Source organism: Pelodiscus sinensis, chromosome 3, assembly GCF_049634645.1.
Source record: "Pelodiscus sinensis isolate JC-2024 chromosome 3, ASM4963464v1, whole genome shotgun sequence".
Classification (NCBI taxonomy): domain Eukaryota; kingdom Metazoa; phylum Chordata; order Testudines; family Trionychidae; genus Pelodiscus; species Pelodiscus sinensis.
In genome coordinates, this window is record NC_134713.1 from 199,567,102 (window position 1) to 199,700,720 (window position 133,619).

The 133,619-nt window shown below is 44.3% G+C and overlaps 1 protein-coding gene across 2 annotated transcripts; it reads left to right on the forward strand.

The window, feature by feature from the left end:
* Positions 1 to 50,269: 50,269 nt before the first annotated feature.
* ZC3H6 (zinc finger CCCH-type containing 6) lies at positions 50,270 to 118,652 on the forward strand. 2 transcript variants are annotated; one of them, XM_075925894.1, is made up of 13 exons: positions 50,270 to 50,806; positions 67,087 to 67,284; positions 79,675 to 79,858; positions 81,889 to 82,011; positions 86,224 to 86,479; positions 89,997 to 90,112; positions 93,347 to 93,463; positions 96,205 to 96,316; positions 99,394 to 99,503; positions 100,433 to 100,686; positions 107,230 to 107,747; positions 112,001 to 112,237; positions 116,236 to 118,652. In XM_075925894.1, exons 2-13 carry the CDS (start codon positions 67,229 to 67,231, stop codon positions 117,738 to 117,740), a joined length of 3,588 nt encoding a protein of 1,195 aa, XP_075782009.1. In that variant the 5' UTR covers positions 50,270 to 50,806; positions 67,087 to 67,228; the 3' UTR covers positions 117,741 to 118,652. The 2 variants fall into 2 exon arrangements, with proteins under 2 accessions (XP_075782009.1, XP_075782008.1); XM_075925893.1 differs by lacking the exon at positions 67,087 to 67,284.
* Positions 118,653 to 133,619: the final 14,967 nt, after the last annotated feature.

The following is a 133,619-nucleotide window of genomic DNA, read 5'->3' on the forward strand; positions in this document are numbered from 1 at the left end:
TACATACCAGCTCAGTTTTCCCTTTGATTTGATATACCCACTGCCTCCTGTTGTCCCCCCCCATTCCCCCCTCCCTTCTCCCTTATTTATTTTGGTTCTGGACATCCAGCACTCCGGTCATCTGAAGAAGTGGGCTGTGCCCATGAAAGCTCACGATCCCATCAACATGTTTTGTTAGTCTCTACAGTGCTACCAGACGATCTGTTGTTTAAGTTTATCCTGTACAGACTAACGCGGCTACCCCCCTGAAGCTTCTGAGGAGCGAGACAGCTGAGGACTCCATCTGCGACCTAGGGTGGTAAAAGAGGAACTGGGGGGAGGAGGGCTGTGCATGAGGCGGCTGTCAAACAGCCAATGGTGCAAGCCACCTCCTGCACATGCGCGGCCCCACAGTAAACTGCTTGGGAAAACGCTCCGAACTGCGGCTCCAGGGATGACCTGTCACCAACAGTGGAGCACCCACGGGGACATCACTCGAAGAAGAAGGGACGGTGCCTCAGGAGCACTGCCCAACATATTAGAAGAACCATACCTGTGGCCTTGAACGTGGGGATCCCCCACCCAGGTGAGTGGCCCAACAGGCAGGCTACAGACAGTGCCCCACCGACCCTCTCAGGGTTCACCAGGGCGTGACTTGTGCTTGTTGAAGGCGTGAGGCTGGCAATGCTGGAAACATCTCGGCAGCCTTTGTCTGAGCAGCAGCGGCTCAGCAGCCTGCTACGCAAGCGTTGCTCTTGCTCAGAGGAGCCGTCTCTCCGGGTCTTTCCCCGGGGTGCTCCGCCTCGCAGGGCTGTGAGTTCGACTTCTGTGCTGCTCCAGATGCACGGGGCTCAGAAGCTCTTCCCACATGACTGTCAACACGGCTAGTGGACCTTGGGCGACGCGACCACAAGGGCCCCTTCAGCTACAGAATTGCCATCTGCGTGAAGTGCGAAGGATGCCAGCTGCCCGTGACAGGGAGGGCTTGCCCAAAGCTCGTCAGGCTATTCCCTGCTCTGGGCCTGTGTCATGGGCTCCAAAGACAATGGACTGTTGGCCACGATGCATCCCACCTCTGAGAGCACACTGCAGACCCGCTGCCAGATTGGAGGTGTGACAAAGAAAAGCCCTGGGGCTGGGTTTTCAGATCATGTGACATTTCCTACTAGTGAGTCAGGTTTTTTAGATGGCTGCACCTGGATTAATTAAAACCAGCAGGGGCCTGTTGTATTCCTACCAGCTTTGAAGGCCCAGTCCGACTCCTGTTAAACACAATCAATGGCTCCATGTTTGTTTCAGTGGCAATGAGCTCTGAAGTGACTGAGAGAATCTAATCCCTCACACGCACCTAACCATCCCTCGACATTGAGAAAGTGCGGCGCCGGGTCCAAACTTTGCTGCTCCAGCCCGTTTCTAACAACACCGCCTGCATCTGCGTTTAATTAATTAGCCTGGAACCAGAGCTGTGCTGGAACACTCCTATTAAAGAGCTTTTTTGGAGGCTGGTTACACTTCTGTCTTTGCCCCTTGGAAAATGTTTTCTTTGTTAAATAAGAGTTAAGCCTCTTGTTTGGGGAATGCAAAGGGGTGAATTGTGGCTGTGGTCTCCAGGGTTTCATTGCGCTGTTTATAAAAGCAGAGTTGGGAATGCCAGTGTTCTGGCCAGTTTCCAATGGAGGTAATTACTTTTGCCGGGAGACGGCATTAAAGAAGAGTCAAAGTGGCGTCTGGGGCTGCCGCATGAGCTCTGACCAACAGGGCAATATTTAGGTCCCTGTGCAACCTGGCTGCATGCCCCTGGTGCTTGGAACTGCCAAAGAAAAGCACCCAACTCACCATCGAACCCTGCCCTTCTCGAGAGCAACGAGTGCGTAAGCGTTGGGTTACTGTGGTGTCTCTCAATGACAGGTTCAAAAAGCTCTTTTGAAATGTGTATGCCGGTGCCGGAATTTCATGGCTCACACCAGACAACACAGAGCTCCCCTGCTGTTCTCTAAACTGGCAGTAGACTGAGAATTCCAGCGGAGCACCTTGGTTCAACAGTCTGTAACCCTGTAACAGTCTGTGCGTGGAGCCCCCGTTGTCTTTTATGGCTGCAGTCCCTCGACCTATAACTCAACAATTAACCACACAACTAGTTACCTCACGACCCCCCTGTGCAGTCAAGACAGGTTAATGAACAACTAGGGGACTGGTTTTAATGCAAACAATTTGCCCTTGGGGAAAGAATTTGACAAAACTGAGCAAAGACTGAAACAACACGACAAAAAATACCAGGGTCACCTTCTGCTTGCCTTGTACAATTAGCAACCCTGCTAATTTCATCAGGGCTTCTAGCATGAAGAAGGCATTGGATCCTTTAATTTCAGTAGCAGTACAGATCTCACTTACATGAATCAAAACATTGAGGGTTAAGCTTAAGGATCATTCTAGAGCCTCAACCACACGCCCATTCTTCCTTCAGGAAAAGATGGCACGACGCTTTGAGATGTTTCAGGTTTGAAGACACCCCTGTCAAGTTTTCTGTAAAAATTATTTTGGCTTCCGGAAGCCAAGGTCTGTGTTGTTCTTGGAGCGACTGCTCCCTCGGATGTGTTAGCAAAAGGAAAAACCAGGCTTTAGCAGCTGTGATCACATCCGCAGCGAGGCGGAGCCAAGACCGTGGGGCACGGCAGAGGCTTCGGCGGCTCGCGTCTCATGTCTCTCCAACCCCCGAGCCATAAATCGGCTGCTGCACATACTTGCACGGTAAAGCAGGTTAGAGCATGAACATGAAAGCTGTGAAAGCTCCTGCCTGGGACCCAGGCCGCAGCTGTGGGCAGCAAGAGCAACTCGCCAGCTTCATTGGATGGGACACGGAGACTGGTGGAGATCTCACTGGACTCATTTCTTGGCATTTGCTGTGACTCGCGTTCAGATCCTACTGCTGCACACGAGTTTCTTGTAAATGGAGTAAAATAGGTAACCCGGGGGGCACCTCCCATGCAGGACTCGCCCGGCTGCGGGGAATGGGACGCTTTACCCGCCAGCGCCAGTATAAATAGCAGTGCGCGTGGTGAGGGGTGGATTAAGCCTGTGGAGCATGTGAGTGAGTGCCCTCCACATTCTCGACTGGCAGGGCTGTGCCTCCTGTCTGCACTGCCAGAGACGTGTCGTGTCCTGCTACCCCACTACTGCAGCCTTCCCCCACCGCAGAAAAAGACTCCAGCAGCCAGGGAAGGGAGCAGTGGGGTAAACTAGCAGCTCCCCACTGCTGGAGCCCTTAACTGCCTCAGGGGAAGGCTCTGCTAATGGGGGGACCCCAGAGGAAAGGTGGCTCTGTGCTGCCGCATGGGCGTGGTGTGCTTTCTGCTGCAGACAACCCATCCCATCACCAGAGTGTCTACTGCAGACCGAGCCTCAATGAAGTCACAAGTGGGCTTCTGTTATGTTCACCTCAGAGACGTTAGACCTACACTCTGGCTGGAAGGCTGCAATGTAAGCTGATTTTATTTCTTAGTCTTTAGAAAGATGAGACACAAAATCTCAAAAACAGAGAGAAAACAACCTGCTCTCTAAGGCAGAGAGAAAGGCACAACTCACCCCATCTTGCTCTAAGAACAACCTTAACTGGAAAGAGCCAAACTAAAAATAAACACTTTGGCTACGTCTAGACTGGCAGGATTTTCCGCAAATGCTTTTAACGGAAAAGTTTTTCCGTTAAAAGCATTTGCGGAAAAGAGCGTCTAGATTGGCACGGATGCTTTTCCGTAAAAGCACTTTTTGCAGAAAAGCGTCCGTGCCAATCTAGATGTGGTTTTGCGCAAGAAAGCCCTGATTGTGAAAATGGCAATCGGGGCTTTCTTGTGCAAAACAATTCAGTCAGGTACCAGGGAGACAGCGCTAGGAGAATGTTTGGGAAGTGGCCCAAGGAAGAGGCTGCTGTCCTGGAGCTAAAGGAAAACCGAGCAGTTCCTTAGCTGGAACCCAGAGTAGTGGGCAGGCCCCGGTTCCCCCAGTCTCCCCACACCACAGGAAGAACTAGTTCTGGGAAAAGGAGGTCCAGGCTTATGGAGGGATCTGCTCCTCCCTAGTCATTGACTTTGCCAGTGATGAAAATGGCTCAGCAAGCTGTAACCCTGACCTCTAGAAAAACGCAAGAGGCAGCCTAGAGGGTCACAGCGAGCCTCTGAGATACATAACAACCACCTAAGGAGTGTAGGACCCACGGGGCACAGCCAGAACTCTGCCACACGCCCTCTCCTGACCCCGCTCTGCAGAGATGGAGTTCAGGGGAACACCCTGCCTTCAGCACTCCCCTCTCCCCTCCGTGCTATCCCCTCATCTGCAGAGCTAGCAGGAGAATCCTCTCTGCTGCAGGGCAGAGCAAGGCGCAGGGAGACCAGCTGTCATTCTGCACGCTCTGCTAATCAGCTGGGCGGGCCGGAGAGAAATGCTTGGGGAGCCGCATCCGGCCCCCGGGCCTGATTTTGCCCATTCCTTGGCCTAGCACCTCTGTGTCCAAATCACTCCAGGTGCTCCCCAACAGGCCTCCTTCTTGGCAGTCACAGCACAGAGGCCACAGATTAAACAACCCTGAAGCCAGAACTATTGCTCGATGCAGCTGCTGCCGGGCAGGACTGAGACACGTTGGCCTGGCAGCTTGTGATGTTTGCATGGTCAGTGTCCAGGATGCACTAGCCCCATGGATTAGCCTGGTGACTCACCGCGGCCCCAGCTATTAATCTGAATTTTCCTGAGTGCTGCATTCAGCGTGGGACACACAGCCCTGGGCCATGTTCATAAAGTAGCTGCTTTCAGAAGCTTCCAAATGGAGCATTAAAAGGAAGAACTTTCCCTTCCCTCCATTTATTCCCAATCCCGCACTGCTGCTCATAGTAATGACTTGCACGGTGTGTACTGAAAACACAGTAATGCAGGGAGCTTTCCTCCACTCAGAGGCTCCCCGTTGCCAGATAGAACGGACAGTGTGATCAGCTGCTTCGTCTGCAGCCAAAGAAAGGTCTTAAAAGTTGAGAAACTTGGCAGCAAAGTTGGAAACGGAGATCTGACAACACCACAGTCTGGAAACATTAATGGGGCCTGGGTTGCTGGTTTTTTCCCCCCTGTTCTTCCATATAGTTGCACGGACACCAGTGGCCTCCACAGACGCTAAAAATAATCATGGAAAAATTCTCAGCAGGAACAGGGTCATAGCTGGCACATTTTTTTATCAAAAATGCTTTGCGCTTGAAGGTTGACTGGGCAGAAACACCCCCCACACTCCCGAGTGGTGCTGACCCGCACATTCACAGCTGGGATGCTCTCCAGGGTGTTTCTACAGGACCTACCCCCTTAGCAGCAGAGCTTCATGCAAGAATCATCGAAAGCAGGGCTGGAAGGGACCTTGCATGCTGAGGCCAGGCCAAGAGAACCCATCCCATCCCTGGCAGGCGTTTGTCCAACCTGTACTTAGAAATGTCCAGTGATGGGAACTCCAAGCCTCCGTCCTCTTGTAGTGCGAAAGTTTCACCCCGATCTACCCTAAATCTCCTGATGGCTGTGGAGATCCGGAGGGCCTGGAGAACACCCGCTCGCTGTGCTCTTTATAGCAGCCCTTCTCGTAATAGTCTTCGGCTCTCAAGGCCTCCCTCAGTCGTCTTTTCTCCAGAGCAGACATGCCCCATTTTATTTAACCTTTCAACACAGGGCATTTGTCGTTTCTGTTGCTCTCCTCTGGACTCACTCCAGTTTATGTTCCAGTGTGGAGCGGCACCCAGGACCGGACACAGTGCTACAGCTGGGGCCTCCCCAGGGCCGAGTACCGAGGGACAGCTACTGCCTGTGTCCGGCCTGCAGCACTCCTCTTCACACGCCCCAGAACGATATTAGCCTCTGGGCTGCTGCGGCACATTGTCGACTCTTATTCAGTCTGTGAGCCACTGGGACACCCTGAGCCCACTCTTCCCAGTTTTGGAGCTGTGTATTTGATTTCTCTTGCCTGAGTTAATCAATGTCTGCAGGGGATTATGGGGCTACAGACGGGTACCACTGCTCCCCAGCGAGCAGACCTGAACTTCAAGCCCTCATTGGGACCTTTCCCGGCCAGATCTTCCTGAGCAATTAGCACTCAGCATCTTCCCCTGAGAGCAGCGGGAACTGCCGGGCACTGAGCTCTTGGGAAAATCTTGCCCTGAGCGCGACGGGAACATGCTGCTCATGGTGGCAACCTGAGCACAGCTAAGTTCTCTGCTCACTCCCTTCTTTGCCACCAGGTGTCTCCCTCCTCAGGCCCCTACAAGTCGCTCCTCTATTGCCGTATCCTGCCGGGAGTGGAGTGGAGTGGGGCCTATTTGAAACCCAGGAGTGGGTGGGTGTCAGCCCGCCCACTTCTAAAAGCCCCTCCCCCAGCCTTGCAGGAGGGACGACTAGGCCTGAGGATCAACTAATTCCGGGGCACAAATAATGAAAAACACGGTCAGGGGGTGAGGGTCACAGGCTCAAAACAAGGGAACCCGACGGGGACACCGAGCAGAAAACCCCGGACAGCACCCACTACTCCTCGAAGCTGTCAATGGAGCCCGTGGACACTGCCCAGAGGAACTTTTCCCGGATACGTGAAACCAGGGAGGAACGGCAATAGGCCCCACAGTCGCAGAGAACCCCCTCGTCCAACATCCTCTTCCTCGTGTTGGATATGGCGGCTTTCGCCAGGGCCAGGAGGAGGTTTATGAGGAGGTCTCGTGACTTTGTGGGGCCACGGATGGGGTGTGCATAAATGAAAAGGTGTGGGGAGAAGTGCAGCCAGAACCTCAATAAGAGGTTCTGGAGGAGCTGGATATGCACATGCCAGGTTTTCCCTCACGCCGCAGAAGGGGCAGGTGTCCAGGATAGGGGTGAACCGTGCCAAGTACACGCCTGTGCTCACGGCTCTGTGCAGGAGCCGCCAACTGATGTCCCCGATGGGCCGCAGAATTAGGGTGGAATACACGCTGGCCCATCGGGGCTCCCCACCGTCTATAGGTCTCAGGTAGTCCCGCCACTTGGTGTCTGGGTGGGACACGAGCATGAGGAAGTGCAGAGTGTGGAGCACGAGCATTCTCTTGGCACAGTTTGGAAGCAGACTGGCTATAGATCTTGCAGCTGGCTGGAGGTCCAGGGATGGGAAGGCTGGGGGGGGACCCGCGGAACAGCAGCAGTGATGTTGTGATCGGTGTCTGCTAAAGGCCACCAAACCAGATGGATGAGGTAGATGAGGCTTTCTTCGGACAACTGAGAGAAGGTTCCAGATTGCAGGCCCTGGTTCTTGTGGGGGACTTTAATCACCCTGACATCTGTTGGGAAACCAATACGGCAGTACACAGACAATCCAGGAAGTTTCTGGAGAATGTTGGGGATAACTTCGTGGTACAAGTGCTGCAGGATCCGACCAGGGGCCGTGCGCAGCTTGACCTGCTGCTCACAAACAGGGAGGTGCTAATAGGGGAAGTAGAGGTGGGTGACAACCTGGGAAGCAGTGATCACGAGATGGTAGATTTCAGGATCCTGACCAAAGGAAGAAAAGAGAGCAGTAAAATACACACCTTGGACTTCAGAAGAGCAGATTTCGACTCCCTCAGAGACCTTCTGCCTCCCGGAGCACCAACCCTGTCAACCTCCTATGGAGGAGACAGAGGAAGGGCTCGATCGCCAGAGCGTACAGCTGGCCCGACAGCAGACACCCCGACGTACTCCCCACCTGAAGCTGACCAGCTTGGTCAGGGTCCAGTTGAGCCTGACCAAACACTCCGCGAGGGCGTACAGCACCCAGAGAAAACACACAAAATGGGGCCCAAAGCCGAAGGCCTGCAGAGTGTCCAGGAGATACCCCTGATCCATCCTGTCGAACGCCTTCTCCTGGTCCAGGGACCGGAGGGCAAATGACAAACTGTCCCTACACCCAAGCTCTAAGAGATCCCGGACCAAATACAAATTATCAAAGATGCTACGGCCCTGGATGGTGTAGGTCTGGTCAGGATGGATCACATCCACCAGCACGGACTGCAGTCGCAGCAAGATGGCTTTTGCTACGACCTTGTAGTCTGTGCTGAGGAGCGAGACAGGACGCCAGTTGCCGAGGTCCCCCTTCTTCGGAAGCAAGGTGAGCACGGCTCGCCTGCACGACAGAGGGAGGACCCTGCTCTCCAAGGACTCGGCCCAGACAGTGACGAGGTCTGGGCCGAGGATGTCCCAGAACACGCGGTAGAACTCCACGATCAGCCCGTCCGTGCCCGGGGTTTTATTGTTGGGCATGAGACGGAGGGCTTCCGAGAACTTGGCCAGAGTGAGAGGCATCTCTAGTCGGTCCTGGTCGCCTGTGCGGACCATCGGGAGCTCGGTCCAGAGCGCCTTGCAGGCGTCAGCTTCATTCGGATCTGGGGAGAACAAACTGGCATAGAAGACCCTGACCCTTCCACGCATCTCCTCTGGATCCGTGAGGGGGATGACATCCTCTGCCAAAAGGCAGGTGATGTACTTTTTGGCTCCCCTCTTTTTCTCCAGGGCGTAGAAGAAGCAGGAGCCACGATCCATCTCCCGAAGGAGCTGGATGCGGGTGTGACGGCACGTTGGGGGTTCCCCGTCTCCTGCACCCCGAAATGGCACAAACAGACTGTACCAGCCAGTGGAATTGAGGATGGTTTATTGCTCCTCCAGCACAGCGCAGCACAGATGCAATCTGGTTACAGGAACTGGGCTAGGATGCCTCAGGCCCCCTTGAGATGGGGGAGACTGGGCCCCTAAAACTCCAGCTCCTCTCCCTAGGCTGTCTCATCCATCCTCACAGACAGCCACCAACCAACTAACCCACTTCCAGCCCTGCCCCCCAGCCAGGGCCGCATTCACCTTCCTTTGTTCCTCTCCATGGGGGGTGTCTGGCCACTGGTTCAACAAGTTTGTCCTTACCTCTGCATAGTGAGGCTTTCCCTGCTGGGTCTTGCTCCAGACAGCAGAGGTCACCACATCCCAGCAAGTACCCCCACTACGTCACAGCGGGATCAAACAAAGTCGCCCCGGGCCCGGCGATCCTCCAGGGCCTGGAGCTCCTCCCGCTTCTCCCGGTACACCTCGCGGAGGGGCGGATTCTTGGGGTCGGATGCGAGGCACCTCTCAAGCTTCAAGACCTCCCTCTCCAATTGCTCTATCGCCGCATCCCTCCGCCGGCTGGCGCCCCGGGAGTAGTCGTGGCAGAAGAACCAGGCGTGTACCTTCCCCACGTTCCACCATTGTCGCGCTGAGGGAAAGGTGGGCCGCTGCCCCCACCAGGCCAATCAGAACTCCCAGAAGGATGCCATGAAGCCCATGTCCTCCAGCAAGCTATTATTGAAATGCCAATAGGCTGGCCCCAGTCTCTCCGAACTCAGAGGCTTTCATGGCCACCAAATGGTGTTCTGTGAAAGGAGCCAGCCGGACGCTGGAGGAGTGGGCTCATGCCGGATAGAAATGGGATAAGTAGAGGCGATCCAACCGGGAGTGGCTCGACCGATTGTCCCCCAACCGGATATAAGTAAAGGTGGTGTTGTCGTCTGGGTGGTGGTCTCGCCAGACGTCCACCAGGGATCGATGGTCCACAATCTCCCTGAAGACACCTGCTGCGGCCTGGCAGTTCACGAGTCCTGCACGGTCCCGGTCATCAAGGGTTGTGTTGAAATCCCCGCCCAGGACCAGACACTCGTGAGGATCCAGGGTGCCGAGGAAGGTGGCCACCTGCTGATAGAAGGTGACCTGGTCCAGGCCTGCGTTTGGGGCGTAGACGTTGACCAAGTTCAATGTCAGCCCCGCCACGTGGGCCCGGACATACAACAGGCGGCCTGGGACAACCTCGGCGGTCCCCATCACCTTGGGCCGTAGGGCAGGGGAGAACAGGGTGACCACCCCGGCTGAGCGAGCGCTGAGGTGGCTAAAATGCACCCCGCTCCCCCACTCCAGCTGCCAGCCAGCCTCAACGGCTGGAGCCGTGTGGGTCTCCTGCAGGAAAACCACCAAGTATCCCCCCTCCCGAAGGAAGGAGAGCACCTGGCTCCTGCGGAGACCCGCCCTACAGCCCCGGGCATTCAATGTTGCAAATGTGGTGTACTTCATAATGAGGGCTGGGGTGGATCCTTGCAGGCCCCGCAGCAGACCGCACTCCGCCCCCAAGGTCAGGAGCACGTCTTGGAATCCGCGGGTCTGGAGGTAGGCCGGGTTGTCCTGCCTATTGGTCCCTCTCCCCTCCTGCAACAGGCTCTAGTGGCTTGGAGGATGGAGTGTAAGTCCCCCCAGCGCTGGAGGGCGAGCTGCACCTTCCCCTTAGCCCTGCAGTTATCTGCGAGGAATTGGCGCAGCTCGGTCCTCAGCACTGAGGGGACACCGGGGTTCTCCTCCGTCCGGGCCCCCAGATGGAGCTCACGGGCCATGGAGACGGGCAAGCAGGGATCCGATCCTCGGCGCGGCACCGACAGTGATGGTGCCGCACTGCCTGTCCCCAACCCCAGCGAGGGAGGGGGCAGCAGAGGGAACAGGGCAGCCCCTAATGGACTGGGGACCAGGGATACGAATACCACCCCCTGAGGGCCGCCCACAGCTAGCAGGAATGAGATATGTAGTGGGCCGCAGGAGTGGCCACCCACTGACCCAGAGGCGGAGGAACCCCTCTGGGAGCCATTTTGGGCCCAGCCCAGCCCTTCCGTGTCACCTGACCAGAAGCCAGGGCGTGCGGCTAGAGATATAAAAGGGCAGCCTGAGAGCTCACTCTGGGCCCAGCCTCTGGAGGAGCCGGAGGTCTACCCAGAGCTCCCTGACTGGGAGGCAGAGGCCTGGCTGGGACCTCCAACAGGCCTATCCTCTGACCCAGAGGAACCTGCCCAGTGCTCCCTGTTGGCGCAGCTAACCCGGACGACCTGCCTGACCCCCAACACCAGCCTGTACCCTGGGACCCCAAGGACCAGCCTGCTGTGGACGGCCGACCAGCTGAAGCAGCTGGACCTGAAAGCAGCTGAGGACTGGGTAGAACTGCTGGGACCCCCATTGGAGGAAATCACCCTCGAGTCCCTGAGTGACCTTGCTGGAGATCCAGGTACCCACTGAGGGAGAAGGGAAGTGGCCCAGGGCATAGCATAGACTGCTAAAAGGCCCTAGACCGGCGTGTTTCGGGCTGGAGCACCCGCCAAGCCAGCCGCAGCTGCTGGGCTGCATTTAAGGTCCTGGGGCGGGGCACAAAGGAGTGGGTGGGCCTGCCCCCCCCCACCACCCACCTACCGGGTGGCAGTCTCCCCCTCACCGCTACTGCAGGCAAACTGCCTGCCACCCTCCTGAACAAGGAGACCCCAAACCTGTGTGTCTTTGCAGCCATACCCTGAATCAGAGGCTGACTTTCCCCTCAACCGAACTAAGGGTATGTCTACACTACCCTCCTAATTCGAACTAGGAGGGTAATGTAGGCATACCGCACTTGCAAATGAAGCCTGGGATTTGAATTTCCCGGGCTTCATTTGCAGTTCGAACCCCATTCCACGAGGCGTACAGCTAGTTCGGATTAGGAAGCCTAATCCGAACTAGCTACTCCGTGCCGCATGCAGCCGCGCGGCACGGGGTTCGAACTGCCGGCATTTAAAAATGGCGCCGGCCGGCTTCATCCAAATGAAGCCCGGGAAATTCAAATCCCAGGCTTCATTTGCAAGTGCAGTATGCCTACATTACCCTCCTAGTTCGAATTAGGAGGGTAGTGTAGACAGACCCTAACTGGGTTTGTTTGTTGCCCCGCCCTGCCCTAGGGCCAGGGCTCTCTGCACTGCTAGACTGTCCAGGTGGCTTTGTTGCCCTGCCTGAACCCAACGTGGAACTGTGTGTATGTGACCCGCCCTGACTGAGGGCCAGGGCCTCATGACCTGCCTCTGTTTGCTGCCTGCCCCACCCCAGGGCTTGTAATTGGTAAAACTGTATTGAACTCATGACCTCTGGCCCAGACCTGCAGCAGGGCCGGGCACCTGAACATTTGTCTCACCCCGACCCGCAGCAAGGCCGGGAGTTGAACTATTTGCCTCTTGCCCCGTCCTGAGCAAGGCCGGGTCGTGGGACGATTGCCCTGGGGACTCTTTTAAGTGGCTGTGCAGTGGGGCTGACTGGCCGCCCACTGACTCGGAGGCGGAGGAACCCCTGCGGGAGGCCTGCCCGGCTTACATAGTGATTCATAGTTTTCAAGGCCAGAAGGGACCATTGTGCTCATCCAGTTGGAACCTCTTGCACAGCACGGGGCAGAGAACTCCACGCAGGGATTTCTGCTTCCTCCGTGTCCGCAGAACAGGCATCTAATCTCAAAACACGTTCTCCACGCTTGCTCGGGCGCCAGCTCTCACCTTCAGCTAAGCACATGCCAAGGGCTTTGCAGAAAGGAAGTGAAAGCCCAGCAAGAGACTTTGCCACCCAGCAGCACCAGAGGTGATCAGGTGGAGTGTGAAGGGCAGGGCTGAGTTGATATAGACAGGAAGCTCTTCCTGTCTTAATCTCAGCTGTCCGGCTAATCGATCATAGGGGAGTGCATTGGTGCAATTGGACTTGACTCATCCTATGGGAATGACTGAGTCAACGAAAGATAAACTAAATATCCAGCCTGTTCTTTGAGCCTGGTAACCAAGAGGCGCTTTATTTAATGCACCAAGACAACAACTGCAGTTTAAACTTCCCTGTTTAGTCCAGGAACAAAAGATACATTACACTTGAGAGTTAAACCCCTGTAGTTGTCCACTTACTATGTTGCAGATTAAGGTAATACAACAATGCCATCAGCTGGAGTCTTGGGAGCTGCGGTTGTGTGGTTGTGCGTATGAGCACTTGGAAACTAAGATCAGAAATAACTCATGGAAAATCCTGGAGCCATAAAGACTCTGGATTTATTTACCGAGCCTGGTGTGCATCAGCTAGTTGCTCTAGCACACAGTCTTAGTGCGAGCTCATCTCTAGCTTCCCAAGATAAGTCTTACGTGTGAATGGTTTCCATATGTGCAGCCAGAAACAAGCAGCTGGCAACTGGAACAGGACTTTCTCTGGGATCCAGCTTTTATAAATGCAAAACCGAAATAATAAACAAACGTCGTCTTGGGGGATGATGGAAGAGTCCGATAAATCAGGGCTCTCAAGAAAAAGACTTGGCCCTTTTTGGAAGGGGGTTTAATGCCATTTATTTATTTATTTATTTATTTACTTGGATGTTCTGGCAGCCAATGTTGTTTCTGTTCAGAAGAGAGATTGATGGAGGAGTCAGGTACCTCCTGCGTAGTTACGAAGAGCACACACGTTCCTGTTTCCTGGAACGCAGTGGGCATCAAACAGGAGAGAGTTTCTTTCCTTGTCTTTCCGAAGCCTCTTTCCAGCCGAAAGCTCTCTGCCTGTAGCTTTGGCTCAAGGTTATGCTATCAGTGCTACTCAGTTTGTCTGTAGGGCTTCCTTGCTGCTTTCTCCGTCCGCTTCGGGGTGTTTTGCTCTTTGCTATTACACCCCCTTCCATCAAACTAGCCTCCTGTTTGTGTTCAGACCCTGGGAAAACCCCAGCTCCTACTCTAGCCTTGCACGTGGCCTGTGTCTTGGATGGCAGCTCTTATTGTTTCAGCTCTTTATTCCAGAAAGGAGCGAAATTCCTTCTGACGTTTGTCCAGAATGTCAGGCAGCTGTCGTGGTCACCAATTTCTATGAGGTTCCCTCCAGCCCCGAGGAGAATCTGCATCTCCCACGATCTCATCTGAACTTCCTAATTTGGCCTTCGAGAACTTGACCTTGGTATCTGTGGTACTTCTGTCGTCTGAGTCCTGCAAATATTGAAATCACTATCTCTAGCTACTCCACACTTTCCCCGCCAGCCAGCACCCACACTGTCCTAGCCAGATGGCATGAAAGCCAGCAGGCTGTCTTCCAAACCCCAATCTGAACCAGACCCCTGCAAGGCCACATGACAGGAGCATCTGGGTCCAATCAAATGGAGCTGAAGAACCGAGTGCAGCATAAGATGGTGGCATTGGATCCCAGCCTGCTTCTCAAGCCTCCCCGACAGTCACCAAGCACACAGCGTTCGAGCTGGCTGGCCAGAACCGGGCAGTTTGCTGCACTAAAGAATCTAAGACAGGACTATGTAGCACTTTAAAGACTAACAAGATGGTTTATTAGGCGATGAGCTTTCCTGGGCCAGACCCACTTCCTCAGATCAAATAGTGGAAGAAAATTGGCACAACCACATATACCAAAGGGATACAATCAAAAAAAGTGAACACATATAAAATTGACAAATCAGATTTTAGAACAGAGGGGGGGATGAGGGAGGTAGGTTAGTGTCTATGAGATAATGATATTAAGGGTGATAATTGGGGAAGCTATCTATGTAATGGGTAAGGTAGTTGGCATCTATGTTAAGGCCCATTCAGAAAGTGTCAAATTTAAGTATGAATGACAGTTCTGAGGTTTCCCTTTGTAGTCTGGTGTTAATAGAGATGCTAACTACCTTACCCATTACAAAGATAGCTTCCCCAATTATCACCCCTAATATCATTATCAGTATCTCATAGGCACTAACCTCCCTCCCTCATCCCCCCCCCCCTGTTCTAAACTCTGATTTGTCAATTTTATATGTGTTCACTTTTTTTGATTGTATCCCTTTGGTATATATGGTCATGCCAATATTCTTCCACAATTTGATCTGAGGAAGTAGGTCTGGCCCAGGAAAGCTCATCGCCTAATAAACCATCTTTTTAGTCTTTAAAGTGCTGCATAGTCCTGTCTTTTGTTTCAGCTACACCAGATTAACACGGCTACATCTCTATTACTAAAGAATCTAAGGGCAGATGAGAGACCACCCCAAAGCTACTGCTTGGATCCTCTCTGCGGGAAAAGAACACCCCCACTTCTCTGCAACACAGCAACACCAGGTCAAAGGTCAACGTGGACACCTGTAGCCCAAATCTCTTCTCTGTTACTCTGACTGTAGGGTGGTGTGACTCCACTGTGCAGTCACCCCTGGGAAATCATAGAATCCTAGAATACTAGGACTGGAAGGGACCTCAAGAGGTCATCGAGTCCCGTCCCCTGCCCTCATGGCAGGACCAAATATTGTCTAGACCATCCCTGATAGATATTTATCTAACCTGCTCTTAAATATCTCCAGAGATGGGGGTTTCACAACCTCCCTGGGCAATTTATTCCAGTGTCTGACTACCCTGACAGGTAGGAACTTTTTCCTAATGTCCTACTTAAACCTTCCTTGCTGCAGTTTAAGCCCATTGCTTCTTGTTCTATCTCCAGAGGCCAAGATGAACAAGTTTTCTCCCTCCTCCTTATGACACCCTTTTAGATACCTGAAAACTGCTTTCATGTCCCCCCTCAATCTTCTCTTTTCTAAACTAAACAAACCCAATTTCTTCAGCCTTCCCTCATAGGTCATGTTCCTTAGACATTTAATCATTCTCGTTGCTCTTCTCTGGACCCTCTCCAATTTCTCCACATCCTTCTTGAGATGCGGTGCCCAGAACTGGACACAATACTCCATTTGAGGCCTAACTAGCGCAGAGTAGAGCAGAAGAATGACTTCTCGTGTCTTGCTCACAACACACCTGTTAATGCCTCCCAGAATCATGTTTGCTTTCTTTGCAACAGCATCATGCTGCTGATTCATATTCAACTTGTGGTCCACTATGACCCCTAGATCCCTTTCTGCCATACTCCTTCCCAGACAGTTGCTTCCCATCTTGTATGTATGGAACTGATTGTTCCTTTCTAAGTGGAGCACTTTGCATTTGTCTTTATTAAACTTCATCCTATTTACCTCAGACCATTTCTCCAATTTGTCCAGATCATTTTGAATTATGACTCTATCCTCTAGATTAGTCGCAACCCTCCCAGCTTGCTACCATCTGCAAACTTAATAAGCGTACTTTCTACACAAATATCTAAATCATTGATGAAGATATTGAAGAGAGCCAGTCCCAAAACAGACCCCTGTGGTAACCCACTTGTTATGCCTTTCCAGCAGGATTGTGAACCATTAATAACTACTCTCTGAGTATGGTTATCCAGCCAGTTATGTACCCATCTTATAGTAGCCCCATCTAAGTTGTATTTACCTAGTTTATTGATAAGAATATCACGCAGGACCATATCAAACGCCTTACTAAAGTCTAGGTACAGGCAGTCCCCGGGTTACATGGATCCGACTTACATCAGATCCCTACTTACAAACGGGGTAAGGCAACCCCGCACTAGCTGCTTCCCCCCAGCAGACCAGGGAGACGCAAAGCTAGCGGGCCCCCCCAGCAGACTAGGGAGACGCGGAGCGGCTTTTCTCAGAAGACACCTCAGCTTGAGAATAAAGGACTGAGAGAAGTGAGGTGTGGGAGAATAAAACTGAGCTCTGGAAAAATGTTTGGCTAGAGTTTCCCCTACAATATGTACCAGTTCCGACTTACATACAAATTCAACTTAAGAACAAACCTACAGTCCCTATCTTGTACGTAACCCGGGGACTGCATGTATACCACATCTACCGCTTCTCCCTTATCCACAAGACTCGTTATCCTATTAAAGAAAGCTATCAGATTGGTTTGACATGATTTGTTCTTTACAAATCCATGCTGGCTGTTTCCTATCACCTTGCCACTTTCCAAGTGTTTACAGATGATTGCCTTAATTACTTGCTCCATTATCTTCCCTGACACAGAAGTTAAACTGACTGGTCTGTAGTTTCCTGGGTTGTTCTTATTTCCCTTTTTATAGATGGGCACTATATTTGCCCTTTTCCAGTCCTCTGAAATCTCTCCTGTCTCCCATGATTTTCCAAAGATGATATCTAGAGGCTCAGATACTTCCTCTATCAGCTCCTTGAGTATTCTAGGATGCATTTCGTCATGCCCTGGTGACTTGCAGGCATCTAAGTTTTCTAGGTGATTTTTAACTTGTTCTTTTTTTATTTTACCTTTTAAAACTACCCCCTTCCCACTAGCATTCCCTATGTTAGGCATTCCTTCAGACTTCTCGGTGAAGACTGAAACAAAGAAGTCATTAAGCATTTCTGCCATTTCCAAGTTTCCTGTTACTGTTTCTCCCTCCTCACTGACCAGTGGGCCTACCCTGTCCTTGGTCTTCCTCTTGCTTCTAATGTATTTATAAAAAGTCTTCGTTTCTCTTTATTCCCATAGCTAGTTTGAGCTCATTCTGTGCCTTTGCCTTTCTAATCTTGCCCCTGCATTCCTGTTTTTGCCTATATTAATCCTTTGTAATTTGTCCTACTTTCCATTTTTTATATGACTCCTTTTTTATTTTTAGATCAGGCAAGAACCGTACCTATCAGCTCTCTGAGCTTACCAAAATCCGCCTTCCCAAAATCCATTGTCTCTATTTTGCTGTTCTCCCTTCTACCCTTCCTTAGAATTGTGAACTCTATGATTTCATGATCACTTTCATGCAAGCTGCCTTCAACTTTCAAATTCTCAACCAGTTCCTCCCTATTTGTTAGGATCAAATCTAGAACAGCTTCCCCCCGGTAGCTTTTTCAACCTACTGAAATAAAAAGTTGTCTCCAATGCAGTCCAAGAACTTATGGAGGAGACAACTCCATCTTTGGCACATGTGTATCCCCAGGAACACTGGTCAGTGTGATACAGTCTGTGCAGTGGCTTTGGCTTACCATAGACAGAAAAGGGTCCATGGAAGCTCCTCCACACAGCTCTCGCGGGAAGGACTAGTTAAAGAGAGGCCAACAATGGGTTGTGAGTGTCAGGAGATGGGAGGCCACAGTCTCAGCTAGTGAGACAGAGCACAGCTCCCTCAATGTCAGTGGAGTTGCTCCCCTTCACATCTGCTGCCAGCCTGGCCTTGGCTTCTTGAGCAAGGGCAATCAGTTGCTTGACAGGGCTATTTACCCTTGTCCATCCTCTCTTCACAGCCCCTTCCCTCTCCCCTAGTCATCATTTCCTTCTTTCTCTTGTCCTCCAGCTCCGTTCTCCAGCATAGCCTCAGTGAGGCCTCTCTCCTCCTTTCCCTGCTGCCTGCTACAACACTTCCACATCAAGCTCTGCCCTTGACTCTCTGTTACCAGCTCCATTCCTCTTGTTCCCGTTTTAGGTAGTTACCACCCCTCTCTCCCTCCATAGCCAGGACATTAACTCATCTGCTCTCCTCTGCAATCCTGATGCCTTCATCCCTCCTTCTGCAATAGATAGCAGAAAGAAAGGAAATGCACAAACATCTGTGTGTCCCTTCCACATGGCTAGAATGCCGCAGGGCTAGCAGTGAGAGTGTACATGATGGGGCAGCACAAGACTCTGTTGAGTAGCCCTGCTGAGTAGCCCTTTGGGTCCCCATATGAAGAATGTGACTGAAGCAGGCATGTTCTTCCAGCAGGGAGAGCTCCATCTCTGTCTTGCTGACTTGTGTAAAAAAACTGGGTTAAAATGGCAGCTTGAATAGAGCACCAGCCGCGTGAAGCCTTCCCAGCTCTCCTAAAGAGATGACATGCTGCTAATGAAAACCTCATTACCACTTCCTCTCCCACCAGTGCAGTGGCCCCAGATCTCCGGCACCACTTTGTGTTATCAGAGCGAGTTTAGCCGTTGCAATCCAGGAGGCTGAAGACGTCAGGAGTCTAAAAACTCAGACGAAAGGGGAGTATCCAACTTGTGTCAAACTCCTGTGTCCACCTGAGAGAGAAGGCCATAGCCTTGTGCAGCCCTTGGGACAGCCCCCAGCTGCTGCAGCTATGTGGTTTGGCAACAAGAAAGTGCAAGACAGCGCTCTTTGGGGGCATATTGTGTGCATGGAGGCCGTGCTTTGATGTCAGCCTGTCTGGAATCCCTGCAGCCACAGGAAGTTGTTCCCACTTTTTCAGGGGAGTCAGCGTCACAGCTGTGCAGAGGCAGTCTGCTGTTTCTTTGGAGCACTGAACATGTGAACTACTCTATAAATATTCAGCATGATGTTGATTTTTCCTGGAGGGAATAAAGAGAAAAGCTGCCCGAAGACAGAAGGAAGCAACTCAGACTAGAGCTGTTCTGAGTCCAGGTGTTTGCTGAGAAAGTAGGACAGCCCTTCGTGGGACAGACGAGACAGACCATGGTGAAAGAAACCAAGGACAGCAGGCATGAGAGGGTTAAATGGCTGAGACTCCGGAGAAAGGGACAGGGGATGCACTTGGGGTTCAGATTAATGCAAGGAAAAGACAAACGCTTTAGGCCAGGACCTCTCAGCAATGCAGCACCATTGCCAGATCCCTACACAAGCCAGCAGATCCAATGGATGATTCGTGGGCCTTAGGGGATGCTCCGGAGGAATGTAAAGCTCCTGTAGTGACTCCATTCCTGCCCTACACTTTCCCAGCCTGGTGCATCTTCCCCCCTCTTTGCTCTGGAGACCCAAAACGCACAGAGTAGCTATGGCTCATTCAAGGCCCCTTTGTGCCCCTAGGGCATTGCAAAGGGCCCTTCACCAGAGCCCAGGATCTGGTTCTTTTTATTGACTCTGGGCCAGTGAGTTTTCTTTCATTCATCTTAGAAATGTGAAAGGGCAGAGAGGCCGCCCCAGGCCCCTCCCTTCCACACTGCCTGTTAAGTAAACCCAACACATTTCAGAGGGCAACCATGAGCCAAGCAAAACAGATTTTAAAAATTCCACAGGACACCAGGCAGGAAGAGAGTTTATAGAGCAGCACATTTCCCCGAAGGACTCATAATGAGACTAGTAAATGACATGATTTTATTGACCTGGGTCTTTCTAGGTGGTGCATTAACATGTCAGCAGTAGCCACTCTGGAATGTGTCCATTTTAACCTCATTTTTACACAAGTAAGCAAGTGCAGAGTAAAAGGCAGGATTCCTATAACAGAATCAGAGACTCTTGAGATAGGAAGGGACCTTGAAAGGTCTTCTAGGCCAGTCGCCTGCACCCGAGGGATAGAAATAGTCTGGCTAGCAGTTTGAAATGCTCCTGCAAAATACTGATTATGGTATTTTAAACAGAATAAAGAGCCATGATTGATGGAGGAAGTTCCTTTGCCTGGAAATCTGGACACCTCTTCCCCCCCTGCCCACCGCAAGCCTCATATATGCAAAACTTCCTGAACTCAATGGAAATTCCACATGCTGAAGTCATGCAAAACTGGGCCACCAGTGATTATTAATGATGGATCTGCTAACTGTCCACAGACCACGGAGCTTGCCGTGCTTCCAAACATTTGTCTTATAGAAGTGGAGAACAGCAAATCGAAATCAACATAAAAGACAGAGACCAGAATCTGCCCCTTAAAATCATAGAATCCTAGGACTGGAAGGGACCTCGAGAGGTCATCGAGTCCAGCCCCCTGCCCTCACGGCAGGACCAAATACTGTCTAGACCATCCCTGATAGACATTTATCTAACCTACTCTTAAATATCTCCAGAGATGGGGATTCCACAACCTCCCTGGGCAATTTATTCCAGTGTTTGACCACCTGACAGTTAGGAACTTTTTCCTAATGTCCAACCTAAACCTCCCTTGCTGCAGTTTAAACCCATTGCTTCTTGTTCTGTCCTCAAAGGCCAAGATGAACAAGTTTTCTCCCTCCTCCTTATAACACCCTTTTAGATACCTGAAAACTGCTATCATGTCCCCCCTCAATTTTCTCTTTTCTAAACTATATAAACCCAGTTCTTTCAGCCTTCCCTCATAGGTCATGTTCTCTAGACCTTTCATCATTCTCATTGCTCTTCTCTGGACCCTCTCCAATTTCTCCACATCCTTCTTGAGATGCGGTGCCCAGAACTGGACACAATACTCCATTTGAGGCCTAACTAGCGCAGAGTAGAGCAGAAGAATGACTTCTCGTGTCTTGCTCACAACACACCTGTTAATGCATCCCAGAATCATGTTCGCTTTTTTTGCAACAGCATCACACTGCTGACTCATATTCAACTTATGGTCCACTATAACCCCTAGATCCCTTTCTGCCGTACTCCTTCCCAGACAGTTGTTTCCCATCTTGTATGTATGAAACTGATTGTTCCTTCTTAAGTGGAGCACTTTGCATTTGTCTTTATTAAACTTCATCCTGTTTACCTCAGACCATTTCTCCAATTTGTCCAGATCATTTTGAATTATGACCCTCTCCTCCAGATTAGTCGCAACCCCTCCCAGATTGGTATCATCTGCAAACTTACTAAGCGTAGTTTCTATGCCAATATCTAAATCGTTGATGAAGATATTGAAGAGAGCTGGTCTCAAAACAGACCCCTGCGGAACCCCACTTGTTATACCTTTCCAGCAGGATTATGAACCATTAATAACTACTCTCTGAGTATGGTTATCCAGCCAGTTATGCATCCACCTTATAGTAGCCCCATCTAAGTTGTATTTGCCTAGTTTATTGATAAGAATATCATGCGAGACCATATCAAAAGCCTTACTAAAGTCTAGGTATACCACATCCACCACTTTTCTCTTATCCACAAGACTTGTTATCCTATCAAAGAAAGCTATCAGATTTACATGATTTATTCTTTACAAATCCATGCTGGCTGTTTCCTATCCCCTTGCCACCTTCCAGGTGTTTACAGATGATTTCCTTAATTACCTGCTCCATTACCTTCGCTGGCACAGAAGTTAAACTAACTGGTCTATAGTTTCCTGGGTTGTTCTTATTTCCCTTTTTATAAATGGGCACTATATTAGCCTCTTTCCAGTCTTCTGGAATCTCTCCTGTCTCCCATGATTTTCCATAGATGATATCTAGAGGCTCAGATACTTCCTCTATCAGCTCCTTGAGTATTCTAGGCTGCATTTCATCAGGCCCTGGTGACTTGCAGGCATCTAACTTTTCTAGGTGATTTTTAACTTGTTCTTTTTTTATTTTATCTTCCAAACCTACCCCCTTTCCACTAGCATTCCCTATGTTAGGCATTCCTTCAGACTTCTCAGTGAAGACCGAAACAAAAGAAGTCATTAAGCATCTCTGCCATTTCCAAGTTTCCTGTTACTGTTTCTGCCTCCTCACTGACCAGTGGGCCTACCCTGTCCTTGGTCTTCCTCTTGCTTTTCATAGAATCATAGAATCATAGAATAATAGGACTGGAAGGGACCTCGAGAGGTCATCGAGTCCAGCCCCCCGCCCTCAAGGCAGGACCAAGCTCCATCTACAGTTTTAATGTATTTATAAAAAGTCTTCTTGTTTCCCTTTATTCCCGTAGCTAGTTTGAGCTAATTTTGTGCCTTTGCCTTTCTAATCTAGCCCCTGCATTCCTGTGTTTGCCTATATTCTTCTTTCGTAATTTGTTCTAGTTTCCATTTTTTATAGGACTCCTTTTTTATTTTTAGATCAGGCAAGATCTCGTGGTTAAGCCAAGGCGGTCTTTTGCCTTATTTTCTATCTTTCCGACACAGCGGAATAGCTTGCTTTGGGGCCCTTAACAATATCCCTTTGAAAAACTGCCATCTCTCCTCAGCTGTTTTTCCCGTAAGTCTTGATTCCCATGGATCCTTACCTATCAGCTCTTTGAGCTTACCAAAATCCACCTTCTCGAAATCCATTGTCTCTATTTTGCTGTTCTCCCTTCTACCCTTCCTTAGAATTGTGAACTCTATGATTTCATGATCACTTTTACCCAAGCTGCCTTCCACTTTCAAATTCTCAACCAGTTCCTCCCTATTTGTTAGGATCAAATCTAGAACAGCTTCCCCGCAGTAGCTTTTTCAACCTTCTGAAATAAAAAGTTGTCTCCAATGCAGTCCAATAACTTATTTGATAGTCTGTGCCCCACTGTGTTATTTTCCCAACATATAGCTGGATAGCTGAAGTCCCCCATCACCACCAACTCTTGGGCTTTGGACGATATTGTTAGTTGTTTAAAAAAAGCTTCATCCACTTCTTCCACCTGGGTAGGTGGCCTGTAGTAGCCTCCTAGCATGACATCACCCTTGTTTTTAATCCCTTTTAGCCTAACCCAGAGACTCTCAACACTTCTGTCTCCTATGTCCATCTCCACCTCACTCCAAGTGTTCATTTTTTATATATAAGGCAACACCTCCTCCCTTTTCCCCCTGTCTATCCTTCCTGAGCAAGCTGTACCCTTCCATACAAACGTTCCAATCATGTGTATTATCCCACCAAGTTTCTGTGATGCCAACAGTGTCATAATTGTACTTATTTATTAGCACTTCCAGTTCTTTCTGCTTATTACCCATGCTTCCCGCATTTGTATATAGGCATCTAAGATACTGATTTGACCTTGCCTCCCAGTTTTGCCCTGATCCTCCTTTCTCTCTGCCATTATAGCCCATGCTCCCTCCCGTTTCTGACCTATCTCTCTGGTCTCCATGTTTTCCACTTACCTGTGGGCTTTGCTCACCTGTCTCCTTAATCTTTTCAGTCTTCTGCATTCTGTTTCTAGTTTGCAATGCCTACTGATGCTGGGATAAATGAAAAGAAACCCAAGAAACAAACAACGGTGTTTCCTTGGATGAACATTTTTGCACTGAACATCTAAGACCAAGGAGAGGAAGAGAAGTCCATGAGAATATAATTGCAATTGATCAAGGAAATTCTGTTTATTTGTCAGATGCAATGACACACTCTGGCAGATACGTCCCCAGCGCAATAGCACTGAAGTCAATGGAACGACACCAGAGAAGAATCTGTCCACCTATTTTTATCGTCTGTCCTTGACAGCTCCGATTGAGATGGGAACTTACATGGATGCAGGACCTGATCACAGAGGAATCTGAAACCTTCCTCCTCTAGAAAGAGCATATTTCCTGTTAACAGATGATTTTTAACCAGACACACAAATGTCTCAGAGGGGCAGCCGTGTGAGTCTGTAACTTTAAAAACAATGAGCAGTCCTGTGGCACCTTAAAGACTAACAAAAATACATGTAGTATCACAAGATTTCGTGGGCACATAAATGAAAGCAAGACTTATGCACCTGTGAAAATATCACATTCAAATTGCCCACAGATGCGGAATCATGTTTAAAAATAACCAACTGGTTTGACACAAACCTCGGGCTCATGGGGTTTGAGTATTTTAGGAGACAGAGATTTAAGAAACATGCATGTTTAATGTATCTCATTTCCTGCTCAACTTCGCCTTTACACAGCCCCATAATTGCTCCTGTGGCCTTAGAACCTTTGTGTCATGATAACAGGGTACTCCTATTTCCCACAAGTCCTTACTGCTCTGGGCTCAGTAAGGACTTTCCCTGTGAACAGTTCCCAGCTTCTCCCTTTCCACCAAACATAGCAGTCTAGGAACCGCTCTGCTTTTCCTCTGTGCAGGCCAATGTGATACCATTTTCCTATGTACTGCTACTGCAGCTAGATAAAAGGTCTCTGTCGAAGCAGGGTTTTGCCCACAAAAGCTTATGCTGAAATAAATCTGTTAGTCTTTAAGGTGCCACTGGACTTCTCATTGCTTCAGTCTAATGTGGAGGTCCCTCTGATATGTGGATGTAGATAGTGTCACATGGCCTTTGGTTTGCTTTCTTACACCATCACCTTGAAATGTAGATTCTGCCTGTTCTGACCTTCTGGCAGACCTGGTGCTGAAAAGGCAAGAGCTGAAGAGAAAGACGTCTTGCCCCTACAAGCTGTCTTCCTCTGCTGGACAAGGTGAATGTTTTCTTTGCCTCGGGGAAGGGCATTGGGCCAAACACCACCAGGTCTCACTTGATCAGAGAGCTAAGAGTGCCAGGGAGAACTGCTGAGATAGGGCATTTTTGTTCTTCCATGAGAGCTGAAAGCTGCAGTGTGAAAGGGGTTGGTCTCTCTCCTATCCTTGCAATGTGTTTTCCAACCGCTTCCCAGCCCGAGCTGAGTAGCACCGGGCAGAGAGACAGGCCAGCCATTAGCTCCTTTCGGATGTTGGTAGAAGAGGTTTTTCCGCAAATGTTAGACGCTAGCCAAACTTTAATGGCCCTGGATGAGTCACATTTGGCTTCAGAGGTTTGGCTGAGCAGGACTCTGTGGCTAGCAAGCTAAGCCCTTTGGATTGTGGTTCCTTCGGGGGAACACACAGCCAAAGCAGAGGCATCATTTCTACAATGGCAGAATCGTTTCCATCTGATGCCTTCATTGGCCAAGAAAAGTTAAAAGGTTGGGATTTGAAGGGAAGTTTCCTTCCCAGCACAGTCCTAGTTCCTGGGATGCACGGAGCAGTTTGGGCAACATTCCTGCTCTGCCAAGTTCCCAACTTCTCCGGTCAGAATGAAGTGACTCTCTCAGTCTGGTGGGGACAAGACACCCAGCACTTAGGCTTCCCCCTAGCTGCTGCTGAGTGCCCTGAGAGAGCCAGAACCCATTTACAGCTTTCCAGTACCCTTACACTACTCCTAAGGAACCTCGTAAGCAAAGGATGCCCCTCAGTCCAGTTTAGTGGCAGCAAATCCAGAATCAGGGTTCAGCTTCAGAAGCACAGAGAGGCCAGGTAATTGATGGAACCGGCCCAAAGAAGAATCCAATCTCCTCTCCTAGCTTGGGGTGGTTATGGATTTCCTGTCAGCTCAGACAGTGTTTACAGTTACCTCTCCAGCAGGAGAACCTCTGGTCTAGGAGAGAAGGTTAAAATAGCCCAGGTAAAAGCAGCTCCACAGTCTAACATCCCTCCCTCAGCCTAGCATGTGGAGCTAGGGACATCTCTGGAGGCTGGAAATATCCCATCTTCTATGGACAACCACATTTGAAAACCAAGGCACTAGTTAGAGGTGGGACTGTATCTGCCACGCTTGCTCACCTTGATTGCAAGCAGCCCCGCTGATTTTATTTGGACTGTTGGAGGTGTCACCGAAAGGGCCAAATCCTCTGCCGGTGTGATTCAGCACAGCTCCCTTGACCTCAATGGAATCACTTTGAACATCCAACTTCTGAGAATCCGGCCCACTGTGGGCAGGAGTGGCAGAATCAGGGCAATGAGCATGGGCGAACACCACAGCTTTCAAGTGGTGTTGCCCTGAAGATAGGACAGGTGTAGGAGATGCTGCTCTGATCCCTTAGCTAAGTGTGAGTGGCGGATGGCCATGTCTTCCAGTGCGGAGGCCCTAGGTAGGGAGGGGAATAGGACCGGTCTCTCCCTAGGAGGTGGAGATAGCATTCTCAGAGTTGGCTCAGGTCTTAGTCTGTCACATGTTAGGAGCAGGAAACTCCTGGGGCACCTGCCATTAAAAACCCTTGCTTCTCTTTTCTGGACGCTAGTTTGTGCCTGCTCCCCACTTTCTAATGAATGCTGAGAAAATACATGGCAATTGGACTGGCAGGAGCTAATTCACGCTTGTGTTCCCTGATGCCCCCATCAGTCCCAACCACTATGCAAAACGTTTATTAACAGGGTCAGTCCCACAGACCCCTCCTCTCCTTCTTCCCTCCAAACCTACACATGCAATTTGCGTGACCTGAGCTGCTTGGAGATTTCAGACCAGGGACTTCCGACCTAGAGGTGAGTATGGGTTGCCGATGGACCACTTACAGCATTGGCTAGCCTGTGAGGCCTCAGAGCTGGAGTTAAGAAAGCATCACACCATACTATGTATTCTGCAAAGGGCAGAAGTTTCACAGGTCCCCCCAAACTAAGACATACAGTATCCCTAAGGGGCCATGTGTTGTGTGTTCACGAGACATCAGACCTCTTGTATAGCCAGTATTTTTCAAGGGCTCCTTTCCAGTGCTCTGACTTGAGTAACAACTTCTCTGCCAGGATGGGGGCCCAGTGCCCCACAGAACCTGAGGAGAAGCAGCTTAAGAAAAGAAACAGTCCTTGCAAATCTTACCAGGAGCAATAGAATTCGATGCAGTTGGAACCAGCTGCAAATGCTCCCAGGATCTTGCTCTGCTGAGCTAGGTTGGGTTGGTAACAACCGGGGTGTGAATCTGCTACTGACACATAGCCTGTTATCACACATACAGGGTGACCATTCCACTAACAGTGGTGATTTCTGTTCCATTTGGCACTGCAGCTGTCACCAGGGTAGTTGAACACTTGCAGAAGAGCACTTAGCGGTGGGGTTAACATCCGCAAGGCATGGCTCACACCTTTGCCCTTCCTCTTACCAGGGAAAGAATTATTTATAGGGCCCTGCCAAATTCACAGCTATGACAAATGGATCATGGATGTGAAATCTAGTCTAGTGTGTGTTTTACCCTATATTGTACGGATTTCACAGGGGAGACTAGTGTTTCTCAGACTGTGGCAGGACTGATACCGCAGTGATATGTGTCTTCTTAGCCACATTTGTCTGTCCTTAAGTTTCGTTTGGGGAAACTGGCCACCTCTATTCACTCCTGACATGGCACCCAGAGCCCGGTGCTTGTTTAGCAGTTCTTGCTCACCTAAAACTCCTCAGCTCACTGCCCAGGGTGGATTGTTCACTAAACTCCCACAAAGGGGGACTATACAGAGGCAGCTCAAAGATTAAATAGATTTACCTGTTCCCAGAGTTCTCTGACATAAGCATCTGCCCCATTTCTTCTAGAGGCTCAGGCTGGGAATTCTTAAATTAATGGAAGGAACGGCCAGGTGGTAGAGGCCTTGCCCCCTTTAATGCCCTTGAAACCCTTCAGGATGAGAGGAGGCAGGAGAAACAAGGGGCCCAAATGGATACTGCTCTCTAGAAAGCTCCAGAAACTCGCAGTGCAAGTGCGCTGCTCCCACGAGTATGACTATGCTGAGGCCACCCAAAGAACTCCAGTTGCTGATAAGTTGCCTTCATTTCTAAGCAAATCACAGGTTAATGCGATATTCATCAGCTAATTACTTAGCCAGAATGAAACATATTTCTATGAAGCCAGCTAAAAGCATTTATCTTACCCCAAGACTATTCCCCTAAGAAATTTCAAAGTCATGATGCAAGCTGTGCAGGTCTCAGGCTGCTTCCAAAAAAAGGGGGGGGCATCGCAAAAACCATTTGTACTAGATTGTTGGGCATTCTTAATGAGGGATCACTGCCTCCTTCCACCTGCCCCCAATAATATAAAACTCCAACATCATTTGTTGCATAATACATAAATAAAAGCTTAGACTAAGCATGGCTGGATTGCATAAGCAAGAGAACAGTAGTGCCTTTGTATAGTAACAAATACAGTTACCTGATTGAAGGAGAAACAATTAACTATGTAAGTAAAATTTAGCAAACAAATTAATCTTCAAATGCTCACTAATTACATGTTGTTAATTTAATAAAGAAGCTGGCATTCTTTTTAAAATTAATTGATCTCTAAACATAGTACATGGATTAATTTTATGTTGTCTTCTCACTTTAAATACATTTATATCATGATTAAAGATGTTTACTAGATCCAGTAAGCAAGAACACATTCCAAAACACTTATTAATTCTGTTTGAGGTTTTAATGAAACATGGAATCATAATATTTTTATTTGTTGTGGTTGCTAGGTATGTTGCTAAGTTATATGCATCATACAAGTATATTTGTGATATTTGAGAACATATACTGAGGGATTTGTTTAGCTGATTTTTTCCAAATTTAGTTATACTTTGAAAACTATGAAAGAAGAACCATTTATAAACTTCCCATGAATATATCCTTTTTTCCTTGACAACACAAACACATGCAAGTGTGTTTAAACAAACAATTTAACAGCACATGTTCTTAACACATTTTTCTGCTACTTTAGAATTAGTTTTGTAATTGAAGGAAAAAAATTATTATGCACGTGGATTTGCACAATAAACTAACATGGTACTAAAGTCATCCTTCTGATGCAGTAACTGTGCTTAGTGCTTTGATAATATAAACAAAGACATCTTGGAAGCAGAACTCATAAGGACCATGAACCCCCAGGTATCAGTACTCAATCCCATGCTTTGAAGAGCAGAATAAATGGTCCACACACATACAATTAAGCTCTATAGTGGAAAAGATGTGATTGAACATGTAAAGAAAGTCGGAACATAGCCCCTTCCAGGTTGATATGTACTTCACTGTGTTTACCTTCTGAGTCATTTGGTCTGTTGTTATAATGTTACTTCTATTTTAATGTCTTGTTTTACACAGAAGGGATTAAAATAAGATTGACTGATGCTTTCCATATAGGAGCAATATAATTTAATGGAGCTACTATGGATTTATCCCAGTGCAGCTCATCTGAACATGGCCTGTTGTGTCTACTGTAATGTCATCAACTTATGATTAGTGTCCTTAGTTATCCCCCTTTCTGCCCTCATATTCTACCAACACAAGACGAGGCGATCTGCAGGATAGCGTTAGCCCCGAAACTGGTATACCCGGTACTACTGGGCCGGGACTGGCCGGGTTTCAGACGCATCCTTCGTAACTGGGATGAGCAGGGGCAACCGCCACCAGCAGGGACGGAGGCCTCGAAAAGGGGAACATCCCGAGGTCCAGGGGAGGAGCCTGACCCTGAGAAAACCCTCGCTTCGGAGGAAGTAGGAGGGGAACAGGACTTCCAAGAGACCAGCGAGAAGATCCCTCCTTAACCCATGCCTGGGAACAGGCGGCAGGAGAGACCGGGGACCCCAATGTGGGAGTGGCTGCCCGACCAACCCTGCGGTTCGAGGTAAGAGCCGACCGATTATATCAGATCACGTGGTCGGCCGAAGGGCAGGCGGAGGTTAGCCAGTTGTTGGTCCCTGCAAGATACTGGAGGCGGGTATTAGACCTTGCACATGCTGATCCCTGGACAGGACATTTGGGGTGGGAAAAGACCCTGCAGCGCATAACGCAAAGATTCTTTTGGCCAGGGATTTATAAAGAGGTCCGAGACTTTTGTGAGTCCTGCCCTGAGTGCCAGAGGACAGGTCAGGGAAGGGTGCCAAAAGCCCCCTTAGTCCCTCTCTGTGGTGGAGGTGCCATTTGACCGGGTGGCTTTAGATCTAGTGGGACCCCTGGAGAGGTCCCGAAGAGGACATCAATATATACTTGTTATAATTGACTCTGCCACCCGATACCCTGAGGCCGTCCCCCTCAAGAATACGATGGCGTCAATGCTGGCACATGAGTTGGTGCAGGTATTCTCCCGGGTGGGAATCCCGAGGGAGATACTAACGGACCAAGAGACCAATGTGACTTCTAAACTGATGGCAGAACTTTGCCGCCTCTTAAACATTAAGACATTGCGTACCTCAGTTTACCATCCCCAAACAGATGGACTTGTCGAACGCTTTAATAGGACATTAAAGGGGATGTTGCGGAGGTTTGTCGAGCTAGACCCAAAGGACTGGGACCGATTACTACTGGCACTGTTATTTGCGGTGCAAGAGGTGCCCCAGGCCTCAACGGGATTTTCCCCATTTGAATTACTTTATGGCCAACAACCCCGGGGGATACTGGACTTATTGCGGGAGACATGGGAGGAACAGGACTCAAGGGTAAAGGGCACAGTACCGTATATTTTGGACTTACAACAGCAACTCCAGACAGTAGGGGAGCTGGCTAGAGAGAACCTCCTCCAGGCCCAAAACAAGCAGGCCCAATATTATAACCGAGGGGCCAAATCCAGAACTTTCCAACCGGGTGATAGGGTACTCCTGCTGTTACCAGCACCAGACTAAAAATTATTGGCCAAATGGCAAGGGCCCTTCGAGGTCGTCCGACAGGTAGGACCCGTTGATTATGAAATCAAATTATCAGGAAAACGGAAAGACAAGCAGATCTATCATGTCAATTTACTAAAGAAGTGGAACGCACGGGAGGGTATGCTTATCACTTTACAGCCACCGGAACCGGAGCTGGGACCCTGGGGAGGCGATTTGAAGGCAGAAGGGGCAACGCATATAGGGGCAGAGTTGACGGAGGAACAACACAGAGAGATGAGCTCCCTCCTTCGGGAATTTGAACAGGTCCTAACTACACAACCGGGTAAGACCTCCCTGATGAGTCACCATATCACAACAACCCCAGGTAAACGGATCCGGGACCACATACGACCCCTCCCAGGGAAAATGTGGGGACCTGTTCAGGAATAGCTGCAACAGATGTTGCAAATGGGGGTGATCAGGGAATCAAGAAGCGAGTTGCGCAGTCCCATCGTTTTGGTGCTGAAGCCCGATTGCACAATACGGTTTTGCATAGACTTCAGGAAAGTCAATGCAATTTTGCGATTTGACGCATATCCTATGCCCAGAGTAAATGAACTGCTGGAGCGGTTGGGTAAGGCCTACTACATCTCTATGCTCGACCTCACTAAAGGGTATTGGCAGATTCCCCTGACACCAGCCTCGGAGGACAAGACCGCGTTCGCCACACCATTTGGCCTGTTCCAGTTCATCACAATGCCTTTTGGATTGAATGGGGCGGCAGCGACGTTCCAGAGGCTGATGGACAAGGTATTACATGAACATCGTGAGTATGCTGCTGCATATATTGATGACATTGTCATTTATAGTGAAACCTGGCCGGAACATCTGCAACATCTGAAGGCGGTCCTCGGAGCCCTGGCCGATGCCAAGCTCACGGCTAACCCAAGTAAGTGCCACTTTGGACAAAGGGAAGTGTCCTATTTAGGCTACGTGGTGGGACGGGGAAGGATAAAACCACAGGTGAACAAGGTAGAAGCCCTGAGAAAATATAAAGCTCCCACCACAAAAAGGCAAGTCTGCCAGTTCCTGGGCCTAGCCGGTTACTATCGGTGATTCATACCCGATTTCGCCACGATTGCAGCACCCTTGACGGACTTGACCCAAAATACACGACCCCAAAGGGTCCAGTGGACAGCGCAGTGCGAAAAAGCATTCCAAGCATTCAAGCACCAATTGACGCAAACACCGGTTCTTCACCAACCTGACTTTACAAAACCATTTATAGTACAGACGGATGCGTCAGACAGAGGGCTAGGAGCCGTCCTCTCGCAGGAGCAGGAAGGGGAGGAACACCCAATCCTGTATTTAAGCAGGAAATTACTACCGCAACTACAACTACTATCAACAGTATGCAACAATTGAGAAAGAGGCCCTGGCCATTAAGTGGGCAATAGAGGTGCTACGCTATTATCTGCTAGGGGGAGCTTTCACATTGATAACAGACCATGCACCATTACGATGGATTCAGACAATGAAGGAGACCAGCCTTCGGATCATGAGGTGGTATTTGGCCTTACAGCCTTATAAATTTGAGGTCTGACACAGGCCGGGGAGAGCCCATAACAACCTGGATTTTTTTCTAGGTCCATAGCTAACAACGAGATGGTGGAGGGGGATGGAGTCCTAGAAAGGGGGGTGAGTGATGGGGCATTGTCAACCACACTGACATCGGTGGGGTGACCCTCTGGGAAGCACGCCTGCCAACCCGCCGACGTTGCGGTGCATGCTCAGAGGCAGCCAGGGCAGACCTGGTGGTAGCTAAGGCCAGGAGGGGAAACCAGATCTCGAGGGAAGGCATAGGAGAGGCCCAGCTGGGGGCCGGCCGAGGAAGGGAAGCTCGATCCGAAGGGGAAGGTGTGTGACAGGGCTCTTGCCCTGCACTGGCCCTTTAAGACCAGGACTCAGGCCCAGAGCCGGGGCTGGAAACAGAGAGGCCAGCTGAAGTTGTCGGGGCTAGGGAGAGCCCAGCTGGCAACTATCTAGGACAGCACAGTTGGCTTGGAGAGGCCAGCTGAAGCCATTAGGGCGAGTGAGAGCCCAGCTGCCAGCTATATAGAGAAGCACAGTTTGCTTAGGAGAGGGGCCAGTGAAGGGCTGACTGCGGAGGAAGTAGGAGCTCCCAGGAGGGAGACAAGCTGGGGATAGCCAGCTAGGGCTGGGAGAGGGACAGCCAAGGCTCCCCCTGGCTAGGGGCTGGAGACAAGACCCCGGGTTTGGAGGCGGATCATGATGCAGCCTAGGTAAGCAGGGCAGTTGAGATAACCCCTATGCCAATGATGAGCAACCCATACAGACTGTAACTTGCCCTGAGAGGGGCTAGATGAGGACAGTCAGGGGGCACTGAGGCACGGTGGAGCTTGCACCCTGACACTCAGAAATGTAAGATCATTGGCAGTTCAGTTATACAGAAAATATTTGGAAACAAAAAACTTCCAAAAGTCCTTGTATAATGTGCTGTGGTTTCCAGGAGAGCAGAGTTTCCATACTGACTGTCATCAGCCCCGATTCAACAATGCACTCAAGTACATGCTTTACATTAAGGCTGTGTCTAGACTGGCATGATTTTCCAAAAAAAGTTTTCCGTTAAAAGCATTTTCGGAACAGAGCGCCGAGATTGGCATGGACACTTTTCCACAAAAGCACTTTTTGCAGAAAAGCACGGGCTAGACGCGCTTTTCCTCAAAAAAGCCCCAATTGCCATTTTCATGATCGGGGCTTTTTTGCGGAAAACAAATCTGAGCCGTCTACACTGGCCCTTTTGCGCAAAAGCTATGCGCAAAAGGGACTTTTGCCTGAACAGGAGCTGAATAGTATTTCTGCAAGAAGCACTGATTTCTTACAGTAGGAAGTCAGTGCTTTTGCAGAAATTCAAGCGTCCAGTGTAGACAGCTGGCAAGTTTTTCCAGAAAAGCGGCTGATTTTCCGGAAAAACTGGCCAGTCTAGACACAGCATAAGTATATAAGAGTAATTCCATCTGTAATCTTTTCGCATTTAAATATGTGCCTAATTTTAAGCTTGAGTGGGGAGTGATGGTCTCAGTAGGACTGTGCTGTGTGTATATCTTGCTGAATCAGGACACGAGTAAGGAGGGTGCGTAACCCAAAAGATACGTTAACTGACTCAGAGCAGATCTCCACTATTGGAGGTGGCCCGATGAATTGTTTCATGGGGAGCAAACGAGTCATGATTTCACGTGCCAGGCTAGTCCCAGTGGCCAATGAGAGGCGCACAAGACAGCCTGGGAATGCAGAATGCTGTGCATTGCTGTCGGACCCACCACACTAAAGGCCATGTCTGGGATTGCCAAACAGAGAATATAGGTGCCCAAACACCAAACTCCCTTAGCTCCAGCTCCAGGCACTGATGGAGCACAGTGTCCATAGGACTCTGGGGCTCCTGAGGCAAATCAACTCCTCCTGAGGTCTGGCCTCCCCTGCTGTCAGGATGCCCAACCCTGACCCCTGTGATATATGGCAGCCAGGGCACGGAGGAGGGAAGGTGATGTCAGGAAAATGGATGAGAATGAATGGGCTAAGAACCTCAAGTAGACAGCACCACTGCAGAAGTGTCACCTAGGAGATACTATGGCTCATCTGGCTTCAAATCAACCACAAGTGTGATATTGAGAGAGACACAGAGGGGCATTTTCCCAACCTGGCTAACGAGGATGAACCCTGATAACTAAGAAAAGGTATCTTTTCAACATTTCTCCAGGCCCTTTTTTTCCTGGCAAAGTAAATCCACTTTGGTACTGCTTGGCTTTGTAACTATTCACAGCACTACTGCTTGTATGTCATGGAGAAGTGTGAGAGTTACAAGGATATTTACAGATGCTGTTTCAGAAGCCATCAACACCATCAGGGTATTCCCAACTACTGAAAGACTGCTCAGCATGGATAAAAACGCATGGTCCACTGGTGCTTACAAAAATATATATGGTATCATGAGCTTTCGTGGGCAAAATCCACTTCTTCAGATGAGCTGGAGTGAGTTTATGGATAGTTCTCAGATGCCACCTGATGGGCACAGAATGAATATCAAGCCTTGAACAAATTATGCCTTGCAGCTGTAGAATGAAAAGAGAGATTTGCAGATACTCTTTTTTATTGGAGTCCCTTAATGGACCACAGTCACAGCCATGTTGTAATGTTGCTTTCCAGGCTGTTGGAAAAGATTTCCAAAATGTTTGCTGTGGATCACAGAAGTTGGGGGGGCAGGTTTTCCCCCCCAAGTTGAACCAAAATTTATCTATTTTCTGCTGGTGTTTGCCAATACCAGAAAACACCTACTTATAGACCCACAATAGCTTTGGAACCACTGTGGACTGCTATACAACAATAGGTTGACCAAATTAATTTGGATTTTCAAATAGCCTTTGATGAAGTCCCTGCACAATGGGCTATTTCAGAAATACAAGTAATGTAGTTACAGGCTCACAGATAAAGTTGTGTCATGGACACAGACTCAAACACAGAAAACCCAGTCAGTTTTTAACATGTAATAGCGTAACAAGTGAGGTATCCCTGGGCTCTGTACTAAGAGCAGTGTGATGGTTAGGAAGATGGATATACATTTTAAAGAAAAGGAGGTGAACGAGACAGCAGCACTGGCAGATGATGCTGAATTATTTTGTTCCATTGTCATGGCTCAATTACCCAACCTGATACATAGAGTGTAGATCAAGGGGTATGTCTACACTAGCTCATTAGTTCGAGCTAGGTAGGCAAATGAGGGCAACCGGAGTTGCAAATGAAGCCCGGGATTTAAATATCCCGGGCTTCATTTGCATGTTCCCAGGTGCCGCCATTTTTAAATCCCCCTTAGTCCAAACTCCGTGCCTGTGGCTATACGTGGCATGGAGTAGGTAGTTCGAATTAGAGATCATAATTCGAACTACCTACTCTATGCCACGTGTAGCATGGTGGCCATTTTTATTTGAATGAAGCGAGGGATATTTAAATCCTCGCTTCATTGACTATATCGGGTAGTCTAATTTACATGCCTCTGTTGGCAGAGGCATGTAGTCTACATACCCTTAGAGACTAATAAATATATCATGAACTTTTGTGGGTAAAACCCACTTATCATTTGTTTGTTTTTAAGGTGCCACAGGACTGCTACTTGTTTTAAAATTACAGATTAACATGCTATTCCTCTGAGTCTGAAAAGTCTTGTTATCCATATACATGTTCAATCTTGTTACGGTTTTGGACTCAGCAATTTCCTGTAGCAGTAAGGTCCTTTATCAGATTTGAATTTCCCATCTTTTAATTTAATTGACTGACCATCCCCTTGTTCTAGTGTTATGAGACAGAGAACAGATGTTTCTGATCTGCCTTCACTACACCGTTCATTATATTCTAAACTTTTATCATGTCCTCTCTAACTTCTCTTCCTTCTCAGATAACAATATTTTCACTCTCTTCACAAGAGATTTCTCTAGGATGCTCTTTTCTGACAATTTAGTTCTGCAATATCCTGTTTGGGATGGGATGCCCTGTACTGCCCAGAGTATCTGGATGATGCATAACTGTGGACAGCTCTTTCCTTTAATAAAAAAAAAAAGGTATATAAAGAATGTGTTATAACACAGCATTGTAACGTGTACACACTAGTCTATAAATTGATGCTACATCCTCACCAGAAAGAGGGTCACATCTGGAAAGAGATGTGACAGAAACAGAAGGGGTCCAGAAATATACATAATACTTAGCTTTATATAGATATAGATGTCACACTTTATAGATCTGGCTAAGTTTGCACTCCATTCTTTTATATAAATTACCTTTTTTACAGCTATTTTAGAAGTGGTATGAAATTAGAGCAAACTGATTTATTAAGAAAATAGCAAAACCAAATAATTAGTTTGGTATCGAAATTATCCATTTGAAACATATTTCATATGGAATTTATTTACAGTTGCAAGCTAAGTTCAAAGGATAGGCCTCTTATTGTTAAAGAATTCTCTTTTTCCTTAAAAACTGAACGTGGAAGATTGACTGGCCTATTGTGTCTATAAATGGGAGGCAACGCTTCTAAGAATTGACGTGAGTTGCAAATCTTTTCTTGACCTCTACTTCCATAGATCTGGTTCCATGAGTGATCATTTCCTGGAGATAATATGACAACATGTCCTAAGTGAGGAAGTTAAGGAAACAAATATCATCCTCATCATCAACAACTACTATGGGCTCAATACCCGTTGATGTCCGATGCCTCCCTCGCTATTTCCTTCCATCTTTCCCTGTCCAGTGCGGAGTGGCTTAGTTACTGTAAACTAGCTTTACACCAATCTACTATATCATCTACCCATTCTCTGTGGGGCCTGCCTCTCCTACTCGGACCATCCATTATGCCAAATACCAGGATTTTAATTTTTCGCTTGTCGTTCATTCTGCAGATATGCCCGAATAGCTATAACTTCCCTTGTATAACCTTCTGCAGTAGGTTCTCTTTTGGCTGTATGTTCCTATATAATTCCTGGTTGGTGACCTTCTGTATCTGTCCTATTCTCAGGATCTTTCTATAACAACTCCTCTCGAACGCCAATATCCTGCTCTTCGAATCTTTCGTTATCACCCGTGTCTCACATCCATACAACATGCTGCTAAATACACACATTTTCAAGATGTTCAGCTTCATACCTAAGCTAATTGCTTTACTTTTCCAGATCTTATCCATCGCCTTCAAACTCACTCTTGCTTTTGCTATTCTAGTTGCTATTTCTTTCTTACAGTCTAGATCATACGTCATGTTGCACCCCAAATATGTGAACCACTATAAATTAAAGCTCTATGAGTAAACCAATGGCAGATTTATATTAATATCACAGCTTCTCACTTTTCTCTTGTAATTAGCTTAAGATGCTCAAAGATGGGAAGATCAACAAGATTTTGCTTTCAAATATTTAAATTTGTGTCTATGAAATGTAACATTTAAATCAGATTCCTTCTGTTATAGCAGAACAAGCCTGAGAATTTCATTTTGGCAACTATTTTACCAGAATTCCAAGTATTGTCTAGGGGAAAAAATTAAGAGTAAAATCTATATTGTTATTTTGTAACATCGTGTTCAGGGCACCCACAACTGTGAGCCACTTTGTTATCCTCTGGCTTAGCAATAGTGAGAGTTTTGCTGCTGCTAAACTGTGTCAGTTCCCTATCTGTCTTGCTAACAAACTCCTGGAGAGACTGCCGTCTAAACCTTGCCTTGCAGGGAACAATCAGTGAACCCCATTTCCCGAGTTCTCCAGAGGCAGGTCCCTGCAGTGTGCAGAGATATGGCCTCCAAAGACCCAGAACCCACATCAGCCTGGTTTGGCTGAAGACTCACACTTCCTGTGAATACTGGGATGGTTTTCTAATAAAACAAGAAAAGGTGTGTTTAACTACTAAGACTTCACTAGTGCTAAGCAAGGATAAGAGAGACAGGTGTGGTTACAAATAAAACATGCTTTTTAGTAATTAAAATTAATCGTAGCCAGTTAAAATCTTTGTCTAAGCAGATTTCTTACTTAAAGTAGCAGCATCCCTAACTCTCTAGATGAGGTGAGCCAACTTTCACAGGCTCAGGCTATGTCTCTACTGGGAAGGTCTGGCCACAAAAGTGCTGTCGAGCGAGACCGGTCAAACTGGTTTTTGTGCCTCCCATTGTTGACATTTCATGGCCACATTGTGGACAGATAAGGCAAAGAATTGTGGATAAGCATCCCACAGTGCTGTGTGTTGGAAGGGAGAGCTGATTCCTGTACTTCTTGGGATTCTCTCTGAGTTCTCCCTCAGCATTATTAGCTGTTGGGGGCAGCATCTTGAGTAGCTCTGGGAGTTGTCCATGCTTAGGAATGTAAAAGCAGCACAGCAATCTCTCCCGCCTTCCCCCTGTAGCAGCAGTCTGTCTGCTACTGTGCTTCTAGCAGAACAGGAATATTCCAGTGATTTGCTCTTTTTGTTTGTTCCCCAAATGGAACAGCTCACTCAGCTGTCAGATACTTCCTGGAGCTTTGAAAGGGGAGGTGGGCATGCCTGCAGGGCAGCAGAGATCACAAAATACTGAGTCACCAGGACAGGCACTGGGCAATACTGGCAGAAGCCAGTTCTGGTGACAAAACAACCAACCGAGTCCACACTGGCTCTTTGCTGGCAATAAAAGGAGAGGAAAAGACAAAAGTCTTTGGCAGAGATGGACATTTTTTGTTGCCGAAACTGGGTATGTTTTCTGACAAAAGTTGCATTGTAGAGTGTATGCTCTCAGGGCACATCTACACTGGAAGGCAAAAGCCAAATTAAGATACGTAACTTCAGCTACATCGACTGCGTAGCTGAAGTTGAAATAGCCCCAAAAGCCAAATTAAGCTATCTAAACAACAGGATTCGAAGAAAGAACACTCTTCCTTCAACTTCCCTTACTCCTCTTGAAATGAGGGTCACAAAAGTCAGAGTAAGAAGTCCGCCATCTTGAAATTATTTTGAAATAATGGCTTGCTGTGTAGACATGCACTTTATTTCGAAATAACACCAGTTATTTTGAAATAATGCTGCTGTGTAGACATGCCCTCACTGTTTTGTCAACAAAAGGCAGGTTTGGGCAACAAAACATGCCAGTGTAGACAAGGCCTCAGAGGGAGCTATATAATATATGTCCCCATAAATGAGTAATATAAGGGGAGCAAAAACTCCTCTTAAAGACCATTTTAATCTGCCTCAAGAGCCAGATAGGCTTCCTTAGGATGCAGACTTCATTCCCCAGCATGACAGTTAAATGGTCTTCTCTCTCTTGTTTAGCTTGATGGTTTTGTTTGTTGTATATGTAAATATACTTTCATTGTCCACTTCCTGTAATAAAGCTGGTCAGAGAAATACATTCACATTTCTCTGTTGAGGGGAGGCAGGGTTTATATGCTGCCTTCCAAACACATTTTAAGATTATATATCCAGCACACATCCACAATCCTTTGTACAGAAGCTAGATGTACATCACACAATGATTCTGAGAGCAGTGTCTCACCACTTCTCATATGATACCTTACCTGACACCTTTGGGGTATGACAACACGGTGTTGGCACAGTGAGTATGCCCGACCCCATGTGAATTACAGTATGGGGTGCCCTTAATTGACAATGAGAAGCTCATGGTGTCTCAGTTTTATAGTATGGTCTATCTAGCAGCACTAATTAAATTTAGGACCATTAAGCCCATACACAATCTAGTTCAGTCCAGCTCTTACAGTTCATGAATTTTATCTATTAGAAGAAGTAAAAAAAACAACACATACATACATACACAGGAAGGAATTAGCAAGGGAGGAAGAAAGAGGAAAGTCATTACAGTTGGAAGCAAGATCAAAGGAAAACTACTTACAATCCCAAAAGCAAATAAAAAAGGAGGCTACATGGGAAAATATTCATAGAAACCTCCAAATCAGAAGAAGCCAAAACAACAGATAGAAGTTCAAAGAAATAAGGAAACGCTGCAGGACATATTATTCCTTTTTGCTAGGAAAAATTGCAGAACTTGGAAATACTGCCACATTTCTGAATGTTATCAAGGTGACTTGACTACTGTGAGATTCTGCCCGTTCATAAGTATAGATTTCACTCTGACTGGCAGCACCAGCAATATGCATTATACTCAGAACAGCATTATTAGCTGTCAGCTGACAGCAAGGTCTATATCTGTGGCTTAGGTTCTTTCTTATTAATTAAAGGTGCTGTGTTGTGCCTCCATGCATTAGAGGCCTTCCTAGTATTGTTACTTGGAAAGTGCACTAATCCGCCCAAATACTATCTAAAATAAATGTAAGTTATTGCTAAAAGACCAGAGATATGAACCATCATAGATTATTTCAGAATGAATTATCCTGGGAATGCTTTGCAAAAATGTCACATGTCAGAGTTGTGGGCAGCTGGATCTTTTGCTCTGATACCATTTGGATTATACTGCATTTATTTTCAGGAACCAATGTTTTCACAGCCACTCTCCATATTTAGGTCCTCATTAATTCACTATTACAATCAAACTTGCTTCATTTTCCATGCTGAAGCCCCCTCTACATGACAGGGTCATACTCCTCATTGCAGCATTATTCTGTAGAAATCCACTTTTAACTTACTCTGACTTAGTTTTCAAGTTACAGGGAAAAGTAATTTAAAACCCTTCTTTCACTGTCAGCAAATGCCCATTAATCGATTAGGACAGGAAGCAATGGTCTTAAATTGCAGCGAGGGAGGTTTAGGTTGGACATTAGGAAAAACTTCCCAACTGTCAGGGTGGTTAAACACTGGAATAAATTGCCCAGGGGGTTGTGGAGTCTCCATCACTGGAGATATTTAAGATCAGGTTAGACAGACATCTATTAGGGATGATCTATTCCAGTGTTTCTCAACCAGTGGTATGAGTACCCTTAGAGGTACTCAAGAAAAGACTGTGGGGTACATCAACACAACTGAAATTTGAGGAAAACTGTATTTTTGTTTTCAGTCTTACAGCATTTTATTATTTTTGTACTCACCTGGCTACGATTAAGTTGTTTAAACAAATATGTTACAATGGTAGAAAATTTTTTTGCGTATCTGAAAACTGTAGGTACTGGGAGTACTTATAATTTTGTTAAAGGGGTACTTTATAAAAAAAGGTTGAGAAACACTGATCTAGAAGGTGCTTGGCCTGTCATGAGGGCAAGGGACAAGACTTGATGATCTCTCAAGGTTCCTTCCAGTTCTAGTGTTCTATGATTCTTTACTGTCATATTCTCTCTCTTGTCTGGAAACTCACTTTATATAAAATGTCCCAATACTGTTAGGATAAAAATAGAATTTTTGGTGCAGGATTTGCATCATCAAAGGGCTGGTATCGTCTTTCCGTCTGAGATCTTGTTAGTTCTTTGGGTGTCAGCAAAGGTAGGGTGCCCTCTGGGGTTCACGGCTATTCAACACATGGCCCATGGGCTTCATACAGCCCCGCGGCCCGTTTGTTTGCAGCCTGCGGTGAGGTTTGGATTTATGCAGGTCACAACACGCGGCCCTTGGGTGGGATCCTTTGAACATGGCCTCCACTAAGAACATGTTCCACAATAGCGAGGTGTCTCCCAGACAGGGTGAGCATTGAAAGATGCAAGCGGACGGGCTGGCTGGAGCAGACAGGTACAGCATGTCGGTGTTTCTAGCCCCCAGAGAGCAGGTGCCAGGGCATTGTGGGAAGTGCTGGCTGCTTAACCTTGTGGGCAGAGCCTGAGAGGTGCTGACTGGCTCACACTGGCCAGGTTTGGGTCTGGTGCTGCGGCTTAAGGCTTAATCTTTGTATGCATGCACATCAGTGTGAAAGAAGCTATTTGCATATATTTGCATATATATGCAACTACACTTAAGCTGCGGCCCTTAGCATGTGCCATGAGTATCATTGTGGCCCCTGGGGCTCCCAATGTTGAATAGTCCTGCTCTAGATGATTAAAAGGGTTGCCTGGAAGTGCCTACCACAAGAAGTCTGGCTGCAGAGGATGTTACGGTAGGAAGAAGCACTCTCTACTGTGGTTCGCATTCACACATAAATCGCTTCCCTTTGTGCAAAGGCTTTTCAAACGAATGATCGTACTTCAGCGCCCAGAGAGAGAAACTCTAGTTCAGACAGTTTGGCATACCATGGACAAGAGCCACTTACATGTTATCTCACTGAAAAACAAAGTTTGCAGAAAAGAAGCAGCTGCTGCTAGTGCATGGTTCATTACTGGGTGACTCAATATTCTCAGGGTGTAGTATCCGTTGCTCATTGGCCTTCAAGGGAGCTTCCTCAGTTGATAATCTGGGGCAATATCTGTACCTTTCTGAACAAATGACCAGTACCCGACTCTAGTTACCAAACAGTCCCAAATAATTGCATGCCACTGCCAATGACGGCACCTTCTGTTAGTTCGTAAGATGATGCTTCAATTAGTTGTGTTTTAGAAAAGTGAAAGAATCAATGAAGTCAACAAAAATCAACACATGACAATGATCCCATTGAAGTTTTTTTCCTCCTCCTTCTCTGGATCAGGTGTTCTGCAGGTGTGGAGGGAGAGACCTGAAGGCCACAATGGCAGCAGTGGCAGATAAAACATACATCATCACTATGGAAAACAAAAGTAGAGATGCAAAATTTACTCCCCTTGCTCCTGAAAGTTTTAAACCCTACAGTCTTACTTCTGCTTGGGGTTCCTTGTGCACACAGTACCCGTCAAGGTGAGTATGGCATGCCAGAGGTGAAGGAAAGGAGGGAATTGATCAGTTGTGTGAGTCTAGTGGTATAGAATATTTGCACTGATACTGGGACTTTTTTTACACAGGCGGTGATTTTAGTTCGGGGTGGGGAACCTGTGCTCCTGCACCCTCCCTCCCACTCACACCCCTTTATCCCAGATCCCACACCCCTACCTTGCTCCTGTCGAAGTGATTGTTGACTGACATGGGAAAGTGTCCTACCACCAAGGACGAAATAAGGCTGCCATCTCTAGAGGCTTTTGGCAGAAGACCGAGGAGTACCTCCATTAAAGTTTCTGTAATGGGTGGGGAGGGCGCTCACCTCTCACAAGCACCCCCTCTGGGTGCATATGTCTGTACTTTCTGCTATTTCAAATTACTTTGGTGACTCATCCCTCCGCCCGAGTCACACACCCCTGTGTGCAAATCACAAAAACCCCCTTCTGCGGTGTACATTTAACAGGGGCCCATCTTGGTGCCTTCTGTAGTGCCCGGAGTCTATTCCCCACTCGGTGTCCCCAGGGCTTCCCTTCCTGGAGGCAGGGACCTCGCCTTTATCTCAGAGTCCCCGCATAGTCCAACAGTTTTCAAAAGCTCTCCACACAGAGTTGTCCAGTGCTGCTGCTGCTTTCTCAGCCACCCAGTCTCCTGGGCTACACACCTTGAGGTCTCCAGAGGTACTGGCTACTGTCTGGACCTGCAGCTCGTTTTATAGGGCCTTCCTGGCTCCTGATTGGCTGGTTTCTCCACTGACACTCAAGCCTGCATGGAGGACTTCTCTATTCCTCTAGGACAGTGTTTCCCAAACGGTGCTCCGCGGAACCTTGGGGTTCTGCAAAGTGGAACTCAGGGTTCTACAAAAAAATTCTTCTCTCTTGCCCCCTGCAGAACCCGTAGGCAGCTTCCATTGGGGCTTTGCCTGCGGGGACGGACTTCTGGGGGTGCACGGCTTTGGCCGCTCCACCACCTACTGCGGCTGCCCCACCCCCATGCATGGCACAGCCCCTTCTCACCATGCAGGACTGCCCTATCCCCGTGCCTTGCAGCTGCCTCCTCCTCGTGGCAGTGGTGGCTGCTGCAGGGAGGTGGAAGGGGAGGAGTGGCCAGAGCTGAGGAGCCACTCTCGGAGCTCGGCATTTTTAAACTGTCGCCTGCGTGGAAACCGGCTCGGGCTCTGCTGCCCCCCTCCGCCACACACACACCTGGGATGCGCTCATGCTCTGCTGCCCCCCCCTCGAAGCACGCTCAGGCTCTGTTGCTTCCCTCGAGGTGCACTCGGGGTCTGCTGCCCCCCTTGGGGCATGCTTGGGCTCTGCTGACCCCCCTCAGGGCACACTCAGGCTTGCTGCCCCCCCCCCCCCCATATGCTGCTGCTCTCTCTTCCCTGCACATCTCCCCAGCCTGCTGGGGAAGTGGCAGAGTTTGATCTGGCAGGGAAGGTCAGGGTTTCTATACCCTTCCCCCCAAGCATGACCTGATGCTGCAGCTGCGCTGGGTTCCCCGCTGCATGGGCAGAGGGGATGACTGAGCTCTTCCTCCCCACCCCCCAGGAACAAGAGCAGGCTGCCTGGAGGCTTTCCCTGCTGCAGCAGGGTGCCAGGCCAGGTAAGCGTCCCCCTCATGACCAGACCCCGCACCTATATTCCCGGCACTACCCTCCCCCCCAAAAGCCCACATTCTCAGCTTACTCTGACACCCTGCCCCAAGTCCCCTCTTGTACCCTACCTTCTGGCCAGGCACCCTGCCCCAAGACCACTCTTGTACCCTCGCTCCTAGCCAGACAACCTGCCCCAAGACTCTCCTGTATCCTCCCTCCTGGCCTGACACCTTGCCCCAAGACTCTCCTGTACCCCCCTCCCCTCCAGCCTGGGGCAGAGTTGTTTGGCCTTCTCCTGTACTCTTCTTCCTGGCCAGGACACTGCAGATCATCTTTCTGATTTATACACAAACATCATGAAGTATTTTCCAACCATAAATGACAACAATAACTGGATTTGAAATCCATTAAGTATAACAGGAAAGCCAGTCAGTTTTTCTATGCAAGATAATTAAAACCTAATTGAAATCACTTCAGATGGCCAATTAATACAAACATTTAAAGAAATTTCTCAGGTTACGTTTTGGGGCGGCTTATGTCAAGAATATTCAGCTTGATCAAGACGTGCAATTTGTCAGTTGTTAACATTCACCAGCACATACTTGTGTGAAACTGGGTTCTCGAATTATGCAGCAACAAAAACAAAATACAGAAATCAACTGAATGCAGCACCAGATATGCAAATCCAACTTTTTAGTATTAAACAAAATATAAAAAGAATTTGCCAAGAAAAGAAAAACCACTCTTCACATTGAAAACTGCCAATATAATTCATATTAGTTTTTTAGCTTTATTTTTTTTTACACATAAAATGTGATTTTTGTTTTTAAATGTTGATCTCGTGACCTTATTTAGCATTTGTTCATTATTATTATCCTTACTTATTTGTGGTCTACCTTTTCAGCTCCATATACCAGACAGTCTTCCTGGGGGCAGTGGCGGGATGGAGAGGGGTGTTGTGGCGTGGTGCTCAGGTCCGATGGTCTTTTTTTTTCTCTTATTGCTTGACAAATTTTCCCTAGGGGTTCTTCGAAATTATTCTGAGTTTAAAGGGTTCTGTGGCCAAATAAAATTGGGAAACACTGCTCTAGGGCATTGCAAAGAATGCAAACTCTTTGGGGCCTATCTTTTCGTTCTGCATTTGTATAGCACCTGTACAATGAGACCCTGGCCCACGCCAGGGGCTCTGAGGCGGCACCACCACAATACATACAGCAATTGCTTTCTCTTGACTAGAGTTTTAGATACTGTCCATTAGATCGTGCTCTCTAGCACAATACCTTTCAGTTTTATTCTAGACAAGGTGCAAGGCCATGGTGCAAACTCCGACAGGAATTAAGGATTACCTCAAGACTCACCACTTTCCTTTAAAGTGCAAGACCCATTTATACATCTTACTTTAATTTAAAAAAAGCGCAAAAGACATACAAATATTATCTTAAATCACATACACACTTTCCCCACAAAGGTGAGGAAGAGAAAGAAGAGTCACGTGTGACATGTGCTAATCACATCACTTAATGGCTTCCTGGAAATGCTCAGCACAGTGGTGAGTATAGCATAACTACCTAAACAAAATAAAATAATGGGAGACTGACTGGGCAGTGGGTACATTTGTGAAGTGTTGTGTGCTCGAATGAGACCCTGGGGACAGAGCATCTGGAGAGTAAGAAGAGATGGATAGCAAAGGAAGACTACTATGAGGGGTAGGAGTTTTTGAAGAAAAAAGAAGTTCAGCATGGGGGCAAATGAATGTAGGGGATGGATAGAGGACTGGAGACTCATGGGCTACGTCTAGACTGGCATGATTTTCCACAAATGCTTTTAACGGAAAAGTTTTTCCGTTAAAAGCATTTGCGGAAAAGAGCGTCTAAATTGGCATGGACGCTTTTCTGCAAAAGCACTTTTTGCGGAAAAGCGTCCGTGCCAATCTAGATGAGGTTTTGCGCAAGAAAGCCCCGATCGCCATTTTCGCAATGGGGGCTTTTTTGCACAAAACAATACCGCGTTGTCTACACTGGCCCTCTTGCGCAAAAGCATTTGCGTAAGAGGGCTTTTGCCCGAATGGGAGCAGCATAGTATTTCCGCAAAAACACTGACAATCTTACATGAGATCGTCAGTGTTCTTGCGGAAATTCAAGCGGCCAGCGTAGACAGCTGGCAAGTTTTTCCGCAAAAGCATCTGCTTTTGCGGAAAAACTTGCCAATCTAGACGCAGCCATGAAGAACAAAGAGGAAGAATCAGAGAATGGGAAAAGAATTGAGGCTGTACCCATAAAAAATGTAGGCCTCTAACTTCCACTTTAGGTGCCTGGGTTGTCCCTGTCTCAGAAGTGCAAGCCTCCCCGCCAATACTGGATCTATCTCCGGTAAGGATCTTACTCCCTTTTCTCTAAATGTAGTGTGAAAGGAAAACAAACACGTAAGTAAGTCAGTGCATGTACTGAAGAATAATTAACAGTGATTAGGAAATGAGAGGAAAATCATTAAAACACATACCTACATAGCAATAATAAACAGCCAGCGTCCATAAAGTATACTGTATACTTCAAAATACAGTACAGGAACTATTAATTAGGCATAAAGCCCAGACCCACAATATCCCAGGTGCCAAACGAAGAAAAGAGTGACAGTAGAGACCCCGGACAATAAGGAAATTTACATTACAGTGTCGATGCAAGTGAAGTACAGCGTGAAGCCTGAGACCTCAACCATTGAGCTATTTGAAAGCTCATCCATCAGGAGGAACACCAGGCAGATGCAAGCGGAGAAGCAGGTGACAGCAGTGGATCCTGTAGTGGTAAGTATCTTTTCCTGTTCTTCACTATAGTGCAGATGGAGTTCCTCCGTGCTAAGGGCCTGGGCCGCCTGAGGAGTCGTACTGTATTCACTTGGTCTCAGGTGGAAAGAGAGTGTCCCTGACTGACAGATTCAGGGCCTTTTATTAACGCAGTGGTGTGAAAGTTCATATGATTGACAGCCCTGTGCCATGCAACTCCTGAGGTAAAAGAATGTTTGAGGCGCTAATGGCGGGAAAAAACAGTTATAGCCGGATTGACCCAGCTCTGCCTAATGTTTCCATGCTGATGTGATCAGGCATTTTTCAAAATGGAGTTTATCTCTCAAGATGGAGTCTTAAAATTTAAAGTCCGTTCACTTCCAAATTACCAACACCTAGCTTACAGAAATCATCACATAACATTACAACTACATGTAACCCCCTTTTTCCTCCCTGGGTTACTCGGGAGCAGGTCACACTCACAGGTGTGTCTGGGCACCTGATGGTTTTAACGTAGAAGGAGATCCTAAGTACCCCCGTGGTGGTGATGTTTAGTTGGGGAAACTCTATCCATCCTCTTACCGCTGTCCCTTCCTCATAAAGGGCATACAGTGTCTCCACCTGACTGGCCCTGTACACACTTGCCTTGAGAGCCTCCAGGAATAAAATTATTCCAGCAATAATCTGGATCTAGCTCCAGAACAACAATTACAAATCATAAATAGTCTACATCTGATAGATTACAGTAGAAAGAACAACCTTTACTTAACAACTTAAAGAAACAGAGTTTAACAGATTAACAATGAATATCATTAAAGCACACAGAAATAATAGGAACGTATCTATCTGGCATTTGCACTGCCACCGTTTATCACACCCCAGAGTATGCACTCCTCAGGACTCAGTACCATACTCTTGCTTGCTTGGGCGTACTTGAAGATTTTGCAGCAGGAGTGGATGATTCTAGTCTCCTTCTGTGTGCTGGGTGCAGAGTAGTACTTCTAGCCACAGGTACAGCCAAAGGGCAATCAGAAGCAGCCTGCTAGATCCCAGTTCCAAAGGCTCATTGTCCCAGTCTGTAACTGCAACATAACAGCTCCTCAACTGGCTAAAAACTCCTTCACAGCAGCCCGGCTCCCTTTTGTTCCAAAAAACAAAGGGAAGAGTCCATAGGCTGCTGAGTCTTCCTCCACACACATGGAGAGACTCAGCTCTCCCGAAACAAAGGTCACTTCCTTCCTCTTTTCCTCCAAGGCTCATGGGAATTGTAGTCTGTGGGGCTAGATTGCAGCACACAGGGTCTTCCCAGAAAATAAGCAGAGGCACCTTTAGTAAGGGGACTACATACATAACTTACAAAATCACTCACAACAAACTCCTCTGCTCAGCTGCTGCCCAGGTGGCATTGTAGCCATGTCAGTCCTGGGATATTAGAAATATAAGGTGGGTGAGGTCATATATTTTATTGGACCAAGTTGGTGCCTAAATTTCTGCCACTGGGCATGCCCATAGCTGCCAAAGTCGTGACACCCAGCCCTGAACTTACACTGGTGCTGTGGTGAGAGCCTCGTACTAAGGCATGCATTTCCCCCTGTCTCCCACATCCTGTGTGGGCCCTCTTAACCACTAAGCTATAGTGTGTTGGGGCACAAAAACCTCCACCTTGGCTTTGTTGCACGAAAGAGCTGACGTGATTAGGGTGCCTAATTCCATGGGATGAGGGTTGTGACTGAACGTTCCCCTCTGCATCTCTCCCCTGCTTGGGAGCTTCTTGCACTCCCAGTCAGAGGCAGCACGGGTAAATAAACCCTTGATCTGAACTTACACCTGGAAGAAGGAGAGGGGACCCCATTGCAGCCCACCCTAGGCCTGGGAAAGGGGCTAAAGAGGGCCAGGAAGAGCAGAGCTGGAGCTGGAGAGGCAAAACTGGTATGAGAGGACAGGGGACATAACTAAGCTACTGGTAAGGGGCTGAATTGGTGAAAACCGGGGACAGGCAGAATCGATATGGAGTAGAACGGATGTAGAGCCTGCGTAGTAGCTGGTGTGGGAGGGGGGTGAGATCTGGTATAGGGACTAGAAATACAGGGTCAATTTGAGAATAGAAATGGGTGGGCAGAGGGTGGGCAGACATCAGGTGAGAGCCCCTGCTGCAAGGTCCAAAATCATCTTACCCAGTATCTGTTTGGGTGTGTGGGCCATACTGTCACCCACGGAGATGGCTGTGGGCCAGAGGTATGGTTTAGGAAGCTTCAGGGTTGGCAGCACAGGGCTAAGGGGGGCCAGAGAAGCAGACAGCCTTGAGGGGGGAGGAGACTAGGTGCAGTCCCCTTCTAGCAGCCAGCCCAGGGCTGATATGGCCATGTGCTCTGCCACAGCAAATGGGCAATGGACCTGTGGGAGACACCCATGGGCAGGGGCAGGCAGCTCCCCAGGAGGTGAAGTGCCAGCAGGGTTGTTATTTCTCTGTTGGGATTCAGGCTCCACCTAGGACATTAATTATCTTACCCCCTACAGAGACAGCTTCCCCAATTATCACCTCTAATATCATTAGCTCACATTTACCTCCCCCCCTTCATCCCCCTTCTGTTCTGAAATTTGATTTGTCCTTTTCATGTGTTCATTTTTTTAATTATATCCCTTTGGTGTATATGGTTGTGACAATTTCCTTCCACAATTTGATGGAGGAAGTGGGTCCAGCCCAGGAAAGCTCATCCCCTAATAAATGATCTTGCTAGTCTTTAAAGTGCTACATAGTCCTGCCTTTTGTTCCAGGCACTGTCAATAGGCCTGTGCACCACCCCTCCAGTCTAGTCCAGGCCCCACTGGCCTGACCCTGGCTCAAACCCCTGTCTCCTCCTGCCTCCCATCTTGACTGAGCCACCCCCTCCCTCTTCCCTTTAGCGCCTGGAGAGACACGTGACCCATGCGCACTTTTTTTTCCTCCCTCTCCTGTTCTCAGATATCCCTGCGCCGCGGAGGAGGACACTAGCTTTAGTCCTACCAGTCAATCTGACCGGTAAGGCCCGCCTCCCTGCGTCTTGGCGATTGGCAGCGATCTCTCCCAATGGCCGCCCGCCCGCTCCGTGACGCTAGCGGCGCGGCCCAATGGGGAGCGCCAGGGCGGGGCCCGGCGGCGGCAGTGCGACGCCATCGCCCTCCGACTCCTCCTGGCGCGGAAGAAGCTGCCGGGGTTGTTGGCCGAGGCGCTGAGCGCGTTCGGGCCGCGCCGCCGCCGCCATTTTGTGAGAGTGTCTCGGGCGGGCGGGCGCCATGTTTGTAAGGAAGAAATAACCGGGCCACCAGCACTTCCCTACCCCCCGTGTGTCCTCCTCCTCCTGTGCCCCGGGCCTGCCGCCGCGCCGCCGCCCCCCCCGCGGGACTGCCAGAGCGGGCAGCGGGGCGGCCGGGCTCACCCTGTGCAGCCTCCTGCACAGAGTGACCGTTAGTGTCTCACTAAGTAACCGTGAGTGAAACCGTCATCATCTCTCCTCGCTGAGGGACCGACCCTCCTGCTGCCGCGCCGCGCCGCCTCCTCCTCAGCACGGGCGGCCAGCAGTGCCCTGCCCCCCTCCCCCCCTCCCTCCCCATGGCCTTCGAAAGCCTGTTCGCCACCCCCCCAAACCCAGTCCTTGACCCACACATGCCCGACTCTGACAGGCACCATGCGGGGGACGAAAGGTCGAGTAACATTCTTCTCTCTCCGCGTCTCATAACGGTGATGCTGTGGGTTAACTGTGCCGAGCGGGGTAAGGGGTGCGGGGCGGGCGGGGGGCCAGCCCCCCTCCAGGCTGCGAAGTGGGGGGGAGGGGGAGTGGGGGGGGGGCGCGGCGGGACTCAAGTGCAGGGGCATTTTCTTGCATGCCTTGGACATCTCATTGTGGGGGGGGGGGGTCCATCTCTTTCCATGCAATGCTCTTGGCAGCGGGTGTCTGTGGACCGTCGCCGTGGCTTTTATTCCCCCACCCCGGTGGAGGAGAATGTTTGTATCTATGCAGGGAGCCTCGCACTAGGGCCATATTTAACCTCATTTTCTCGCCAGATGACACCCGCCACGTTTAACTGGATCTTTTTTTATATGCAGATTAAGGTCTGACTGACGTTTTCTTTGCCACCTCTCAATCCCCCATGCGCAGCAAACCAGAGTCCTTTTCCTGGTGGAAGGAGCTCTGTTCCTCCCTCTCTGCAACTGTTGGAAACCCAGATCGTTTCCTCAGTCAGTTCTGGCCTTCCTAGTCAATGCCCAAAAATTCTTTCCTAGCCTCACCACTCCCCGTCATGCAGGGCACGTGGACAGAGAGCGCATGAGTGCTGTTGTAGTGGTGATTTTCAACAGCAGCCCAACCTTCCCGCAGACTTCCGCAACCATTTACAGTGCTCTTTATCAGATCATTGAAAAACATGACACAACCTCTAATGAAACCTCAAAACGCCCCTGTGGGGGAAAGAATTATTAATCCTGTTTTTTTTAATCGATGGGGAAACTGAGGCCCACATAGGTTAAAAGTCTTGCCTAAAACACACAGTGAATTCCTGATCTGGAATAGCCTTTGGATCTTCTAACGTCTAGTCTCATGATTATCGCTTCTATTTTTAATTTTCAAGTAATGTAAATGCTACTGCATACAAAAGTTAAACAATAATGCAGAAGTCTACCTTTGAATACATTTGAAGGGTTAAAGAGAAGATGATAATCTTTTAATACTAGTCTTTAACTGTGACACTATCATAAATTTCCAAAAAAATTGCTTAAAATACATACTTGCCTACTAGTTAAATAGTAATGGAATGTGTACTTTTTACCCTAGAACATTTCAGGTTTTGTAAATATTTGGTTCACCTTTTCATTAAGCAGCAGGGGTGTGGTCGGGGGCCCAAAATTATTCCCCACTGTTTCACTCAAAGCTAGTATTTCTTAATTATTAGTATTATAGTTTAAATTGTTACATGTCAAGTGCCTTTTGAAAATTATGCTCAATAGTATACTTATTCCTACTCTTGGAAAATCAGTACATTTGTATTTTATAGCTTTGTTTAATATATATGCACCATTTAATAGGTTAATTGCACTGTTACCTTATTAAATTTCTTAACATCTATTTATATTAGTTTTTTTAGTTCTAGAAGAACATAATGCCCTAACAATAAACAAATATGCCTTATAAATAATACATTTGTAGACAGTCCTGACACTGTCTGGGTTATCCTTGTTAATAGTTTATAGCAAGGTGAGTTCACTATATACATGCCATAATGAAATGAAAAATAATAGATATTAAAAATATGCCTCATTTTACAATATATATGCAAATTCAACCCAGTCAAAATACAACATTATACTATATGTTTAAAGAAGTTTACAGATTTTCCTTATGCATTGATTACTCTGAAACAGGCACAAACTCATCTAATCAAAAAAAATCTCAGAAAACATGATTAACACTTAAGGGACATGGATTTCAGTTTGAATATCACTAGGTGAAATATTTGTGTTGAACTGTCCCTTGTATTATCTTGTCAAAGAGAAAAATGAAGTGTTTTTAGCTTGCTACTTGGATGAAACCTGAGTAACTGGTAAATGTGGATTCCAAATTTAAAAAGTTAATAGAAGCCATTACTGTAATATCTTAGTAGGATGAAATTAAAGTGTGTGTAGTCTGAGTCAATTCTGCCTTTCATTGAAAGTTGTGCTATATCAGTAGTATGACTTTACCAGTAGTCTCATGGATGTAAGCGTGGCAATGTAATAGGTAACAAGTGCACAAAAGACTGCAGATTTTATACACATCAGTGAGAATTATATTTATCATTTAGCACTCTTACTATTGAGCTAATCTTCAGAATTACGGAAACAAAAGATAAACTTTACAGCTATATATAGTTGCAAATTACCTTTCACAAATACCCATTTGACCTTATTTAAGAGGAAAGTATTCCTGGGGCTGAAACTTTTCATGGCCTTGCTTTAAAGAACAATTTTTTAAAAATGAAGGAAAGTAATTTAACTCTTGACTGAGTGTGGGGAAATACTTTTCTCTTCAAAAAGCTGTGCACAGGTAACTAAATAAAAAACCTCAGCTTTCGCGTGAAGCTGGTTCTCATAAAGGATTACTCGTGTGCATTTTTTAAAAATGAAAACACCTTCTTAGACGAGAAACGAATTGAGACTACATCAAATAAACACCAAACACAGTCTATTTACCTATACAAAGAACAACCACAACATTTGAGGTAAAATAGGTCTCGTAAGAGGATAAGTTAAGAACCGTCTTAGATCTCAAATAAATAAAAATGAGCCCTAATCCTGCAGCACATGGTGTGGACAGATTGTTGCACTTCTCCCAAGAGACCCACTGAAGTCAGTGTGGCTTGGCATGGGTGTGGCAGTCTGCTTGTGCTCCTGTTGATTGCAGGATCAGGCCTTCCTTTCAAAATGTGATCTTCAGGCATGCATATTGTTAAATCACACAGTAGATGACTGTACTAGATATATGCCTGTACATATGGCATAGGAGTTGAATACTTAGCCTTGATAGACACAACAGAATTCGGCACCAGTATAACCTTCTGACTGCTTTGGTCTCCTGAATCTTATTAACTACAGGCATATAGGGGCTTGTTTGCAGTAAGTAGGGCCATATTTGAAGTAGTGCCATGTTTACTGCAGCTGGAGAGTTTAAAAATATACATAATGACATGGGATGAATATTTTTATTTGAAAGTTCAGATCAGGGACTGGTTCAATTTTTGCAGGTGTTTAGGGCCCTGTTTTGTTAAAGAACAAAAGTGACCTAATATGAGTCAGAATGGTTAGAAACTAATTATAGAGGCTTTACTAGTGATTCTTTAGTTAATTTTGGATTGTGATATCAATTTTAAAACAGGACTGAAATATGGTACTTCTGTTTTATATGCTGAAGATTTAATTTAGTCTCCAAATCTGACAACTCTCCAAGGGACAATAGAACTTCCTATATAACTTTTGCAGTAGAATTACACTAATTTTTCCAGAAGAAATATTTGAAAATGTGTCTTTTTGAAAAACTGGCTTTTCTTGTTTTTTATTCCTTTTACTAGCAACCACAAACCCATCATCACATAAGTACATATTCTCATCTCCTATACACACTCTAATAGTACTTTTGGGGTAGAACATTTCTGTTTTAAAATTAAACACACAATCTATTTGAGTTTCATTGAGGTGAGCTGATACAGTTTTTCAGCTCATTCTGCTACTACCATTTTCTGATGCTGCTCCACCTGTTTCAACTCACCAGCTGTCATCTGCACATATCCAGGTGAGCCTGGTAGGCTCACTGCTGCTCAGGCTGTCTATTTCACAGGCTTTCTGCATTTCCTGTTCCCTGTAGCTCCCCAAGCTATCCCAGGAATTTCCTGGTTCCTCCTGGCACCCTAGTTTCTTGGCACTTCCTCATCCACAACCTGGCAAGGATAACTTCATGGTCTGCTACTGAAACTGTAATTGTCTGGCAAATTTCCTATGGTTCACCAGAGTGGTGCTTTGCTCTGGCAAGTCATAAGGCCAGTGGGTTCCAGTTAAAAGGGATTGTGGTGGGAGAAATGGGGTTGGGGTTAGGTAGGCTGAGAAACAGTCGGTTTAAATCAGCATACAGTTATTCTCTGCTCCACTGTAGTTTGCAAGTTCCTCTGCCTCTAACCTATCTGGGTCTCTCTGGCTCCTTAGTTGCATGGAGCACTGTGGGGATTGTAGTTCAGGGGAGTCAGGGAACAAGAACTTGAAAGACCTTGAGCTAGAGAGCCAAAGTGCAGAAAAGCTGAGGAGGTTTAGACCTGCAGCACAAGGTATCCCTGCTATCCAGCATGCTTGTTCTCCTAGTCTCCTTTCTCAGCTTTCCTGCTCCTCTATTAATTCATCCTGGCTCAGTGCTGTGCTGTGCTAACTGTTTCCTTTTCCATGCCTTCTCACCCGTACCTCCTGCAGGCCACTGCCCTGTCTCCATGCCCCTTCTTTTTACTCATAAGTGTCCCAGGTCTGCGCTCTCTCATGAATTTGCAAATATTTGCCACGAACAGTTACTATGACATTTTTACATAAATATTTTTTCACCAGAGGGGAAAAAATTAAGACTTGAGTTAAGTTTGTGGCCATGTAACATTGCCTGTTGGTGATCATATCTTTCCTGGACATGAGTTTAAATGTCCAAGTTCAAACATTAGAAAATCAGAAAATGCAGAGTTAAGTTCCCTCCACGTGTCTCTTACCCTAAGGACATGGCGAATCCTAGAAAACTGGGAAGTGGAGAAGTAAGGTGATGGCATGCAAAATAACTACCCAAAGCAGTGTCATGCAACATTGAAATCTTAACTCCATCTTTGCAAAGTCTTTTTTGCCTGCTGAATTTACGTAATTATTTTAAATAATGATAACATGGAACTTGACAGCAGTGGATCCTGGGATTAGGAGAAGTCCCTAACTTCCTTTCTCCCTGGCAGCTTGCCATTGGTCCTCCTGGCAGAAATCCACTCCTCTCATGACCCCATAGCCTGTTTGGAGCTGGGCTTCCCAGGGACCTACCTACAAAAGGTAGACTAGAACCAGCCAACTCCATGTGGCAGGACAGCAGCAACCCTTCTGCATATGACTTCTCTGCCAGACCCTTTGATTTGAAAAGCAGTGACCAAAACTAGAGGATATTTGATAATGCTGATAAATTAGTTGCCCTACATCACATAGGAAGTCTTAAACAAAGCTATTTCTCCTGTGTCCTGTCACCTGAACTACAGCCATCTATTCTCTTCCTGTAGCTCTCTTCAGTGTTCAGTCAGAAGTTCTATCATGGGCAGCTATTTGCTAGGCAAGTTTGTATGTTGGTTGCAGGACTGGCTGTTTTGTGTGGACAGCTTGGCTAAGCATATAGATTTGATGTGATCTTTCTGAGGTGCAGTCTGGCTTAGTGAATGAAACTTGGCTCCACAATAGGCTTGGCAGAAATTGATTTTTATTTTTTTAATAATCTGTGGATAGCAGTATTTATTTTTAAGTATTTTTCCCCATTTTGATTGATTTTAAACTTTTACAATTGCAAAATTATCAGTGTTAAGAATTTTTTAATTGATTTACATTCTCACATTTTTGAGAAACTGTGAGGAGTTCAGGCACAGAATGATCAAACAATAAGTATTGAATGAGAGTAGACATTGAGATTCCAAAAGCTAAAACTTTATAATCATTAAAACACATCAACATTGCATGTCAAAATATAAAAAGTATATGTCCTTAAACTCTTAAATTCTCAGGAAGCATTCTTCTTATTTTGCCTTTCTGTGCTCTTGATTATTATCAATGGCAACATTTTTCATCAGTTTGTATATGTTATCATTGTTTATCAACATTTATTTATAAACATCTGTTCCTCTAAGCTATGTATGATACTAGAGTGTTCTATTTTTGCCTATTCAAGAAGTGACCTTGTGAAATCTCTGTGATCCTCAGTCTTCCCATCTGTAAAAGGGAATGAATACTTGTCATCTTTAAATATATATATATATATATGTGTGAAGCTTTTCTCAATGTAAATTGTGAAGGGATTTATTAATGCTCATTATTGGAAGAAGGAAGTGTGGAATTACTGGCTTCCAATGCAATGCTCGTGTAGCCTAAAATGATATGTTGATGGGGCCAAATAAGAAACTTGCTGGTTCAGAGTATATGTCATGTCTCTCTCTTTAACCTAGGTAAGAATAATGAACTGAGTAAGAAGTATTCTGTTACATTGTGTAATAGTCAGCTTTGTGATGTTAGAGGTCTTGGGTTCAAGTCCCTGCAGAGAAGTGGTTTTTGTATGTATTCCGTTTTAAGTTCAAATGGGATATGGTGTTCAAGTTGTGACAGTAGTTCCAACAAGGAGTGTATGTTCTGTGCTAATAATCCATAAAAAAAATCGCTAGTTCTGCCTCCTCTCACTCTGGATAACTTCATGTTTACAATTATGGGCCTTCTTATTTGGTACCATGCACAAGATCTCAGCTAGGAAAATTGAGTGATACATATTTTACACAGTTCTTGTTTGTTTGTTCTTGAAGTTTATATAAAAAAGCATTTGGACTTGTCTACACAGGGCAATTTGCCAGCACAGCTGTACTGGTATAATTAAACTACTACAGCTATGCTTCTCCAGAAGGTATGCTCTTTTGGGATTTAGAGTACCTTTTACAGTTTAGCGTGTATGTCTCTTTGGAAGTGATTTACACTACAGTGAGGGGAAAAAGGCACTCTGCAAAAGAGTATGCGCATAGGGAGTGTTGTAGCATAGCTACAGTGGTATAATTACATTGATGTAGTTATGTACATCCCCAGGAGGGCAGGAGACTGGACTCCATGACCTCTCGAGGTCCCTTCCAGTCCTGGTATTTTGTGATTCTATGTCCCTGTTTAGATATGCCCTTAAAGTGTTTTTTTTCAACTGTCAAAACAGCTCATTTTAGCTTGCCCTATCTTGGGAACTCCCTCTTTTAACTTTGGAATTTACCCTTTAGCTCTATCTTGACACTTGACCCAACTGACCAGTTTTCAGATTGATCGGGAATTTCTTGTGATTGGAGCAGGAATCCTCACTGCATATCAACATGCTGGAGCATTGGATTATATACAGGTTTTTCTGTATCACCACCACAATGTATTATATGAACTAGCAAGGGGGAACATATTTCAGGATGCTCTTCCAGGAGGGAATTAGGTTGTTGCTGCATCAAGGAGAGCATCGCTCTAATAGCTAACTGCTTTCTAGTGTCTAGAGCCATCTTACTGGCTATCTCAGCAGGAATTTTTTCCCGAGTCGTAAGTGATCCCTGAATACAACTGTCTTCCTGATCATCTTCACAGTTTGGGACATTCTGACAATAAACCTGTTGCTATGAGCATCAACAGGAAATGCCATCCGTTTTCTCAAGTGCACCTCAGTACAGGCTCCCTGTCCAACTCTTTTCATCTCAGCTGGCAGATAGCTCCCTGCTCCTGATCATCTTACATATTATGTTTAATCTGACGGTGAATCAGGCCAAGCTCATTTGTTAAATTAGCAAGGCCAGTGCAGTGCTGATTCTCTATTCTTGTGTTGCCAGTTCCTCCTATGGTACTGCTTCCTCTCCATCCCAACCTAGTCATTCAGAATCATCTTGCATCCCATGCTCAGTCCTGTGCATTTCCCAGTATAGCTGCTTCATGGCTAAATGATGGGAGAGAGTGGTGTTCTGCAGATATTCAACAGGTTCTATTCAACAGTACAATTGGCTCGATCAGAATGGCCTGTTCAATAAAATGAAAGCAATTTTGGTGTAGTCATTGGCCCATGGAGTTCAGCCAACACTGGCTTGTATCCAAGATGTCTTGGGAATACTTGCTGCACCTTAAATTATCAGGACTTGTGTTTATATAATTCAGAGTGCAGTTGACAGTGCTACCAGCATTTCATCTCCTCGTTTGGAAAAGATCAGTCTTTTCCAGTACCATGGTAGCAAGAGATTTTTGAAAGGGCTGCTTTGTTTCCATCTTTAGGTCCAGAGCATGTTCCTTTGTGGGATCTTAACGCAGTCCCAGTGGCTTTAATGGGACCTCCACTAATAAGCCACTGGTGGTGCAGTCATGAAAAAAGCTTTGGGGATAGCCGAGTTAGTCTGTACAGGATAAACTTTAAAAACAACAAATGGTCTGATAGTACTTTACAAAGCATGTAGATGGTATCATGAGCTTCCGTGGGCAAAACTCCGGTCATCTGAAGAAGTGGGCTGTGCCCACGAAAGCTCATGATACCATCTACATGTTTTGTTAGTCTATAAAGTGCCACCAGGCCATTTGTTGTTTTTCAAGTTTATCATGAAAAAAGTAAATGTAGTCTTGTGATATCAGGAAAAGTATTTCTAGGATTACAGTATTTTCAGAAAGAGAGAAGTATGAATGACTCTATGCAAGGCACTGGTAAAATATCGTCTGCAACAATGTGTGTGATTATTGTCATCCATGTTCAAGAAAGATTAATTTAAATTGTAACAGGTGTAGAAAAGGCCTGTTAGGATGATCAGAGAATGCAGAGCCTTGTCTTATGAGAGGAGACAATAATGGCTTGTTTTTACACAGGCAAAACAAGATGATAGATCTGATTATTGTCTATAAACACCTTGTAGGGTAGGTATCAGGGAGAGAGAAGAGCTATTTAAGCTAAAGGACAAAGTTGGTTTGAAAACAAATGGGTATAAGCCAGTTATGAGTAAATTTAGGCTGGAAATTAAAAGCTTTTTGATCATCAGAGAAATGCGATTCTGGAACAGCCTTCCAGTATCAAGAGTGTGTGTGCATGGAGGATAAACTTATGTATAGTAAAAGCTCTCAGCGTGTTGGAGCAAATGGGGGTGCCAATTAATAGAATATTCTGGTTAACTGAGTTATACTTTACCAATGGAATACTAGTTTTCAAGGAATTAGAATACAACAAAACAAATAGAGTTTAAAATAGTATATATGTATACACCAATCTAGTAGTAGTACTAAAGTGCATAGTGATTGTTTTTTTGAAGCAATTTGGTGTATACAGCTGAAGTTTTCCATACAGTAGGTTACCTTATGATACTAAGCTGTGTGCAGCACATGGTGTACACCCAGATCCCTAAAAATATACTGAACGGAATTCAGTCTTTCTTTGATTTAGTAGGTGCTTCAGGATGTTTCTGTGCCTCAGGTTCATCAATATCAATATCAATTATCCTTGTATATATAGGTAGTATAAGAAATTGGGTTGAATCTATAATAGTCCTATGGTACACTGTAGAGGCTGCTTTTTTTGAATAAATCCTTGATGTTAGTTTGCTTACTTGTCTTCTGCCTCTTGCATAAAAGTGGAGTGCAGAATATGCAATTTCATAATATGCTGATCAGTATGTTAGTTCTGTTACTAGACTGAAAATTTGTATTGGGAGAAATCAGAAATACTGATTGATTGAATGCCAGATAACAGCTTTTCTGTACTTCTAAGGTGGAGCTTGATCAGTTAATGAATGGGTTTATATGATGATGTTGCCTGCAGTGGACTGGACTGGATCCACAATGTCCATTCCAGATCTAAGTCGTATGTTCCTGTTTTCTTGGAATGTTCTTCTAAAGACTCTGGTGTCCTCAGATAGGAAGGGGCAACCTCTTTTTTTGTCATTTCAAGGACTTTATGCACAAGTCTAGTAAAGTACCTTTTAAAATCTCGTCTTTGTTCTGAAACCACTTTTGTAGTTTCCTATTCTTGGCTAGAGGCATAGATATTATTTTGGCTTGCTACTGTTCCATTTGATCAAAACCTTGTCTCTACAGCTCCCATCATTTTTTGACTTGCAGTGAAACAAGGCATTCAGAAGCAGTTAAGATTTTTTTCTTCAGAAAGCCTGACAATTTAATTGTCTCTTTCTATAAAATATATTTTAACATTATAACCAAGAATAGTGTTAATTCATTTATTCTCTTTGCATTTGAAATGTAACTAGATAACTAAACCAGATTTCCTTGTCATGCGTTAAGGGCTATGTTTTTCTTGTTTTTAAAAGCTATCAAGTCCTATTATAGCTAACTGCTTACATCTGTGGTTTCTGGCACAGTGAGCAAGAACAGATCTTAAATTTTGTGTAATCTTGCATTTGAAAAATTATGAAGTATTGTCATACTATTGAACAATTTAAATGTAGTGATAATTTTGTCTCCCCAAATTAGCACAGTTTGAAATCCAGGGATGGTAAGAAGCAGATTTAAAAGTTTTATTTAGCTTATAGTAAGGACTTAGCTTATGAGGATTTCAGAAAGTCTAAAAATGTTCATCAGTTTTCACAAGGGAGAAACATTTAAAAACCATCCTTTGCCTGATGGTTTGAAGACTACACCCTATTATCATACAGACAGGTTAAGCAGTTTTATCTTGTTTAAATTATTTCTGTTATGGAAATCCACTCTTTTAAACTGATTGAAATAGGTGAGTTAAAAAAAGATGAATGTTCATCTTAATTTTATAGAAATAATTTTTGAACTAACATCTTTGTTTTACATGTTCTGTCAAGTACAGTGATGAGTGGAATACAGAAAATTCATTTATTGTTTCCAAATCTTGAGGGGCCAGGGGAGGTAGAAGCACAGCAAAAGTGGCACAAGTGGGGACTGAAGCAGTCTCTGCTTGTGCTGTGATTCTGCTTTTAATATATGGCGATATACCTATCTCATAGAGCTGGAAGTGACCTCAAGAGGTCATTGAGTCCAGTCCTCTGTCCTCACAGCAGGACCAAGTACCATCCTTGACAGATTTGCCCCAGGTCCCTAAATGGGCCCCTCAAGGATTGAACTCACACCCCTGGGTTTAGCAGGCCAATTCTCAAACCACTGAGCTCTCCCTCCCCCCATTTTTTGAAATGTACAAGAGCCAGTGGGCCCCAAGCTCCCTGCAGGGCTTTCTTTTGAAATGTACAAGAGCCCCGCATTTCAAAGGCTTGAGGTGCTGCAGGGAGTGGCAGATAAAGGAAATGCAGTGGATCTAATCTACCTCTATTTCAGTAAGGCATTTGATATAGTATCTCATGGGGAATTATTGGTTAAATTGGAAAAGATGGGGATCAGTATGAAAATTGGGAGGTGGATAAGCAACTGGTTAAAGGGGAGACTTCAGTAGGTCATACTGAAAGGTGAACTGTCAGGTTGGAGGGAGGTTACTAAAGGAGTTCCTCAGGAATCAGTTTTGGGACCAATCTTATTTAATCTTTTTATTACTGACCTCGGCACCAAAAGTGGGAGTGTGCTAATAAAGTTTGCGGATGACACAAAGTTGGGAGGTATTGCCAATTCAGTAAAGGATCGGGATATTATAAAGGTAGATCTGGATGATCTTGTAAATTGGAGTAATAGTAATAAGATGAAATTTAATAGTGAGAAGTTGAAGGGTATGCACTTTGGAATTAATAACAATAATTTTAGTTATGAGCTGGGGACACATCAGTTGAAAGTGATGGAAGAGGGAGAAGGACCTCAGAGTCCTGGTTGGTCACAGGATGACTATGAGCTGCCAATGTGACATGGCCATGAAAAAGGCTAATATGGTCTTGGGATGCATTATGCGAGGTATTTCCAGTGGAGATAAGGAGGTGTTAGTGCAGTTATACAAGGCATTGGTGAGACCTCATTTGGAATACTGTGTGCAGTTCTGGTCTCCCGTGTTTAAGAAGGATGAATTCAAACTGGAACAGGTACAAAGAAGGGTCACTAGGGTGATTTGAGGAATGGAAAACCTGTCTTATGAAAGACTCAAGGAGCTTGGCTTGTTTACCTTAACCAAAAGAAGGCTGAGGGGAGACATGATTGCTTTCTTCAAATATATTAGAGGGATAAATACCAGGGAGGGAGAGGAATTATTTAAGCTCAGTATCAATGTGGACACAAGAACAAATTGATATAAACTGGCTATCAGGAAGTTTAGACTCGAAATTAGACAAAGGTTTCTAACCATTAGTAGTGGGGGCAAAAGACCTATCTTCAAGATTAAGCTAGATGGGTTTATGAAGGGGCTGGTTTGATGGGATAACATAATCTTGGCAACTAATTGACCTTTCCCTATCAGTGGTAAATAGGCCAATGGTGGGATGATAGGAGTTACTATAGAGAACTTTTTCCTGGGTGTCTGGCTGGTGAGTCTTGCCCACATGCTCAGGGTTCAGCTGATTGCCATATTTGAGGTCAGGAAGGAATTTTCCTCCAAGGTAGATTGGCTGAGGCCCTGGAGGTTTTTCGCCTTCCTCTGTAGTATGGGGCACGGATCACTTGCTGGAGGATTCTCTGCATCTTAGGGTCCTCAAACCATCATTTGAGGATTTCAGTATCTGAGATATAGGTGAGAGGATTATTCCAGGAGTGGGTGGGTGAGATTCTGTGGCCTGCATTGTGCCGGGGGTCAGATTAGATGATCATAATGGTCCCTTCTGACCGTAAAGTCTATGAGTCTATGAGTGTGGGTCCAGCAGGTGAGTCCCGCTGGCCCTGTGCTGCCTGCAGGTCTTCTGCTTTTGAAATGTACAAGAGCTCAGCTCTTGTACATTTCAGAAAGAAGCTCTGTGCTCCCTGCAGGGTTTCCGCTTTTGAACTTTAGCAAGAGCCCAGCATCGACTATTCAATTAGTTAATTAATCTAAATTTAACATCTCTAGTCCAAAACTCCTGCTCTGTTCCCACTGCATTCAGTTCAGTTGCAAGAGTTGGTTTTGGTTTTATAGAACCATCAATCAATTTGTGCCCCTTTCCAAGTAGCATATGGTCCTGCTTATTGGGCAATGGAAAGGGGATGCCAGAAAACAAGAGAACATAAAATAACAAAAACTAGAAAATAAATGGAGATGAAGAGAAAACGAAGCAGCCGCATCAGCCCAGACCCTAACCCTAACTCCCCCATCCCCCACTGTGGCGTGGCCCTGAATCCCCGTTTGTATCCCTGCAGCCCAACCCTAGCCCTGAACCTGCACCCCCAGCCAAAGCTCTTGCACCTTAGCTCTGTCTCAGCCCTTCATCACTGGCTTAATGACAGAGCCCTCATCCCTAGACAGAGCTTTTGCATCTTAATCCTTTGTTCCAGCCTTGAACCCCTCATCTCCAGCCTCACCCCAGAGCCAACTCCCCCAGACAGAATCCTCACACTCCTACACCTCAACCCTCTGCCCCAAACCTGAGCCCCTGCCCACACTTAGAACCCGTTGGCCGCATCTCTGCCACATGAGTTTTGTTTTGTGCACATATTGGTGCACATAACATTCATTCCGCTTGGGTGGAAAAAATTAGAGGGACTACTGATCCCATCTCAAAGTAATTTCACCTGCAAAGATTGGGGAACCAACGTCACTCGTTAGTTACAGAAGATTTCTTAATCAGTCACTAATCTTGTACCTGAGGTAGCTCCAATATTGAGAAGAGAACTGAAGTTTTCTCAATTTATTCCACCAAACAGCTCTAGGATTTCCACTGGATCTAATGCTGTGGATGCAATAGACCAATTATTGTATCTTGAAATGAGGTGATTTGACAGTTAGGAGGAGTAGATTGTAGTTACTTTAATGCCAAGTGTAATGTTTTGAAATCATAGATACATTTTGAAATTGATACTGATAAGAATTGCCTTAAAATGGGTTTATTTGCTGTATTTCCAAATTCTAACACTTTGGAATTAGGGCTTGTGTCTGGAGTGGAAACTATTCTTAGAACTATAGATGAATCTGGTATCTGTATATTTCAGAACCTCACTAGATGGGTGTTGCCTTTCTTTATCTATTTTATGAAAAATAATCCTTCTTTTACTTTTTCTCTTCCACAGTTCCACATTTTATTATAATGTTTTGTTTTCTTATCTGGACTTTTTTCCTATTTTTATGATGTCCTTTGAGAAATTACATCATTAATACTAAATCCAGTATTCAAAGTGAGGATTTAACCTTAATTTAAATAGCAAATTTTCCATATTGTTTGCTATCCCCTTCTTACTGCATTGTAATGCCTTATTTGATTTTGACCTTTGCTGCCTATTAAAACAATGTCTTACTGAGCAGTCCATAATAATACCTTGATCTTTTCATTAGACTGTGGAACAATACACTTGAATTTCTTTAATCCAGCATACCCTGCAAAACAAGGTATGCTGGATTAAAGAATTTTCTGGGCCATGAAGGGTTCTGCGGTATCTGGGTGTGAGGCAGATGGGGGTGGAGTGCTTACTTGGCACCCCACTCAGGGATCACATGATTTTGCGCTTCACTGTGTTGCCAGGCACTGCACCCCTGCTGCTATGGGAGCAGCTGGGAAAGCCTCAAGAGAAGCGTGTTGTGTTGCTGCCATTCTCCCGGCCAGGGAGGAGGGGCAGTGTCACTGTGCAGAGCTGCTTCCTCCTCACCCTCCCAGAGTCCATACCCTGGATGTTCCCGGATCAGGGACACCCGGAGTATGGAAGTTCAAGTGTGTTTTAAAAGGATTCTAAACTTCCAGTGACTTTCAGTGTCTGATTCCCTTAAGCAGAGCCTATCACTGACAGCAGCTATATTGAAATGGCTCCTTTTAATATTGTTTTAATTTGTCTAAATTAAATGTGATCTCTTTGCTAGAAAAACAAGGTCTTGCTTATTTTTCTATCAAGATTTTGGTTTCATAGTCTCTTCAGTAGTGGCGTACGCGATCTCACTACTGTTAGGCTAGCAGGCCTGCTGCCTGACGTAGAATTGCTCTGAGGTCCTAAAAAGCAAGTAGTCTGGTAGCACTTTAAAGACTAACAAAACATATAGATGTTTTGTTAAAGTGCTACCAGACTGTTAGTTGTCTTTTAAGTTTTTCCTGTTACAGGCTAACTCGGCTACCCCTCTGAAGCTTCTGGGCTCCTAAACAATTTGTACCCTATCTTGGTTTTCCAGGCAGTGCTGCTACCATCTGGCTCATAACTCAAGAGAAGTTGGGAATGGATGGCACCAGGCAGAGCTTCTCAGAAATAAAGGCCATGAGGAGGGTGGACTTTGGATGTGTGCTTGCAATAAGAGCATAGAGGATAGGCAAGGAAGGTTGTGACTTCTCTCCTAGATTCCCATTCACAAATGTAGTCAGCATCTGGCATCAGACTGGGTTGATAATACTGCGTGAGCAGAGGCTCAGGGTCAGGGTGTGCAATAATTTTTGCGGGGGGGCGGGGGAGGAAGTATTACTTACTGAACTTTTCTCTTTGCTATGTGGTCTGTGTCCAGAAGGGGCAAAGCCTGGGGAGGAAGGGTTGGGCCCGGGGACTAATCTCCACCCAGAGCTGTCTGCAGCCGGAGCCTTTGAAGTAAAAACACAGCAAAGGGCTTGTGGCTCCTGGCCCCGCTGCTACCCTGTTACATAGCAGCCTCCCAGGGTTGCTGCAGCTATTTATTCAAAAGGCTTGCAGCTCCTGGCTCTGTTGCTACTATGTTGTCTGGCAGCCACTTGCAGCTCTTGCCTCTGCCAGGGTAGTGCCACAACCAAGAGTCATACCAGGATCCTCCTTGCCTGAGCCACTGCCTGGAAATTTGGTGGCACGAGCAGCAGAGTATAAATAGAAAGTGGCCAAATGCAGTCTGCAGGCCACATCAAAGTGCTAGGCAGGCTGGATCCAGCCCCCAGACTGCATCTTGCCCAGCCCTGCTCAAAGTGAATGTTTCTAGCTGGAACGACAGAGCCAGTTGCTTTACTTGTCAGTGGCCAAAACTGGCTTTTTTTGCTATAATGTACCCAAGTCAGCCCTTAGACTGATCTGAAGTGCTTAATACCTTGAGATTAGAAGGTGTCCAAAGAATTAATCCTCTTGTTTCAAAATCCAAATAAATTCTCTTCCTTTTCTATTTTTGTTTTTTCTATTTTACTGAGACCCTTTTTTCATTTCCAGATATTTTTGCAAGTTTGTATTAGTTTAATGTCATGATAATTGAGTCCCATCCAAAATTCACTTGCAAACTGAAAAATCTTAAGCACACAAATTATACATTATGTGAAAATGGTGAATTTTATTGTACATTCAGACTAATTAATACATTGCACATGATTTGTTTTATGGCATAGTATACATTTTTACAATTTAACAGTATAGTTATATAGTTAATTAGAAAAATTGAATTGTGAATACTTTTTATGTACAGTATGATCAAATTAAAATGTTGGTATTGAATCTTAATATTGGCATTTCCTGACAGATTGATTTTTTTATTGCAGTTTTAAAATTGTAGTAAAATCTACTTCTGCTTTATATTTAATTCTAGTTAAACTTTGAAACTCACACTTCACTCAAGTGAATGAGTTACCAGCTTAACTTTGGCTGTTTGGCTAGAAACAGTTCTCTGTAAAATTGACTTAAGAGTGCAGCTTTACTTCTGTTTAAGTTCGAATGCATCTTTGTAATGAAAATGTGTTAGTGAATTTTTTTTTCAAATTTGCAGAACAGTGGAGAATTCAAAAATATTGTGGAGATCCTAAAGTTGTTGAATCTCCATCTTTTATGCTGTTTTCTTCTGAAAAAGCTGACAAGTGCAGAGGAGCACACAGTTTGGACAGAGACATTCCTTAGGGGAGGATTTATTAATGAGGATCCTCTGTAGCCTAGTAAGGAGGAAAGGATGGAAGATGATAAAGTACAGGTAGGATCTGACAAGAAACAGATGAAAAATGGTTCCCTTCAGTTACATAGTGGCAGACAGCTAAAAATGACAAATTTAAATGCTAGAAATCTAAATACCAAGATGTGTAAACTTGAGTGCCTGGTATTAAATGAAGATATTAATAAGAATCACAGAAACTTTGTGAAATGATGATAATCAGTGGGATACAGTAATGCCAGGGTACAAAATATATAGAAATGACAAAATGGATTGGGAGTAGTAGCATTATATGTGAAAGAAAACAGAATAAAATACAATACAAATCTTAAAAGAGCCAAACTGTACTATAGACTCTCTATGGCTAGAAATTCTGTTTGAATAATAATAATAATAATTAATAATCATATAGCCTTTGAGATATACTACTGACTACATGACCAGGATGGTTGATGGTGACTGAAATGCTCAGAGAGATTAGAAAGGTTACAAAAATAGAAAACTTAATAATAATAATAGGGGATTTCAGCTGTCTTCATAGTGACTGGGTGCATGTCACCTGAGGATAGGATGCAGAGAGTTTCTTGACACGATAATGAGTGCTTCATGGAGCAACTAGTCCTGGAACCCAGAAGGGGAGAGTCAATTCTTGATTTAGTCCTAAGTGGAACACAGGATCTTGTCCAAGAGGTGAATATGCCTGAACTAGGTAATAGCAACCATCATATAACTAAATTTAATATCTTGGCTCAAGGAAAGTGGGAGAGGCACCAAAAAGCCCATCACAGTAGCATTTAACTTCAGAAACAGCAGCTACACAAAAATGGGACTACTAGTTAAATGGAAATTAAAAGATACAGACTCAAAAGTTAAATACTGCAAACTGCATGGAAACTTTTTATAAACTTTGTAATAGAGGCTCAAATTAAATGTATATCCCAAAATTAAAAACATATTAAGATGACCAAAAAAGTGCACCATGGCTAAACAACAAAGTTAAAGAAGCTATTGAAGATAAAAAGGCATGCTTTACAAATTTGAAGGTAAATCGTACTGTGGAAAGTAGAAAGAAGTATGCACTTTGGCAATCAAGTGTAAAGTTATAATTAGGTGGGCAAAAAGGAATTTGAAGAGCAACTAGCTAAAGGTTCAAACTAACAGCAACAAAATGTTTAAGTGCATCAGAAGCAGGAAGCCTGCCAAATAATCAATGGGGCCACTGGACAATCAAGATGGGGTAAAGGAGTATTCAAGGAAGATACGGCTAGTATGGAGAAACTAAATGAATTATTTACATCAGTCTTCGCTGCAAAGGATATGAGGGAGGTTGACAAATCTGAGCCATTTTTAGGTGACAAATCTGAGGACCTATCCCAAATTGAGGTGGTGTTAGAGGAAGTTTTAGAATAAATTGATAAATTAAGCTATAATAAGTCTTCAGGATCGGAAGGGATTCACCCAAGTGTTCTGCAGGAACTCAAATGTGAAATTGTAGAACTACTAAATGTGGTTTGTAACTTGTCATTTAAATCTGCTTCCGTAGCTGATCATTGGAGGATAGCTCGTACAACACTAATTTTTAAAAAAGGCTCCAGAGGCAAGCCCTACAATTACAGGCCGGTAAGCATAGCTTCAGTAACAGGCAGGTTGGTTTAGATACACATATATGAACATGCTTTGTTGGGGAAGAGTCAATGTGGCTTTTGTAAAGACAAATCATGCCTCACCAATTAATCAGAATTCTTTGAGGGGATCAGACAACATGTAAACAGGGTAATTCAGTGCACATGGACTTTTGGAAAGTTTTTTGCTAGATCCCTCACCAAAGTAAAATAAGCAATCAGGATAAGAGGGAAGGTCCTCTCATGGTTAAAAGAACATAAACAAGGGGAAGGAATAAATGGTCAGGTTTCAGAATAGAGAGAAATAAATTGTGTTGCGACCAGTGTCATTCAACATACAAGAAAACCCCGCTTTACAATAGCCCCAATTGCGACCCCCGCACTTATGTTCATTTTTGTAAGTGCAGAAGGGGCCGAAAACCCCCGATTTATGTCCTTGGCCTGCATTTATGATGGCGCATGGCATGTATCGTAAATGCGGATTCGAGTTACAACGCCCCGACTTGCGATGCTTCCCCAAGCACCAATTGTGTTGAAATTTGGGGGTCACCTGTACTTACAAATTATCTAGAAAAAAGGTAAACAGTGACGTGGCAAAATTTGCAGACTACAGAATTACTCAAAAGAGTTAAATAGTAGACTGCAAAGACTTGTAAAAAGATCTCACTAATCTGGGTGAATGGCAACAAAATGGCAGATGAAATTCAGTGTTAGTAAATGCAAAGTGATGCGTATTGCAAACCATAATCCCAGCTATATATACAAAAGTATGAGGGGGTGGGTAGAGTTCTCACTAGAGCAGAGGTGGGGAACCTCAGGCTCAGAGACTGGATGCAGCCCCCAGCTTGCCTGGATCCGGTCCCCGAGGCTCGCCACTGAGGAGCCCACGCTGGCACTCCAACCACCCACCCACACGGCTGGAGTGCACAAAATCTACTAGCCTGAACCTCCCCAAGCCTCTGGTGTTCAAGGGGAATGTGGGGAGTGTCTTTCTGCTTCTGTTAGGGGCTTTTCACTTTGCTTTTCAGTTGTGTGTGGACCCCGACTGATTTTTCTGTGGGTCAGCGACCCCTAAACCCAGAAAGTTTCCCTACCTCTGTACTAGAGCATGCCCTGTGGCTATCCATTGGATTTTTTTAATCACTTATAATTTACTTTTCTCCTCCAAAACATTTTATTTACTCCTCAGCAGGGACCACGATATAGCCATGCAAAGTTTCATGTTTTAAACTTTGTTGATGTAATCACTTTATATTTAAAAAATGCGTTTAGATATTTTAATAAATTGGGAAAATGTATCTATCACTCATAACTCAAAAGCAACTAAAAGTATTTTTCTTAATCTTTCAAAAAAAAATCACCTCTGGAAAGAAACCAACCACATGAAAATTTCAGCTTCATTGGTAAAGGGCTCAGAACATTGTCTGCATGTTACAAAATATTATAATATATTCCATTCTTGGATCATTAATGTTGCCTTAACATTAATTTGTATTTTTCCTCTATTCGCTTTTTAAAATATGTATGTAAAAATGAATTCAGGACAAAGTGCTTCAGTAATTTCTAAATTGTTCTCTTTATTATACTCCATGGAAGGATTATTCTGAGCATAAAAGAGGATTGCATATTTCTTATCAAATTCATTTTTGAATTTTCAGATATTTTATAGCCTATCTGCTGATCTTTTTAGCAGTCTATTTTTATTGATTTTAATATACAGAACAGTCTTGTACAATGCCAATAACAAGAGTCAGAAGATCAAAAACACACTTAGAAAAGATGGTGTATGCTTCTTATAAGTAATTACACGCTACTTTTTTTAACTTAAACTAAAATCAGGTATTAAGGAACAAATGTTTTCAATATAAAGTGCTTTAATTTAAAGATCTAAATTGTATGGTCATATCCCCTTCTGAGATACTAAGTAAGATACTATATACATTAGTCAGACAGATTTTCTCCAGTTGGAATGTTAGCTGAATTTCCTCAAAAATATAAAACATTTCTTCATTGAGGACTTAGGGAAAAATATAATAGCCTCAACATCATCTCTCCCATCTTCTGTTTGAGGGAAGAAATTCTTTGTAGCTGTCTAGGCTATGTAATAAGATTTATGTAAGGGCATATAAAGTTTTGTCATAATGGACATCTGCTGGTCTGGGAACTACTCATGGTCTAGTAGTTCGTCCTCATTTCAGTACAGTGAAAGCAGTTTAGGCTTGTTTTATTCCTTTCATCCTTTGAGTGCAGACTCTCTCTGCTGGACTATTGAAGCATGGCATTCCAGTCTTTTATTCTGTCTCCTTCTGAGCAGATTTAAGCTCTTTGCTGTTAACAATGAACTGCTTTTGAATGTGGGAATTTTTTTCTCACAAACTGCTGAACTTCAGAGAATATGTATTTCTTTTTTTAGTAATCATAACCTGTTGAATTTTCTTTTAGAGCAGACTAAGAAGCCTTCGTTCCTTCTGGTTCCCTTCCCTCAGAATGTGTGTTACAGGGTCTAAAGCTGCCTGCCATTTTTCTGTGGAAAAATCTATATTTACAATATTATTCAGTTCCTTAAAAATAGTTTGAGTTCTTACTAAAATATGTGGATTCAAAAAATTAGAATGCCCTGCAACATCTTTACAAAGTTACTTTGTTCCAAAGTTCACCAGTAAAAAGAGAAATGTAAGATCTTTCACTGAATCCCATCTGTGTTACCCTGTCATTTTCAATGGAACTGAGTTATTTGAACAATCCCTTAGAAAGCACTCTTGGGGTTTAATCCAGTGTGAACACCCTGCTTTCTCAGAATAGCTTTTTAATCACAGATGAAAAACCATTGTGACAAAAATATAGATGAGCTCCTTATGGAACTTACAGTCATTACCACCATCTTATGTTTTTCCAGCTTTACAGGATGGAAGTTAACATAGATAGATCTTCCTTGTTTCATTCCTTTCTTTCAAACAATAATCTACCCAGGAATTTTTAAAACATAAGTATTTGGCTTTCTCTTCTGGACCATTTTCCCCTCAGATGCTTTCTGTGTCAAACAGTAATTGGGTATTAGTTTTAGGTGACTTGAAAAAGTGACCGTAGAAATAGAAAATTATGAGCTGCCACTGAGTCCACATGAGTGGTCACTGTTTTGTCGTTGTCTATGTGAAAGTCCAGGATTGATTATTTTCTCTGACAGTCATAATTTCTTGTTTAACTGAGGACTTAAACTTACAGGGAATATGTAAAGCTGAAGTTTACCTTTGTTGTGAGAAAAGGTAGTGTGAGTAGGCTCCACTGTATAACAGTGTCTTGGTATGTAAAAGTCAGTCCCATCTAGTTTTGCTGTGTTCTTTCTTACTTGTTTCCATTGTAACTGACCACATGGTTTCCAAACAGGCTGACTCCACTTCATGAGAACAAAGAAGAATGTTTCATTAATCAGAGTGTAGGAATTTGCAACTTTTCTCAACCAGAACTACTGTGACCACCATCCCTCATAAATTTTTCTCAGTTTTGGTATGACATGGGAATAGAAAATGCTCTTGAATAAAGAGAATGTTGAGGAAACTGGTATTTGAATTATACTATCTTGGATAAATCAGTGGCTTTGATAGCATTAAAAATGTCTTGCCTATGGAGTGCTCACTCATTAATACATGCATGTCAGTAAACAGTATCTCATTCAATCTCTCATTTGATCATGAAATGTCTGATTTTTCTGCAACATTTGAGATAAACATAAAACCTTTCCATCTTGCTACTGTACATGTTTACATTTTACTTTAGGAGAGTTATTTATGTTAATTGTCTATTAAATCGTTTGTTTCCTACTGCTTCAACTTTGGCCAGGTTGAGTCAAAAATTTATAAAGTGAAGTTTGATATTTCATTTGCAGTGTTGATTAGCAGCTTTCACCTTTACTACAGGTTGATTATCTCTAGTCTGGTACCCTTGGGACCTGACCATTGCTGAATCGGAGAATTTGTCTTGAGTATAGCTCTTTTTAGGTCCAGGTCCCAGTAGTTATTCTCTCAGAGCACATGTGTGCCAATTTCAGTTGGTCCACATCTGAACCTCCTTATGCTCTCAAGGAGGGGCTTAAGCCATATAGATGGACTGCCTCTCCATCTTTCTCTACCTTTTGTAGCCTGGAATGGAACTTTCTGTCCTTTAATGCTCTTCAGCACTGTGCAGCTTCAAGTCTGTAAACAGTTTAAATTTTGATAGCTTGGTTTTTCAGTGCTAATTAGTTGGGTATTTGCAGAGGAGGGGGTGTCTTTTAGGCACCTATTATGCCCAGTGTTCCAGACTTCAAGACTTGCCTGGCCTGCCCTGGTTCTTCAGAGAGCAGCCCATACAAATCCTGCGTGTATTTCCTCAGGAATCTCATATCCTTTTGAATTACAGCATCTGCCTGTGTGTGGGAGAAAAGCATGGCAATCTTGTGAATTCAGACACACCTTATGGAGCTCTTCAGGCCCCATTGGGTCCTGAACTTTCCTACTACTCACTCACCTGTCCAGAGCCTACAGACAGTACCCCCGCAGAGTCCAGTCTCAACAGATCAAAGTCCTCAAGGAAACATAGATACTCCATGAGACAGAAATATAAGGAAGACAAAGGCAAATACCCTCTTGAGAAGAGAGACCAATTTCTTCTGGAAAGTGGATTTCCTTGCCACCTGAGATTCCATGCCCCAGAATGGGTGCACCTGTGAATCATAGGAAGGTGGAGGAGCAGATGGTACTGGGAGAGCTCAGCGTTCCAAAACAGGATGTTGGTAATATCTGCATGGCATAGGGGATGGTTCTCCCTCTGACCTTATTGTCCAGGAGTCTGCTCTCCTGAGGAAGGCCTATAGATATGACCTGAAATTTTCAGTTTTCAAAGAACTGATCCTTTTGCAGGAAGTCCCAATGCCATCTACTTGCCATTTGTTGGTCCTGGAGCCCAGACATGTACTAGGGGCTCAGGCTTAGTCACCATGCTAACCATCTGCCCCCATTACTGGTCTCTAGGGATTGATCCCACAGCACCATATTGGAGCTTGACGCTTTTTAATCAGACAAGAATAAGCAAACACCAACAGTCCTCCTCCCCCCAGGCTGCTTAATTGAGAATTATTACTTCAGACAGGGCTTCCAGCTCCACTCTCTTGCCCTCATGTTACAACAGCATTTCTTGCCAAATGACCAGTGGTACGCACTGCAAGGTCCACCTCTGAGCTCTGTGATTCTACTCATTAATCTTACTGGGGCCCGGGGAACCATACATTTGAGGTTCTGAGTACAAGTTGTGTAATACACCCAGCTGTGACCACCAAGGGGTGAAGGGCCAGTCTTCACAGGAACAGCTGGATGCATATATTTACAAGCTGCATCCTCCTCAACAAGCACTCCTTGGAAGTCACCCACAGTCAAAACCCCTAAAAACCAGTACCCAAAAAGAAAAGGTTATTTACCTTCTAGTAACTGAACTTCTTTTAAATGTGTGGTCTGTATGGGTGTTCACAACCCATCCTTCTTCCCCTGTGCTTAGATCCTCATGTGATTCACAGTAAAGTCAGAATTGGAGAAGCAATTGGTCCACACCACCATCCTCTCCATCCACACTTGGAAACACAAGGAAGCACAGACACACAGAGCACATGCACACCCATTGTAAAACCCATGAGGACCATGCATCTTTTTAAAAATTCAGTTACTAGAAGGTAAATAACTGTGTGTTCTCATTCACAGATTGAAAGTACAGTTCAAAGTTTCTGATGTCAAAAAGCTTTCAAATACAGATTGTGAAAGTATTGAAGACTGACGCAAATTTAAAAAAAACCAACAACCCCACAATCCTTGATAAATCCTGAAAAGAACAACTAATTTAGGGAGCTTTGGGGGAGGAAAAGCAAGTTTTTACGCAACCACAAAATGATATTCATGACCTAGTTTATACAGTAGCAATCAATACGTTCTGTGTTTAAAAAACAGATTTTAAACTTCATGTTAGTTCGGTGCTTGAACAAAGAAGCCCTTTATTTTTTCTTCCTACAGTAATTTGGCTATGTATAATGTTTATCATTAGCATATTTATTAATTTTTTTTGTATAAGATCATGGAAGTATACATACAAAATACATTTCTAATTGGAATTACAGGCAGTCCCCGAGTTACGCGGATCCGACTTACGTCGGATCCGCAGTTACGAACGGGGCACTTCCTCTCCCTGGTCTCGAGCAGACCAGGGAGAGGAAGCAAAGCGGCGGCGGAACGCGCGGCCAGCTCTGCTCCCCCCGGCCCCCCCCCCCCCTGCAGACCAGGGGGAGGGGGAGCAGAGCGGAGCACGCGGCCAGCTGACAGCCCAGACGCGTCTGGGCTGTCAGCTGGCCGCGCGTTCCGCCGCTCTGCTGTGCTCCGCTCTGCTCCCCCTCCCCCTGATCTGCAGGGGGGGGGGAGCAGAGCGGAGCACGCGGCCAGCTGACAGCCCAGATGCGTCTGGGCTGTCAGCTGGCCGCGCGTTCTGCCGCTCTGCTCTGCTCCCCCTCCCCCTGCTCTGCAAACCATGGGGGGGCGGGGGGGGAAGCAGAGCGGAGCACGCGGCCAGCTGACAGCCCAGACGCGTCTGGGCTGTCAGCTGGCCGCGCGTTCCGCCGCTCTGCTCTACTCTGCTCCCCCTCCCCCTGGTCTGCAGACCTGGGGGACGGGGAGCAGAGCAGAGCAAAGCCGCGGAGCCCGAGGGCAGCAGGATAGCCACGGCGCTCTGGGCTGTCCCGCTGCCCCCGTGCTCCGCGGCTTTGCTCCGGACGCCTGTGGTACAGCAGCTGGGGCGCTGCTGGGTTGGTCCCGTAGCGCCGCTCTGGGTGCCACTGGACCAACCCAGCAGCACCCCAGCTGCTCTGCCCCAGGTGTCCCCTAGTCAGCAGCTGCTGAAAATGATCAGTGGCTGACTACAGGAAGCCCCTGCCCCGGGCTTCCTGGAATCAGCCGCTGATCAGTTTCAGCAGCAGCTGACTTGGGGATGCCTGGGGTTCTTAAGTTGAATCTGTATGTAAGTCAGAACTGGCGTCCAGATTCAGCCACTGTTGAAACTGATCAGTTTCAGCAGCGGCTGAATCTGGACGCCAGTTCCGACTTACATACAGATTCAACTTAAGAACAAACCTACAGTCCCTATCTTGTACGTAACCCGGGGACTGCCTGTATCAAGTTAGTAGCATAGATGGCCTATAAAGTTTGAACTTGTTTAGATCTTGTGTCTCCAGCAAGTTGCTAGCAGGAAGGTTTTGTTTTAAGTATGCCAAAAGCAGGAAGCCTGCCAAACAGGCCAGGAGGTCACTAGACAACCAAGGTGGCCCTTATCAGGGAAGATAAGGCCGTTGAAGAGAAGCTAAATGAATTCTTTGCATCAGTCTTCACTGAAGACTGGTGGGAAAGATCTAAGAGCTATTTTGGGGTAGAGGACTTGAATTATTGTTCCATGTTGGTGTGTCAGTAAAAGAGGTTTTAGAACAGATTGATAAACTAAACACTAATAAGGCACTAGAACAAAATGGTATCAATCCAAGAGTTCCAAAGAAACTCAGCTGTGAAGTTGCAGAACTACTAACTAGTATGTAACCTTTCAGTGAAATAAGCCTCAGATGATGAGCAGGCAGCTAATGTTGTTTTAAACACAGTTGTTTTAAAAGCGCTCCAAAGTAGGGATGTGAATGGGTAACCACTTACCAGGGGAAATGGCAGCTCTAGCACTGGGGCTGGGATCCTGCTTAGTTGGTTAACGTGTTTAACCAGTTAACTGATTAATCAGGATTTTACATCCCTATTCCAAAGGTGATCCTGGCAATTACAGGCTGCTGTACTGAGTACATTGATAGGAACTGTGGTAAAGAACAGATTCTCAGACACATAAATGAACATAATTTGTCAGGGAAGTGTCAATACGGGTTTTGTAAAGGGAAATCCTTATTTAGCAATCTATAAGACTATGCTGAGCTGGTCAACAAACACATAACAAAGGTGATCCCAGTGTACTTGGACTTTCAGAAAGCCTTTGAGAAGGTGCCTCAGCAAAGGCTCTTAAGAAAAACTATAGTCATGCAATAAAAGTTAAGAGCCTTTTTTATGGCTCAGAGATTGGTTAAAGAGATGAGAAAGAAAGGGTAGGTATAAATGGTCAGTGTTTACAGTGGAGAGAAGTAAATAGTGAGGGTATCCCTGGGGTCTGTACTGAAACTTGTGCTGTTCAACATATTCATTAATTGTCTGGAAAAGGGAATGAACAGTGAAGTGGCAAAATTTACAGATGATGCAAAATTACTAAAGTTAGTTAGGACCAAAGCTGCTTACAAAGCATTACAAAGGGGTTGCACTGAACTGGGTAACTAGGCAAAAAAAATGGGTACCTGGGCAACAAAATGACATATGAAATTCCGCATTGATAAGTGCAAAGTAATTAGGGTGACTAGACAGCAAGTGTGAAAAATCAAGATCGGGGGGGGGGGGGGGGAGGCGGAGGGGGATAATTGGTGCCTATACAAGATAGGGATGTAAGTGACAAGTCGACTATCCAATAAACAAAAGCTTATTGGATAGTTGACTAGTTCCTCGACTAGTTTGTCCCGTCTTTCTCTAGCGAAGGTAGCAAGTGGGGGGGCGGGGAGCCAGGAGCCGGCTTAAAAGCCTGTTCCTCCCAGCACCATCTCCACAGGGGGCAAGGGAGTAGCAGAGACAGTGGGATCCGGGAATCAGCTGATTCCCGACTCATGCCCAGATGCTGCAACTCTGCTTTTTAAATATATTAAGAGCTGGGGCATAAAATTGGGACATTTGGTCACCCTAAAAGTAATGCATGTTGAAAAAAAATAACCCCAACTGCATATATCGAATGACAGGTTTTAAATGAGCTATTACATCTCAAGAAAGAGATTTTGAGTCAGTTGTCATGGATAGTTTTCAGACAACTTCTGCTCAATGCATAGTAGCAGTCAAAAAGTTGAGTAGAATGTTTGGAACTATTTGGAAAATATAATGCCACTATATAAACTCATTATGTGCCCTCAAATAGTGTGCCCAGTTCTGGTCACCCCATCTCAAAAACATGATTGTGGAACTGGAAAAGGTTCAGAGAAGGGGAACAAAGATGGTCAGCAGTATGAAATGGCTTCCATATGAAAAGAGATTCAAGATTAGGGATGTTCATCTTAGAAAAGAGATGAAAGGAGAAATAGAGGTCTATAAATTAATGAATGGCGTGGAAAAAATGAATAGTTATTTACCCTTTCCCACAAAATCAGGGATCAACCAATGAAATTAATTGGCAGCAAGCTTAATACAAACAAGAAAAAATACTTTTTCATACAGTATGTGCTTAACCTGCAGAACACATTGCCATGGAAAGTTGTGATGGGCAAAAGTATAAATGGGTTCAAAAACAAACTAGATAAGTTCATGGAGGATATCAATGGCTATTAGCTGAGATGGTCAGGGATGCAATTTCATCCCAAAACACCTGACTGCCAGATGTCAAGAAGGGAAAATAGGCTGGATCGCTCCAAAATTATTCTGTTCTGTACATTCCCTCTGAAGCTTTGGTAACTGGCCATTGATGAAGAAAGGCTGCTATATAAGAACGGCCATACTGGGTCAGACCAATGGTCCATCTAGCCCACTATCCTGTGTTTTTACAGTGGCCAGTGCCAAATACTTCAAAGAGAATGAACAGAACAGGTAATCATCATGTTAACCAAATCCTGTTGCCCATTCCCAGCTTCTGGCAAAAAGTGACTTGGTACACTTCACAGCATGGTTTTGCATCCTTGCCTATCCTTGCTAACATTGTTCTGACGCACTCTGGCAGTTCTTAACTGTTTGTCATGGTAGTGTTCTTTTTCTAAAATAGAGTTGTAGTGAAATGTGTGAAATTAATCCACTAGTAGTTGCATTGTTTAGGACTATTAAAACCAGCTTGCTTTTCAGAGTAGCTTCTTTTAACATCAGAAATGTAGGGCAACTTATTATAATCATTACTTATGAAACAGTTCCTTTGTTTTCAGTGGGATGTTCCACATGGGGTAAGTATTGCAGATTTGCCATTGTTACAGGCCCAGTCTCAGTTTTATGATTAATTTTGTTCCTGAAATAAAATTCATTCATATAAAGTGTGTAGTGTTTTCCAAGGGTGGCAGCACTGCCACATTTATTGTACAGTCCAGTCCCACTTACTATAAGGCTTTCTAAGAGCCTTGCTCATCTGTATATATGCCCTGTCTACACTATGTATGCAACAAAATTAGGACTCCTCATGGCAACACTTCATTAAGTGGAAAACTTTATTACAGTTTGTAATGTAAACTGGACCTTAACTCTCTTTGATCCTGTTAAAGCTCTGGTCTGATCAAGGCTGTAGCCTAATTATGAAACATAATTAAAGATTCATTATACACTACAATTTGAAACTGTAATCAAGCTGGGACACATTTTGTAGGTTACACTACCCCAGTTTGGCTGTATTCCTAGTGTGGAAAGTGCTTTAGTTAGGAGTGGTTTACATTTATTTTAATTTTTATTGTATACAAACTACTACCTGTTTTGAGACCAAGACAAATTTATGATTTACATACACTATTTAAACTATAGAAGAAACCCATAGTAACTTTTGGGTAAAAGTTGTTCATTGTTTAATAAATTTAGTTGAAGGAAAGGAAGAGACTTGGTAGTTTAAAAAAAAATTCTTTGCTTTTATTATTGAAAATGGGCAGCTAAACAGTTTTGTAGTATATCTATTTTAATACTGTAAATTCATATTTAATCTAAATCATACCTTTTCCATACAGGGAAGATGGTGAGCTAGAAGATGGTGAAATAGATGATGCAGGATTTGAAGAAGTTCAGGAAGAACAAGATGCAAAAGGTGAAGAAAAACAGAAAAATGAAAAAGCACATAGAAAATCACGAAAGAAACGCAAAAAAGAAAAGGAAAAGAAAAAATCAAAAAGGAGAAGACGGGATAAACATAAGGTTAGATAATGCATACCAAAATTTTGGATCTGATTATTCTAGCTACATAGTTTAGATTTTCTCATCCAGGAAATTGAACAATATATCTGAAAGATGTTTTATCCCTAACCACCTAGCACATCTTTGGACACTATGGGTACGTCTAGACTACAGGCTGTTGTCGACAGAAGTTTTGTCGACAAAGTTTCTGTCGACAAAGAGCGTTCAGACTACATCCAGTTCTGTCGACAAAGCAAGCCTCTTTGTCAACATGACATATATATTTGTATTTTTTTTTTGTTCTTGTAAGCCGCCTTGAATATTTTAAATAGAAAGGCGGGGTAAAAATATTTGAATAAATAAATAAAATGACAGTGTACAAGAACCCCTAACTTCTGCTAACCCCTAACTTATTCTATTGCCAGGAAATAAAATGACAGTGTACAAGAACCCCTAACTTCTGCTAACCCCTAACTTATTCTATTGCCAGGAAATTTTCTTCCACTCCATCATACAAATAACTGTGCCTCAGAGATAAAACTTATATGAATACATACTTGGATTTTTTTTAAGAGTGATTATTTTTTGGACAATTTTTCTTTGTGCTTTCTAGGTGTCCTGTTATTTTTATCCCTAGTTCTCTGCTCCTGGGAAGTTTTGTGTAGGTGGTCCAGCTCAAAACCTTATTGTAGCCCTTTTATCCCACCTTGCCATGATGTCCCATGGAAGGGGGTGGATTTTGTGGCTCACATCTCCAGCTACACAGGCCTTTGTGGCTGTGGTGTTTGCAGTATAGCTTCACTGGCTCAGCCTACTCTTTTAGTTCCCATTCCCTTCCTACAGGTGGACTCCAGCAATGTCTCCCTGACCTTGTTGCCTGACTTTATGGAACAGTGCAGTTAGCATGCACTGCAATCCCGTTTAGCTGTTTTTGTGTGGGGAAACAGGAATGAAGGGCATTTGCAGACAGGTCCCAGCTGGGCAGAGAGGTAAAACAAAATGTCAGGCTCTTGGCTATTGCAAGATGATTAATTTGATGGCAAAAATTCTGAATTACATGGCCTCTTGAAAAATGCTAGATGCCACTGTTGTGCAATTGCAGGTTCCACGGTACCCTGATTGAAATTAATAGGGTAGGTTTCACAAGTTGGAGCTATTGTTTCAGGCTCTCTGCAGACTCAGGTATCAATCAGTGCATCTGTTTAGTCAATTGTTTTCAGTGCTCTGTCATTAGCTGAATCTCTAGCTGAGATTCTGGAGATCCTTACTGAAAATTTTAGATTGGACTGCTCAAATGAAATAAATTATCTCTTCAACATAAATTAGTCTAAACACATGTAGATCAGCCCATGAAGACAGAGCTCTCTAATATTGTTTTATTTCTCAGATATAAGGTTCTGTCTGTAACTCAGATTTCTGCTAGTCTTCAGCAGATGGAAGACATGCTCTTTTTCTTTAATAATAACCTTGCTAAGGGACAAAGACGCAGGCTTCAGACACTTATCAGAGGGTGAAGAGATCTGTTTCCACAGCAGTACATGTGTGTCACTGACAGCTTGGGATTCTCAATCCCATAAGCAGCAGAAAACCCCATGCTTCCACCTTCTCTCATGCTCCCAGCCTCCTTACTAGGTTTCCAAAATGGCTGAGAAGGAGCAAGGGTCAGGATCATCCTAGCATTACCTTGTCATTTTTGTGTGAAGTGCAGAGACAGCTTAGATTCAAAAGGGAAAATCAGGGAAGATGTCTCCTCAGCTCCCAGAATAAAAAGGAGATTAGAGTACAAATGCAGTCTCAGCCCTGCCCCAGCCTTGGACAAAGTCTTGGCTCCTGCCCTTAGGAAAGGCATTGGTTCAAGGAAAGAACAGGGAGAGCAGGAAGACCCTCCTTCATCAATCTAAACAGCTTGGCCTGATCTGCAGTTCATCTCACACCCAAATCCACCCTCCTTCAGGACACAGGAGCAGCTTTGACAACAGAGGGTTCTCAGTGGAATGGATTCATCCTTAATGAGAGATCAGGTATCATGAACTAGTATTTTTCTCTTTCAGCATAACTCCCCCTCCAGTGATGACAGTTCAGACTACAGCCTGGATTCTGATATTGAACGTACAGAAAGATCACATAAGAAAGGAGGTGGTTCGTACAGAGATTATGATAGCTCATTTCTTCAGGTATAACTTTTAAAACTGATTTTTCATTTCTTCCATTTATCCACAGTTTTAAAATAATTAGTACTATGGTATATTTAAATCAATATGCCCCTAATCCATGCTCAGAAAGGCTTCATTTTGGCAATACATTTAGGTCTCAATCTTGTTGGGTAAGTTTCCAAATGTACTAAGGTATTACTTTTTAAATGAACCTATACAATTATAGACTATCTTTGATTTTACAATTTAACATTTTCAGAGCATGAGTTCCAATGGTTGGCACAGGCAAGTGGAGTATCTTTTTTCTCTTTCAGAAAAGGAGGAGCCAGTAGGAATTTAAAAACTTTCATTTCTGGTTCTTTTAGGCATTTTTTTAGGGGACAGTTCTAAGAGGGCTCCCTCTATCCCTCCATCATAGTTAGTAGGAATGTAAAATCCTGTTTAATTGGTTAAATCAATTAAAGAGGGTGCGGGGGAGAGGGGGCAGCTCTAGCCCAGCTGGGATACAACAAACCCCCCATCCGCTGAAGCCAGACTGGAGCTGCCCCCCACCCTGCAGGCAGGGGATGCTTTGGTTGGTTGGAACAGCCCCTGGCTGTGATTTGCCCAGGCCTTCTCCGGGCAGAGGCTCTTCTTGACAATCAGAGCAGCCCCTGTCTGCAGCAGGCCCCCTGCGGGGCTGGAGCTGCTGTTGTCCACCAGTTAACAGTTAAGCTTTCACATCCTTAATCGTAAAGTGGAAATAGGTTGCGCTTCAATGGATATGGCAGTGCCTTCTCTAGAAACCTCTATTAAAAAGATACAGCTTGCATGCTGGTTGGGGTGTTTTAGTGTAATTTGTCCTGGCTTTTTCAGTTCAGACCATCAGATAGCCCTCTAGAAGCCAATGGAAGAAATGGACTCTGCCTTTTCCCAGAAGAGGGATAGAGCAGCTGAGGCATTGGATCTCTGCCTGGTGAAACTGGAGAAGGATAGAAGACTTTCATCAAGATTTGAGTGCAAAACCTCTTCAAAAGCCTTTTAGATAGCCTAATTTATTTATAACTCTAGTAATCTAGTCATCAAATTCAGGAGAGTGCTTCAAGAAAGTGGAAAAAAGGTGGAATTGTCACTATTGATTCTAATTGGCATCACTTTGTCTGATTCACTGACAGACATACTCGTGATTGTATCAATGTCATCATTCTATGGGAAAACATTAAAGTTAAAAACTGTAAAGTTAGAATTTTCTACATTTTACTTTAGACATAATTAACCATTTTTATATTGGAATATCACATTTTTTTCCTTTTCCATCCGATTTTAAAATACATCTGTAATTATGATCATATTTATATATTTGTTTCAGACATAGTAACTTTAAATAGTATGTATTTTACTTTCTGTGTATCTAATCTGAGGTACCCTATCACTTCTCCAATGCTTCTGCTGCTTTGGTAACTACAACTAAAATTCAAAGAGGTATTTACATACCTGTGTCTTTTTAATTCAGTGTCTCACAAAAATTTGAGAAGTCCCGTGGCTCCTTAAAGACTAACAGATTGGGCATACACCTTCATAGTTAAACCACTTAGTCAGATGCATTGGGGTGGAAATTACAACAGCAGGGACATATATGTAATGTACTAGTATATCAAAAGAAGGTTTTAACCTCTCTACACTCAGTAATGGATGCAAAAGTAGTCATCCTACAGGTTGGACATCCCTTGTCCGGCAACCTCAGGACCTGAACAGCCCAGAACAAGGAAGTTTGTCGGACCAGGGGATGTCAGGCCTATGGGGCTCCCCTCTTGGCTCATAAGCTCCAGCAGTGCTGCTGCCTCCAGCCTGCCTGTCAGGCTCTGCTGTTCCCAGCGTGCCAGTGACTCCATCCACCAGCTCTATGAGCTGTCTACCGCCTGTGAGGGCTCAGCTCCAGCTGCCAGCCCCCTGGCTAGGCTCCAGTCAACGGCTGGCCCTGTGGGCTGGCCATCAGCCAGGGCTCCCTGCCCTCAACAATGCTCTTTTCTGGGCCACTGGCCCCACAGCTGCTGGGTTGCTGGTCGGGCTCCCTGCAGGCTGCCAGACAAAATGTGCTCAGCCTCTGACAACCTCTCCGGCTGGGGCTCTCTGGTCCAATAACACAAGTGGTCCTGCTGAACCATGGATGTTGCCAGACCAGAGAGTCCTGGATGAGAGAGATTCAGCCTGTACAAAAAAACCCTTTAAAACCAGACAACAAAGAGAAACAGCAGAGCTGTTTGCAATTCATTTGCAAATTTAATACAATCAATTTAGGATTGAATAGGGACTTAGAATGGTTCTCACATTATAAAGGCTGTTTTCCTTCTTGGTATTCACCCCTCATCCACTCAGAGGGCATGTCTAGACTACATCCCTCTTTCGAAAGAGGGATGTAAATTAGACACATCAAAATTGCAAATGAAGCTGGGATTTGAATTTCCGGCGCTTCATTTGCATAATCGCATCATGGCATTCTTTCGAAAAACACTATTTCCAATGTGAAACCGTGGTCTAATTTTTTGAGGAGTACAGGATCTTTCAAAAAGGCTTTTCTTTTCGAAAGAACTGCGTCTAGACTGCGGTTTCACTTTTGAAATAGCATTTTTCAAAAGAACGCTGTGATGCAATTATGTAAATGAAGCATGGGAAATTCAAATCCTGGCTTCATTTGCAATTTTGATATGTCTAATTTACATCCCTCTTTCGAAAGAGGGATGGAGTCTACACATAGCCTGATTGTATTGGCCCTTTTAACACTGGCCCTTCACTTGATAAGTAAACTCCCTTCTTTTGATATACTAGTACACGTGTGTGTGTGGGGGGGGTATGTCTAGACTGCATCCCTCTGTCGGCAGAGGGTTGCAGATAAGGCAGGTCGACATTGTGAATGAGGCAGGAATTTTAATATCCTCTGCCTAATTTTCATAAAAATGGCCGCCGCGTTTTGCTGACTTATCACTTTGTCGGCAAAAAGTGGCAGTCTAGAGGAGGGTTTGTCGAGAAAGAAAGCCTTTTTCGACAAATCCTGTAAACCTCCGTAAGGGATCTGTCAAAAAAGGCTTTCTTTCTCGACAGATCCTCCTCTAGACTGCCGCTTTTTGCCGACAAAGTGCTGAGTCGGCAAAACGCGGCAGCCATTTTTATGCAAATTAGGCACGGGATATTTAAATCCCTGCCTCATTCGCAATGTCGACCTGCCTAATCTGCATCCCTCTGCCGACAGAGGGATGCAGTCTAGACATACCCTCTGTGTGTATGAGATATATAGATATATGTATAGCTAACCCTGCCTCTGTAATTTCTACTCCAATGCATCTGACACAGTGGTTTTTAAGTACAAAAGGTTATGCCTAAATAAATCTGTTAATACAGTAAAAGCTTTGTTATCCAGCACTCTGTTAATTCGCATTGCCCCCAGCCATTTAATTTGAGATTAATAGAGCACCAGATGGGCTGCCGCCTCCACTTCTGGGAAGGAGGCTTCCTCTTCCCCCTGGAGCAGAGCTGACAAGGGTTGCTTTGTTAACCAGCAACCACCATTCCCCCCTGAATGCCGGATAATAAAGCTTTCGCTGTACTTAAGGTGCCACAAGACTTCTCATTGTTTTTGCAGATACAGACTAAAAATTAATTTGTCAAAAATAATTCATAACCTTCTTTTTTTATGATCATCTATATGTAACTTATTTTTTAAGTAAATTGATCATAGTTACAAACATTTGGTCACATTTTATTTATAAAAATAAATCTAAAATATATTTGAGTTAATTGAAAGGTACATCACTAAATCAGTTTAGGTACTAAATTTTTGGTTTATTTTTGGTTTTGTAAAAAGCTTTTTTCCAAAACTGAATATCAGTACACATATTTTCATGACTTTGAACTTACTTTTAAAGAAATATCACTGCAAAATAACGAAGGACTTGTGGTAGCAGGTCAGAATAATGTCCATTTAGTCCATTATTTAGTTTCAGACTAAGATTTGTATCAGAAGTACTGAGGAAAATGTAAAAGCTACATAATGGAAAATTACAGGATAATGGTAATTTTGTTCCTGAATGATTAAATTAGACTTTACAACAATAAGGTTTCTTGTGCAAATCGTGGACATAGTGAAACACTTGACAGTAAATTGTGTAGAAATAACCATCTTCATAAAGTGAAAGCAAGAGAGAATTGGGAGGGTGAAATATTAAATTGCTTTTAATTGCCACTATTTCTTTCATGCAGCATGGGCATTTATCAGGAAACTACATGACTTCACAGAAGGCACAACATAATAAGAAATCAAAAAACAAGGAATATGATGAATACACTAATTACAGTGATGACAACTTTGGTAACTATAATGAGGAAGAAAAGGAGGAGGATTTTGCTGATCAGTTAAAACAATACAGAAAAGCTAAAGAAACTTCAAATACTGATTTAGGAGCTCCATTTCCCAAAGAACCGGTGAAGAAACAGGCGATGAAAGGGATCCAGAAAGGTAGGATTTGGTTTAATAGCTAATTTTGTTCATTTCATAATTTTTCAGAATGGGAGGGTGTCCTATTCATGGCGAAAAAAATTAGAGAGATAATGTAGGTTAGGACATTTTTTACAAGCTTGTTTCTTTCATCAACGGAAATTGGTCCAGTAAAAGATACTTACCTCATTTACCTTGTATCTCTCATATCCTAGGATCAATACAGCTACAACAGCACTTCAACATTATAGGTCATACCAATTTTTGCAGTATTTTCTCTGAGTTTAAGTCCAGTATTTCAGTAATCCCCTATAATTCCTGCTGATTTCTGACACCTGAAGTGTTTTTCTGGGGACTCCTTATCTATGGCTGATAGGATCCACTGTTTTGTTCTATCTTTTGTTGCTTTTTTGTCTTTCTCTTTTCTCTGGATTGCTTTTTCTTGTCTTGCTTCTCCTCTCAGTGCATCTTGCCTCTACTATCCAACTGTAGGAGCTGTACAAAGAGTAGATGGGTGCTGGTCTAAGTTCCCTAGGGTGTGTGCTTGTACTTGTGAGCAGGCTAAAGAATTTTTAGCCTGCTCACCTCCTCAGCAGAGACGTGCAGCAGCACTCGCTTTCCTGGAAGGTAAGTTGCTGGTGGAAGGCTCTGTGGGAAAGTGGGGGGGCCCAGCTGTTCCCGCGGTGGACTGTCGTGGGCAGCTGCCCTGTGTGGTGGGGCAGGTGCTGGAGTTGGCTCCAGCCCCAGTGCACGGGGCAGCTGCCTGCCACATTGCCCCACCCCGGGAGCAGCTTGGCAGCACCCACACCAGGGCTGAAGCTGTGACCAGGGCAGGCTGTGTGGCGGCTGCTGGAGCTGGACTGGGTCTCTACCCCAGCCCCACCTCCAGCCCTGGCTCATGGGGCAGTCGCCTGCCACACAGCCCACCTTGGGAGCAGCCAGGCAGTCACCACAGGGCCCTGGCCTGGCTGTAGCTCCAGCCCTTTAGGGTTGGAACTATGGCTGGGGCTGTGTGGTGGCTGCTCCAGTGGCCCCGGGCTGTGTAGGGATGGAGCTGTGGCCAGGGCTGATTAGTGACTGCCCAGTTGCTCTCTGGGCGGGCCACATTGTGGTTGCCCAAAGCTGGAGCCAGGCTGTAGTGCAGCTGCTCCTTGGGTTGGGGCCCCTTGCATTTCTCTTCCCCTTCCTGCACCTCTTTTGTCCCTCAGAGCTCCCTGCCTCTCCAGCACTCTGTCAGCCCCCTCTCCCTCCTTCCCCATGTCACTGCCTGCAACTCTCAGCACTGGCGGTAGTTTCCCTGTGCCCAAGGTGTGGTGTCTCAGCCAGCAGTGGAGCAGTCTCTGCTCTGCACACAGCCTGCCCTGGGAGTAGCACTCCCTGGGTGGGCACCTCTCACCTTCACTTTGGGTGCTACCTGGGAGTAGGGCTTGGGGTCTCTGCGCTGGGAGAATCTCTGTGCTGGGAGTATCTACAATGAATTGCGTAATTTAAAAAAAAAAGTGAAATCATGTCAGTTGTCTAAGAATTGAGTATATTGTTTCAGAATTATTTCTATGGGATGTGCTGTATGAAAATGGCATACAAAGAGCTGGATGGGATAAATTGCAAATATATTACTTATAAAGTGTATTTTGATTTAGGGACAGGTTTGTAAAGGTATTTTATCACCTAAACATGTAGATTGGTACCTAATAGGATTTTTAGAAGTGCTTAAGAAAATTCCATAAGCATCTAAATACATTTTAAAATATGGTCCTTAGCCATGTTCATGAATACTAAATGTATTCAAAATGCAGGACAATGTAGCACTTTAAAGACTAACAAGATGGTTTATTAGATGATGAGCTTTCGTGGGCCAGACCCACTTCCTCAGATCTGAGGAAGTGGGTCTGGCCCACGAAAGCTCATCATCTAATAAACCATCTTGTTAGTCTTTAAAGTGCTACATTGTCCTGCATTTTGCTTCAGCTACCCCAGACTAACACGGCTACATTTCTATCACTATTCTAAATGTATTCAGTTTCACATAACATTATATGTTTGCCTTTTTCAAGCTAAATTTTAAAAATATAATGAAAGGCTTGATTCTCTGGACTGAAGAGTGCCTTTTGTAAGTGCTGAATACTTAAAACTGTTGAATTCAATTCACAGATGTTTTAGTACAGAAGAAGAAACCTTAATGATTTTATCTGATTTCTTGCATACCATAACCCATATGATTTCATCCAATAATTTTGGTCTCTGCTTTCAGTGGATGCTGAGGGTGTATGAGCAGTTTACAGGAGTACTCAATATCCCAAAGAAATAGGCACTTAGCCTTTATAAATTACCTTTCTGTGTTTGTGTTCTGGGAACACTTCTATAATCAGGATTGACAGAATTCCGTTTATATTTTTTATAATTTTGCAAGTAATATTAATTATTTTAAGCTTTTTTTTAACCAATTTTAAATGTTAATAGTGTCTGGAAATTGGGAGGGTATCGGACAGTAATTACAAATTGAAAAATTTAAGGCTTTGTAACCACTAAACACAAATTTTCAACATATGTCAAAATATATAAAGTAAATAGCCTTAAATCACTCTTAAATTCTCAAACAGCATTTTCCTTACTTTCCTTATTTGTAAATTTTGATTATTACCAATTAATATGTTTTCCATTGGTTTTTGTGTGTACAGTAAAATTGCTCCTTATTGACATTTACCAATAAAAATATAATCCTTCTAAATATATTTGATAGAGATTGCACGAGAGAGAAAGATCTGTGGGTGCAGAAAATAATATTTTGTCATGTGTATATTAAGGTGAAAGACATACCCTTCATATTTAATGTTTTCTGAAGGTTTTATATGTACTTTTTAAATATTACGGGTATTTCGTGAAAGTTGATTTTATAATATGATGTATTAAGGAATTTAGAGCTGAAATGTAGCATTATTTGTAGATCACTAAGTCTAAAATAATTTAAACATTTGCATTCCTCACAAATATAGTATGACTGCATTAAAAGTAATAAAAGCCTACTTTTCATGGAAGGAATAAATGATATACTCATTTTACCAATCTATTCTAATTGGCTTTTGAAGCCATTTATGTCCGCATGTCACTCAAGGTATTTAGGGATTCATTCACCCATGAGTATGCAGAGAGGTAAACATAATTTCCATTTGCTTCAGGGGGGTAGCCGAGTTAGTCTGTTACAGAAAAAAACAACAAATGATCTGGTAGCACTTTGTAGACTAACAAAACATATAGATGGTATCATTAGCTTTCGTGGGCACAGCCTGAAGAAGTAGGCTGTGCCCACGAAATCTCATGATACCATCTACATGTTTTGTTAGTCTATAAAGTGCTACCAGACCATTCATTGATAATTTTCATTAGCGTTCTCTTCATTTTCTGCTTGCTGACTATATCTACCCTTCCTTCTAAATCCTCATATCAGTTAAAGAGGACACCACATTAAAGAGCTTTTTGCTTCTGGAGGATAGTCATTTTTCTTTGAGGTATCTTTGAAATATATTTTAATATTTTTCAGGTATTGCACAAAGGGGTTTTGGTGTTGGTCGAGGGCGTGGAATTCAGAAGAAGTTGAAACGTAAAGATCGTGGAAGGGGAAGAGGGGCCAATAAAGGAGCTGATGGCTTTCAAGAGGTACATAGAACTGAAATTAAAAACACAAACGTATTTGCAAACACCTGGACACTCTTTGTTAACAGAAATGTAGACAGAATTGCCTGAGTTTGTTTTCCACCTATTGTGTTATATTAACTTATGGACAAGCTCTTTTCTTAGAAAGGAAGTTCTTAGCCCATCCAGTTGAGTAAATAGTCTTCTTTAGTCTGCACCTAGAAAGACTGAAATAATACTAGCAAAATAATTGTTCTATTTTTAATGAGATGTTAACTTTGAAGCTTTATTATCAGTTGAATTGAGGATTAATTCAGTTCTGAGGAATTGGCTTACCTGCTGGCACCAAATCACTGTTGTTTTTTTAACCAGCTTAATTCAATTGGGAGACTTGATTCAGTTCCTAGCTGCCTACTCCTGTTGATGTTCTTCACAATTTTTGCTCACCCTTCATTTAAATTTTGATTGATTTCGTCTCCATTTTCCTCAGCTATGGCTTGTGGACATGAGTATGACTTGGATTTCTACTGTTCTAATGGCCCTGTAAATATTATGGACAGACTGTGTTTGTGTGAAATTGGCTCTCACATTACTTTTGTATGCTGATGTAGTGAACTGAGTGCTAGCATGTGGACTCAGAACAGAATGGCAACAGTATAGATAAGTTATACGGAGTATTGTGTCCAGTGTTTGGGCGCCACATTTCAGGAATGATGTGGACCCGTGGTGTCTTAACTACTAGCCACATGTGGCTATTTAGCTGGTTGAGTGTGGCTAGTTCGTGATAGTAATAGTTACTTTAGTGGCTATACTTCAGAACTGGTTGGACGCCACGGATGTGGACAAATTAGAAAAAGTCCAGAAAAGAACAATAATTAAAGGTCATGACCTATGATGCAAGAGTGGAAAAAATTGGGTTTGTTTAGACTGGAGAAGAGAAAACTGAGAGGGGGACATAACAGCTTTCAAGTACCTAAAAGGTTGTTCAGAGGAGAAAGAAAAATTGTTCTCCTTAAACTCTGATGATAGGACAAGAAGCAATGGGCTTAAATTGCAGCAAGGAAAATTTAGGTTGGACATTAGGAAAAGCTTCTAACTGTCTGGATGGATAAATGCTAGACTAAATTGCCCAGGGAGGTTGTGGGATCTCCATGATTGGAGACTTTTAAGAGCAGGTTAGACAAACACCTGTCAGGTATGGTCTTCAAGATAAGACTTGGTTCTGTCATGAGTACAGGGGACCAGACTAGATGACTTCTTGAGGTCCCTTCCAGTCCTATAATTCTAAATTAACGGGAACTACACAGATCCTGTAGTGAAGAATATAAGAATAACTCTCTCTAGAAATCACTATACTATATTAATAGAGGCATTTTTATAAAAACTTCTGTGCATTGTATGTCTTTCACCATAGTTATGCATAAATGGTAACTATGTAAATAAAAAGAACAGTAACATAATCAGCTACTAGAACAAATATACTGCCACTCCCCAACTTACGAACACACCAACTTACGACCAACCTCCCATTAACCCCATTATAATATTTTTTAGCTGAGAACCATGTACGTCAAGTTTTTTGAACAGCGCGGGCAGCATGTTTAAGGGTATTTCCGACTTAATGACCAAATCGAGTTACGACCAGGTGTTTGGAATGTAACCCGTTTGTAAGTCGGGGACTGCCTGTATAATATTAGCAAGGCTTCATGTATGCTGCAGCCAAGATTCTGTGTCAGGCACACCTAAATTCTGAGAGGAGAATGCTAAGACTGAAATAAGATTCTAAATTTGTTACATGTATAACAGCTTGCTATTTTTACGCAAGAATTTTACTTTACTTAGTTTTACAGAACAATACTAGAAAATCCAAGAACATTTATAATGCCTATTTAGTTTTTCTTTGTATTATGACATAGAATCCCTCTTTTTCTCTGAGCTGCATACAGTAATCTGAGAACATTCTAGTCATGATTTAATGTCATTTTGACATTTTATCCCACTTTGGTAAAACTGTCACTTTGAAAGCCGCATCAACAATTTGTATCGACGATACGATTAATTGACAAACCTCTGCAGAGCTGCAGCGAGGGTAGCTCTAGAGGAGCTGACTCAAGCTGGAACTGGACAGTCCTGGCTTGTGCCAGTTCCAGAGTCACCCATGCTGCAGCTCTGCATTTTCAATGTAGTAAGAGCTGCTGGGCTCTTACTACATCTAAAATGCAGAGGCGCAGCGATCAGCATGAGCCAGGACTGCTCAATCCCGGCTCGTGCTGAGTCCAGCAGCCCCTGTTCGCGGTAGACAGCCCTGTCTGGGGCAAACAGGGGCTGGTGTCAGAACAGCCCCTGTTTGTGGGGGGGTCCAGCTCCCCACTGTGAACCCTGTGGACAGGGGTGCTTCACAACAGCATCCCTTATCCTCTCCCTGCTGCCACTGATAGAGACGATGGGGGGGGAGGGGTAGGCGGAACCCCAGAGACAGTGCTGGGGGAACCGGCTCCTGTCTTTGAGAGGCAGCAAGGGGGATGCCACAGAGCACAGGGCGCCAGGGACTGCATGAATCCCCGCTCGCCCCATGCTCCCTATGGCACTTCTGCTTTTGAAATGTGTATTGCAAAAGCAGAAGCACCCGCAGTGGGAATCAGCATGAGCGGGGACTGCTTCAGTCCCTACTTGAGCCATTTCCCACTGTGTGTCTGCCTCCCCTGCACCCTGCAGAGACGGTGCTGGGGGACCCGGCTTTACTGGTTCCCCCCAGCTCCTGCTCCCCCCCACTTGCTGCCTCTCTCTGATAGGGGCAGGGGAGGAGCAACTAATCGAGTTGACTGTCCAATAAGCATTTGCTTATCAAATAGTCAACTAGTCGCTTACTTCCCTAGTTCAGCCACGCCCCTGGTTTGGCATCATCGGTGACACTGTAGATGCTGTAGGGCTGGAACACTCACAGGAAAAAACCAGCGGGCTGAGGCCAGGAGTATTGCTGGACTAGGGATGAATGAAGTCCCTGTGCACCCATGAGCCTGAGCAGCAAAGGCGTGGTGCCCTATGCTGGAGCAGCACAGCTTGGGGGGCCTAGCACCAGAATGTCTGGAGTAGTCGAACCCCAAACCCCAGGGACAAGAGCAGGGGAGCAAGCATTGTCCTCCCCTGGTCTGACAGATTCTGCTGGTCCCAAAGGTGCTGGACCAGGGAGGTTCAACTTGTACACTTAAAATAGTAACTATAACTCATAAATGTAAATGTATTTATTTCCTTTTATAGGAAGGCAAGCCAGTGAAGAAATGGGTGAATATGAGTCAAGAATTCATAAATCAACATACAGTAGAACACAAAGGAAAACAAATTTGTAAATATTTTCTTGAGGGAAGATGTATAAAGGTAAATATATACTATATCTGCATTTATGTGTGTCTAGCTGGAGACCAGGAAAGACGGGCATTCTATTTCAATTTAAGTAACATCAGAATTTGTTGTATGTAACTTTGGGTTTTTGCCTTAGTATTTTTTGGCGAGTGTAAATCAAATAAATGCTAGTGAAAATTTTGAGGAAAAAGTGATCAAACTATATATCTTTTCACTATGCAATGTAAATTATATACAAATGATGTACCACTGATCACTTATTTTATTAGCAAATACAGTATGGTAAATATATCTAGCCTGCTGTTCAGGTGGAGATTTTGCATTCTGGTATTTCATCATTCTGAAACAAATAATACAATGCAGCTTAATTCTTTGGTGCCACAGTCAATCTTTTAATCAATTATAAGAAATAACATAGAAAATTGAAACAAATGATGAAAAATGTACATATTTGCTTTCAAGCTGATGTTCATGGAGGTTATGTCCATCAATGGCTATTAGCCAGGATGGGTAGGAATGGTGTCCCTAGCCTCTGTTTGTCTGGAAATGGATGACAGGCGAGGGATCACATGAGGATTCCCTGTTGTATTCCCTCCCATCATGGATAGTTCTTTAAAAACTTCCACACAGTGTGCAGCGGCGGTCAAAAAGGCAAATAGGATGCTAGGAATTATTAGGAAAGGGATAGAAAATAAAACACAGAATATCTTACTGCCCCTGTATACAACTACGGTACGCCCACATCTTGAATACTGTGTACAGTTGTGGTCTCCTCACCTCAAAAAAGATATTTTGGCCTTGGAAAGGGTTCAGAAAAGGGCAACTAAAATGATTTGGGTAGCAGGTTTAAAACTAATAAAAGGAAGTTCTTCTTCACACAGCGTGTTGTCAACCTGTGGAACTCCTTGCCAGAGGAGGCGGTGAAGGCTAGGACTAGAATAGAGTTTAAAGAGAAGCTGGATAAATTCATGGAGGTTAGGTCCATAAAAGGCTATTAGCCAGGGGATAAAATGGTGTCCTTGGCCTCTGTTTGTCAGAGGCTGGAGGGGGATGGCAGGAGACAAATCGCTTGATCATTGTCTTCGGTCAACCCTCTCTGGGGTACCTGGTGCTGGCCACTGTCGGTAGACAGGATACTGGGCTAAATGGACCTTTGGTCTGACCCAGTACGGCCGTTCTTATGTTCTTATGATTAGGGGTTTGGAACGGGTCCCATATGAGGAGAGGTTAAAGTGACTGGGACTTTTCAGTTTAGAAAAGAGGAGACTGAGGGGGATATGATGGAGGAATATAAAATCATGAGTGGTGTGGAGAGGGCAGATAAAGAAAAGTTATTTATTAGTTCTCATAATAGAAGAACTAGAGGACACCAAATGAAATTAATGGGTAGCAGGTTTAAAACTAATGAAAGAAAGTTCTTCTTCACACAGCGTGTAGTCAACCTGTGGAACTCCTTGCCAGAGGAGGCTGTGAAGGCTAGGACTATTACAGAGTTTAAAGAGAAGCTAGATAATTTCCTGGAGGTTAGGTCCCATAAAAGGCTATTAGCCAGGGGATAGAAATGGTGTCCCTGGCCTCTGTTTGTCAGAGGCTGGAGAAGGATGGCAGGAGACAAATCGCTTGATCATTGTCTTCGGTCCACCTTCTCTGGGGCACCTGGTGCTGGCCACTGTCGGCAGACAGACTACTGGGCTAGATGGACCTTTGGTCTGACCCAGTACGGCCGTTCTTATGTTCTCCCTCTCGAACATCTGCTATTGGCCACTGTTGGCAGAAAGGATATTGGACTAGATGAACCTTTGGTCTGATCCAGTATGTCTGTTCCTCTGTTCTTATGTGTATGTCATAAGTGTATTTTTTTACTTATTTCTGGTTCCATTGTGAATTTGGGGGCACACAATTTTCTGTGTCTTTTCATGATTATGATTTTTTTTCTCCATCATTACTTTGAATATAAAAATCTAATGTAATTAGGCTCTTTCCAAATTCCTGGTGAAAACATAAAATAGTCTTGAGCATTTTCATGGTTTTGTGTCTGTTATGGTATTTAAATCCCCTGGTTCCTAATATCATGAGTATTTAATGCACCTACCTTTATACAACAAGTAGTAGTAAGGTAACTTAACTTTTCTAAGTACTTTTAAAAAATAAATTATCATTATGAAAACTTTCCAGGGAACTTATAATGTAGTCCTGTAATGTAATACAATTTATATGATTTTTTTGTTATGTCTAAATGGGCAGTCCCTATATAATAGTTTCTAATACTTTTCCATAGCATTAAGCACTTGCCCTGGCATTTGTGAACACACAGTTTTCTAGCAAAAACTACGGTGTTTGCTTAAATTGAAAGATAACAGGAAAGTATTTAATGATTCTTTAATGAGTAGTGTCCATATGGGTGCTCCACTTCAAGCGTACATGCACCTCAAAGTGAAGCACCCGTAAGAGGACACATCTCAAAGTACTCCAGTAACTGCAGGAGGTGAGTAACCTCTCCATATTTAGTTTCTTTTAATGTAATTTACCAGATGTAATCAAGTTAAAAAACTAGTGCATATACTCCTTGGACCCTAGTCTTGAGTATCATTCCCTTGTGCTAAAATGTTCTTTGTCTCCATTTGTATTGTCAGTGGAGAGAAAAGTTCAAAACTGGATAAACAGGATGAAAGCATTATTATTAAACTATGAAGTTGAATAAATTCAGCATTAGAATTGATAATCTGTTTCTCTTTCCCTTTCTGTCATATCTACAGGGAGACCAGTGTAAATTTGATCATGATGCAGAGATAGAGAAGAAAAAGGAAATCTGCAAGTTTTACATACAAGGTTATTGTACCAAAGGAGAGAACTGTATTTATTTGCATAATATCCTTTGGGAAAACTATATTTGAATGAAATCCTAGTTAACTTTTTTTATATTTTAGTACAATCTGATTTTAGACACTTTATAACACCTGACTAATTGTGTTTTATTGTAAAATATAAATTGCAAAGTTTGTGCAATTGGTGTATGATAACTGCATGAGAGCAGTGATCCCTCTAAGCTGCGGGGCACAGCTTCACAGGTGATTAATCAGACCTGCCCAGTCAGAGGTTTAGGCCTCCTTGCCGGGAGCTGACTGATGCGGCATGGCTGATGATCACCTGTGAAACTGCAGTTTAGAGGGAACACTGTGAGAGAGAGATTTTCAAAAAAGATACCTTCTAATTCAGTTATAGTTAGGTTGTTCCCATGGATTCTTTACAGTTTTTCTTTTGAGGTTTATATCACATGAAGCACCATTGACAAGATAAAATTTATAGAGTGTATAATTTTTAAAATCCTTTTTACTATTAGGCTATTATTGGAAGACTAAAACTGAAAACTCTTAGAAATGAGTTTACTTTTTAACGTGTCTTTTATGTGTCTGGCATCCCATAAAACCCTATATTGGGGAGTTTGCAACATCATAGCCACCTCTTAGTTCCATCAGTAGAACTTGTAAACACAGCATCCAGCGCGCTCTGTGGTAAAAATGAAATATAACAACAAAGTGAGTATAAAACACTCCTCATTGAATAATAGCATCATACACCTGCTTTGCTCACATATGGGACAGATGCAAATGACTGTACAAATCAGGCCTGTAGCCTTGAATTGTTAAAAAATCACTTGTGGATTGTGCATGGTTGAACAAAGCCACAGAGTTGTTACAACTATTCCATGAAGAAAAATGAGGGCATTAATTTTCACATGCGATTGTGTGATGGATGGCTAACACTGATCCATGCTTGTCCAAATACTGCTGGAGACAACTGGATTATATGAGTGTCCCTCAGGGTATAATTTGTCTTACAGATCCTTTGTACTGAAGATCCAAATACTAAGCTGCTGTTTGAACTATTCTCGCCCTGCCCACACTTCAGTGATGATTTCCTTTGCTTAAACATAATCTGTCCCTACATTTCATGGACCAGTATATGTTGTTTGTATAAGAAACAGGTTTTGATTATTGATTGATACTAAAATTGTACAAGTTTTTAATTTAGACAGATTAATATTTGCAATTTTAAAGTCCAGGATACAATTCTATATTTAATCCCTGTCATAAGTAATTCATCATTTAAATGATTAAATTTCCTTTGCTTCAAGAAGAAATTATACCTAATCATATATAATCTCATTATGCACAGATGCTTACAGTAGGAAAAATTTAGTCTTAAGAGGGAACTTCATCTTTTTATGAAATTATTAGCTTTAATTTGAAAAATTATTAGGTTATTTCATATATTAAAAAATAATAAAGAGAAAGTTAGGCTTTAGAATGAGGCTTTTGGTTGTGGTCTTTTATTTTGGGGGGAGTAGGTTAAACATATATAATCAATCTAGCAGAAGCAAGGAGGAGTCCTGTGGCACCTTGTAGTCTAACAGATTTATTGGATCATAAGCTTTTGTAGGCAAAGACCCACTTCGTCAGATGCATGTTCATCAGACATGCATCTGACAAAGTGGGTCTTTGCCCATGAAAGCATATGCTCCAATACATCTGTTAGTCTATAAGGTGCCAGAGGACTCCTCGTCGCTTTTGCAGATTCAGACTAACATGGCTACCCCTCTGATATAATCTAGCAGAATGTCAAATGGGATTAAACGGGGAATTGCTTATTAGTTTTGTCATACTGCTTAAAAGTATGGCTCTGGAAATAGTAAGATTATTAAATTTGCAGATACCACCAAGCTGGGAGGAGTTACAAGTGTTTTGAAGGACAAGGTCAAAATTCAAAATGATCTGGACTAGAGAAATGGCCTGAGGTAAGCAGGATGAATTTTAATAAGGACAGTGCAAAGTACTCCACTTAGGGAGGAACAATCAGTTTCACGCTTACAGAATGGGAAGTGACTGTCTAGGAAAGAGTACTGCAGAAAGAGATTTAGTGGTCATAGTGAATGACAAGTTAAACATGGGTCAACAGTGTGACACTGTTGCAAAAAAAGCAAACCTTATTCTGGGATGCATTAACAGGAGTATTGTGAGCAACACACGAGAAGTCATTCTTCCGCTCTACTCTGCCCTGATTAGGCCTCACTTTGAGTATTGTGTCCAGTTCTGGGCACCACATGTTAAGAAAGATGTGGAGAAATTGGAGAAGGTCCAGAGAAGAGCAACAAAAATGATTAAAGGTCTAGAAAACATGACCTATGAGGAAAAGGAGAAGGGAGAAAAAATGTTCTCCTTGGCCTCTGAGGATAGGATAAGAAGCAATGGACTTAAACTGCGTCAAGGGAGGTTTAAGTTGGACACTAGGAAAACTTCCTGCCTGTCCAAATGGTTAAACACTGGAATAAATTGCCTGGTGAGGTTGTGGAATCCCCATCACTAGAGATATTTAAGAGCAGATTACACTGATACCTATCAGGGATGACCTAGATCAGTGTTTCTTAAACTTTTTAAGACCGAGGAACACCAAACAGTTTTTTTAAGGGGATCAGCAAGGATTTTTTTTTGTTTCTTGTTAAGGGCGGCCATTCCCAAGGGAAAAGTTAACAACAAAACAAACAAAAACCGCCCAAGGAAAAATTGTTGAGCAAAACAAACAAACAAAAAAGGACAAGGAAAAGAAGTTAAGTGAAAAAAAAAACAGTTTGCCCTTTTATCAGGAGAGCAGGCATTGCCCTTTTGAGGGCAGCCATTTTGAACTCTGATCTCCGTGGCACACCTCCAACTGTCTGGTGTGCCGCAGAAAACACTTTAAGAAACATTGATCTAGATAGTGCTTGGTCCTGCCGTGAGGGCAAGGGACTGAACTCGATGACCTTTCGAGGTCCCTTCCAATTCTAGTGTTCTATGATTCTAAGTATTTAGGAGCAGCGGAAGTCTAACTGAAAGTTACTCTGTGATGCTGTTACAAACTATGCAAATTAAATGTTGCTATCTGTTAGAGTCCTTAATATTTTTGCTTACATGAATTTCCTTGCAAGTTCTATCATACAGGAGCAAAATGTTACCAAGGAGATAAGTGTAAGTTTTCTCATGCTCCGCTAACTAAAGAAACAAAAGAACTACTGGATAAGGTGAGTAATGCCTATTCTAGCACAGTAAGTGAAAATTATTTCTGAGGGATAAGGTAATTAAATGGAATGAATTTCGACTGGGATCTTCCCAAGGAGTCAAAGGGAGATAGGTGATTATTTCCCAGTAATGTTTAACTTCCCTAACTCCCTAAGGCCTTGTCTGCACTTTACCAGCACTGTCAATCTACTTCAGCTGTGCAAGTAGTGTAGCTGAAGTCAACATTCTGCGGTGTCTTGCGTGTTGTAAGGTTGGCGGAGGCTGTTCTCCTGCTGATACAGGCTACTCTTCTCGGTAGAGTACAAGTGGAGACAGGAGAGCGCTCAAAGATCAATTTATTGCATTTAAGCAGATGTGATGCATCATCAATCCACTGCGTAGTATAGACAGGGTCTAAGAAAATCTCAGCCATAAGTTTGGCTCTGTGACCACTTGCTACCCCATGAATTCTCTTTTCCTTCTCTTTTTTCCCTCCCTTCATTTTTTTTATCTCTCTCCTCTTCATCCGTTATATATTCATCTCACTTTTCTGCCCTCTTCTACCACTTCCCTCTACCACTTCTTCTTTGACAACTTCCTTATTCTCTCATTTTTAAATGTATACTCATATGGCACAAAATTTATTATATGTATTTTAGAACATGTCAGTGCTTTCAGTCATCTGAAGTTACTGATCAGAGGACATGGATCTTCTAAAGTTGTTTGTTCCATATTACGGAAATGGTTTAATTTCTGGCTGTCTTAGAAGAAGTTTTAAGGGAGGATTTAGAATTCTTTTGGGTTTGATGTTAATGGCAGGCACTATATAGTAGGTGTAAAATTATAGAGCAGTTTAATTATTTTTAAATATAAAATGAAGTGCTACGATGAAATGTTACTCTCAGTGCAAATTTAGTACAATAAGAACTTTCACTGCATTGCTTTGTTTTAGGTTTTGAATACTGAAGAGGAACCACAAAATGAAGATGAGAAAGAACTGGAGGAACTCAGAAAGCGTGGCATAGTTCCTCTTCCTAAACCCCCTCCAGGAGTTGGACTTCTGCCAACTCCACCAGAGCAGTTTTCATTTTCTGAGTCTGATACAGAAAATTTTCAAGATCCTTCTGGTGAATTCAAGAAAATTCCATCTCTCTTTGAGATAGTTGTGAAACCTACTGTGGATTTAGCACACAAGATTGGAAAAAAGTAGGTTTTAGAATGGTCTGTAGAATGCCACATAAGACTGAAAAATGAATTTATAAACATTAGAGAAATGGACCATACTATCTTTTAGGAGAAATTGATAGTCTTGAGGATATTCAGAATTTGCCGTCTAACTGGGGAGAGGGAGTGGAATTTCCACTATTTCCCATTGTAATTACAATAATGTCATTTATCTGCTATCCTGTACATACGATTACTACTCCTGGGTTTCCCAGAAGAAACAGGCAAGGAATTCACTCTCTCCACTCTGTTTTTTCAGTCCTCTGAATAATTGTGAGCCTACTTTTCTTTATCAGAGGGGTAGCCGTGTTAGTCTGAATCTGCAAAAGCGACGAGGAGTCCTGTGGCACCTTATAGACTAACTGAAGTGTAGGATCATAAGCTTTCGTGGGCAAAGACCCACTTCATCAGATGCATGTAGTGGAAATTTCCAGAGGCAGGAATAAATATGCAGGCCAGAATCAGGCTGGAGATGACGAGGTGGATCCAATCAAGGAGGATGAGGCCCACTTCTAGCAGCTGATCTGGAGGTGTGAATTCCAAGAGAGCAGAAGCTGAATGAATGGCTTGCTAACTACAAAAGCAGCTTCTGCTCCCTTGGAATTCACACCTCCAGATCAGCTGCTAGAAGTGGGCCTCATCCTCCTTGATTGGATCCACCTCGTTATCTCCAGCCTGATCCTGGCCTGCATATTTATTCCTGCCTCTGGAAATTTCCACTACATGCATCTGACGAAGTGGATCTTTGCCCACGAAAGCTTATGCTCCTACACTTCAGTTAGTCTATAAGGTGCCACAGGATTCCTCGTCGCTTTTACTTTTCTTTACACGGTGAACAAACCTCCATTTCCCTCTAGACTCCCATATAGACTGCTCTGTCTTGACTTCAGCCAGTGAAGAAACTCACTCATGAAATCGTGCAGGGACTTCATGGCTGCTATTCCAGCTCTGCCAGATATCAGCCCGTTCCTCTTACCCAGCCACCTCCCATAAAACTTATGTAATTGTTAGATACAAAGATTTGTCTGGTGGTGGTGTGTTGGATTTTTTCAAAGCTCTTTGAATTTAGGTTTGAGTGTGTTGGTCTTGGGATGTTTTAAACTGGAAATGTGGGCAGGTACTGTGTAAATTTACACACACAGTTTTTCCAATACAGCTTACTGTTTGTTGTAAAAACTATTCTGCAAATGTGATGTGTAAATAGTGTAGACAGAAATTTCCTATAAGAATTAGTTTGCTACTGCCAACCTCATACCTACTTGACACCAAAAGGATTGGAACAGATACCCCAATGGTAAAAAGATAATGCACTAATAAATTGTTGATATTTGGAATAGAACCAGCTTTTTCTAACTCCGCTGAGGATGATGATGATGGGCAATCTCTTGTTGCCAAGTATGATCATCTTCCATGGGAGTTATGGATCTTCAGGTGGCTGATAAGGCTGATCCTTGAACCACAAGTTCTATTACAGTGAGGACAGATGTTTCTAGGTACAGCTGGAGGCTGACGACAGTGACTAGAAGCCAGTCTCTCCTTCCTCCTGCACCTCTTCTCCTCTTCAGCATGTCAGCGGGTAAATTCAAAATACAGGGACTTGTCTCCGTTTTGAGTGATCTTGGGCGAGTGTCTCCCAATTGTCAACGTCAGTGTTGCACTTCTTAAGTTATCCTTTAGCAAGTCCTTATAGCTCTTCCGTTGTCCTCCCATGTTACAGTATCCTTTCAGCTGAGAAAACAGGACCCATTTTGGCAGGCGATGGTCTGGCAAGCCAACAACGTGACTAGTCCAGCGAAGTTGCCGATGGATGATCATTGTCTCAGTACGGGTGGTCTTTGCTTCTTCCAGAACACTGATGTTAGTGCGCCTATCTTCCCATTTGATCTTCAAGATCTTGCGGTGGCAGCATTGTTGATACTTTTCAGGGAATTTCAAGTGAAGCCTATAAGTTGTCTTGGTTTCAGACCCATACAATAGTGTTGGGAGAATGACTGCTTGATAGACAAGAAGTTTGGTGTCTGTTTGAATGTTGTGATCTTCAGAAACCCTGTGCTGTAAATGAAAAAAGACTGCACTAGCACAGCTCCGATGAAACTGGATATCTCATAAATATCTACCTTCGATGAAAGATAACTTCCAAAGTAGAGAAAATGATCGACCTTCTCCAGTGCCTCTCCATTGATTTTAATAGATGGGGCAAATGGTACCTCATTTGGAAAGGGCTCATGGAGCACTTTGGTTTTCTTGATGTTGAGGGTGAGACCAAGACATGCATAAGCATCAGCAGACACATTCAAGATAGCCTGAAGATCTTTCTCATAGTGGGCAAAAACTGCATTGTCATCAGCATAATGAAGTTCCATGATAGATGTGGTGGAAATCTTACCCTTAGCTTTCAGCCTGCTAGCCTAAACAGCTTTCCATCCATTCTATAGATGATTTCAATGCCAGCTGAGAGCTTATTAGCAATTAGGTTGAAAATGTCTGTAATAAAGACTGCAAACATGGTTGGGGCAATGATACAGCCTTGCTTGACTCCTGTTTGTACTTTGAAAGGTTCACTCTGGGAGCCAGTGCTGCTCAAAACAGTCACTTTCATGTTGTCATGAAGCAGCTTTAGGACATTGATGTATTATCAGGACATCCAATCTTTGAAAGTATAGTCCGAAGGGCACAGCGATTCACTGAGTCAGATGGTCTAGTTAGATCAATAAAAGCCACATACAGTGGTTGGTTTTGGTGCCGACTTTTCTCTTGTAGCTGCCATGCAATGAAGATCATATCCACAGTGCCGCGACATGGTCGGAAGCCACTCTATGACTGGTAAAATTTCTTCTGACGGGGCAGGAGACTTGTTACAAGGGCCCATGCTAGAACTTTGCTGTAACAGTAAGGAGAGAGATACAACAATAGTTTCTACAGTCCATTTTATCCCCTTTTTTTAAAAAAAAAAGGTAACAATCAAGGCATCCCTCATTTCATTGGATACCTCCTTCTTTATCCAGATTTTAAGGATAAGCAGGATAAGCTGCCAAATTAACTCTGGTCCACCGTCTTTAAAGATTTCAGCAGGGATCCCATCTGGACCTGCTGCCTTGTTCTTCATCTGCTTGATGGCAGTGTATACCTCATACAAAGTAGGAGGGTTTCCGAGCTCATCCCTAGAAGGTTGTTGGGGGATTTGCTCAATAACTTCATCTGCAACCATGGAATTATGATTAAGAAAATCTTTAAAAAGTTCTTTCCAGCAAAAATTAATGGCTTCATTGCACTTCAAAAGTTTTGTTCCATCCTTTGAGCGAAGGTAGTTCATGCCATGACAAGTTGGCCCATAAACAGCCTTAATAGCACTAAATAAAACCACATGCATTTTGGGTATTCACAAAATATTTGAAGTTTTTGCATTTTCTCGTTTCACCATTTAAGAACATAAGAATGGCCATACTGGGTCAGACCAACAATCAGTCTAGCCCAGTATCTTGTCTGCTCACAGTGGCCAATACCAGATGCCCCAGAGGAAGGGAACACAAGAAGTATTCCTCATGTAATCCCTCTCCTGTCACCCAGTTCCAGAAACACAGAGGCTAGGGATGCCACTCCTACCCATCCTTGCTAATAGCCATTGATGGACCTAACCTCTATGAATCTATCTAGCTCTTTTTTGAACCCTGTTAAAGTCCTAGCCTTCACCACATCCTCTGGCAAGGAGTTCCACATGTTGACTGTGCGCTGAGTGAAGAAAAACTTCCTTTTGTTTGTTTTAAACCTGCTGCCTATTAATTTAATTTGGTTGCCCCCTAGTTCTTATATTGTGGGAATAAGTAAATAACTTTTCCTTATTCTCTTTTTCCATACCAGTCTTGATTTTACAGACTTCTATCATATCCCTCCTTAGTTTCCTCTTTTGTAAGATGAAAAGTCCAAGTCTTTTTAATCTCTCTTCATATGGGACCCACTCCAAACCCCTCATCATTTTTGTTGCCCTTTTCTGAACATTTTCCAATGCTAATGTATCTTTTTTGAGATGAGGCGACCATATTTGTACTCGGTATTCAAGATGTGAGAATAGCATGGTTTTATATTGAAGCAATAAGATATTTTCTGTCATATTCTCTATCCCTTTTTTAATGACTCCTAACATTCTTTTTGCTTTTTGACTGCCACTGCACGTTAAGTAGATGTTTCAGAGAACTATCCACAGTGATTCCAAGATCTCTCTCTCTCAAGTAGGTATAGCCAAATTAGTCCCCATCATATTGTATGTACAGTTGGGATTATTTTTCCAATGTGCATTACTTTACATTTATCAACGTTAAATTTCATTTGCCATTTTGTTTGCCCGATCACTTAGTTTGGTGAGATCTTTTTGAAGCTCTTCACAGTCTATTTTGGTCTTAACTATCTTGAGCAGTTTAGTATCATCTGCAAATTTTGCCACCTTACTGTTTATAGATGTTCAACCAATTCATTTAATGAGCAATGATAGCTGCATGTTGCTCTGATCAGTCACTGTCTGAGTTGTCCATCAGGGTATGTGTGTTCCAGGCTCCAAAGTTGAAAAGTTTCTTACATTTTCGACGGCTGGGGTGGTGATCCTGGTGGATGCAGCTATCTAGCCACGAGGAAAAGAGGCAAGACTATTTCTAGGGCACTGTTTCTAGCCCCCTTTCCATGTGTGGTGAGCAGAGTGCATGCTGAAGAGGACTGCTCAGTCATGGGTGCAACAGCCGAGATGCTCGACCTGCCCCAGTCCTCGAGCAAGACAACTGAAACACATACCCACCACCTGTGTGTCGGTCTCTGACTAGGAACTTTCATGTCTCACTGTCCTGTTCCCATCGCTGATCACTGTCAGACTTTGACTTATGCAGGTGTTCTTTTCCCAAAACTGGAAGATGCCTGTGCAGGACTTCTTTTAAAGTGGGGAGACTGGTGCACAACAATTACCACACTGTCCTTGACAGGTTGAAACCAATGGCATGGACACAATGAAAACTGGAAATCCTCTGTCTGCTGCAGCCTGTCTGCTGCAGCCTACACGCTTGTGTAACATTACACAACCGTTTCAATTCCATTTTGCATTTATTCTCCATCTTCTCTGCCATTGAAGCCTCCGTGAATCACACTGTGTCTGGAACCTCACCCTTGACCATTCTGCCATTGGTGACTCTAAGGGAGTACATGGCTCCAGGCAGCATTGTTCTCGGGAGTTGTTGGAACTCCCCTACTCCTTTTGGGGGGGGGGGGGGGGAGTATTGTTTGCAGTGCTTTTATATCCATGTTGGTCCCATGATGTTAGAGACACATGGTGGGTGAGGTAATATATTGAACCAGCTTTTCTTGGTGAAAGTGACAAGCTTTCAAGCTACGCAGAGCTGCTCTTCAGGAAATAAAACAAATGGTAAGAAAAGCCATTATAACGGGTGGAGAACCTAAGGATGCGGCCCTCAGCTTGCCTGGTTCCAGCCCCCATGGGTTGGGGTTTCCCCCCGGCATTGGGAAACCTGTGCTCGTGCTTCAGTCTCCCCACTGTCCCCTCGTGGGGCTGGAGCATATAAAATCTACTGGCTTTGTCCCCGAAGGCTCTGGTATGTTTGGGGAATGTCTTTCTGCTCCTCAGTTGAGGGCCACCTTAGAGATGAGTTTTTTTCTTTTGCTTCTTATTTGTGTGCAGCAGCCCTCAACTGATTTTTCTGTGGATCAGCGCCCCCTTTCTTCCCCCCTCCCCCACTCAAAAAAGGTTCCCCACATGTGCATTATAGTTTGGAAAAACTGTAATCATTCCCTGATGGTCTGAAGAACTACTTGACTAAGAAAATACAGTTCCCAGATCTGTTCATATCCAAACATTGGTGATATTGATGCAGGTTAAAGTTAATAGAAGATATCTTGCAGTATTAAGTGCGGTGTTTACCTTAGATCTTAGTTTATCCTGTGTAGCTGACACATCAGGTAGTCCAGTTTCTCTCCTGATACGGTTGCCTGCTAGCGTAGTAATTATCCTTTGTTTACCATCTTCTTCCTTGGATTTTCTCCTTTAGGTACCCAATTCAGTATTTGTTTAGCATGTCTCCCACTCTCCAGACAGTGTACATGTCTCATTCACAGGAGGTTTACTACTTTCAAGTGTAATCATGTTCCCCGGAGAGCACAACACTTCTACCATTTCAATTTCTTTTCCATCCATGTATACGTTTGCATCTGCTGTCCAGTTTCCGATCTTTATCATTTTGGGTTTCTCTGTACTAGTTTTCACTGCTTCCTGTTTTTCCTCTGCTGTAAAGGCAGTCATTCCTTTCCACATTGTACTTAGTAAAGTGGTGACTTGTTTACTCTAGGGGCAGGATGAAACATTGTGGAAGACAGATGTCATTCCAAACTTCTAAAAGAGTGTGGTTAGGAGAGGAAAATGTCTTTTTTGTTTAATGTTGCATTTTAAAAAGGTATAAGTTATGTGTACTACAATCTGGTTTTGTGTAGGATGTATATGTACTTGTCCTTTACTTGTCGATTTTCTACTTACAGGCCACCAGCTTTCTATAACAGCACATCACCACCAAGACCACAGTTTCAAGGAAATGACCCACATCCTCAGCATATGTATAATCCAGGGTCAAGTCCAGGGCCTGGTCCCAGCATACCACAAGGACATAATGGACCAGTAATGCACCCAGGTTCTCCTGGGCATCACCCATGTACAGGGCCTCAAGGTCCAGCAATGCCACACAGCCCTCCTTTGCAACCTGTTCCACCAGGCTTTTTAGGACCACAGGGTCAAACCGGCATACCAATTCAAGCACAAGCTGGTCCACCTTTAACACCACCAGGCATTGGTGCACCATACAACACTCCAGGAGTTCAAGGACATATGATGAATATATCCAGAGAGAATCATTGCCCGCCAGGCCCACTGTATCAGCAGATTCCTGGTGAACGACAGCAGAATATCAATTATGAATCCATTCAGAACCCAGCTGATTTCTATGACAATTATTATTCACACCAAGCTGTACATAGCTTTCAGCCAGCTAATAACACAGGAGGTAAGTTTATGTTCAAGATTGTTTTTATTCCTTGGTGTTCCTGTTTCTGGAGTTATTACTGCACATCTAGAACAATCGAGAGAAATATTAGAAAAAATTAGCCTGTTTGAGATATGTCTTTAAAAATATTGTGAAGCAACCTTCTTTACAAAAGAAAAAAGATTCTAGAACTTGCAAAAAAGAAAAAAATCTAGCAGAGAACCATTCTGTGGAGCTGACTGAAATAAAGACACTAGGACTAGTACTTGAAAACTTAGCATTTTCAAGAGTTGTAATGCACCAGGCTAAACAAGCTAGTCAGTTTTCTTCCCTCTGACTCCTTTAGCTTTGTTCTGTACTCAACAGATAACATATGCAGTGTAGTTGTAGCTGTGTTTGTTCCAGGATATTAGGCTATGTCTTTGCTGCGAGTTCTTCTGGCAGAAAATATGCTAATGAGGGACTCATTAGCATAAGTCATAATCTCATTAGCAAATTTTTGCTGTTTCTTTTTGCACAAAAAGAAACAGCAGGAAATATGCTAATGATGATGTGACTTATGCTAATGAGTCCCTCATTAGCATATTTTCTGCTGGAAGAACTCACAGTGAAGACATAGCCTGAGAGAGACAATAAGGGTGAGATGATTTCACAGAGAACAAGAGCCTTGTGCATAAGGGAGAAGCGGTGGATGTCATATACCTAGACTTTAGTAAGGCATTTGATACAGTCTCGCATGATATTCTTGTTGATAAACTAGGCAAATATAACTTAGATAGGGCCACGATAAGGTGGGTGCGTAATTGGCTGGATAACCGTAGTCAGAGAGTTGTTGTTAATGGTGCTAAATCCTGCTGGAAAGGGATAACAAGTGGAGTTCCTCAAGGGTCTGTTTTGGGACCCGTACTGTTCAATATCTTCATCAATGATGTAGATATTGGGATAGAGAGTACGCTTATTAAGTTTGCAGATGATACCAAACTGGGTGGGGTTGCAACTTCTTTGGAGGATAGGGACATAATTCAAAATGACTGTAGCAAGTTAGAGAAATGGTCAGAGGTAAACAGGATGAAGTTTAATAAAGAGAAATGCAAAGTGCTCCACTTAGGAAGGGACAATCAGTTCCATACATACAAGATGGGAAGCGACTGTCTAGGAAGGAGCATGGCGGAAAGGGATCTAGGGGTCATAGTGGACCACAAGTTGAATATGAGTCAACAGTGTGATGCTGTTGCAAAAAAAGCAAATATGATTCTAGGTTGTATCAACAGGTGTGTTGTAAGCAAAACTCGTGAAGTCATTCTGCCGCTCTACTCTGCACTAGTTAGGCCTCAGCTGGAGTACTGTGTCCAGTTCTGGGCGCCACATTTCAAGAAAGATGTGGAGAAATTGGAAAGGGTACAGAGAAGAGCGACAAGAATGATTAAAGGTCTAGAGAACATGACCTATGAAGCCAGGCTTCATGAACTGGGCTTGTTTAGTTTGGAAAAAAGAAGATTAAGGGGGGACATGATAGCGGTTTTCAAATATCTAAAAGGGTGTCACAAGGAGGAAGGAGAAAATTTGTTCCTCTTGGTTACTGAGGACAGGACAAGGAGTAATGGGCTTAAAGTGCAGCAGGGGAGGTTTAGATTGGACATTAGGAAAAAATTCTTAACTGTCAGGGTGGTCAAATATTGGAATAAATTGCCAAGGGAGGTGGTGGAATCTCCCTCTCTGAAGATATTTAAGAACAGGTTAGATAGACATCTGTCAGGGATGGTGTAGACGGAGCTTGGTCCTGCCTTGAGGGCGGGGGGCTGGACTCGATGACCTCTCGAGGTCCCTTCCAGTCCTATTATTCTATGATTTGCAGAAACACCTAAACTATAGATTGCCTTTGCAGAACGATCAAAAAGAGAGAAACATTATCTGTTCAGAGGCCTTCTAGATTGATCTCCAGCTGCATCATCAGCCCACTCTTATTAGAGCACAAGTGACTTCTGTAGTATGTCTTGGAGGTTTTATCTATAGGGGGCATGTGTAAGGTGGGTATTTGGAGCTGTGACCATACATTTACAAACAATACACTATTAGTCCATAATTTCTGAAGATGCAGCTGTGGGGGACAACAGTAATACAGAGATCTGTTCCCGCTGCTTCTTCCTCCCACCTTACCCCTGTTGTTAGACTACTACTGAACAATCACCCATGTGTAGAATGTGGTTAGGGACTAGCACTCAAAGAAGAAATAAAGATTACTTACCTTTAACAGGTTCTCCAAAATGTGTGGTCCCTATCTGCATTCTATTATTCATCTTCTTTCCCCACTGCTCTGGGTCATGATGTAGATTTATGGTAAAAAGGAGGAACTGGAGAGGCATCAGTCTGTACTTCCCCTTACTCCTTTGGTTCAGAACATGAGAACAACTGTGCATCCACAGGTACTACTTGCTAGGAATCGCCAATCTCAGGTGCTTGGTGTGCATGAGTACCCATAAATAGAATACAGATTTGTGGACCCTCCTGTTACAGATGAGTAAACTCACTTCAGAGTCTAACTTTTGGCCTAAATCTAGATGAATCATGGAGAGCTTGTCTGAACAGCTAGTGGTTATCTTTTTTTCCCTTCAGACCAAGCAGTCATTTTACATCAAAAAAGCTCTGTTGTATTTGGAAGATATCCAGAGTCTGGTTGTCTGATTTGTAAAACTTGCAAAAGATTCAAGAGCTTCATTTTCAGCTGACTATACACTGTGAACCTAAATATCACTGCCTTTCAATTTAACTCCTGTTATTCATTACTCATAACTTAATGCCAACACAGACTCAGTTAAGATCTGCTTTTTCTGTTTAATGTGTTTGAGTGACTGCTTCAGCACCTTGTGGGTTCATATGACTGTTTTGTGAACCCCTCAGGTACTTTTTGTGTGACAGTCAGAGCAGAAGGCTATAAAAAGTAGTGGAGGGGAGATATATAAGCCTCAGACTGAGAAGACCCCTGTTTCCAGAGTAACAGGGAAGGGCTGGTTTAGTACCAGCAGAGGCAATTGGGGGCAGTGGAAGACCTGGGGCTAATTAGGACACTTGGGGGGGGTTATTAAGAAAACCAGTTCAGACTGGCTATAAAGGAAGCTTTGACTTCAGTTGGGGCACGCGTGTAGCTGAGAGGGTGGAGGAGGGTGCTGCTCAGGTTAGGAGGAAAGGAACCAACAACTGAACACTAGGAATATGCACTGGAGAGTAGGAAGGTGCTGGGGAAAGTGTGGGGAAGTAGCCCGGGGGTCTTGGAGCTGTCTGATAGCAGGTGTCAGGGACTCACGCAGGAAGCTACTATTACAGGGCCCTGAGCTGGAGCCTGAAGTAGAGGGTAGACCTGGGTTTCCCTCCCAACACCCACCTCCCCATTTCCACTCGGGGAAAAGGATTGTGGCATTTAGTCTCCGTTTTACCATATGCTGGCTCATGATGAAAAGAGCTCAGCAAAAAGCAAACTAAAGCCCTAGGCGTGGTGTCTAAAATTGTGGGCTGCTGTAAGCCTGTGAGTCAAGCAAATTCACCTGGAAGTGAAGAGAAGGACCCACCGAGTTTTCATAGGCACTTTGTCATACTGGTAAAATCTGTCTTCTCACCCTCACTCTTCCGAATTTATCAAGGCAATAGAGAAGCTCTATCCTCTTTTCATAACTTAACAGAATTTAGTGTTAGAAAAAATTGTATCATAATGCAAGTATACTAACAGAGACAAAATCAAAGTTCAAGAGGTAACCTTAATTCTGTTGTTTCCTAATTTTTGGAGCGCAGTCCTAAAATATTGTAATGTAGCATTTCAGTCTGCGCACATACAGATATTCATTTAAAAAACAGTTCTTTGAGTGCTTATTCATGTGTATTCCAGTCAGGTGTCAAGGTACACACACATGCATGGTAGCTAGAAGATTTTTTCCTCTAGCAGCTAGCCTTAGCCAAGGGAACAGTATGCCTTTGTATCTTATTTTAGCACACTATACATGTGCAAAGTCATCTGAAAGCTTGAGAATTGTATGATTTTTCTACATTTTTTTCTGCAAACAAGCAGTTTTTAAACAGTTAAGCAGCTTTTTCAATTGGGGAAAAATCAGAGCTGACTGCAGTTTGTATGTCATGTTTTAGCCTGTTTCAATTTGAAAGATTAACCAATATAAGATGAGATTTGTAAATATTCTCAATTTATTTCAGTTAATATTGCCTTGTAATGTTGTTGGCCATTTGTTACCAGTAAATTAGCTGATTGTTTTTTAATATTGTACACACAGATGGAACATGGCATGGAGAATTTACTGACCACCAGGCTCATCTCATTGTTCAAGATTCACATAAGGGTGGAAGTGAGTCAGATCGCATCAATAAAACAGGTCATAAACCTGCTATTAATGTACCGGATTTTCTTCCAGCAATGCAGAAAGCCCTTTTCGTAAGACTTAGTCAAAAACAGCAAGAAGATGGTGAGCCAATGAGCAGTCAATGTCAGAGGGCAATGAGCAAGGATGAAGGTGACTGTTAAATTCTAAACAAAAAAAATATTGTTTGTATAATTATCCCAGTTTTTATTTTGTGCATATTTCATTGAATTGCACTCTTCCTATATAAGCTTTTATTTTAATTCCAGCTGAGTTACTTAGGGTCCAGTTGAGTTACTTATTTTCCTAACCTGTTCTGTAGTTTTTCTGTGGGTGCTTCAGATTTACAAACACCTTGGGAGTTGAGATTGATCATAACTGTAAAATGTTCACAACTCTGAACAAATTGTGGTTATTTTTGCATAAGTTTATAACTGAATGTTGACTTAATAGAATTTTGAAACTTTACTATGCAGAAGAAAAATGCTCCTTTTGATCCTCTTAACTGTTTTTGTGCTTGTTCCATTTAAATTTTCTTACTGTCGCAAATCATTTTTTAATCTTTCTCTTTATTTTTAAGTAATTTATATTTAACACAGTACTGTACTGTATCTTCCTTTTGGAGGGAGCGGGGGGAGGGGGGCGTCTCTCCTGCTGCCTGATTGTGGACTTCTGGTTCCCAATTAGATGTGGGATTGACCAGTGAGTTCATGACAGGTGGTCTACTGAGTTGAGTAGTCTTCGTACCAGTCTTATTCATTATTTTTATTAATCACCTTGGGTCAAAAGTACAACTGCACTAATGAAGTGTGCTGTTGGTATAAGGTTGGTAGGTATCCTCAATACAGAATGAGGATCAGAATAGTATACAGGAAGATTTGGATGATATTGAAGACAGGAGCAACAGAAGTGGAATGAAACTGAGTAGTACAACATGGAAGATCAGGCACTTTTCTCTATATATTAAAATATTTCCTGTGGGACAACAGAATGATGTCATCACCTGCTTCAGGGGGTAGCAGAGTTAGTCTGTACAGGATAAACTTACAAAACAACAAATGGCCTGGTGGCACTTTATAGACTAACAAAACATGTAGATGGCATCATGAGCTTTCGTGGGCACAGCCCACTTCTTCAGATGACTCCGGTCATCTTAAGAAGTGGACTGTGCCCATGAAAGCGCATGATGCCATCTACATGTTTTGTTAGTCTATGAAGTGCTACCAGACCATTTGATGTCATCACATCACTCTGGGTACTGCAGCCCCTTCCCGTTCAGCCTCCCTGCTGCTAACTCCATTAGCTCAGAGCACAGCCTGCCCAGCCCCAGCCCTTCTCCAACCAGAGGGGGCTGAGAGGCCTGGGCTGGCTGTGGGGGAGGGTGTGGCAGGGACCAAGAGGCCTGGGCTGGCTGCAGAGGAAGGTGGGGGACAGGAGGGCAAGAGGCCTGGGCTGGCTGCAGGGGATTGGGGGGGTGTTCCCAGAGGCCTGGGCTGGCTGTGGGGGAGGAGGGTGAGAGGAGGGGGGGCAAGAGGCCAGGAGTGGTGCGGCCCTGGTCCTCTCCTCCCTGGCAGTTGGTGGGAGAGTCAGGCCTGCCTGCCCCCAGAGATGGGGGTTGGCGAGTGCAGCGAGCAGTGGGTACAGCCCGCTAGTAGGATCTAGTAATAAGAATGTCACCTACAACCTGGGATTCTCCCATCTTACTGGGTCCCAGAGCTTGGGCTGTAGCCTGAACTCAGAAGTTTACATAGCCTGAGCCCCATGAGCCAGTGTCAGCCATGAGTTTTCAACTGCAGGGTAGAAATACCCCGAAAGAGCTTGGCTTATTTAGCCTAGCAAAAAAAAAACTGAGCAGAGGATAAGTTGGCTATCTATAAATGTGTTAGGGGACAAACATCAGGAAGAGAGAAGAGCTAATTAAGCTAAAAGACAATGCCTGACAATACCCAAGAACAAGTGGGTATAAAGTGGCCGTGAACAGATTGAAGCTGGAAATTAGGTTTCTGTCCATCCAAGTGGTGAGGTTATGAAATAGCCTCCCAAAAGGAGTTGCGGATGCAAACAACTTAATTCTGAGAGAGAGATGGACAGGTTTATGAGTACAGTTATATGAACGGGTTGCTTGCTGTGTCAGGGAGGAGGGTCAGAGTTTTAGCAGCCCTGAGGCTCATTCGTGGTTTGTGTCTTGTATTCTTGAAAGCCATCAGGGCTTCACCCAGCCATATGCAGGTGTCAGGAAACAGTTCCTCTCCCAGTATATTTGGGGTGAGAGGGTTGGTTCTTTGGAAGCATCAGAAATGACAGATGGGTTTCTTCTTCAGAGTGTTGGTGTTGGTCACTTGACAGAAATTATTTAGGCATAGCCATTTCTTTGCTATTGCAGGTGTCTTGGGAATTGATGCACCTTGGCCTCCCTGGTCTTTCTGTGGCACACTCTGGTCTCCTGTGGGCTATAGTATTTTGGTCTAATTTCAGTTGGGTTTACACTGTGGCCACTGAGTGGTGTTGGTGGCCTGTGAGCTACAGCAAGTCATACTAGATCTGGTGGTCCCTTCTGGCCTAAACTCTGTGACTGTTTGAAGGGAGGGCAGATGGCCTGCTTCAGTTAAGAAGGGTTAGTGCAGGCACTGCTCAGGAAATCATCAGCAGGTGCTGACAATCTGGCCAACTACCACTCCATGTCCTGTCTTCTGGTTTTGTTCAAGATTATCAAAAAGGCTGTGGCAAGACAATTCTCAGACCTCCATGATAATCTAGGTATGATCCTGGGTCTGGGATATAGACCACATTGGTAGGTTATCTCTTCCTGGCAATGGATGAAGATACATTTAATACAGGTTGGACCTCCGTTGTCCAGTACCTTCAGGACCTGACTAGACCCGAATGAGGGATTTTGCCAGAGCAAGAGAAGTCTTTTCTGGTCCCACTGCTGCTGGCCTGCTCCCCTCGCAGCCCAGCTGAGCCACACACCAGCTCCCACTTGCCCTCCTCCCTGCAGCCCAGCTGAGCCATGTGCCGGCTCCTGGGCCACACACCCTACAGCCTACCTGAGCCATGTGCTGGGTCTCCTCCTTCCATAGCCCAGCTGAGCAGGGTGCTGGCTTCCACCCCCACTGCCTCTCAAATCGGACCAGGCTCCCAGTCCCCCACCCCTCGCAGTGCACCAGGACACTCTGATCCTGGAATATCTGCGGTCCTTCCGGACTACTGATGTTGCTGGACCAGCAAGTTTCAGTTTATAGAAGTGCACCTGTATTGCCACCATAAACACTACCAGTAGTCTTCAGTACTGTTCATCATGAGGTGTTACTAATTCACCTGCAAAGCAGAGCTGTGGCAGATGGACTGCTTTAGCATGACTCCTTTCCTTGTAGAATTAAATTAAAAATTAGAAATCAATTAAACAGAATTGTTGACAGGAAAAAATATTTAACCACAAAAATATTGAAAGATGTATACAAAATAAGAGAGAGCAGCAATTGAGTGTGTATTATCAAATTATTATAAGTAGATTTTTTTTTGCTCACTTCTGCAAACTAAAATGATTTCTGTGATCCTGATTTATAGTTGCTGTTACCTTATTTTTTTAAGTCTTAACATCAGACAAAAGCCAGTTATTAAGAAATTATACTGTGGAGGCAGGAAAAGAGAATAAGGGAATTTGTGTGCAGCTATCTTGGTCTTGTTAACAAGAGAGCAAGAGTCAGGCTAAGTCTGTGGCCTGAGAACGCGAGATCTGTAATTAGACGCTGCCTTTGCCTCTCGCCTCCATACGGAGATAAGGATAGAATGCTGACTGTGGCAGGGACCTTGAGATAAGGAGCATCTGGGTGGAACTAAATAACTGTTAGCCATTGGTGTTTGTAATGGGAAGGAGACTAATTGTTGTTGTTATTATATCTAATAGACAGTATATAAACTGCATCATAATTGCTTGTATTTGAAGATCTGCCTCAGAAGGGGGGGGGGCTCCCCCCCATCCAAACCAGTTTTTCCCTTGCTGCAGCTCGTAATAAAACTGCCTCTGGCTACTTGTTGCTTAAACACAACGCAGAGTGAAGACAATGTTTTCTTCCACAATACTTAGTTCAAAGCATATTGAATCTCCTGTGATCATTTGTTTGACTAATCTTTGGGTTTTTTTTTTTTAGATGATAACGTGAACTGGTACTCCAGTAGTGAAGAGGAAGAGGGGAGCAGTGTTAAATCAATATTAAAAACCTTAAAGAAACAAACTGAAAATATTAGGAATCGGCAACAACATTCCACGGAACAACATGTGGTGGTGGTTCCTACCGATCCACGACTTGCTAAAGAGAAATGTACCGGAAACCAGGCTGTTGATCCAAGGCTGAGGTCCACTCATAGATCCAGTACTAGGAAACCTACAGAGTCATCATCTTTTGACCCCAGGCTTGCACGGGATCCCAGAATGTTAAAAGTTAATGAAAGTGGTCTTGCAAGCTCTTCTGTTGGTGGAACAAAATTAGATGTCCATCATGCACATACTGGAGTGAAGGTCAAGCAGAAAGGAATAGATGATGATGAAGAGGATGGAGAACGAGAATTGAGAGAGAGAGCGTTTTTAATACCTTTGGAACCTTTACCTGGTGTAACATTAAGGGATCCACGATCTCAGCTTAGACAGTTTAGCCACATTAAAATGGACATTATCCTGACCAAACCAAATTTTGCTAAACACATTGTATGGGCTCCTGAAGACCTACTTCCAATACCCTTACCCAAACCTGATCCAGTGTCTTCAATTAATTTACCTCTTCCTCCTCTAATAGCTGACCAGAGGCTTAATAAGTTACGTAGTTTAAAAAGCGATCCTCATCCAAATGCAATTCCAGCTGACCCAAGACTGGCAGCAAAAGCAAAAAATAATATAACAAACAGAAGTGGCTATTTGGATCAGTCTACAGATTTGCATGCCAGTAGTTCAAGCAAATTAGGAGATCCTCGCTTACAAAAAAATGTTGATCCCAGACTCCACAGACTATCTAGTACAGAGGGTCATCATGGAATCACAAAGGATTCTCATCCTCCAAAATTTGACCCTCGTCTAACTAGATCTGGTATTGGTTCATCCCAGCCCTCAGAAGCTGTAATTTGTAAATCTGATCCGGACGTTCTGCCTCCTTATGCACCCAAGCTATCATCTACAGGTGTCAGATTGGGAACTCCAAGCTCAATACTTAGTGGTATTAGTTTGTATGATCCAAGAGACCAGAGTTCATCTTCATTAGACCCAACTCCAATTAATTCAGGAGAGAATGGAGATAACCAGAAAAAAAGTATTCTGAAAAACACTAGCAAAAATGAATCTGCTCTGTCAGAAGATATGCTGCCACAGAAGTCTGTTCCAAATACGGATAAAAGTACAGAAGGATCAGCAGAGGCCAATTCAGAAAAAGGAAATAGCATCAATAAATCTCAGGCTAAGCACTCCAGTACTGCACCAGCAGTGCATAATCTTCCTATCCAAGCTTTGTCAGGATTGATCAGACCACAGTACAGTGATCCAAGGCAAGTTAGACAGCCTGGACAGGTAAATCAAATGCAAGATAACGATCCAAGTGCAGAATCTGATGATAAATCACTAAAAGAGGTTTTCAAAACTTTTGATCCAACTGCTTCACCATTTTGTTAGCAATTGATTTATTCAAGTCTTTTTACGGTTGTGAATATTGCAGTTTTCTGCTGTTTTGTAACTGGTTTACCTATTTGCTTTATTTATTTTTAAATTATCAACACTTTTCAGCTGCTAATCTCAGAACCACATGCAGTTTCACAGTATGCTATAGTGTTTGCAGAGCTGTGGTATTTTCTATGATATTTTTCCAATTTCAGGGAGGTTAATAATTGACATGTAGAAAAGTCCCTCTATCATGTTAGATCTGATAAAAAGCACTTTCATTGTAAATAAGTCATTAAGAATTCAACTCGGAAGACCTGTATATGTGTAAGTTGTCTCTTTCATAATCAACATTTAGATATTATGATTGCCACTTTTGTATGATTGTATAGATTCAAGCAATATGATGTACATTACTGTGAGAGAGACTATTTAAGACAAGGATTGTCTTACCTATCAAGCCAAACTGACTAACTGAAATATACATAAATGAAGTAAAAGGAAAATGTTGTTCCTCCTTTTCAGAGCAGATGATGTGTAAGGCATTGTTTTTATTCATGCAGTCAATATTCTTAGTGTAAAAGATACCTATCACATATTGAGGAGTTAAAATGTCATATCTTTTTAAAGTATTTTATTCTATACTGTATATAGAAGAAATTGTGAAGTACATAACTAGAAAAACATTACTGTTAAAGTGGAGAATACCTAAGTTGTCTAATACAAAAAAGTTTATTTAATTTTTCATGCATACACAATTCTGAATTAGTGCGATAGCTTGCATTTTGGTGTTCATGTATTTCAATGTATTTTTGTATTCAGCTGCTTAATTTGTATTCCTTTTTTTTTGTATTGATGTAACTGCAGTACTTGTATTCATTGTGTCTTTATGACATTTTTAACAAAAAATTAAAAGATACAATCAAAGTCTGGTAGTCACTGTTGAATTGATAAGCCTGCTAAAATATCAGCTAGTTAAACATACAGAAAACAGTAATGGAACAAGTCTGAAGCAGAGCTGATCAAATTTGCTGTACTGCATTCAACTGCCACAAGAACTTTAGTAGGCAAAGCTCTCAACTCCAAAGTGACTATTAGTTCATTCATGGTTTCAGGGTCAGACTCTTAGTAAGAGAGAGAGTTGGAGGGTGGATTTGGGGAGATGGAGTTGGTTTGTTTATATAAACTAAAAATATCTGGATGATTATTCATAGTAACTCATTCCATATGGAGCAATCAGCACTCCGATGGCGGACCTTTGAGCACTCGTGGAGTAGCAAGCTCAGATCATAGTTGCCTCGTCTCGTTTATCAGAGGGGTAGCCGTGTTAGTCTGGATCTGCAAAAACGACAAGGAGTCCTGTGGCACCTTATAGACTAATAGATGTATTGGAGCATAAGCTTTCATGGGCGCAAAAATCCACTTGGTCAGATGCATGACATGACACGAAAGCTTATGCTCCAATACATCTGTTAGTCTATAAGGTGCCACAGGACTCCTTGTCGTCTCCTTTGTTCCTCTCTATGGGCTGGTTTGGTATAGTGTGGTTGGTATATAGCTGGTTGGGTTGTTTTTTTGTTTTATTTAAACAACTAGATTTTTATGACTTCTCTGCTGCAGAAATCATGGTTCCAGCCCACTTGGGTTACTCCCTTTCATTGTATCTCATGGCCTTTTTTCCCTTTTCCATTTAGCGAGGTGTTTGGCCTAGGACATGCTGTGGTTGGGACAGCACCTTACTGTTGCTCATAGATGACTGTTGAAATGTCTGTTGTGCCTGTCCAGACTGGTGCTGCTACTCTCTTGCCTTAACTGAACCTAGATAAATCAGGAGGGCAATCTGATGATAAATATTAGATTTGTGCTGTGTGGCAGAGTTAACATTGCTTATAGGAACTTAGCCTTTCAATTTGACTTTATGATCAATTTCTGAATCTTAATGCTATATGAATAACACCTAATTATCTGGAAAAAATATAAATAATACAAACGAATAAAGATTGCAGGTGACACACAGATTGGTGGGGGTAGTTAAGAATTACTTGGAAAGGTGAGTGACCTGGAATACCTTGTAAGCTCAGTGCAGTCAAGCAATATGCATGTTAATACAGCCAAATACAAGGCTTTTACATCTAGATAGAACAAAGAATATAGGTCACACCACCTGATAGGGGCTGTATTCTGGAAAGTTATGATGCTGGGAAGGACTTACAGGTTATTGTGGATAACCAAATGAATATGAACTTGCAGTGTGATGTAGCAAAATGGACTAATGCTATATTTAGAAATATCTAGCAGGAAGAGGGAGGTGATATTACCTCTGTATAGCATTAATGAAACCATTACTGGAGTATTTGGTCCAGGACTAGTATCCACAATTTTAAAACTATGCTGAAAAACTAGAGAGTAGGGATGTTAAAATGTGTTTAAGTAACTGTGTAACGGCTGAAAATGTCAGCAGTGACATGGTTACATGTGGGCGGGGATAGGCAGATCCCCAGGAGCCGGTGTACTCAGGGAGCTGGTTACCACCTTTTAAGCTGGCTCCCCATGTGTACCGTGACCCTACGTGTAACTGTGAAGGTTGACCAATGAGCCGAGGCTCATCAGTTAACTGTGTGTACACGGTTCCACTTTCACATCCCTATTAGAGAGGGTTGAGTGAAAAGCTTCCATAATGATTTGAGGATTTTGTCCTAAAGTGAGAGACTATTAAGAACCTGAGCCTGTTTAATTGATTAAAAAAGATACCTACACAGGGAAAAGATGTCTGATTGTTATTTAATACCAAAGAGAGGCAAAGAGCCAGTGGCTTGCATTTGAAGTTGTCAAAGTGGAACTGGAAATAAGATTAAAAAACATTTAATGGCAAATGTAACTAACCATCAGAACAGCTCATCTAGCAACGCGAATTCACCATCATGTCTTTAAATTAGCTGATCAAATTGGGCGGGGTGTTTAAATGGTATTGTGGGTTTTGTGATAAAAGCAGGACATTTGCCAGTCTTAGGGCATGATCTAATAAAGATTTTTAGATATAGAACTATTGTCAATGCTCAAAATGTCTGCCAGAGCCAGCATGACAACAGTATTGTAATAATCAGCAAAAAAAAATTGTTTTACAGCTGGATGTACAAGGGGTGTATTCTTGGGTTTGCTTCACCATAAGTTTAAAATCGGTGGACACATTTTTTGCTGACTAAGTGAGTTCCAGCCCACAAAAGCTTATGCCCAAATAAATTTGTAAGATTTTAAGGTGCCACATAACTTCTCAACATTTTTTACTAATTTTTAGGGCTGTCAAGGAAATTAATCATGATTTATTGTTCTCCTAAAAATAATAGAATGCCACTTACCTAAATATTTTGGATGCTTTTCACTTGTTCAAATATTTTTATTGCAATTACAACACAATATAAAGTGTAGGGTGCTCAGTTTATATTTTATTATAAATATTTGCATGGTAAAATAAAATATATTTTTCAATTCACTGAATACAAGTACGTGTAGTGCAATCTCTTTATCATGAAAATTGATCTTATAAATGTAGAATTATGTGCAAAAATAACTGCATCCAAAAGCAAAACAGTGTAAAACTTTAAAGCCTACAAGTCCACTGAATCCTACTGCTTTTGCTCACCCAATTTCTCAAACAAGTTTGTTTATATTTGCAGGAGACAATGCTGCCTGCTTCATATTTACATCATCACCCAAAAGTGAAAACAGGTATTTGCATGGCATTGTTGTAGCTGGCATTGCAAGATGTTCACTTGCCACATGTGCTCAAGATTCATACGTGCTTCATGTTTCAACCACATTCCAAAGGACATGCTAATGATGAGTTCTATGTGATAATGATCCAAACAGTGCAGACCGATCCATGTTCATTATTGGAGTCAGATGCCACCAGAGGACGGTTGATTTCCTTTTTTAGTGGTTTGAGTTCTGTAGTTTCTACATCAGAGTGTTCATGCTTCAGACCCATCCCTGTCAGATTTTTTAAAGGGACTTCAAATTCTTAAATCTCGGGTTGAATACTGTAGCCACCTTTAGAAATCTTACATTGGTATCTTTGCATATGGTCTACTCGGCTGTTAAGGTGCTCTTAAAGTGGAACATGTGCTGGGTCATCATCCAGGACTATGATAACATGAAATATACAGCAGAATGTGGGTAAAGCACAGAGCATGAGACACATAATTCTCCTCCCAAGGGGGATCAGTCACAAATTTAATTAACATGTTTTTCAGAGTGTGTCATCTGCATAGAAGCATGTGGTTTGAAATGGTGGCAGAAGCAAAAAGACATATGAATGTTTAGCATATCTGTCATGTAAATACCTCACAATACCAGCTACAAAATTGCCATGCAAAAATCTGTTCTCACTTTCAAATAAGAGGCTGGCAGCATTATTTCCTAAAAATGTAAATAAACTTGTTTGTCTTATTTATTGGCTGAACAAGTAGTAGGACTGAGTGGATTTCTAGGCTGTTAGTTTTACATTGTTTTGTTTTTGAGTGCAGTTATCTATCAAACTACATTTGTAAGTTGAGCTTTGAAAATAAAGAGATTGCCAAGTACTTGTATTCAATGAATTGAAAAATACTATGTATTTTATTTTTACAATGCAAATATGTATAATAAAATATAAATTGAGCACCTTTCATTTTATATTGTGTTGTAATTGCAATCACAATATGTGAACAAGTGAAAACATCCACAAATATTTATATAAGTGGTATTCTATTTTAGGAGAATGATAAATAATTAATTTTTTAATCACTTGAAAGCCCTACAATTTAATTGAATTAAAAAATTCCATTTTCATTTTTATAGTGAAAATATTTATAATAAAAATACAAAGCGAGCACTGTCCATTTTTGTTGCCTTGAAATCAATTTATTTGGAAAGGTAGAAAAATAAGCACAATATTTAATACATTTAAATTGATATTCTGTTGCTTAACAGTGCAATTAACTGTGATTAATTGTGATTCATTTAATTATGTAAGTAATTTATTAATTGGCAGCCCTATTAGTTTTGATTGTCCATGTAGTCTTGGCAGAATATAACTGTCTCTTTTTTTCTTTCAGACGTTGCTTTGGTCATGTGAAAGCTGTTTGATGATTGGATAATATTAACTTTGCGCAGTGGTTTAAAGATGTTAGATTATTGCTGGCTATTAATAATCCTTCAAACAAACAAGGCCTGCTTTGTGAAATGAACAGACTTTTTCAGAGTTCACCCCCAGGTACATGTTCTTTGCTCATTCTCCCTTTTCCAGATGATTCCAAGTTGCTGGCAATGATTTGTCACGCTATGGAAGTGATAAGGCATGAAATACACCACCTAAACCCATGCCAAGTTCCAGTGATTATTGTGGCTCAACCCCTTTTCACCACAATCATACAGATGCAGTGAGGTACGGAGAGAACAAACCACTTGTCATTATTCTGGCTGGTCTTGATCTGGAAATAGGAGTCTAAAGCTGATTGAAGAAAGGCTAACTCCTTGAAAGTGCCTCATGTCATATCTACTGGACATGGCCAACTAACAGCCAATCACCTGTACATCAGAGCTGGGCAAGAGGCCCAAGGGCCAGATCTGGCCTGCCTAACACTTAGAACCAGCCTGCAGACGGCATCTGGTGGCTTTCTGTTTATATCCTGCTGCCTGTGCCACTGAATTTCCAGGTGGTGGCTATGGCAGCAGGATCCTATTTAAATGGCTCTAAGCTCCTGGTCATGGTGCTATCCTGGCAGGGACCAGAGCTGTGAGCCCTTTAAATAGCAGCAATTTAAAGGGCTCGCAGCTCCTGGCCCTGCCACTGCCATGTTGATTGGGAGGTGCCCAATGTTACTGCAGCTGTTTAAAGGGCTCCAGGTCACACAGTCGCAGCAACCCCAGGTAGCTGCCATGCAACACTGTAGCAGCAGGACTGGGAGCCACAAGCCCTTTGCTGTGTTTTTAATTCAAAGCCTCCGGCCCCAGATGAGACTGGGGGGAGGCTAGTCCCTAGCTCCACCTGTTGGGGGGTGAGGGAAGAGCTGTTCCATGACCAATACCAAAGTTCATTAAATAGCCCCCCCTGCAAAAATTATTGCCCACATCTGCTGTACATCTTGCTCCAAAATGCATTCACAACCACAGTAAACTTACAGGTTCAGGGAAGATGAGGCCCCTAAGAAGTGTGATAAATGATGTGACAAATGAAAGTTACAAAACCCTGTGCTCCACTTTTGGCGCATCACACTTCTGGAGCTTTTTGTATCAATTGACCTGTGTTCTGTCAATTCGCCAGTTGTTCAAGGTGGAGTCTGGCATGTACACAAGTACTGGTGGTGAGGTCTGTTATAATCCTCAAAATGGCCTGTGTAAATCCAGATGAGTCTGAGACTGGAGATGGTTTGACTTTATATATATATATAGCATTCAGCAAATATATGGAAAAAGACTACCCACATGTACTGTCATATTGTCCGTTGCTGAGAGGGAGACTAGTGGTTGTTAGTGTTTTGCTAACATGATGGTGTTCCAGTATATCTGGCTTCTGTTATAATGAATATGGCATTTAAAATGTGTGTCAGTAAATAATTTTGCATTTATCAATACAAAGCACAAGGCTAATGCTCTTTAAGTAATGAGCCAGGTTCTTCTTCGAGTGTTTGCTCATGTCTATTCCATGTAGGTGTTCACGTGCAGGGTACACATGTCGTCGGAAATTTTTCCCTTAGCAGTACCCATTGGGTTAGCAGGGGAGCCCCCTGAATTAGTGCTGCTATACTGGCCAATATATACCCCTGCTGGCCCTCCACCCCCTCAGTTTCTTCTTACCACCCCTCCCGGTAAGCAAGTATCCTTTAACAGTTACTCAGTGTTAAAAGTTCTTTGTTCTAGTTTCACAGTTATGGTTCTTACCATTTTTTAAGTAGTTAAGTGGTATTGCTTGTGCTAAGGACCCGCCGGGGTTCTTGCTTCACACGCCTGGTGCGTGTGGCGGGGCATGCCTGGACCTCAAGGCTTCAAACCCTGTGTGAAGTGCTAAAGGCCTATATCCCGCACTCTGCCTGCCTTAAGTACCTGCCTGGGTGAGGCCCATTTGTCTGAGGCCTGTATAATCTGCAAGTTGTTCAAGTTGTGCACAAAGCTGGAGAGAGAGTCGCGCCTGAAGATCATTCTGATGGAGGCAGCTTCACGACAGGCACTGGCATATGACCCTGCACCTGCAACTCAGAGGGCATCGGTACGGGAGGCGTCAGGCCGTTCACGTGCCTCCCTGGTACCGCACAGACCTCGGCACCGTTCCCAGTCCCCGGTGCCCTGACTTCTTCTGTCGTCGTAACAGGAATGGCAATGGGAGGAACAACAGACACCGTCCCCAACCGGCCCAGGATCAGAGTTGGGGCCCTGTCGAGGGTTTTGAATGGTACGCCCAAGGACAGCTTACTAGCCTCATCCCACCTTTTCCGGAACTGCCTATTCCTTTTCCACAGGGCCTGGGAGTCCATTACCTCGGACCGTTGGGTCTTAGAAAGGGTAGGAAGAGGGTATGTCATCCCCTTCCGTTCTGCCCCTCCCTCCCATTCCCCTGCCCCATCCTTCTTCAGGGACCCCTCTCACAAGCTTCTCCTTCAGGAGGAAGTGCTTCAGCTCCTCACCCTGGGGGCCAAAGAGGCAGTTTCCCTTGGGGTGTTGGGCAGGGGCTTCTATTCCCAGTATCTCCTGGTCCTCAAAGCCAAGGGTGGGTTTCGTCCCATCCTGGACCTCAGGGATCTCAATGCCTTCATCATCCGGACCAAATTCAAGATGGTGACTCTGGCATCCATCATTCCCTTCCTAGCTCCCAGAGACTGGTACGCTGCCCTCAATCTGAGATGCCTACTTTAATATTTCCAATGTGCCCCACCACCATTGGTTCCTCGGCTTTACAGTGGGCAGGGACCACTATCAGTTTACGGTCCTTCCCTTTGGGCTTTCCACAGCCCCTGAGTTTTCACAAAGTACATGACTCGCCGCCGCCGCCGCTCTGAGAAAATAGGCATTCAGGTGTTCCCATATCTGGACGACTGGCTTTTATGAGGGCGCTCTGCCAGCCAGGTATAGGCCCACATCACCTTGGTTCAAGACCTCTTTCGGGAGTTGGGTCTGCTCCTGAATGTGCCCAAATCGACCTTGGTGCCTACTTCAGTGATAGTTTGTGGGCACCAATCTGGACTCCACGATGGCCAGGGCCTCCCTACCCAGGTCCCGCTTCCTGGTGATCAGGTCAGTTGTCCAGGACATGCGGGCATTCCTGATAACCATGGCCAGGGCCTGTATGCGCCTTCTGGGCCTAATGGTCACATGCACCTATGTCATCCAGCACGCCAGGTTCCGCTTGCACCCACTGTAGATGTGGCTGGCACAGACTCTCAACCCGTCCTTTCATGTGTGGGACAGAGGTGACAGTCCCCTCTGACGTCCTTCGCTCCCTGGGCTGGTGGACCCGGGAGGAGGAGGTCTGCACTGGAGTTATGGTCTCCAGGCTTCTACCAAGCCTCTGGCTCGTGATGGATGCATCAGACACCAGTGGGGGGGTTCACCTTGGAGACATGCGGTATATGGTCCAGGGATAATCTTTCCCTGCACATCAATGTCCGGGAGCTACGGGTAGTCTGCCTTGCCTGTGTGGCCTTCCTCCCCCAGCTCAGGGGCAAGTCGGTCTTCATCCTGTTCGACAACACGTCAGTGGTCTCACCTGTGTCAGGAAGCCCTTCACCTGTGGGATCTCTGCATTGGGGCAGATATTCACCCCGTGGCCTCCTATCTCCCGGGCTCCCAGAACACTCTGGCAGACGGACTGAGCAGGTCCTTCTCTGGCCACAAGTGGCCCCTCAGAGGGGATGTGGCCCTCTGGATCTTCTGCAGGTGGGGGTTTCCCTGTCTGGACCTGTTCGCCCCGTGCCAGAACAGGAAGTGCCCATGGTTCTGTTCCTTCATGGGGTTGGGAAGGGGCTCTCTGGGAGATGTGTTACTCATTCCCTGGTCCAGGGGGTCTATTTTATGTGTTCCTGCTGGTCCACTGAGTGCCCCTGCAGGTGTGGGAATTCAAGGCATCCCTGATTCTCATTGTGCCCTCATGGCCCAGTCAGCACTGGTTCTCGACCCTCCTGAACCTGTTGTGCAAGAGGCCGGTCACGCTCCTGCTGGTCCCCTTGACCTGGTCATGCAGGACTTTGGCAGGCTTATCCACCTAGACCGGCGGTCCCTGCATCTCATGGCGTGGAAACTCTGTGGCTGACAGCAGCAGAGCTTCAGTGTTCAGCTTGTGTGCAAGAGCTACTGCTGGGAAGTAGGAAACCCTCCATTTGGGCTACATATCTGGCCAAGTGGACAGCTTCTGTGTCTGGACTACCCAGAGGGGGTTATCACCCATGGATGCACCAGTCCCTCTGGTCCTAGACTACCTTCTGGATCTTAGGCTACAGGGGTTATCCTCCTCCTCAATTAAGGTTCACCTGGCGGTTATCTCTGCTTTCCACTTGGGTGCGAGGGGTAAGACCCTCTTTGTGGACCTAATAGTGAACAGGTTTTTGAAGGGCCTGGATAGGCTTTACCCGCATGTTTGGCAGCCTGTCCCCCAGAGGGACCTGAGTGTAGTCCTGTCTAAGCTTATGGGACCTCCCTTTGAATCCCTGGCCACATGCTTGTTGCTGCACCTGTCCTATAAGGTATCCCTGCTGGTGGCTATCAGGTCAGCCCTTAACTTGGACCCTCCATATGTGGTTTTCTTTAAGGACAAGGAGGTCAGATTGTGCCCCCACCCCGCCTTCCTTCTGAAGGTAGTGTCTAACTTCCGTGTGTTGCAGGATATTTTCCTGACCATTTTTTACTCTAAGCCCCATGCATCAGGTAAGGAACAGGCGTTACACACTCTGGATGTCAGAAGGGCTTTGGCCTTTTATTTAGAGAGGACAGAGCCCTTCCGTAGGTCACCTCAGCTCTTTGTTGCCATTGCAGAGTGGTTGAAAGGCCAGCCAGGCTCCGCGCAAAGGATCTCTTCCTGGATCTCAGCCTGTATTAAGGAGTGCTACAGGCTGGCCGGGGTTCCAGCCCCTCAGCTCACAGCCCACTCTACTCGAGCTCAGTCCTGTTCTGCAGCCTTTGTGGCTCAGGTCCCAGTCCTGGACATCTGAGGGCCACCATGTGGTCCTCTGTCCACACCTTTGCCAACCACTGTGCTCTGACACATCAGGCAAGGGGGATGCTGCCCTCGATAAGACTGTCCTTCATTCAGTGGAAGAGTACAACTCCAACCCCGCCTTATGGGGTTTCTGCTTTGGAGTCACCTACATGAAATCTGATATTAGGAATGGCAACATACAAAAACCTGTAGGGGAACACTTCAATCTTCCTGGACACACAATTGCAGATCTAAAAGTAGCCATCCTGCAGCAAAAAAACTTCAGGACCAGACTTCAAAGAGAAACTGCTGAGCTACAGTTCATCTTTAAGTTTGACACAATCAACTCTGGATTAAACAAAGACTGTGAATGGCTTGCTAACTACAAAAGCAGCTTCTATTCTCTTGGAATTCACACCTCCAGATCAGCTGCTAGAAGTGGGCCTCATCCTCCTTGATTGGATCCACCTGGTCATCTCCAGCCTGATCCTGGCCTGCATATTTATTCCTGCCTCTGGAAATTTCCACTACATGCATCTGACGAAGTGGGTCTTTGCCCACGAAAGCTTATGCTCCTACACTTCGGTTAGTCTATAAGGTGCCACAGGACTCCTCGTCGCTTTTGCAGATTCAGACTAACACGGCTACCCCTCTGATACTTGACTACATGGAATGGACGTGAGCAAGCACTCAAAGAAAGAACGGTTACTTACCTCGTAACTGTTGTTCTTCAAGATGTGTTGCTCATGTCCATTCCAAATCCCATCTGCCTCCCCTTCCTCGGAATAGTCCGGTAAGAAGGAACTGAGGGGGTGGCGGGCCAGCAGGAGTGTATATATTGGCCAGTATAGCGGCGCCACTCCAGGGGGCTCCACTGCTGTCTCAACGGGTACTGCTGAAAAATTTCTGACGACACGTGCATGCTGCGTGCGCACACCTACATGAAATGGACACGAGCAATCACTCGAACAACAGTTACGAGCTAAGTAACCGTTCTTTAATTTGTGTCAGACCATTTGTATGAGTTGAATTTTTCTTCTAAAACAAACATGAAAATTTGTGTCGAAAGCTTTCACATTTACTAAAATTTGTCTTTTAAGGTAAATCTCATTTTCTTCTTCGAGTGATGTCCCCTTGGGTGCTCCACTGTAGGTGCTGGGCTTGCCCCGGCGCCGCAGTACGGAGATTTTCGCAGCAGCAGTTGGCCGGACCGCACGTGCACGGAGGGCGTCTCGTGGCGTTCGCACTCTTTCGCGCCACTCGGTCCAATTCTAGCCAGTTCCTCTTAACTGCCTCAGGCTGCAGACGGAGTGAACTGGTCTCTTCAGATCATCTCGTTTGTGAGAGAAATCAAAGTTGTTATCTGTTTAATAGTTCTTGTTATATATAGTCTTCTTCCCATTATCGTTTACTTCGTTCTCCTGTTCATTAACAAAAAAAAATTATTTAATAGTTAGTCACTTAGCTTCAAGTTCTATAGTTTTTCTGTTAACTCCCCAGTTGTATACAGTTCACGCCCTTTCCCTACTTAAAAAGAAAAAGAAACAAAACAAAACTTAAAACTATCAAAATGCCAGGATCACCAAGTTTCAAAAAACGTGAGTGAGGCCTGCCGTGAGGCTATGCCCGCCTCTGATGGCCATTCGGCCTGCATACGTTGCCTGGGTGAGGGCCACGTTCCACAAAAGTGCCTCACTACTCTAAGCTTACAGCTAGAGCTCAACGAGATAGGGAAATGAGGCTCCACATGATCCTCTTCGATAAAGCTCTTTAGCCTGAAGGATCTCCCCCATGACCGTCACAGCAGCCTCAGAAGCGAAGGGTCTCCTCTCCGACTGCCACCCCTCCGAGAAAAAGCAAACCGTCCCCACCCGCTCTCTGCCAGCTACTTCGCACGGCAGATTGAGTGTAGGGATCAAGCCAGGCACATCTGGAGTATCTGCGACATGCACTACTGTAACGGCGCTGTCCAGAATAAGAAAACTGAGCGCTACGGTGCTGTCTGCATGTCATGCACCGACAACGGCCGTGGCACCATCAGCACCGACTGCACAGCCAGCACAGATGCGCACCGAGCCTTCCCTGGCCACCAACCCCAGTGCTGGAGCGACCTGAAAAACAGCTGGATCACGCAGCACCGACCCCAATGGCACCAAAAAGCGCTCCGGTGGTGCCGGCACCGGTCACGGCACCGCAGTGGTTAGAACCTAGGAAAGCTAGCACCAAAACGTGCCAACACCAAAGCCTGACACCACACTTCCCATCTCCATCTTTTTCACCAGCGCCATCGTCTCCAACTCCACCTCAGTCACCCAGATGATCACCAGTCAGATGCTACTAGTCTCTGGAGCGCATGCCATCTCCTTTCCTTACCCCACTGAGGGAGCAACCTGGTCACTACCATCAGCGTTTCTCTGCATCTCCTTCCCCGCTGCCACGGAGATCTTACTCTCCATCACCATCGCCTCGCTCCCCAGGCTACTCTTACAGAGCAGGGTATAGCAGATCACACCATTATGATCACTTCCCTTCCCGCTCTTCATATTACTACCATGACTGTTCTGATAGACACACTCGCTACAGAGGATATTCACCATACCACCATTCTTACCACTACACTTCCAGATCAGCCCCAAGGTCTGTTGCGGACTATTCATTCTCTAGATACTCGCTTGTACTTGATCCACCCCGCTCTGTTCAGGGACCAATGTCCCCAGCCCCTCCCCAATCCGAGACAGAGGAGGACCAGCCCATCGTAGCAAATGTACAACGGCCTGAGATATCGCCTACAGACCAATCGTCATCCTCACCAGATGAGGTGGTCTTCCAGGGGATACTTCTCCCCCTGAGGATCTCAGGCAATTGCAAGATTTTTTTAAAGAGTGACAGTGTCCCAAGAGATTCAACTCAATGAGATAAAAGAGAAACAACATCGTCTCCTCAAGAATCTCCAAACACCTCATACTTCCAAACTGGCCATCCTCTGGATGAGACCATATTAGAGGTCGACAATGAATTATGGCAAACTCCAGCATCTGCACTCCCAACCAATAAAAGAGTGGACAAGAAATATTTTGTGCCGCCTAAAGGATCAGAGTTTTTATTCACCCACTCACACCCTAATTCATTGGTCGTGGATGCGGAGCAACAAAGAGCAAGGGCGCCACAATACAGGAATCAAACAACGGACAAGGACTCAAAAAGGCTTTATTTATTCGGGAGAAAAGTTTACACGTCATCAATGCTGCTTCTCCAAATAGCCAGTTATTTGGCACATTTATCGAATCACAACCTTTGATAATTATACTAAACTTACAATACTTATGGAGTCTTTACCCCAGTCCAAAAGGCCCATCTTAAAATCTGTCATCCAAGAGGGTTATGCTTCCATCAGGGCCAGCTTACAAATACCAATGGACGTAGCAGACACTGCTGCTCAAGCCACAGCCACTGCTGTCATGATGAGAAGGGCTTCATATCTTCAGTCCGACACAGTCGCCAAAGATCTGCAAGCAAAAGTAGAAGACTTCCCTTTTGAGAGAGAGAACCTATTTGCAGAAAAGACTGACACGGTGCTACATTCGAGTAAAGACTCCAGGTCAACTCTCCGAACGCTGGGGATGTACACCCTACCTTATAGGAAAAGGCGCTACACTCCCTTCCACGGGCACTACGACTCCACCCACACCAGACAGTAGTGGCAGCAACAGCACCGGTCCTTTGACCAGTCACGCCAATGTCACCGGCCTTCTAGACATCACAACCAAAATAATCGCCTTCAAAATCAACCCAACGCCAGGCAGCAGGTTTGACTGCTTGGTCGGGAGTAAGCAACCAGTCTCACTAACTCATCAACTACTTACTACCACCCATTTGTTTCATCGTCGCTTGCGCCCGTTTTACAGCTGATGAGCAGATATCACCAGTGACAAATGGGTGCTGAAGATAATCCAATTCAGTTATGCCATACCCTTCCTATCCATCCCTCCTATAACCTCACCAAACCTGTCCCTCTTCAGGGACCCCTTTCACAAAGATTTACTCTGCACCGAGATCAACCATCTACTAGAGATCGGCGCGGTAGAAAGGGTACCAGACCACTTCAGAGGGAAAGGGTTTTATTCTCATTACTTCTGGTGCAGAAGAAAACTGGGGAGACCGATATTGGACCTCAGACAACTAAACAAATATATCAGAAAACAACGTTTCAAGATGGTAACCTTGACATCAATAATTCCATCCTTAGATCAGAACGACTGATTTGCTGCTCTCGACCTACAGGATGCATATTTTCACGTTACGATTCATCCTGCGCACATAGATTTCACTTCACTGTTGGCGAAGACCACTTCCAATACCACGTCCTACCATTCGGACTCTCTGCTGCCCCCAGGGTGTTTACGAAAACACACTCAGTAGTGGCCACTCACCTTCGGCGCAAGGGGGTTGTTATATTCCCTTATCTGGACAACTGCCCCATAAAGGGTCGATCTGAGTGGACGTATCCACAATGCTCGACATCAACAGACAAACTTTTCATTCACTAAGCCTACTCGTCAATGAGGACAAACTGATGTTACGGCCTACCCAAGAGTTGGAATTTATCAGGGTGCGACTCAAATCCATCACAGCAAGAGCATTCCTGCCCATCAACGGATTTCATTCAATCCAAGTATTGATAGATACCTTTCGCACCAAATGCACGGTACAGGTGCTCACAGCTCTCAAGCTTATGGGTCATATGTCAGCTACAACATTTGTAGTCCCCCATGCCAGACTACGCTTCTGAACCCTACAACATTGGCTAGTCACAGTTCACACCTTCACAGCTCGAGACGTACACAGAGTAGTGGGGGTTCCAGCCAAGGTCCTCGCTTCCCTAGAATGGTGGACCATAGACAAACATCTGTTATCTGGGGTTCCCTTCCACCAACCACTTCCCTGATATCAGATCATTATGGATGCTTCCCTTATGGGGTGGGGTGCACACATGGGCGGAGTCTCCATACAAGGCCATTGGTCGCCCCACGAGACATTGCTTCACAGAAACCTTCTAGAGCTCAGGGCAGTTGCCAATGCTTGCAAGCACTTCCACAACCAGATCTGCAACTGCACAGTAAAGATCCTTACAGACAATGTAGCGATGATGTATTACATAAATCGTCAGGGAGGCGCACGCTCATGATCCCTATGTGCAGAGGCAGTCCGACTTTGGAACCGGTACATTGCCAACGGCACCACTCTTGTAGCATCATACTTACCTGGCATCAAGAATACAACAGCGGACTCTCTCAGCAGGAATTTCGTGCCAGATCACGAGTGGGAGCTTCACCACAAAGTCCTCCATTCTCTTTTCCACCGATGGAGGACACCACTCATTGATCTCTTTGCCAACTACAACAACAGGAAATGTCACCGTTATTGTTCCAGACTCGGGACTCGGTCGCCACTCTCTAGGAGACGCATTTCTCATCAGCTGGAAGGATCCCCTGCTGTATACCTTCCTCTGACCCCCCCCCCCCCATACCACTCATCCTAAGGGTCCTTCAGAAGATCAAGCTGGACAAGGCCACAGTAATATTGCGGTAATATCGGTAGCTCTGGCAGGGGCAAGACAACACTGGTTCCCACTTCTCCTGCAACTGGCCCGGTATCCTCCATACCAGTTACCACGGCTCCCAGATCTAATTACTCAAGACCATTGTTGCCTTCTACACCCACAGCTTCACATG

Excerpts from the sequence above, each read along its gene's own strand:
- ZC3H6 (XM_075925893.1), top strand. The coding sequence starts at position 50,715 with ATGGCCTTCGAAAGCCTGTTCGCCACCCCCCCAAACCCAGTCCTTGAC. Across the intron at positions 50,807-79,674 it reads CACCATGCGGGGGACGAAAG|GGAAGATGGTGAGCTAGAAG; the intron begins GTCGAGTAACAT and ends TTTTCCATACAG. Across the intron at positions 93,464-96,204 it reads TTGAGGGAAGATGTATAAAG|GGAGACCAGTGTAAATTTGA; the intron begins GTAAATATATAC and ends TCATATCTACAG.